The sequence below is a fragment of the Oncorhynchus tshawytscha genome, linkage group LG02 (assembly GCF_018296145.1).
Source record: "Oncorhynchus tshawytscha isolate Ot180627B linkage group LG02, Otsh_v2.0, whole genome shotgun sequence".
Lineage (NCBI taxonomy): Eukaryota > Metazoa > Chordata > Actinopteri > Salmoniformes > Salmonidae > Oncorhynchus > Oncorhynchus tshawytscha.
This window is the reverse complement of record NC_056430.1, coordinates 22,510,281-22,631,438: the sequence shown is the minus strand read 5'-3', so window position 1 is coordinate 22,631,438 and position 121,158 is coordinate 22,510,281. Positions and strand designations below refer to the sequence as shown.

At 43.7% G+C, this 121,158-nt stretch overlaps 4 protein-coding genes and 3 long non-coding RNA genes across 13 annotated transcripts; 4 read left to right on the top strand and 3 right to left on the bottom strand.

Annotated features, from left to right (window-relative positions):
* Window positions 1-22,251: 22,251 nt before the first annotated feature.
* On the top strand, window positions 22,252-57,766 carry LOC112219327 (protein kinase C delta type). 3 transcript variants are annotated; one of them, XM_024380485.2, is made up of 17 exons: window positions 22,252-22,435; window positions 45,494-45,626; window positions 46,349-46,618; window positions 49,181-49,349; window positions 50,010-50,041; window positions 50,231-50,316; window positions 51,311-51,440; window positions 51,807-51,907; window positions 52,020-52,113; window positions 52,278-52,402; window positions 53,923-54,096; window positions 54,267-54,358; window positions 54,527-54,589; window positions 54,705-54,843; window positions 55,502-55,690; window positions 56,118-56,246; window positions 56,414-57,766. In XM_024380485.2, the coding sequence occupies exons 2-17, from the start codon at window positions 45,518-45,520 to the stop codon at window positions 56,570-56,572; spliced, it is 2,061 nt and encodes a 686-aa protein (XP_024236253.2). In that variant the 5' UTR covers window positions 22,252-22,435; window positions 45,494-45,517; the 3' UTR covers window positions 56,573-57,766. The 3 variants fall into 3 exon arrangements, with proteins under 3 accessions (XP_024236253.2, XP_024236245.2, XP_024236263.2); XM_024380477.2 differs by lacking the exon at window positions 22,252-22,435 and adding an exon at window positions 22,677-22,811; XM_024380495.2 differs by lacking the exon at window positions 22,252-22,435 and adding an exon at window positions 35,944-35,967.
* A 3,211-nt stretch (window positions 57,767-60,977) lies between these two features.
* On the top strand, window positions 60,978-75,151 carry LOC112219341 (scm-like with four MBT domains protein 1). Of its 2 annotated transcripts, none has more exons than XM_024380516.2 (21): window positions 60,978-61,073; window positions 63,754-63,811; window positions 63,929-64,023; window positions 64,122-64,365; window positions 64,555-64,643; window positions 64,816-65,068; window positions 65,209-65,306; window positions 65,412-65,513; window positions 65,997-66,156; window positions 66,263-66,345; window positions 66,465-66,591; window positions 66,845-66,958; window positions 67,132-67,174; window positions 67,302-67,369; window positions 67,468-67,607; window positions 69,202-69,311; window positions 69,487-69,662; window positions 71,528-71,658; window positions 71,771-71,992; window positions 72,501-72,629; window positions 74,038-75,151. In XM_024380516.2, exons 2-21 carry the CDS (start codon window positions 63,787-63,789, stop codon window positions 74,176-74,178), a joined length of 2,550 nt encoding a protein of 849 aa, XP_024236284.1. In that variant the 5' UTR covers window positions 60,978-61,073; window positions 63,754-63,786; the 3' UTR covers window positions 74,179-75,151. The 2 variants fall into 2 exon arrangements, with proteins under 2 accessions (XP_024236284.1, XP_024236276.1); XM_024380508.2 differs by having other exon boundaries at window positions 71,480-71,658.
* Window positions 75,152-75,617: 466 nt separating this feature from the next.
* LOC112219355 (store-operated calcium entry regulator STIMATE) lies at window positions 75,618-87,314 on the top strand. 2 transcript variants are annotated; one of them, XM_024380537.2, is made up of 8 exons: window positions 75,618-77,007; window positions 79,081-79,129; window positions 79,326-79,421; window positions 80,179-80,300; window positions 80,952-81,064; window positions 81,251-81,328; window positions 82,746-82,850; window positions 85,205-87,314. In XM_024380537.2, the coding sequence occupies exons 1-8, from the start codon at window positions 76,728-76,730 to the stop codon at window positions 85,319-85,321; spliced, it is 960 nt and encodes a 319-aa protein (XP_024236305.1). In that variant the 5' UTR covers window positions 75,618-76,727; the 3' UTR covers window positions 85,322-87,314. The 2 variants fall into 2 exon arrangements, with proteins under 2 accessions (XP_024236305.1, XP_024236297.1); XM_024380529.2 differs by having other exon boundaries at window positions 75,791-77,007; window positions 82,746-82,895.
* Window positions 87,315-88,055: 741 nt separating this feature from the next.
* LOC112219365 (inter-alpha-trypsin inhibitor heavy chain H3) lies at window positions 88,056-96,437 on the top strand. Of its 2 annotated transcripts, none has more exons than XR_006078584.1 (22): window positions 88,056-88,237; window positions 88,516-88,545; window positions 88,857-88,880; window positions 89,291-89,445; window positions 89,530-89,634; window positions 89,778-89,940; window positions 90,042-90,152; window positions 90,289-90,417; window positions 90,515-90,631; window positions 90,779-90,947; window positions 91,277-91,402; window positions 91,560-91,741; window positions 91,946-92,131; window positions 92,331-92,470; window positions 92,756-92,916; window positions 93,074-93,100; window positions 93,338-93,400; window positions 93,797-93,910; window positions 94,151-94,352; window positions 95,303-95,519; window positions 95,797-95,908; window positions 96,026-96,126. XR_006078584.1 is itself a non-coding variant. In XM_024380551.2 (22 exons), exons 1-22 carry the CDS (start codon window positions 88,136-88,138, stop codon window positions 96,162-96,164), a joined length of 2,730 nt encoding a protein of 909 aa, XP_024236319.1. In that variant the 5' UTR covers window positions 88,056-88,135; the 3' UTR covers window positions 96,165-96,437. The 2 variants fall into 2 exon arrangements, 1 of the variants encoding a protein (XP_024236319.1); XM_024380551.2 differs by having other exon boundaries at window positions 95,303-95,475; window positions 96,026-96,437.
* Window positions 96,438-117,541: 21,104 nt separating this feature from the next.
* Window positions 117,542-118,117, bottom strand: LOC121840724. Its single transcript, XR_006079859.1, has 3 exons — window positions 118,075-118,117; window positions 117,618-117,652; window positions 117,542-117,566 (listed from the first exon to the last, which is right to left on the bottom strand). It is a non-coding gene; the product is annotated as an uncharacterized LOC121840724 (long non-coding RNA).
* Window positions 118,118-118,433: 316 nt separating this feature from the next.
* Window positions 118,434-119,078, bottom strand: LOC121840723. Of its 2 annotated transcripts, XR_006079858.1 has the most exons (4): window positions 119,029-119,078; window positions 118,751-118,890; window positions 118,528-118,543; window positions 118,456-118,485 (listed from the first exon to the last, which is right to left on the bottom strand). It is a non-coding gene; the product is annotated as an uncharacterized LOC121840723 (long non-coding RNA). The 2 variants fall into 2 exon arrangements; XR_006079856.1 differs by having other exon boundaries at window positions 118,434-118,543.
* Window positions 119,079-119,202: 124 nt separating this feature from the next.
* On the bottom strand, window positions 119,203-119,444 carry LOC121840719. The gene is made up of 3 exons (XR_006079852.1): window positions 119,414-119,444; window positions 119,295-119,329; window positions 119,203-119,238 (listed from the first exon to the last, which is right to left on the bottom strand). It is a non-coding gene; the product is annotated as an uncharacterized LOC121840719 (long non-coding RNA).
* Between the last annotated feature and the right edge of the window lie 1,714 nt (window positions 119,445-121,158).

Genomic DNA, 121,158 nt, shown 5'->3' with positions numbered 1-121,158 from the left:
TGTTTTCTATTTCCTGTCCAGTCATATGGTCTATCACATTAGATGTTTTCTATTTCCTGTCCAGTCATATGGTCATATGGTCTATCACATTAGATGTTTTCTATTTCCTGTCCAGTCATATGGTCTTTCACATTAGATGTTTTCTATTTCCTGTCCAGTCATATGGTCTATCACATTAGATGTTTTCTATTTCCTGTCCAGTCATATGGTCTTTCACATTAGATGTTTTCTATTTCCTGTCCAGTCATATGGTCTATCACATTAGATGTTTTCTATTTCCTGTCCAGTCATATGGTCTATCACATTAGATGTTTTCTATTTCCTGTCCAGTCATATGGTCTATCACATTAGATGTTTTCTATTTCCTGTCCAGTCATATGGTCTATCACATTAGATGTTTTCTATTTCCTGTCCAGTCATATGGTCTATCACATTAGATGTTTTCTATTTCCTGTCCAGTCATATGGTCTATCACATTAGATGTTTTCTATTTCCTGTCCAGTCATATGGTCTATCACATTAGATGTTTTCTATTTCCTGTCCAGTCATATGGTCTATCACATTAGATGTTTTCTATTTCCTGTCCAGTCATATGGTCTATCACATTAGATGTTTTCTATTTCCTGTCCAGTCATATGGTCTATCACATTAGATGTTTTCTATTTCCTGTCCAGTCATATGGTCTATCACATTAGATGTTTTCTATTTCCTGTCCAGTCATATGGTCTATCACATTAGATGTTTTCTATTTCCTGTCCAGTCATATGGTCTATCACATTAGATGTTTTCTATTTTCTGTCCAGTCATATGGTCTATCACATTAGATGTTTTCTATTTCCTGTCCAGTCATATGGTCTATCACATTAGATGTTTTCTATTTCCTGTCCAGTCATATGGTCTATCACATTAGATGTTTTCTATTTCCTGTCCAGTCATATGGTCTATCACATTAGATGTTTTCTATTTCCTGTCCAGTCATATGGTCTATCACATTAGATGTTTTCTATTTCCTGTCCAGTCATATGGTCTTTCACATTAGATGTTTTCTATTTCCTGTCCAGTCATATGGTCTATCACATTAGATGTTTTCTATTTCCTGTCCAGTCAAATGGTCTATCACATTAGATGTTCTTTATTTCCTGTCCAGTCAAATGGTCTATCACATTCAGATGTTCTTTATTTCCTGTCCAGTCATATGGTCTATCACATTAGATGTTTTCTATTTCCTGTCCAGTCATATGGTCTATCACATTAGATGTTTTCTATTTCCTGTCCAGTCATATGGTCTATCACATTAGATGTTTTCTATTTCCTGTCCAGTCATATGGTCTATCACATTAGATGTTTTCTATTTCCTGTCCAGTCATATGGTCTTTCACATTAGATGTTTTCTATTTCCTGTCCAGTCATATGGTCTATCACATTAGATGTTTTCTATTTCCTGTCCAGTCATATGGTCTATCACATTAGATGTTTTCTATTTCCTGTCCAGTCAAATGGTCTTTCACATTAGATGTTTTCTATTTCCTGTCCAGTCAAATGGTCTATCACATTAGATGTTTTCTATTTCCTGTCCAGTCAAATGGTCTATCACATTAGATGTTTTCTATTTCCTGTCCAGTCATATGGTCTTTCACATTAGATGTTTTCTATTTCCTGTCCAGTCATATGGTCTTTCACATTAGATGTTTTCTATTTCCTGTCCAGTCAAATGGTCTTTCACATTAGATGTTTTCTATTTCCTGTCCAGTCAATTAGATGTTTTCTATTTCCTGTCCATGGTCTATAACATTAGATGTTTTCTATTTCCTGTCCAGTCAGATGGTCTATCACATTAGATGTTTTCTATTTCCTGTCCAGTCATATGGTCTATCACATTAGATGTTTTCTATTTCCTGTCCAGTCATATGGTCTATCACATTAGATGTTTTCTATTTCCTGTCCAGTCAAATGGTCTTTCACATTAGATGTTTGTTTTTTCTTCTTGTAGGTGGATTTACTTTTTGCCTGAGAAATATGGATTGGTAAAAAGTTCCATTCAGCTATAGCTCTATATAAAACTGTAGATTTAAGGCGATTTGTCCTTGGCTTGAGTTGTTTTAGCAGCACTGAATGTGCCTGTCTGGTTTGGTGGTTATGCGTGTTGCTAGTATGCACTAATTGGACAGAAAAATACTGTGCTTTTTTTTAAATATAACATTCCTAAAGAAAATCAGAAGACTAGATAGTAATTTGTTTCTAACGTGAAGCCATGAGAGATTCTGATGCATTTTAATAAACTAATCTGGCAGCCCTGTTTAGAGCAATGAAGAGGTAATCTACCAGCCCTGTTTAGAGCAATGAAGAGGTAATCTACCAGCCCTGTTTAGAGCAATGAAGAGGTAATCTACCAGCCCTGTTTAGAGCAATGAAGAGGTAATCTACCAGCCCTGTTTAGAGCAATGAAGAGGTAATCAACCAGCCCTGTTTAGAGCAATGAAGAGGTAATCTACCAGCCCTGTTTAGAGCAATGAAGAGGTAATCTACCAGCCCTGTTTAGAGCAATGAAGAGGTAATCTACCAGCCCTGTTTAGAGCAATGAAGAGGTAATCAACCAGCCCTGTTTAGAGCAATGAAGAGGTAATCTACCAGCCCTGTTTAGAGCAATGAAGAGGTAATCTACCAGCCCTGTTTAGAGCAATGAAGAGGTAATCTACCAGCCCTGTTTAGAGCAATGAAGAGGTAATCTACCAGCCCTGTTTAGAGCAATGAAGAGGTAATCTACCAGCCCTGTTTAGAGCAATGAAGAGCTAATCTGGCAGAGCTAATCTGGCAGCCCTGTTTAGAGCAATGAAGAGGTAATCTACCAGCCCTGTTTAGAGCAATGAAGAGCTAATCTACCAGCCCTGTTTAGAGCAATGAAGAGCTAATCTGGCAGCCCTGTTTAGAGCAATGAAGAGCTAATCTGGCAGCCCTGTTTAGAGCAATGAAGAGGTAATCTACCAGCCCTGTTTAGAGCAATGAAGAGCAAATCTACCAGCCCTGTTTAGAGCAATGAAGAGGTAATCTACCAGCCCTGTTTAGAGCAATGAAGAGGTAATCTACCAGCCCTGTTTAGAGCAATGAAGAGGTAATCTACCAGCCCTGAAGTTTACCAGAGCAATGAAGAGGTAATCTACCAGCCCTGTTTAGAGCAATGAAGAGGTAATCTACCAGCCCTGTTTAGAGCAATGAAGAGGTAATCTACCAGCCCTGTTTAGAGCAATGAAGAGGTAATCTACCAGCCCTGTTTAGAGCAATGAAGAGGTAATCTACCAGCCCTGTTTAGAGGTAATCACCAGCCCTGTTTGAATGAAGAGGTAATCTACCAGCCCTGTTTAGAGCAATGAAGAGCAAATCTACCAGCCCTGTTTAGAGCAATGAAGAGGTAATCTACCAGCCCTGTTTAGAGCAATGAAGAGCTAATCTACCAGCCCTGTTTAGAGCAATGAAGAGGTAATCTACCAGCCCTGTTTAGAGCAATGAAGAGCTTTTTATATCTTTCTTTGCGGCAGTTGACCATATAACCGGACAGTACTCTAAGTGTGATAAAACCAGGGATTGACCATATAACCGGACAGTGTGATAAGACCAGGGATTGACCATATAACCGGACAGTGTGATAAGACCAGGGATTGACCATATAACCGGACAGTGCTCTAAGTGTGATAAAACCAGGGATTGACCATATAACCGGACAGTACTCTAAGTGTGATAAAACCAGGGATTGACCATATAACCGGACAGTGTGATAAGACCAGGGATTGACCATATAACCGGACAGTGTGATAAGACCAGGGATTGACCATATAACCGGACAGTGCTCTAAGTCTGATAGGACCAGGGATTGACCATATAACCGGACAGTACTCTAAGTCTGATAGGACCAGGGATTGACCATATAACCAGACAGTACCCTAAGTGTGATAGGACCAGGGATTGAATCACCTGATTCAGAGTGCTAGCTGTTACATACTCTGAACATTTTCTTCTAACAGCAATTCCCTTACCCATCTTAATAACAATATTATCTATGTGTTCTGACCATGATAAAGCTGCGTCCAACATGACGCTTAGTAGTTGTTGTTTTTTCACTACATGTATTCTATTCATCGACAAAGTCAATTGAGGGTCATCAGCAAGCATATATCTTGAACCAAATACAATACATTTAGTTTTAGAAATGTTCAACACTAATTTGTTAATGTCAACCCACTCAGACACCATTCTTAGTTCACTGCTCAGTACATCTGTTAGCTCATTACATTCTGATGCTGCACTATACATTGTAAAGTCATCAGCATACATGACCACTCTTGATTTGTTCATTACTGAAGGTAAATCATTAGTAAAGATAGAGTAGAGCAGTGGGCCTAGGCAGCTTCCTTGAGGAACATCACAATGTATATCTTTAATATTTGAAAAGCTACCATTAAAGAACACTTTTTGATTTCTCCAGGATAAATACCATCCAGGATAGAGCTGCAGACTTAAAACCATAACATTTGGTTGTCCTAGTAACAGTTCATGATCAATTACATCAAAAGCAGCACTGAAATCAAGCAACACTGCACCAACTTACTTCCTTCCTATCATCCATAATCTTTAACCAATCATCTGTCATTTGTGCTAAGGCCGTACTCGTAGAATGCTCTTCTTTGCATGCATGCTGGAAACCCGTTATCAGACCATTACATGAGAAATAATCCTTGTACAGATACAATTCTTTCCAATAATTTACTTAACACAGGCAGCAAGCTTATAGGACGACTATTAGGACCAGTGAATGCAGATTATTTTATCCTTAGGTAGTGGAATAACTTTTGACTCTTTCCAGACTTCTGGGCACACCCCATACATAAAGCACTTATTAAAAATATGAGAGATTGGGGTCGATATTTGGTTAGCTGTAACTCTGTACCAGGTGACTTTTGATCTGAAAGAGACAACAGCATCCTTTCTACCTCTTCCCTTTCTACTTGATGAAATTGGAACGTGCATTGCCTCTCCTTCATGATACAATCTTTTATAGATTGTATCAATCTTTTATTTGATTGTAGTGGTGTAACTAACTACTGAAACTACACACTACTTGTTTTGCTAAAATAAATGAAAATCTGGGTGAAGTAGGCAATCATTTCCTTTCCTTTTCGGCATCAAACCTGCGTAATTCTCACCTGGAATTTATTTTTTGGTATTTAATAGGTTAAATTACAAATTATGTTAATATATGACCCCGATGTGATCTCTTCTTGCAATTTCTAGTCATTTACATTTTCAGATTTACATATAATACTTCTTCACAAAGTAGTTTGGTAGTGAACTACTTTTTTAAAGTAGTGTTACTTATGTAAAATATATATATTTGAAGTATCTTTAGTGTAGCTTAAAGTCTTTCAGTGTCAAGTAATTGGTGGCTTGGTAAACTATCTTTTCAGAGGAGCTTCCTCAACACTACAATTAATGTCTTAAGTGCCAATCTCTTCCAGGTAGATATAAAAACAAATGCTCTAAACTTAGCAAAGAGAGTCCTATTCATTTATATAACACACATAACATCCTATCACCTTAAATCCATGTGATTCCACGGTTTCTTTTTGCAATCACAAAAGAATATGTGGAGGTGCCATGTTGATGCCTTTTGGCATGCTGTTTTTGCACTGTACTGTCCAATTCATTAACAATTAGGTTAATACCATAATCGAAACACTCTCGACTACATTGTATTATTATTGTATATAAATTACATATACAAAATTAGTCTTTATGAAAAAAACAGATGCAAAGAAAATGGTAAAACAAAAAATACCTATATCAGTTTTAGCACCAACAGTTGATTTTCAAGAGAAACATTATTTGCCTTGTTTTTATTTGTAGATGTTGATGAGATCACACTTTTCTAATTCTGCTTCTTTGAGATCATATGTTAACTGACTATCCTGTCACGCTTGTCAGAGTACATTTCACAGTAGTCTGTTCAAAATGCAGCTTGTCATGCGTATGTCCTGTATATCTACACTTAGCCAATACATGTGTTCTTCATACCTGTGTTTATGGGTTATGTCAATAGTGTTATGGGATTATACCTCTAACATGCATATAATTAAGCAATGTAAATGTTGATGTACAGTATGTAGTTAAAAAGTACAGTAAATAAACTCAGCAGAACATTATTTCCTCTGTACTTAAGACAAACAAAGAACGTATATTTGATCAGAATCAATAGTGTTGCAATCGATATGACAGAGTTACTGGGACTATATAAATAACAAAGTCAGTGGGACAAAGTCATAATAAACAAACTGATACCTGTGCAGGTGGTTCTCGAACCATAGACTGTTAAAGAGTCACTTGAAATTAAGTTAAAACAAACACGTATCCCCTCTCTCTGATATGCAGGTGTATTTGTAGATCAAGAAATGGTTAGGCACACAACACTGTTGGTGCTTGAGCCCTGTCTACTGTCTAGAAATAGCAGTAGACCGAAATAGCCTGAGACCAGACCTGAGATCTGGAGAGGAAAAGACCTTAGATCTTTAGAGGGAGGGAAAGATCTGAGGGGCTGAGCACAGGGCGGGGTGGGGTAGCGGTTCTTTGTCGGGGTCAGGCACTTGGTTCTTTGTCGTGGGCTGGCTGTGCCTCTCATCCTTGTCCTTGCAATCAAGGACGAGCTGCTCACACCCCACTTATACCCTTCTGTAACCCTTCACCTCCCGAGTCGGATTAGAAGTCCACTCCGAATCTTTCTTCTCAGAGGTGTCTTGGAGCAGCATAGGATAAGTTCAATTGCCTGGGTGGTACAAATGAAGGATCCAATTCAGGAAAGTCGTATTCCTGGTTGTAATGCTGGCGAGTTACCGCCGCTCTGATATCCAAAAGTGATTTCCGGCTGTACGTAATAACGTAAAAAACATTCTGGGCTAATAATGTAAGAAATAACACACCAAAAAAAACTAAATACTGCAAAGTTGCTAAGGAGCTAGAAGCAGAGCTGCCATGTCTGTCGGCGCCATCTTGCTGGCCTGGTGTGGTGGCCTTCATTATTTCTCTCCCATCTGGCAGACATTAGGAGAGAGAGGACAGACAACTTATAATGCAAGCTATAAGATACAACAAGTAATAAAAGACCACACGATGGATTTTTGTAATATTGCGAACCTGTATTTAGTACATCTTACCAGTTTGATGCCAGATGAGTTGACGTTGCTCCCCTGGGAGCGAAAACATGAGCGCTGGAACGTTTCCCAGTGGCCAAGGGCAACATTTGTCATCGGTGCCTTATAGTAGGCCTCTAGGCGCAATGTCAGCAAGGACCCACATTTATGTCTTCACAAAGTGATGTGTCGAGCACTCAGCTATCGGGAGGGAACAACACTCTCGACGACTGAACAGTTGATCTAAGTAGGCTGTGAATTTGTTGTACCTGTAATTAGGGTAAAGTAATTTAACAATGTCTTGTACTATTCAATTCAAAATCAAATTTATTTATATAGCCCTTTGTACATCAGCTGATATCTCAAAGTGCTGTACAGAAACCTAGCCTAAAACCCCAAACAGCAAGCAATGCAGGTGTAGAAGCACGGTGGCTAGGAAAAACTCCCTAGAAAGGCCAAAACCTAGGAAGAAACCTAGAGAGGAACCAGGCTATGTGGGGTGGCCAGTCCTCTTCTGGCTGTGCCGGGTGGAGATTTTAACAGAACATGGCCAAGATGTTCAAATGTTCATAAATGACCAGCATGGTCGAATAATAATAAGGCAGAACAGTTGAAACTGGAGCAGCAGCACAGCCAGGTGGACTGGGGACAGCAAGGAGTCATTATGTCAGGTAGTCCTGGGGCATGGTCCAAGGGCTCAGGTCCTCTGAGAGAGAGAATGAAAGAGAGAAGGAGAGAATTAGAGAATGCACACAGGACACCGAATATGACAGGAGAAGTACTCCAGATATAACAAACTGACCCTAGCCCCCCGACCAAACTACTGCAGCATAAATACTGGAGGCTGAGACAGGAGGGGTCAGGAGACACTGTGGCCCCATCCGAGGACACACCCGGACAGGGCCAAACAGGAAGGATATAACCCCACCCACTTTGCCAAAGCACAGCCCCCACACCACTAGAGGGATATCTTCAACCACCAACTTACCATCCTGAGACAAGGCTGAGTATAGCCTATTTAGCCTAATAGTATACTATTGCATATTGCTGACAAAATAAGGGAAAATGTTTCCCCAAATAACAACATATCCCAAACAAGGACTGGGTAAATTTATATAAGACTAAAACTGACCAGCAAGTCTTGACTGAACAAAACACAAGCTAATAGATCACACCTCATTATACTGTTATACTACACTAACCCGGCAACAACTGGGTTGTGTTTTGGCTGCTGATACAGGGGCTCAACCATCTCTTCCCTTGCATAAATTATGTCTTTGAAGACAGTCTACTCCACTCTCCTTGCTCCACAGTCACCTCCACACTGCCTGGACTAGGTGGGACGTGTAGAGGAGCAGTTTGGCCCCTAGAAATGCCTTTCCTAATGCTCTCCTCTCTGCCTTGCAGTCATCTGTAATGATGAGGCGAGGACCAGCCTGACCTCTTCCTCAGGACTTCCTTCAACAGTTGAAGGCCCTCAAAGGTGGTGATGTATGTTTCATAATTAACTACTCTTGGTGCGATTGTGATAACGTACAGAAACCCAAGTCCTTTTGTTCCCCCGACTTAGAATACCTCACAATTAAATTCCAACCATATTACTTCTGTCGTGTCTTTGGCTATGCCGGATTAAGTGATATGACATGCTATTCTATAAAATATTACCTGATTGAGCTAATCATGTAAATGTAATTAACTAGTCAGGGCACCACAAAATAATATTTATAGAGCTGTTATCTTCCGAATAAACTCTTAAAGACTTAGTAATATTTCACATCAATAGCAGTCAATATTAATCGTCACCTTAATTCAGTCTCATCTGAAAGTTGTAAATTCTTGGTTATCTTCACGAACCCTGGCTAACAAGTTGAGTCAGCAATACAAAAATTGGGTATAATTTTTTATTTACTAAATACCTAACTAATCACACAGAATTACATATACACATAATTAATCATAACTTGATTACAAATGACAAAGGAAAACATCCCTAGATGGCGGAACAGATATGACAGCTGGTTACACAAAAGAAAAGGGGCTGGGTTTGAGTGAAAGAGCGGGAAGACTGAGGGACAAAGGTAGAAGCTGTGCTATCGTAAATACAGTATCTTATGCATTCTAAATTACCGCCCATTTGGAAAAGGAAAATGCAATAAATATTTACTCTGAGCTGCGCTTCGGTAGGTTGGTAGTAGATGGAAGGCCGTGTTGCCAAACCGAGTCCTTTGAAGAATGTCTCTGGTGGTCAATTGGATACGTTGTAGTAACATCGTTGTGTGATAGACGGAATACTCTGTCTGTTCGTTCCTAACCTACGTTTGCAGCTGCTGTTGCTAACTCAACGGCTAGGAGGTATCACTTCTGTAGTGAATAAGAGTTCAAAGTTCATACCATTTGCAACCAAAGCTCACGCTGATGTTGACTTCGTTCTGTAGTTATTATCTGAACCATTCTGACATCGGACCGTCGTCCTCACATCCTCGGAACAGAAGGTTATATTGTCGTCAAGGCTTTATATAGTGGAGCGAGAAGGGTGTGTCTGAAAAGTTTTATAACCCATGACTCTACACAGGGGCGGGCCACTGATTGAGCAGAGCCCTAACCTTATGAAAACCCAATTCTCACATTTTAGAAGCTAAAATCACATTTCATCCCGTCACGAATAATTTCATATTCAAACATTTAAGTTGAACAACAATTCCATGTGAATCCGATAACTCTGACCTGTGGACTTTCCACTGTAGAGTTTATGTCATCTTATCATTGATGAGAATGTCTCAGATGACAACCGAACTGACATCATATTCAGTAAGTACCACCGCATATGTTCAATAGGTCGGATTACCAGAATATAGTTAATTTCCCCCCACCTTCTGATGTTCCCAGAATCTCTGTTAACCAAGGGGTTTGCAAATGTAACATCATTAGGGTTGCGATATGAAAAAGGGGGGTATTTATGACTGTCATAAACCTCCCCCCGGGCCAACGTCATGAGACTTCCCAAGAGAATTATCTTTGGTAATAGTCGCAGCCATGTATATTCCCCTTCAAGCCGATACCACGATGGCCCTCAAGGAACTACATTGGACTTTGTGCAAACTGTTGACCACATATCCTGAGGCTGCATTTATTGTAGCTGGGGATTTTAACAAAGCAAATCTGAGGAAAATGCTACTGAAGTTCTACTAAACACATTGACTGTAGTACTCGCGCTATTAAAATGCTTGATCACCGATATTCCCCCTTTCGGGATGCCTACAAGACCCTCCCCTGCCCTGCTTTCGTTAAATCAGATCACGACTCCATTTTGCTCCTCCCTTCCCATAGGCAGAAACTCAAACAGGAAGTACCTGTGCTAAGGTCTATTCAACGCTGGTGTGACCAATCGGAATCCATGCTTCAAAATGGACTGGGACGCGGACTGGGATATGTTCCGGGTATCTGATATCTGAAATGGTACACCCACACAGACCGTGTCAGGTCTGTGTGGGGAAGAAGGCTCAACAGCGCCTCTTCAACTTCAGGAGGCTGAAGGTATTTGGCTAGGCCCCTAAAACACTCACAAAAGTTTGCAGATGCACAATTGAGAGCATCCTGTCAGGCTGTATGATCGCCTGGTATGGCAACTGCACCACCCGCAACCGCAGGGCTATCTAGAGGATGGCGCGGTCTGCCCAACGCATCACCGGGGGCACACTGCCTGCCCTCCAGGACACCTACAGCACCCGATGCCACAGGAAGGCCAAAAAGATCATCAAGGACATCAACCACCTGAGCCATGACCTGTTCACCCCTCTACCATCCAGAAGGTGAGGTCAGTACAGGTGCATTAAAGCTGGGACCGAGAGACTGAAAAACAGCTTCTATCTCAAGACCATTAGACTGTTAAATAGCCACCACTAGCCGGCTACCACCCGGTTACTCAACCCTGCACCTTAGAGGCTGCTGCCCTATATACATAGACATGGCATCACTGGTCACTTTAATAATGTTTACATACTGCTTTACTCATCTCATATGTATATACTGTATTCTATTCTACTGTATTTTAGCCATGCCACTCCGACATTGCTCGTCCTAATATTTATATATTTCTTAATTCCTTTCTTTGACTTGTAGATGTGTAAATTGTTAGATACTACAGCACTGTTGGGAGTTAGAAACGCAAGCATTTCTCTACACCCGCAATAACATCTGCTAAATATGTGTATGTGACCAATACAATTTGATTTGATAAAATGGTATTTTATTTGATACTGTGAACATGGAGATAGACCTCTGCACTCGTCTAGTAGGGCACACAGTAGCTCCATGCAAGCGCCAGGCTGCTGTGGTCCAGTTATACAAATACCTACAAACACTGGAGGGCTGAGTTGCTGAAGATACAGGAGGTAAAATAGTGGCTATTTTATTTTTGTTTATGGTTAGACAATCATTTTCATGTGAATATTTGATGTACCAAAGCGGAGTGCTGAAGTTGATTAAATACTGTATTTCTTACAGCAGCAATACCTCTGGATTTTCTGCAGCCACTGAGACAGCCAAGTCAGTCAGTAGATGCTGAATGAGCAAAACAGACACATGGATTTGCTTTCATTGCTCTGTATTGCTGTATAACATTTAGCTACCCTGCGATTTATTTGCCGACCTGTGCCTGTTGTTTGGCGATGCTTCTCCCATGTCGGAGTGCATATCCGTGGGCGCTTTTGATAAGGAATGTGGTTTGCGTGGCCTAGCGGTGCCCAATAAATAATAAAATCCAATTGTTAGATGCAACCACCCCTCTCCGAATCAAAACCAAACATGGATGTCAATGTCTGCGCTCGCACCGACGCTTCATTCTTCTTCCTGATGCGGGAAACCGTTGCCAAACTGGCATAGGTACGGGCCGGCAAATATCTTTCACGCCTCTCCAATGGTATGCCCTAAGACATAATGTTACTGTTAAAATGACTGCACTTACTGTTATTAACTGTATACATGACAGCAAGCCATGTAGGACTAGCAGTAACCCTATAGCAGGCCTATTATTACCCATTTTTATCTAATACATTAATAGACTGGTTTATTGCATATTTCTCTCTCTTTTCACATGGTGATTTGCATCAAGTGAATTGTGACAGGAGTCATCAGGCCTCAGGCCCTCCGGCAAGGGAGAAACAGAGATAGGGAAACAAGGTGGTTAGAGGGAGCATGCCTTGGACTACACAGTAGGCTACACCTACAGACTGGAATGGTTATTCACTCACCACTTCTTTGCTGATTTTCCTTGGGCTGGTGATTGCATGCCTCATCTGTACTCATCTTTGTGTTTGCCAATCGTGAAATCTGACAAGTAAGAGTAATATTCAAGATATTGTTAACATAAATAAGTACAGTATAATGACTTGCACGTTCAACACCTGAATTAACACCTGAATGAATCATCCTTTCCCCATTATATACATTGAATGTCTTCTCAGATTATGCTTTTACTTACCCAGTTATTTTGCACTGCTGCAGACTACATTTACACATGTAGCAGTGAACATTTAGAAGGCTACAGTCTATCCAGATGAAGAGAAGGACAAGAAGGCGTAGCCACTTAGACTATTAGGATGTTCCCTTATTTTGTTAGTTTGTCACTCACTGTTTACTAACTGAGGGTTGGAGTTGCACAGGTGCAGCTTGCATTTGTGACTGGAAGCGGTTTGAAAGTCACACATACGCCCACACCACAGCAGCCTTGTATTTGGTTGAAAGAAAAGCAGAGTACATTAAAATCTTGAATTTAGTAACTTAGTCATTCAAGTCATTTCCCTTGTTTTTTATTAACAAAGCCCTATCTCCACACATCTTGGAGTAGGTTTGCTACAGAATGTCTCTTTTTTTTCATCACGCAGACTTTTGCCATTCAAGGCCCTATCTCAAATGGACCCCTACACCCTATGCACTTGTAGAGATCTGAGAATATTTGGATTGGTAGATGCAATATGATGAAGCTTCAAATTAGCCTATCAGGGGATAACAAGGTGGAGCTACTACCATATTGATTGCACCTGTCAAATAATTTCAGAACTCCACAAGTGCATATGGTCGGGGGTCCATTTGGGACTGGGTCCTAGTCTGAAACCAGTCTCTCCAATTGTGGACCCAGATGCTCTCTATAGTCTTGCCTGAAAACGTTTTGATCAACCTAACTACAATTTCTGTTAACCTTTCTACATAATATTACAGCTAGGCCTACACTTGTCGACAGGGATAATATAACACAAATCATGTATAATATCAAATTTATCCTGTCAGCTAGCTAACTACAATAGCCAAGAGTTTTGAAAATAGTCTTAGCTCACAGTACCGTGTTTGAAGCATTCATTGCGCGCTGTATCGTTTGCAGCATCCATGCTTGCTAAAATCATATTTTTAGAGCAAGTTTTGAAAGGACATTATTTAAGCCAGTAATGTACAGTTACCACACATTATGTTTGTACTTTTTCCAGCAATAATACGGCAAATTAAAAGCTTAAACATCTCGTTAACAAGGTAATTTTGGTACTTCAATGAGTTCGATCACATTTTCTCCTGTACGCGCCTACTTTTCGATGAGGGTGCAATTGTGGCCCGCAATTCGGGGATTTCCTGCATGTGGGCATTGTTGCATCTGCAGAAACCCCTCTTTATACTTCTGTGGTAGCTAGCTAGCCGTACACCGGTAGAAAGTGTCCTTCACCCAGGGGGGCGTTCCTGGCCACATTCAGGAACGCACCAAATTGCGTGCTGCAGGACCGAGAATCCTTTTCTCCTGTCTTCTGAAGGCACCTGCCTGGTAGAGGCTCTCCGAATCTATCCAATCACCACTCTTATGTTGTTAAACAATGACGTGGACGTATGTATGCTAGAATACGGGGCGTGATTTCGGCTAACCTCGTTTGGGGAAAAAATACACTACCCAAACATAATGATTTATTATATCTGGAGCATCAAGATCACCACTATTCTGGAGCATCAGGATGGGGCTGTACATAGGCTCCCTCTGGTGGCAAAATAGGAAAGCAGCCTGTTTTCCCAACGCACCTGGAGCCTTCCCCTAATTGAACACGTGTGCACGCATGCAGACACACATGTGAATGGCCTCACACTCCAGTTCGGTAGGTGGCGGTGTTGCGATCCGCCAATACAAATTTGAGGGTGAGAGACAGAGAGAGAGACTCACATTGTGAAGCAAAAATATCAGCCTGTTCTGGAATGTGTCACAGTGTAATGAGTTTACTCCCAGTGAAGGAACACAACTGGGATTGTGGAGTTTGGGCTGGTGTTCAGTAAATGAGCCTGCACATTTGCTGTGCTTAAATTGTGTTGTTTCTGTTATCACCCATGATGAATGTATCTTAAAACTATAACACAGTCATTGGGTGTGCTTCTGCACAGCTTATATAATTGTTATGTTCAGGTAGTTCCAGAGATATTAAACTCTTCTCCATCAGACCATCTGTAGTCCTATGCAGACATTTGTATGCACCGAATGGCCCTCATTATTCAAATGATTGTACTCTCAAAATCTGATAGTAAAGTAGACATGAGCTCATTTCCATTGTGAGGGGTTTATGATACATACCGCTTGTGGACTCTACCTGAAGTCTTCTGTAGCTTCAGATTCTATCTCTATATATGCATGTATCCCTTAGTGTCTTTGTGCCCACCCTGCTTCCCGGCTAGAACTGATGGTAATATGACACAACTGAGGTACGGTAATTAGCTATATCAAAGAGTTTCCCAGAGTCCCAACCGACCAGCACACCAAGGAAAGTAACGCAGCAGTTGGTATGGGTAATTAAAGTTAAATAAACAGCACAAAACATTTTGGCCTAATTCGTTTTCAACGCTAAACATAAGTACCTTGTTTTCACTTCAATGGCTGATCCATCCAGGTCTTCTGAAACCACCTCAAAGCCTGGGTTTCTCAGAGTATACAAACTAACAGAACCTTATTCAGGTCAGTGAGGAGAGAAGGAACAAGGGGATACTTGACAGAGTGAGCGAGGACAAAACTGGAAGAAGTAGGTAGCAGGGGTTGAGGGAAAATTAAGATGTAGCAGGGTTCAAGACTGAAGAGTGGGTACAGTATGTTTGGATATGTTGGCTAAAGATGTTTTTTTAAAGATTGAGTTACTGAGATCAGAGAGAACAGTGAAGGAAAGATGGAGAAATAAATGGGGTTGTTCTAGTTACCACAATCCCTGAAGTCCCCGTGACCCAATACTAAGTTAGTGCTGAGAAGGAAAGAAAGAGAGGCAGGGAAACAGAAACAGAGACAACAGGAAAAATGTCCCTTTTCGAAAGAACCTAAACAATGAAATACACCTCCCACTGGGCACAAACGTCAATTCAACGTCTATTCCACATTGGTTCAACATAATTTAATTAAAAGTAAGTGGAAACAAAGTTGATTTAACCAGTGTGTGCCCAGTGGGCTTACTCTACTTTTCACAAATCCATCCATGTCCTTTGTGCTCTCCTTCTCCTCGAGCATGTCCCTCCTCGTTCTCAGGTGGTAGACCTCTCCCTCTCTCTTTCTCTCTCTTCCTCTGTCTTTGAGTCTCTGTGTTCTGTAGAGTCCTAAAGGTGAGAAAGGAGCTCTAAAGATATAAAATGACACTTCCTGTCTGTACCTCCTCAGAAAGTTTCAGAAGCACATTCAGAAGTTACAATGTGTCATTGATTGAGTGCTGCACAATCAGAGGGATTGTAGACAGATGTAGAGATGTAGAAAAAAGAGAGAAATTGTTTAGCATGCCAGATATATAGTTGAAATGTATTCCATTTTTAGTTTGCATCCCAATATTACACTTTATATGCATCACAGGAGACTGAATTATAATGTTTATGAACTATGAAATTATGAAAAATATTAACATTCCACCCATGAACCCACAAGGTCATTTGACTGCAGGAAAGGGCTAAAGGGCTACCAATAGAAATGGAGAGTACAGTACATACGAAGGGATAATGTGTTCACCAATAGGACATAACTTTGGGACAGAACATACAGTTGAAGTCAGAAGTTTACATACACCTTAGCCAAATACATTTAAACTCAGTTTTTCACAATTCCTGACTTTTAAATCTAGTAAAAACTCCCTGTCTTAAGTCAGTTAGGATCACCACTTTATTATAAGAATTATGACATTTCAGAATGATAGTAGAGAGAATGATTTCAGAAGTTTATATACACCAATTAGTATTTGGTAGCATTGCCCTTAAATTGTTTAACTTGGGTCAAACGACTCGGGTAGCCTTCCACAAGCTGGGTGAATTTTGGCCCATTTCTCCTGACAGAGCTGGTGTAACTGAGTCAGGTTTGTAGGCCTCCTTGCTCGCACACGCTTTTTCAGTTCTGCCTACAAATTTTCTATGTGATTGAGGTCAGGGCTTTGTGATGGCCACTCTAATACCTTGACTTTGTTGTCCTTAAGCCATTTTGCCACAAATTAGGATGCATGCTTGGGGTCATTGTCCATTTGGAAGACCCATTTGCGACCAAGCTTTAACATCTTGACTGATGTCTTGAGATGTTGCTTCAATATATCCACATAAATTTCCTTCCTCATGACGCCATCTATTTTGTGAAGTGCACCAGTCCCTCCTGCAGCAAAGCACCCCCACAACATGATGTGGCCACCCCCGTGCTTCACGGTTGGGATGGTGTTCTTCGGCTTGCAAGCCTCCCTCTTTTTCCTCAATACATAATGTAGGTCATTATGGCCAAACAGTTCTATTTTTGATTCATCAGACCAGAGGACATTTCTCCAAAAAGTACGATCTTTGTCCCCATGTGCAATTGCAAACCGTAGTCTTGCTTTTTTTGTGGCGGTTTGGAGCAGTGGCTTCTTCCTTGCTGACAGCCTTTCAAGTTATGTCGATATAGGACTTGTTTTACTGTGGATATAGATACTTTTGTACCCGTTTCCTCCAGCATCTTCACAAGGTCCTTTGCTGTTGTTCTGGGATTGATTTGCACTTTTCGGACCAAAGCACATTCATCTCTAGGAGACAGAACGTGTCTCTTCCTGAGCGGTATAACGGCTGCGTAGTCCCATGGTGTTTATACTTGCGTACTATTGTTTGTACAGATGAACGTGGTACCTTCAGGCGTTTGGAAATTGCTCCCAAGGATGAACCAGACTTGTGGAGGTCTACAATTATTTTTCTGAGGTCTTGGATGATTTCTTTTGATTTTCCCTTGATGGCAAGCAAAGAGGCACTGAGTTTGAAGGTAGGCCTTGAAATACATCCACAAGTACACCTCCAATTGACTCAAATTATGTCAATTGGCCTATCAGAAGCTTCTAAAGCCATGAGATAATTTTCGGGGATATTTTCCCAACTGTTTAAAGGCACAGTCAACTTTGTGTTTGTAATCTTCTGATCCACTGGAATTGTGATACAGTGAAATACTTTGACTTCCTGACTGACTGAAATAATCTGTCCGTAAACAATTGTTGGAAAAATGACTTGTGTCATGCACAAAGTAGATGTCCTAAACGACTTGCCAAAACTATAGTTTATTAACAAGAAATTTGTGGAGTGGTTGAAAAACAAGTTTTAATGACTCCAACCTAAGTGTATGTAAACTTACGACTTCAACTGTATGTTGTGCATTAAAACAGAATGTACCAGTGTCCATTTGATAATCGGGCCATTGATGTTATACACAGTATAGGTTAGCATGGCATGTAAACCATATGAAACAGATGGACAAGCCATTTGTTCTAGATTAAAACATCTGTTAGTCAGTGGCTAAAAGAGGAAAGTGAAGTTTTGCTGCTTTGAGAGAGTGTATTCTATGAAGTGCTTCACTGTTTGACACTCACACACTGTCTCCATATATGGGTAAAACAACTGTGTTGGCCAGAGAACAGTGGTCTGGTTTATCTCATGGTTGTGTGTATGCCAATTGAATACACGCACAGACACACACATACAAACAAACAGTAGCCGATTCATACAGAAAGCCACTGTGTCAGTTTAAGAGCAGTTCTGTGTTTTCATGAAGCTCAAATTAACAAGGACATGTGAATCAAGACGTGAAGAGGAAGAGAAAATGACAGGACACAAAGAAGAAGTGAGAATGGATGCTATAGAAACAAGGGAGGAACATAGAGAAAGGCTTGCTCCGTCCATAGCGGAGGTCATGATGAAAGGATCATTTATTTCCTGTTTTATTTGTTATAGAGTTCCCCTTCATTCATCCCTTCCTCTCGTTACTCACCCTGATGTTTGTCCTGGCACCACAGGGACGACAGCAGCAGGCATCGCCGTGGGAAACGTCTGTGCACCCTGCCCTAACGACCAGTGCCAATATGAATATACAGTTGCACAATATCCAGGGCAGGCAGGAGATACAGGAGTGATATACCACACAGCATCAGAGCTAAATGAAGGGTACAGAACACAACCAAATTCAGTCGTATCACTGTATCAACACTTGAATTTAATGACATGACAGGAGACAAATTGGACGAAAACAAAGCATTTACAAAAGCCAGAGTGATCTCTTTTACACTAGGTTGATTACACTGTACATGTCAAACACATGCACACTTTAGGGAAATAACCTAACCGAAACATATTGTGTGTGAAATAGTACAGCCATGGAACCATGTACAATAACATTTACATTGCCTTCCAGGGAATGGAACTTTGTCGAGAATTTCAATAAGCATTTCTCTACGGCTGGCCATGCTTTCCTCCTGGCTACCCCAACCCCGGCCAACAGCTCCGTACCCCCTGCAGCTACTTCAAATCAAATCAAATCAAATGTATTTATATAGCCCTTACATACATCAGCTGATATCTCAAAGTGCTGTACAGAAACCCAGGCTAAAACCCCAAACAGCAAGCAATGCAGGTGTAGAAGCACGGTGGCTAGGAAAAACTCCCTAGAAAGGCTAAAACCTAGGAAGAAACCTAGAGAGGAACCAGGCTATGTGGGGTGGCCAGTTCTCTTCTGGCTGTGCCGGGTGGAGATTATAACAGAACATGGCCAAGATGTTCAAATGTTCATAAATGACGAGCATGGTCGAATAATAATAAGGCAGAACAGTTGAAACTGGAGCAGCAGCACGGTCAGGTGGACTGGGGACAGCAAGGAGTCATCATGGCAGGTAGTCCTGGGGCATGGTCCTAGGGCTCAGGTCAGTTGAAACTAGAGCAGCAGCACGGCCAGGAGGACTGGGGACAGCAAGGAGTCATCATGTCAGGTAGTCCTGGGGCATGGTCCTAGGGATCAGGTCCTCCCAGAGAGAGAAAGAAAGAGAGAAGGAGAGAATTAGAGAATGCACACTTAGATTCACACAGGACACCGAATAGGACAGGAGAAGTACTCCAGATATAACAAACTGACCCTAGCCCCCGACACATAAACTACTGCAGCATAAATACTGGAGGCTGAGACAGGAGGGGTCAGGAGACACTGTGGCCCCATCCGAGGACACCCCCGGACAGGGCCAAACAGGCAGGATATAACCCCACCCACTTTGCCAAAGCACAGCCCCCACACCACTAGAGGGATATCTTCAACCACCAACTTACCATCCTGAGACAAGGCTGAGTACAGCCCACAAAGATCTCCGCCATGGCACAACCCAAGGGGGGGCGCCAACCCAGACAGGATGACCACATCAGTTAATCAACCCACTCAGGTGACGCACCCCTTCCAGGGACGGCATGAGAGAGCCCCAGTAAGCCAGTGACTCAGCCCCTGTAATAGGGTTAGAGGCAGAGAATCCCAGTGGAGAGGGGAACCGGCCAGGCAGAGACAGCAAGGGCGGTTTGTTGCTCCAAAGCCTTTCCGTTCACCTTCCCACTCCTAGGCCAGACTACACTCAATCATATGACCCACTGAAGAGATGAGTCTTCAGTAAAGACTTAAAGGTTGAGACAGAGTTTGTGTCTCTGACATGGGTAGGCAGACCGTTCCATAAAAATGGAGCTCTATAGGAGAAAGCCCTGCCTCCAGCTGTTTGCTTAGAAATTCTAGGGACGATTAGGAGGCCTGCGTCTTGTGACCGTAGCGTACGTGTAGGTATGTACGGCAGGACCAAATCAGAGAGATAGGTAGGAGCAAGCCCATGTAATGCTTTGCAGGTTAGCAGTAAAACCTTGAAATCAGCCCTTGCTTTGACAGGAAGCCAGTGTAGAGAGGCTAGCACTGGAGTAATATGATCTTGTTGTAATAATAATACTAAGTAATAATACTTGCCCAAGCCTCCCCAGCTTCTCCTTCATGCAAATCCAGATATCATGTGTTCTGAAAGAGTTGCAAAACCTGGACCCGTACAAATCAGTTCTGACTTAGAATATGTGGACAACTACAAATATATAGGTGTCTGGATAGACTGTAAACTCTCCTTCCAGACTCATATTAAACATCTCTAATCCAAAATCTAATCTAGAATCGGCTTCCTATTTCGCAACAAACCCTCCTTCACTCATGCTGCCCAACATGCACTAGTAAAACAGACTATCCTACCGATCCTTGACTTCGGCGATGTCATTTACAAAATAGCCTCCAGTACTCTACTCAGCAAACTGGAAGCAGTCTATCACAGTGCCATCCTTTTTGTCATCAAAGCCCCATATACCACCCACCACTGCGACCTGTATGCTCTCGTTGGCTGGTCCTCGCTACATATTCGTTGCCAGACCCACTGGCTCCAGGTCATCTATAAGTCTTTGCTAGGTAAAGATCCACCTTATCTCAGCTCACTGGTCACCATAACAACACCCACCCGTAGCACACGCTCCAGAAGGTATTCTCACTGGTCATCCCCAAAGCCAACACCTACTTTGGCCGCCTTTCCTTCCACTTCTCTGCTACAATGACTGGAACCAATTGCAAAAATCGCTGAAGTTGGAGACTTATATCTCCCTCACTAACTTTAAGCATCAGCTATCTGAGCAGCTCACCGATCGCTGCAGCTGTACACAGCCCATCTGTAAATAGCCCATCCAACTACCTACCTCATCCCCATATTGTTTTTATTTACTTTTTTTGTTCTTTTGCACACCAGTATCACTACTTACACACCATCATCCGCTCATCTGTCACTTCAGTGTTAATTTGCTAAATTGTAATTACTTCGCTACTATGGCCTATTTATTGCCTTACCTCCTAACTCCATTTGCACACACTGTATGTAGATTTTTCTATTGTAATTGAATGTACTTTTGTTTATCCCATGTGTAACTCTGTGTTGTTGTTTTTGTCGCACTGCCTTGCATTATCTTGGCCACGTCGCAGTTGTAAATGAGAACTTGTTCTCAACTGGCCTACCTGGTTAAATAAAGGTGAAATAAAATAAAAATATATATAAAACAATGTGCTAACTCTATACAGTACACAAACATGTTAATAACACACTCTTTCCTTTCTTCTCTCACAACAATGCCACAGTCATAGGTATGACACAAACGCATCCATGGGGTTATTTTTGTGTCATTACCCTTCTCTGTCCCCTCATTAAAAACCACTGTATTTTATTTATACTGGAGAGCACCCTGCTGTTTATGGATGTGATTGATGAGTAACCACCTCTAGTCTAACACACCAAATCTGTGTCAGCATTCACTTACAATTAGAAGTACAATTGTGTGTGTGTCATCCGTAAACTTTGAAATGGACTAAAAATAGCAGTATAGGAGCTGGGACAGATTGGCTAAATTTACCAGCTCTTTGTCTCTTATAGCCAGAGAGGTGGGTGGGCGGGGTGTGTGGGGTATGATGACTCAGCAGCACATGACTCTACTCTGTGTGGATAAGGAGGAAGAAATGGCTGGGCCACAGGACTGGGAGCATGTAGGTGGGGCCACAGGACTGGGAGCATGTAGGTGGGGCCACAGGACTGGGAGCATGTAGGTGGGGCCACAGGACTGGGAGCATGTAGGTGGGGCCACAGGACTGGGAGCGGCCACAATGGTTTAGCCAGGCCTCCAAAGGGTGTTTCTGGCTGCTCTAACCTGTGGAGTAAGAGGCTTTCTGTTTGTGTGTACACTGCCCTCCTTCAGTTTGCTGGTTATATGACCCTCTGCCAAATACATATTTTCATGGAAAGTAATAGAGGCAGCCTTGAATTCTGTAGCCTATTCATGAGCTTTACTGGGTTTTATTTTCAACATATAAAGATTGGCTAAAAACATATTAGAGCTTTTAGAGGACTGCATCTTAAGCACCATTGTTGATACTGTTTGTTACAACAACAACAAAACGGAATATCTTCTTTGAGGCAAGTCTCCTAGCAGTGAAAAGTAAAAATGTGGTAAAACTACAAAAACATTTACACCTCTCTCTCAAAATAGATTATGACTCAAATTTGAAGTAATGTTCTACTGGTGGCCAATTATCCCTTTCTGTGTACTGTACTCTCTATTTCTGACTTTTCGACTTTCACGAAATCAAACGCTCTGCCTCTCTCTCTGTACTTGGGATTGCACCTGGACGACGTCACCACCACTGCACTCCATAGCTGACAGGCTGCGAGAGAGTTGCGTGCGAATGCTTCCTTAAACACGCTGAAGATTCCCAGTGTAGCATACAAACAAGGGCAGAGCATAATAACTCAAAGCAAACTTGATCGGGACCCTTTTAAACGCGTTATAAAGGTAAGTCGATTCCCTTACATTTAAATAATTGTAACTCAATTGGAGGAAATCTTCAATATTTGACAAAATTACAGTAAAAGGACACGGTCGAATTGCACACTGACGTCACGATCGGGACGAGTTACTTTCGATAAAAGCGCATTGTTTTTTGTGATTTTTTACAATCAAATCTTACAGTGGTTTAACGTTTTTTGTGTTGATACTTTGGGGCACTACTTAGTACCTACCACATCTGCTGATTGCTGAAAATGAGCAATCTGACAAGTTTCTTTACTACAAAATCACTGCGGGAAAGTTTTAGGTAACCTATGTGCGCTTCAAAGCAACAAAAAAAAACGATACATTGAACCGGGTCAAAACGAAGCGGTTGGTGGGTAACACACATTGTGCTCTCAGATAATGATTTCCTCTCTGTTCATGTTACGTAAGCCATGTTCTGTGGGAATCCTTATTCATATACTTTCCTCGCCTGCTTTTGGGAGCCTCATTTTACGGTCTGTCAAATGCTGTTTTGGTTGTTAGTAGGCTAATTCAATGCGCTTTACGGACTCTCCGTTTTTGTGAGAATTAAGTTGATAAAAGTGAATCATCAATCAACTTTTGGTCATCCTCGTCTAGTTTAGATGTCTTCATGGGTCCGGGTGGACCCGATATACCCGAGACCTGACCCTGGCACTATTGGATTGGGGGCTGAAGAATACTAACATGTCCCTCAGGTCTGGGTCAGGTCCTGTAGCATATTTTATTTTACGCTAATAAGCTGAATTTCTTTACTTATAAAAGGCCTAGCCAACATATAAAACATATTCCTTAACCAGTAGAGCAACTTGGCTGATAAGAGGGAAAAAAATAAATTGTCACTCTAGTCCAGGTTGAGTCTAGGTTGAGATGTCCTCTGCTCCATTTGGGTTCGGGTCTCCATTTCTTTAAAGATAAGTAAATGTAGTTGGGTCAAGTTTTTGGACACGTGAAGACCTGTAGTCTTTAGTTTCCATGGGCCTTGAGCTGCAATATGGTCCCAAAGGTGTTCTGAACAAATTGTTATTTGTGTGGAAGGATCTGGTCCATTTCAGCTGCCACCAAAGTACATGATGTACACTATCATTTTTCTCTAGACTTTATGCCACAATGTTATTACTCTTCTATGTTACTGTGGTTACCACACACTCATGAGTCACTAGTGTTTGCTAGTGCCCCTTGTAGTAATCTAGGAATTCTGCAAAACAAGCCCACAACCACAAGTTGTCATTTACAGTCGTTGGTGTCAATCACCACACAATACAGTGGGTCTATGCAACCTAGAAATTAAACATTTGTGACCACTGGCCCAGACTTTTTTTCAACATTTGTCTGCGCTGCCTACTGAGAGGAAATGTATAGAAAGATGATAATACATTTTACCAACTGTATTTATCTAATTTTATTTTTATTTTATTTTTTATTTTTTATTGTCACATGCGCTGAATACAACTAGTGTAGACTTTACTGTGAAATGCTTGCTTACGAGCCCTTTCCAATGATGCAAAGTTTAAAAATAAAATAGTTCCACGAAGAATGAAATAAAATACACAAGAATGGAGCTTCAGCGAGTACCAGTACCAGATCATTGTTTAGAGGTATGAGGTATTTGAGGTAGATACAGTGGGGCAAAAAAGTATTTAGTCTGCCACCAATTGTGCAAGTTCTCCCACTTACAAAGATGAGAGAGGCCTGTAATTTTCATCATAGGTACACTTCAACTATGACAGACAAAATTAGAAAACAATCCAGAAAATCACATTTGTAGGATTTTTTATGAATTTATTTGCAAATTATGGTGGAAAATAAGTATTTGTTCAATAACAAAAGTTTATCTCAATACTTTGTTATATACCCTTTGTTGGCAATGACAGAGGTCAAACGTTTTCTGTAAGTCTTCACAAGGTTTTTCACACACTGTTGCTGGTATTTTGGCCCATTCCTCCATGCAGATCTCCTCTAGAGCAGTGATGTTTTGGGGCTGTTGCTGGGCAACACAGACTTTCAACTCCCTCCAAAGATTTTCTATGGAGTTGAGATCTGGAGACTGGCTAGGCCACTCCAGGACCTTGAAATGCTTCTTACGAAGCCACTCCTTCGTTGCCCGGGCAGTGTGTTTGGGATCATTGTCAAGCTGAAAGACCCAGCCACATTTAATCTTCAATGCCCTTGCTGATGGAGGGAGGTTGTCACTCAAAATCTCACGATACATGGCCCCATTCATTCTTTCCTTTACATGGATCAGTTGTCCTGGTCCCTTTGCAGAAAAACAGCTCCAAAGCATGATGTTTCCACCCCCATGCTTCACAGTAGGTATGGTGTTCTTTGGATGCAACTCAGCATTCTTTATCCTCCAAACACGACGAGTTGAGTTTTTACCAAAAAGTTATATTTTGGTTCCATCTGACCATATGACATTCTCCCAATCTTCTTCTGGATCATCCAAATGCTCTCTAGCAAACTTCAGACGGGCCTGGACATGTACTGGCTTAAGCAGGGGGACACGTCTGGCACTGCAGGATTTGAGTCCCTGGCAGCGTAGTGTGTTACTGATGGTGGGCTTTGTTACTTTGGTCCCAGCTCTCTGCAGGTCATTCACTAGGTCCCCCCGTGTGGTTCTGGGATTTTTGCTCACCGTTCTTGTGATCATTTTGACCCCACCGGGTGAGATCTTGCATGGAGCCCCAGATCGAGGGAGATTATCAGTGGTCTTGTATATCTTCGATTTCCTAATAATTGCTCCCACAGTTGATTTCTTCAAACCAAGCTGCTTACCTATTGCAGATTCAGTCTTCCCAGCCTGGTGCAGGTCTACAATTTTGTTTCTGGTGTCCTGTGACTGCTCTTTGGTCTTGGCCATAGTGGAATTTGGAGTGTGACTGTTTGAGGTTGTGGACAGGTGTCTTTCATACTGATAACAAGTTCAAACAGGTGCCATTAGTACAGGTAACGAGTGGAGGACAGGAGCCTCTTAAAGAAGTTGTTACAGGTCTGTGAGAGCCAGGAATCTTGCTTGTTTGTAGGTGATCAAATACTTATTTTCCACCATAATTTGTAAATAAATTCATTAAAACCCCTACAATTTCTTTTCTAATTTTGTCTGTCATAGTTGAAGTGTACCTATGATGAAAATTATAGGCCTCTCATCTTTTTAAGTGGGAGAACTTGCACAATTGGTGGCTGACTAAATACTTTTTTGCCCAACTGTATGTGCATGAAGGCAATATAAAGTGTCTGATAAGGCATCAGGATAGATAATAGGGAGAGTTAAAAAAAGAAGAAAAGAGCAGCTGCAGAAAATGGTGAATGTGTTTGGGTGTGTCAATGTGCCATTCAAGGGATTTCCTATTTTTTAAATATTTTTTTTTTACAATTTTCTACATTGTAGAAACATATGGAATCCTGTAGTAAGCAAAAAGTGTTAAAAAAAATCATGATATATTTTAGATTCTTCAAAGCAGCCACCCGTTGCCTTGATGACAGCTTTGCACAGTCTTGGCATTCTCTCAACCAGCTCTAATGAGGAAGTCACCTGGAATGAATTTCAATTCACAGGTGTGCCTTGTTAAGTTAACAATGTCGATTTCTTTCCTTCTTAATGCGTTTGAGCCAATCAGTTATGTTGTGACAAGGTAGGGTTGGTATACAGAAGATAGCCCTATTTGGTAAAAGACCAAGTCCATATTATAGCAAGAACAGCTCAAATAAGCAAAGGGAAACGACAGTCCATCATTACTTTAAGACATAAATGTCCGTCAATACGGAACTTTTTTAGAACTTTGAAAGTTTTTGCGACTGCACTTGAATAAACTATCAATCACTATTATGAAACTGGCTCTCATGAGGACCGCCATAGGAAAGGGAGACCTAGAGTTACCTCTGCTGCAGAAGATAAGTTCATTAGCGTTACCAGCCTCAGAAGTTGCAGCCCACATACATGAACTCTGTGAAAAATGTAACAGACACACCTTAACATCAACTGTTCAGAGGAGACTGTGAATCAAGCCTTCATGGTTGAATTGCTGCAAAGAAACCACAACTAAAGGACATCAATAAGAAGAAGAGACTTGCTTGGGCCTAGAAAAAATTGCAGTGGACATTAGACTGGTGCCTTTATGGTAGAGTGGCCAGATAGATGACACTCTTCCGTAAAAGTCCCATGACAGCCCACTTGGAGTTTGCCAAAAGGCACCTAAAGAACTCTCAGACCATGAGAAACAAGATTCTCTGGTCTGATGAAACCAAGATTGAACTTTTTGGCCTGAATGCCAAGTGTCATGTCTGGAGGAAACCTGGCACCATCCCTACGATGAAGCATGGTGGGGGCACCATTATTCTGTGGGGATGTTTTTCAGGGACTGGGAGACTCGTCAGGATCAAGGCAAAGATGAACGGAGCAAAGTTCAGAGAGATCCTTGAATAAAACCTGCTCCAGAGCGCACAGGACCTCAGACTGGGGCGATGGTTCACCTTCCAACAGGACAGCGACCCTAAGCACACAGCCAAGACAAAGCAGGAGTGGCTTCGGGACAAGTCTCAATGTCCTTGAGTAGCCCAGCCGGAGCCCGGACTTGAACCCAGTCGAACGTCTCTGGAGAGACCTGAAAATAGCTGTGCAGCAACACTCCCCATCCAACATGACAGACCTTGAGAGGATCTGCAGAGAATAATGGGAGAAACTCCCCAAATACAGGTGTGCCAAGCTTGTAGCATCATACCCAAGAAGAATCTATGCTGTAAACCCTGCCAAAGATGCTTCAACAAAGTACTGAGTAAAGGGTCTGAAAACTTATGTAAATGTGATATTTCAGTTATGTAATTATAAAAAATATCAAACATTTCTAAAAACCTGTTTTTGCTTTGTCATCAAATCAAACCTTATTTGCCACATGCGCCGAATACAACAAGTGTAGACCTTACCGTGAAATGCTTACTTACAGGCCCTTAACCAACAGTGCAGTTCAAGAAGAAGAACATATTTACAAAGTAGGCAAATAAAAAGTAACACAATAAGAATAAAGAGGCTATATACAGGGGGTACCGATTCAGTGTGCAGGGGTACAGGCTAGTTGATGTAATATGTACATGTAGGTGGGGGCGAACTGACTATGCATAGGTAACAAACAAACAGCGAGTAGCAGCAGTGTACAAGGGCGGGGGGGTCTCAATGTAAATTGTCCGGTGGCGATATTTATGAATTGTTCAGCAGTCTAATGGCTTGGGTGTAGAAGTTGTTGAGGAGCCTTTTGATGCTAGACTTGGCACTCCGGACACCGCTTGCTGTGCGATAGCAGAGGATACAGTCTATAACTGGAGTCTCTGACAATTTTATTGGCTTTTCTCTGACACCGCCTATTATAGGTCCTGGATGGCAGGAAGCTTGGCCCCAGTTATGTACTGGGCTGTTCGTGCTACCCTCTGTAGCGCCTTACGGTCAGATGCCGAGCAGTTGCCATACCAGGCGGTGATGCAACCGGTCAGGATGCTCTCGATGGTGCATCTGTAGAACCTTTTGAGGATCTGGGGACCCATGCCAAATCTATTCAGTCTCCTGAGGGGGAAAAGGTTTTGTCGTGCCGTCTTCACGACTTTCTTGGTATGTTTGGACCATGATAGTTCGTTGGTGATGTGGACACCAAGGAACTTGAAACTCTCGACCCGCTCCACTACAGCCCCAGAGATGTTAATGGGGGCCTGTTTGGCTCACCTTTTCCTGTAGTCCATGATCAGCTCCTTTTGTCTTGCTCACATTGAGGGAGAGGTTGTTTTCCTGGCACCACACTGCCAGTTCTGAGTTCCTCCCTATAGGCCGTGTCATCGCTGTCGGTGATCGTCAGCAAACTTAATGATGGTGTTGGAGTCGTGTTTGGCCACGCAGTCGTAGGTGAACAGGGAATACAGGAGGGGACTAAGTACACACCCCTGAGGGACCCAGTGTTAAGGATCAGCATGGCAGACGTATTGTTACCTACTCTCAACACCTCTTACCATAAGTCTTTGCTAGGGAAAGCGCCGCCTTACCTCAGCTCACTGGTCACCATAGCAACATCCACCCATAGCACGCACTCCAGCAGGTATATTTCACTGGTTATCCCCAAAGCCAACACCTACTTTGGCCTCCTTTCCTTCCAGTTTTCTGCTGCTACAATGAATATAACGAATTGCAACAATCACTGAAGTTGGAGCCTTATATCTCACTCACTGACTTAAAACGTCAGATATCAGAGCATCTTACCGATCGCTGCAGCTGTATAGCCCATCCAACCAACATCATCCAATATTTGTTTTTGTTTTTTCTGCTCTTTTGCACACCAGTATTTCTACTTGCACATCCTCATTTGCACATATATCACTCCAGTGTTAATTGCTGAATTGTAATTACTTCGCCACTATGGCCTATTTATTGCCTTACCTCCTTACTCCATTTGTACACACTGTATACAGATTTATCTATTGCGTTATTAACTGTATTATTGTATGTTTATTCCATGTGTAACTCTGTGTTTTGTTGCACTGCTTTGCTATATTTTGGCCAGGTCGCAGTTGTAAATGAGAACTTGTTCTCAACTGGCCTACCTGGTGGGAAAAAATTAAATAAAAATGGGACACAATAGGACTGGAAGGGTAACTCTACACATGCATTGGATGCCTAAGGAGGCTGAGAGGTGTGTCAATATTGGCTGTGGGCTGGTCTGGTGGCTGCTCTGCTTTGTATCCGGGTGTGAGGAGACAGTTATGACAGTTGCTCAGTGAAGATTCCCCCATGCAACACTGATCCACAGGGACGCACAACAAACACCCTCTCTATGGATCTGCTGGAGGAACACAGTACAGCTTGTGCATGTGATGTATAAGGAGAGATTGGCTTAATTAACTCTGCTTTGAATCTTTTTCTATAAAATGATTTAGCTGAGGCTAAAGTCTAACACTCCATAGCATAGCTAATCTGGCAAACTCTATTTAGAGCTCTCTTTTGGTAGAGCAACTGACTGTGATGTCTCTCTTCTCTGGTGGGAGAAAGATGGTTGAGGTGGGTCAGAATATACTCTTATATACTCAGAATATACTCTTGCCATTTCTGTGGTTGTTTGACCAAAAAGCTTAATCTGTAAGCCATAATGTACTATTGCAATAGTGGGAAGTTGCTGTGCAGACACGATTACGAAACACACACAGACCTTGTTTAGATACTAATGCTTTGTTGTCTGCTCTGTTGTGGTGTAAGCTACATGGCAGGCTTGTATTATTTATTCATTTTGAGCACACCTGCTGCCAGGTGTGGCTTTCAGCGCATCACACACACACACACACACAGCGAGAGTGGGTGGGAGAGAAACAGGGGTACTTGGGCTGAATCTACAACACTCTCCCATACTCCATTATTTATCCTAGCAGTTATATAGGTGATGAGTTTGGTCTTTCACACATTCTGCTACTTAGTGACACTCTCTAAACACATTTTCTCTGTCACACACACCCAGGATGACAGCAGTTTAGCAGCACCCAATGTTGTCGTCTTGCATCATTTAGCCTCTCTCGCTCTCTCTCTATCCTACCCACCCTGTACTGTGTAGTGGAGTCAGTCACTCTCAGACACCTCTATTATCTGCCTGCTAGTCTGGCCACTGCACTGTGCTGTCTGCAGCTTGTGGTAATCAAGCAACAAGCTCTGTCTCACTGCAGAATTAGATGTTTCTCCAAACAGCAAATTTCAAAGTGTTTCTGACACCCTGGGTTGACTCCTGCTCAGTATCTTTCCATTGCTCCAAATGTCGAATTTAGAAGGTTAAGGATTGAGTTTTTGGATAGGGTTAAAACATTAAAGGGTAGGAAGCATGAGTTCTTAACAACACAGTGTTCAAATACTTAGTTGTAGTCACATTCTGGTTACCTATGACTACAAACATACACTGAACAAAAATATAAACGCAACATGAGCTGAAATAAAAGATCCCAGAATTGTTCCATATGCACTAAAATATTATTTATTTCAAATGTTGTGCGCAAATTTGTTTACATCCCTGTTAGTGAGCATTTTATCCTTTGTCAAGATAATCCATCCACCTGACAGGTGTGGCATATCAAGTAGCTGATTAAACAGCATGATCATTACACAACTGCACCTTGTGCTGGTGACAAAAGGCCACTCTATAATGTGCAGTTTTGTCACACAACACATTGCCACAGATGTCTCAAGTTGAGGGCACATGCAATTGGCATTCTGACTGCAGAAAAATAAGAATGTGTTCTTAACTGACATGCCTAGTTAAATAAAGATTAAATAATGGTATAAAAAATAATCAGCCTAATCGGTGTCCAAAAATACAGATTTACGATTGTTTATGAAAACTTGAAATCGGCCCTAATTAATCGGCCATTCCGATTCATCGGTCAACCTCTAATGTCTGTAGTTGAGACATTATCTCCGGATAGGGAGGAAAAAGGAAGGCTTTTATTGGCTCTGTCCAGTCCCTACTGTGCTAATGTTCAGGAAACAACCTCCGTCATACCCAAAGTTATAGGGGATGATTTGTAGAATGATTTGTAGAAACATGTTTATTCATTTCACAGTGTGTTGGGCTTTTGAGTCTAACAAATATAGTCAAATCAAATCATACTTGATACTTTCTTGTCTTATTATTATTTGTTTTTTAAAATATTTTTTTTACCCCTTTTTCGTGGTATCCTATTGTTGTAGTAGCTACTATCTTGTCTCATCGCTACAACTCCCGTACGGGCTTGAGAGAGATGAAGGTTGAAAGTCATGCGTCCTCCGATACACAACCCAACCTAGCCGCACTGCTTCTTAACACAGCGCGCATCCAACCCGGAAGCCAGCTGCACCAATGTGTCGGAGGAAACACTGTGCACCTGGCAACCTTGGTTAGCGTGCACTGCGCCCGGCCCGCCACAGGAGTCGCTGGTGCGCGATGAGACAAGGACATCCCTACCGACCAAGCCCTCTCTAACCCAGACGATGCTAGGCCAATTGTGCGTCGCCCCATGGACTTCCCGGTCGCGGCCGGTTACAACAGAGCCTGGGCGCGAACCCAGAGTCTCTGATTGCACAGCTGGCGCTGCGGTAATGGGGATCAGTGAGAATCAGCGCTGCAGGATCAGCGCTGCAGTACAGCGCCCTTAACCACTGCACCACCTGGGAGGCCCGCTTTCTTGCCTTATTTGAGGTCTGGGAAAAATCTAAGAAATATTGATTCATGGCAATGTTTTTGGTATTTTATTAGGATCCCCATTACCTGTTGTAAAAACAGCAGCTACTCTTCCTGGGGTCCACACAAAACATTAATAGACAACATTAATAGACAACCGCTCAAGGACAGAACTACATAAATCAAACAAAAATGACAAAACGCACATGTAGCCTACAATGCAAGCACACAAAATATCTAGGTCAAATAAGGGAGAGGTGTTGTGCCGTGAGGTGTTGCTCTCTGTTTTTTATTTATTTACTAGGTTTGCTGTTCAATTGAGCAATATGAGATGGAATGGAGTTCCATGCAATAATGTCTCTATATCAAATTTTATTGGTCACATACATATGGTCAGCAGATGTTTATTACGAGTGTAGCGAAATTCTTGTGCTTCTAGTTCTATCTAACAAGTAATATCTAACAATTCCACAACAACTACCTTATACACACAAATCTTAGTAAAGGAATGGAATAAAAATATATACATATATGGATGAGCAATGTCAGTGGCATAGCCCAAGATGCAATAGATCATATAGAATACAGTATAAACATTATTAAAGTGGCCAAAGTCTCCATGTGAGCAGCAGGCTCTAATGTGCTAGTGATGGCTATTTAACAGTCTGAAGCTGTTTTTCAGTCTCTCATCCCAGCTCTGATGCACCTGTACTGACCTCGCCTTCTGGATGGTAGCGGGGTGAATATGTCCGTAAACCCACCAGCCAGCTGGTCTGCGCATGCTCTGAGGACACGGCTAGGGATGCCATCTGGGCCGGCAGCATTGTGAGGGTTAACGTCTTAAATGTCTTACCCACGTTGGCCACAGAGAAGGAGAGCCCATAGTCCTTGGGGCGAGGGCTGCATCGGTGGCACTGTAATTGTCCTCAAAGCGGGCAAAGAAGGTGTTTATTTCATCTGGATGCAAGACGTCCGTATTCTGCGATATAGCTTGTTTTCCTATTGTAGTATGTGCTTGTCTGTAGATCCTGCCACATATAGTTGAAGTTAATGCACAACATACAGTTGAAGTTGTAAGTTTACATACACTTAGGTTGCATTCATTAAAACTTGTTTTTCAACCACTCCACACATTTCTTGTTAAGAAACTATACTTTTGGCAAATCTACTTTTTGGCAAGTCATTTTTACAAAAATTGTTTACAGACAGATAATTTCACTTATCACTGTATCACAATTCCAGTGGGTCAAAAGTTTACATACACTAAGTTGACTGCCTTTTTAACAGTTGGGAAAATTCCAGAAAAATATGTCATGGCTTTAGAAGCTTCTGATAGGCTAATTGACATAAGTTGAGTGTAACTGTGGATGTATTTCAAGGCCTACCTTCAAACTCAGTGCTTCTTTGCTTGACATCATGGGAAAATCAAAATAAATCAGCCAAGACCTCAGAAAAACAGTGGGAGCAATTGGGAGCAATTTCCAAACGCCTGAAGGTACCACATTCATCTGTACAAACAATAGTACGCAAGTATAAACACCATGGGACCATGCAGTCGTCATACTGCTCAGGAAGGACATGCGTTCTGTCTCCTAGAGATGAACGTACTTTGGTGCGAAAAGTGCAAATCAATCCCAGAACAACAGCAAAGGACCTTGTGAAAATGTGTATAAAACTATCTATATCCACAGTAAAATGAGTCCTATATCGACATAACCTGTAAGGCCATTCAGCAAGGAAGAAGCCACTGCTCCAAAACCACCATTAAAAAATCCAGACTACGGTTTTCAACTGCACATGGGGACAAAGATTGTACTTTTTTGTAGAAATGTTCTCTGGTCTGAGGAAACAAAAATAGAACTGTTTGGCCATAATGACCTACATTATGTTTAGAGGGAAAAGGGGGAGGCTTGCAAGCCGAAGAACACCATCCCAACCGTGAAGCACGGGTGTGGCAGCATCATGTTGTATGGGTGCTTTGCTGCAGGAGGGACTGGTGCACTTCACAAAATAGATGGCATCATGAGGTAGGAAAATTATGGGGATATATTGAAGCAACATCTCAAGACATCAGTCAGGAAGTTAAAGCTTGTTCGCAAATGGGGTCTTCCAAATGGACAATTACCCCAAGCATACTTCCAAAGTTGTGGCAAAATGACTTAAGGACAACAAAGTGAAGGTATTGGAGTGGCCATCACAAAACCCTGACCTCAACCCTATAGAAAATGTGTGGGCAGAACTGAAAAAGTGTGTCCGTGCAAGGAGGCCTACAAACCTGACTCAGTTACACCAGCTCTGTCAGGAGGAATGGGCCACAATTCCCCCAACTTATTGTGGGAAGCTTGTGGAAGGGTGCCTGAAACATTTGACCCAAGTTAAACAATTTAAGGGCAATGCTACCAAATACTAATTGAGTGTATGTAAACTTCTGACCCACTGGGAATATAATGAAAGAAATAAAAGCTGAAATAAATCATTCTCTGTACTATTATTCTGACATTTCACATTCTTAAAATGATCCTAAGACAGGGATTTTTTTTCTAGGATTAGATGTCAGGAATTGTGATACTGAGGTTAAATGTATTTGGCTAAGGTGTATGTAAATTTCCGACTTCAACTGTACGTCTTGTGTCTGAGCTGTTGAATTACACTCCACTTTGGCTCTATACTGACATTTTGCTTGATTAATTGCCATGCGGGGGGAATGACTACTCATGTCGCCTTGTCATGGTTAAATGCTGTGGTACGCCCTTTCAGTTTTGCGTGAATGCTGCCATCCACGGTTTCTGGTTAGAGTAGGTTTTAATAGTCACAGTGGGTACACCATATCCTATACACTTCCTTATAAACTCACTCACGGAATCAGCGGTAATGTTGATATTTTTCTCCAAGGCTACCCGGAACATATCCCAGTCCGCGTGATCAAAGCAATCTTGAAGAGTGGATTTCGATTGGTCAGACCAGCGCTGAATAGTCCTTAGCACGGGTACTTCCCGTTTGAGTTTCTGCCTATAGGAATGAAGGAGCAAAATATAGTCATGGTCAGATTTGCCAAAAGGAGGGCAGAGTTTATGCCTTTAACCTTTTATTTAACTAGGCAAGTCAGTTAAGAACAAATTCTTATTTTCAATGGCGGCCTAGGAACAGTGGGTTAACTGCCTGTTCAGTGGCAGAATGGCAGATTTGTACCTTGCCAGCTCGGGGGTTTGAACTTGCAACCTTCCGGTTACTAGTTCAACGCTTTAACCACTAGGCTACCCTGCCACCCTACAGTCGATATGCTGATAGTATTTAAGTAGCCTTTTTCTCAAATTTGCTTTATTAACATCCACAGCGACCAATAAATGCAGCCTCAGGATATATGTTTTCCAGTTTGCATAAAGTCCAGTGACGTTCCTTAAGGGCCGTTGTAGTATCGGCTTGAGGAGGGATGTACACAGCTGTGACAATAACGGAAGAGAATTCTCTTGGGAGATAATACGGTCGGCATTTGATTGTGGAATTTATAGGTCAGGTGAACAAAAAGAGTTGAGTTCCTGCATGTTATTACAATTACACCGTGAGTCATTAATCATGAAACATACACCCCCGCCCTTCTTCTTCCCGGAAAGATGTTTATTCCTGTTGGCGTGATGCACTGAGAATCCAGGTCGCTGTACCGACTCCGACAGCATATCCCCAGAGAGCCATGTTTCAGTGAAACAGAGTATGTTACAATCCCTGATGTCTCTCTGGAAAGCAACCCTGCACTGATTTCGTCATCTTTGTTATCTAGGGACTGGACATTAGCGAGTAATATACTCGGAAGCGGTGGGTGTTGTGCGCGCCTCCGAAGTCTGATTAGAAGACTGCTCCGACTCGCTCTTCTCCGGCGGTGTTTTGGGTCGGCCTCTGGAAATCAGTTAAAATGCCCTGGGTGATGCGGACAAAGGGTCCGCTTCGGGGAAGTCGTATTCCTGGTTGTAGTGCTGGTAAGTTGACGCCGCTCTGATAACCAATAGTTCTTCCCGGCTGTATGTAATAACACTTAAGGTTTTCTGGGCTAACAATGTAAGAAATGATACATTAAAATAAAAATGCAATACTGTAAAGTTTCCTAAGGACAAGAAGTGAGGTAGCCCTGTCTGTCGGTGCCATTTTATGTATCATAATACTGTACGCTTTCTTGAATTTGTTCTGGATTTGGCAACTGAAAAGCACCATGGTACCCTACGTTGCTACCCTAAGTTGATTATGCAAACAATTTGGGATTGTGAACACAATGTTTCTTCTAAAAAGAAGTGATGCAGTTAGTCTCTCAACTCTTAACCAAGAGAGAATGGCTTGCATAGTATTTATATTGATTACAATGAAGAGCAAGACATGCCGCTCTGTTCTGGGCAAGCTGCAGCTTACCTAGGTTTTTCCTTGCAGCACTCGACCACACGACTGGACAGTAATCAAGATACGACTAAACTATAGCCTGCACGACTTACTGTTTTGAGTGTGGTGTCAAAAAAGCAGAGCATCTCTTTATTACGGACAGACCTCTCCCCATCTTTACAACCATTGTATCTATATGTTTTGACCATGACATTTTACAATCTAAGTTGATGCCAAGTCATTTTGTCCCCTCAACTTGTTCAATAGCCACACCATTCATTACCAGATTCAGCTGAGGTCTAGAACCTAGGGAATGATTTGTAACAAATACAATGCTCTTAGTTTTAGAGATGTTCAGGACACATTCCAAAACAGACGCAACTCTTTGTTAACCGTTTCAGTGACTTCATTAGCTGTAGTTGCTGATGAGTATATGGTTGAATCAAATAAAAATGTTCAGCTAAAATGGTCAGAAGTAGTCAAAGCTAGTGGAAAGCTTTTGTGGGTGGTCAGATTCATTCACAGAGAATTTACAGGTATATTTATGCCAGCTCTACTTGTGTGTAAGGCGGTATGGTTATCTTGTACAAGCAGCTACCATACAGTTTAACCATATTAACAGATAAAGAGATGACGCATTAACAGACAAACAGTAGTAAATTACACTCTGTGACACCATTTTTTCCCGCATTCCAAATTGCCATTGCAGTTCTCACAATGAGCAATAACTTCAGTAGAAACCTTCTTTGAGTTGACACACACACACACCCACACACCACACACACACCACACACACACGCCATGTTATTAGCTGTATCTGTAATCTAGTCCAGGCTGCCACAGGCGATGCTTGTTCAGGTTCATTATTGTCCTGTGGAGGTTGTTTGCTTAGCTCTAATTGCTAGGGCTGAGCCTGGCCCTGGTTTATAGGCCCTCCTTGTTCTCTGGCTGGATACGTTTCTCTCGCTCTCTTCTGTCTTTCACATCTCAAGTTACAGTCACTCTGGCCCTCTGGGTTTAGGAAAGGCGAACTTGTTCAAAAGCACAGAGTCTTTTACACTCCGTGACACTGCTGTTTGGACTGAACTGAGCTTGGCTTGGGTTTTAATCACACATTTATCGTGCTAGAGGAATCCCACTGCCTGGAAAATGGTTTGTGTAAGATTGATTCTCAATATTGTGCACCAACCGGGTTTACGTAATATTTCCGTGTTGAGTGTGCGTTCGTTTGTGATGGAACCTGTGCACATACTGTACACACTCACTGTGAACCCAGACCGATTCAGACGGATCTATATTCTCTGGTTGAACAGCAGTGGCAGTCGGTGCCGTTCTAAGAAGAGGGAGGACCTTTTTTTAAATCTTTTTTTTTAATGACCATGGCCTTATTTCTATTACAGTATATTGGATGACTCTCATTAATATTCACCCAGTTCAATGTACCAGCGATAGGTTTAGGCTGCTACATGATACAAAAAAAAATCTTATACACATCATGAGGTTGCTACAACCTAGCCTATGAATCAAAGTTTACAACAGGTGCACACAGGTGAAGAGACAAATTTGAGGTGACAGTGACATTCAATACCGCCTTGCACACTCTTGCCTGCATCTAGCTGCTATAGGGTGTAATCATTAGTCCAACAGTTGCAAACAAGTTTCTATTGGACAAATTCAGGTATGTTTATCCCCGTTTTGTTCCGTTTGACAAACATTTTTCAACAGAATCAGTGGAATGAATACATCCCTGATCACGCGTAAACAGAGTTCATTCTCATGACAGCCATGTTGTATTCCTTCTCTTCCCTTCGCTTGTGGACTTCAATGCACAACACATCAGCTGTGTGTTACCAGATGAAAATTAATTTTCTGATCCTTTGATTGGGTGGACAACATGTCAGTTCATGCTGCAAGAGCTCTGATAGGCTGGAGGACGTCCTTCAGAAGTTGACATAATTACTGTGTACGTCTGTGTAAGAGGGTGAGAACCATGAGCCTCCTAGATTTTTTTTGTTTTATTGAAGTCAATGTACCCAGAGGAGGACTGACGCTAGCTGGCCTCCGGCTACACCGTGGTGCTACCCTACAGTGCTGTTGAGGCTACTGTGGACATTCTTTGCAAAATAGTGTGTATTAACAAGTTATTTGGTGACATGATTATATTTAGTATAGTTTTATCTAAAAGATAACTTGTTAAGTGTTTTACAAGTAACGTTTTTATGAAATTCACTGAGGAGGATGTTCCTCCCTTTCCTCCGGGGAGCCTCCCCTGTTGAACAGAGAGATCACACCAAGGCACTTTGATTAATGGACAGACAGACACAGACCCTGAGCTATCCCAGCAGCAGACGAAGTACAGTATGTGTGAGCGGGACGGTGTTTGGTAGGCATTTTCATATTTTCTATATCTCTGTCTACAGTAACAAAGACCATATGGTCAAAGCTGTTTGGTTCCACCCATTTGTCCAAAAACAGATTGCTGTATGTGTTGTGGGAATGGGTCATTTTCAGAGATGCTTCCTGGTTTTCCTCTCGGACCAATCCCAGCACTGCATCCACAGGGCATGACTAGAAAACCAGGAACACCTGTCCAAACCCATCATCCCGACAACCATCTCCCATAGCATCCAATTAGAATATGTGTAATAACGTTCGAAAAACAAGGGTAAATATTTGGTTGGAGTAATTGAAATAGTCTTTCTGCCCACCTCACTTTTCACTTGTATCCATGTAATAAAAACAGAAATGTAGTTTCTGGTCTAGCGTGTTTTTAAAGAAGCTTTGGAACAGCCTATACCTCTCGTGAGAGTATTCTATACAGTAATATTATATCAGGCTTTATGGCCAAAGCACTTTGTGGTATCGGTGAGGAAATCTTCTCTTGTCTATCTGCCCTCTGGTCCCTATCATCAGAACCAATTGTTAAATGCCCTCGGCTGTTCACCTTATCAACCCTTTACAGATCATCTGAAGTTCTCATGGACCTCCTTTTGTCTAAATCTCCTCCACTCTTAAAGGGAAATGTCACTCTTTTTCAACATCAAATTCATCATCTCCAGCCACCAACCCAACATCAACATATGTTTTGTAATCCAAAAGATGTTTCCGATGACATCATCCAGAGACACTGATGACATAATCAGGTGTGCATCATGTGTTTTTAACCGATTGTAAGCAGGCAAAGGTTACTTTACTAACCTTTGGAATGAATACTATGTAGGTAGCAACCAAGAGTCTGTAACGATGCTGAATTACAGGGAACCTCCTCATGATGACATGATGCAAACACACTGTCATTGTCATTGTCCCTTTCCCATAGAAAGAAGGGCAGGGCAACTCATAATAGTGATAATGTAGCCAAAACGAAGCTCTCGGCCTAAACCTGTCTGCCCTGTTTGGGCAGGGCCCTGTGGTTAGTGCTAAGGCCACTCCCTCCCTCTCTAATGATGTCTCTCTGCTGCATGCCTACCTCGCTACACATGTATATCCCTTATCTAAAGATATCTTTATGAAGATGTAGCCAGAGGGGTTTGGTGGTATCCAGATTTTCATGTTGTTGCTGTACCATACCGGCGTATACAGTATTACTGGAAGTGCACAAAAGAGGTGCCATTTAATTCCAAACTGTTTTTGTTGCTATGGTGGGGGGGGGGGGGGATGCTAACAAATTACTAGCGAAGTCCCATAGCAGACCCTAGCTAAATGCTAATTGCAAGGGCAGACAACCCAGCTCATAAAGTTATACTACTATTTTAAAAGGCTACTCACAGCTTGCTGCACACACAAAACACATTTAGGCAGCAGGGATCCTGAACCAGGAGGGGATCGTTTGTCTCTGCTGTAACCAAGAAGCTTGCTCTTGCAAGACAGCTACTTTCATGTTGCTAGCAAATGAACAAACCAAATGCATATTTCGCACATCTTAGATGGTAAAACTGCTATAAACTATAAATTAATTATCACAAAAGGGTCCCCGAGCCAGCCCCCAAAAGTTTGGGAACCCCTGGTGTAGCGCACCTCCCCCCAAAAATGATGGTATTTTCAGGCCAGTTGGTACATACTAGCAACATGCATAACCATCAAACCAGACAGGTAAATTCAGGGCATATAGCACAACCCAAGGCAAGGACAAATCGCCTTAAATCTAAAGTTTTATATAGAGCCATAGCTGACGAAGTCTTTACCAATCCAAATTTCTCAGGAAAAAGTAAATCTACCTTAAAGAAAAAAATCAAAGAACATCTAATGTGAAAGACCATATGACTGGACAGCAAATAGAAAGTATCAACTGAATGTTAAATGTGTTTCCTGTCAGGTATTCTACTTGTCAAATGTTTGTAAAGTCTTCATTTGTAATTTGTAATGTCTTATTACAGTTCTTTTTACAGTTTTTCTTTACAATCGCTTACACACTAAAGGTGGTACTTGAGGCACACTCAGTAAAACCATTAACTCGTGTACCTAATCTTCAGAACAAGTCTGCAAAACTGCAAGCACATTATCTGCTTTACACTCAATTTGTAATTGTAAAACACACTTTGTGCAGAACAATAAACACAGTTTTCTACATTAAACATTCAAAACTAACAGGTCTAACAGGTCTTGTTTTTCGTTTGGAAAACACTGCCATTCAAAACGCCACACTCCTTTACCGATTACCTACACCCAGTGCTCACGTGTGAAAACACTTATAGCTAGGTGTCTTCACATAGAAATCAGAACTTGAGCACTATAAATAGGCTTCAGGTTGGCTTTCTTGGTTTGGAGAACAATGGAGGCCAATTTTGGAGAGAGATTTAGAGGAGAAGGAGAGAGAGGGGGACGAGGACCAGGAGGAGGCCTGTGGTGACATAGACGAGGGGCCATGCCAGGGCTGGATACGCCACTCCAGACGCTATCTCCCTCACTGTTCAGCCAGAGAGAACATCGCTTGGGATGTTGATGAGGTGCTGTGGCCAGACCCAAATAGGAGACAGGATGCACCCTAATTGTTTTTTTTCTTTATAGTAACAAACCTATTTGTTTGTCTGTTACTGTTCATCCTGAAATCTGGATGACAATACAATGTTCTGAGAAAGAAATACATTACATTTTTCCCCCCTTGCATTTCTGTTTATAGTGTAAATATATACTGAATATGCTTAAATACTGTATATATTTGTGTACATCTGAGTGCTATGACAAACTGCCGTGGACTCCACTGAACATGCAAAAGATACAAAATAGTAGTGTTTTACATTTGTCACATCTGTGTGTAGTTGGCGTGTATAAGAGCTAACCATTTGAAGGTTTTTATGTAGAGTTTTGAGAAGAGTTAAAATAGTTTTGAATGAAGTGTTTGGTTTTGCAAGGGGTGGGTGGGTGTGTGTGTTTTGGGGTTTTGTGGGTAGAGCCATAGTTTCAGAAATCATGTGTAAGCAATTGTCAAAAACTGTAATTGGGGTTGGACCCCGGGAAGATCAGCTAACGTTATGGCATTAGCTAATGGGGATCCTAATAAAAATTCAAATTCTTGAGTATTTCAAAAATACCCCAGTATACCGCATAAACGGCATACCGCCAAAGCCAGACATAATCGTGGCTATGTCTCTGCTCATGCTGCTGTTTATATCATTTGTTTTTAGAATGAACTGAAGGAGTAGTAGAATGAGATTGTGAAAGAGACCAAGAAGTGGTCACATGGGAACTAATCGCTTCTTTCAGTCAGTTCTATTCACTGGAAGTTTCACTTGTCTTCAGGAGTCCTATATACTTGGTGGAGAATATTGAGTTGACCTCAGATGTACTGTATGACTAATCGTGCTTTATCTCACACTAGTCTGGTTCCAAGAAATGTTCCTCCAACCATGTCCTCTGAAGAGTTAATATACCCTACATAGGGATTTACTGTATATAGTTACATATAACTAGACCATAACTAGACATTCCAGTAAACATCCCACCTATGTATTCATTACACTAAGTATCACTTCCTTGAAGGTCACAACTGTTTAATTAGCATATTCCTTGGTGATATATATGGTGACATTTGACTGGAAATGTATGTCTCCCAGCCTTAGTTGTTTCCCGTCTTGTTCCAGCAACTACTCCTTCCTCATTGGTGTACTTTCAGCGTTCCTTGTGTCTGCATATGTTACTGTGTGTCATCCATAAAGACATACCACATGTAGCTACTATATTATTAACACAAACCTAAAATGTGACATTCCAGTTGTAAAGTTATGCTTTCTCTGGCCCTTTAATTCCAGCACACAAGTGTAATATTTACATGAGAGCCTAATCTAAATAGCACAATGGAGGACTTCAACACACAGAAACCTATTCTATCAGTGGTCTGTCCAAGTGCATGTCTCTGCCTCCCCACTCGAGGTCCATAGTCTGCATGTTGGTCATGTTTCATTTTTACAAATGACAACTAGCCTGCCTATAGTATGCTGCCCCTCCATCTCCCTCTTTCCCTTCTCTTCTCCTATTTTCTCTGCCCACTCTCTCCCCAGATGCATTTGCAAATGCTCCACACGGCTCTCTTTTACAGTACTGTATGTGTATATGGCTGCCTGTCTACAATAGAGCGCAAATTAAATTGCTATGTGTATGCTGGTACTTTACAGTGTTTTGAGATGTATTACTGTGAGCTGTTTGACCGCTGGCACTGAGTCTATAGTTGATTTTCGACTGGTTGCCAGGTTGATTCCAAAGTCTACTTCCTGAAGCTGTGTGCGTGCGAAGGAAGACTGTGGGAGTTTCACTCAACTGTTTTACCCCTCTTGACTTCTGGCTGCTCAATCTACTGTCCTTCAGACACAGAGAAACCAGATCCAAGCCAGACAGTGTGGACATGTTAATCGATTTAGAACTAAACCAGCTCAGACAGTAACCCTACATAGAATGGTATTGGAGGAAAACCAGTCTACAAACATGGACCAGTTCATTTTAATGTAGCCTAATGAAACCAGAACAAGTTGTGACTGAAGTCACATCTACCAGTCGTCGTGAGCTGAAAGCCACAAGGTGTTCTAGACTACCTAGCTAACCCAGGTAATGACATGAAATCATGTGAAAATGAGCATGAAAACAAAGCGGTGCCTGTTGATTTTTAACTTTTTACACCCAAGGGCACTCTGTACCTCTATGGCAGTACATTGGCAGTGCATACATACACTGCTTGCTGAGGAGTTAAAGGATAATATCATATCCTTTGCTAATATCACATGTACACAGAGTACTACACTGTTGTAACATTATAGAGCTTTGATATGAACAGCCACAGGACTGCCAAGTGGCTTGAGTCATGAGATGTATCCTTAGTTGGGTTACAAGGGAGTAGTACTTCTCTGAAAATACTGTTCGTTAATCCACATGATTATGCTCACAAAGACTCAAAAGAGGAAAGTAGGGTAGTTATGACACAAAGCTCATAAGAAAACCACTGTGTGGAAATTCTTGAAGGAATTCTGTGGGATTTCATGGCTGCTTGGGGGATTATGATGTAGGCTAATTCTGCCTCCCTCTTTGGCATGCTAACTCATACCATTTGTAGCTCTGCTCCTCTAATTTTTTGTTCTGAATTAGCCTTTCTGATATAAGAAGGTAGTTCCCCACTCACTGTCCATTGGTCCTGTTGCATTATGCAAGACATGGATTCCACAAAATCTAGTGGAAGAACAAGAGGTGTCATAATCCCAGAAACTACATGAAATTCTTTAAAAAGCAACTGAAGAGGACGGCTGTCACATTTTGAAATTGTTGGGAGCAGTAAGCTGATTGAGCAGTCTTACTGGACTTACCAGTTCACATTAATTCAGCCAAAGTTATGGATCCTTTGAAGGTGTGCAGCCTGTCATATGAAAACAAGGCATGTCTCCCCCCCGTTGGGCCAATCGAGATTACTATAGCTCCCGTCTTGAGCCAATCATTGTAATGTTGTAAATGCCGGATCTCTATGGCAAGACTCATCGTTCACCCAAGTTTTGTCAAATTCTGACCAGCAGGTAGCCTCGGTTAGAGCGTTGGGCCAGTAACTGAAATGTTGCTGGTTTCAATACTAGAGCTGACAAAGTGAAAATAATCTGTTGCTGTGCCCTTGGGCAAGGCAAATTGCTCCAGGGGCGCTGTACAATGGTGACCCCTGACCATGACCCCACTCCCTGCGGTTGTCTCAGGGCGAGTTGGGATATGCAAAAAAAACACTTGTGTGTAACAGGACAAATATAAGCACCCCCAAACTATTGTAATTCTAAAATTGGGACAGTGCTGTCTGAGATATCGCATGTGACTAACCTACTAATGGTCGGAAACAGATCCACAGTCCCCTCCCTGATTTTATCGCAGGGCACAATTAGTAGTTAGTGTAGCTTTGGGGGCATATGAGCAACATTGTCAGGCCTTTTGTGGTTCGTAACAACGTCAAGGTCACAAAAAGCGTGCCATGGTCCTCTGCTGTATATCCAGTCAGCTGTGCTAACACTCAGTTCTGAGAGCTCACAGACCTCATCACGGTGTTGTTTCCTCTCCTCTATGATGCTCCTGGTCTCTCCTCCGGTAGGGGTTCTATATCACTATATCAGCAAAACCCACCTCAACCTTTTTGGGTCAGGTAGGGATCTGGTTGGCCTCATTACCCAGGGAAGGACCCCTAGGACTGCATCTCAATGGTCTGATCCGTGTCTGTCTATATCAGCCAGAAAATCAAACGCATGTGAAGGAGCAGGGTGGATGGACACTATTAGTGGAGGGGAAGGAAATGCCAGCGCACCAGATTTAGAACACTCCCTCTCAGGGAATTAATATGTCATGTGAATCTGATCCCATTGATTCTGTCTGATTTTCTCCTTTTTTTTCTCGCTGGCTTGTATTGCTCTCACTCTCTCACACAGTTTGCGGAACAGGAGAGAGTCTTTCACAACAGTCTCTCTTCCCTCTGTGATGTTTTAATGAAGGGCTTTATTTCAGCATTAGCATGGCGCGTGACAGTGGGTAGCTTCCACTTCCTCTGTATTTCCTGTCTCTTTGGCAATCACTGCCCACAGCTGTGTCTACTTCTTGTTTTCAGGATATGTGTTGTGTAAGAGTGTGCTGTGTGAATTTCTGTCTGTATTTCATCATTATAATCCTGACTGTGTCTGTGTTTTACAGGAGGCTGCTGGATGAGTGGTCACCATGTCTCCCTTCTTACGCATCGCCTTTAATGCGTTTGATGTGGGCGTCTTGCCACCCCTGACTGACGCTCCCTTCTGTGCAATTAAGATGAAGGAGTCCCTCAGCACTGGTCAGTAGCATTACCCATTGGGTACTACTCAGTGGTGGCGAAAAAGTACCCAATTGTCATACTTGAGTAAAAGTGAAGATACCTTAATAGAAAATGACTCAAGTAAATGTGAAAGCCACCAACTAAAGTACTACTTGAGTAAAAGTCTAAAAGTATTTGGTTTTAAATATACTCAAGTATCAAAAGTAAATGTTATTGCTAAAAGATACTTAAGTATTAGAAATAAAAGTATAAATGATTTCAAATTCCTTATATTAAGCAAACCAAAAGATACCATTTTCTTGATTTTCTACATTTACGGATAGCCAGGGGCACACTCCAACACTCAGACATCATTTACAAACAAAGCATGTGTGTTTAGTGAGTCCGGCAGATCAGAGGCAGTAGGGATGACCAGTGATGTTCTCTTGTTAAGTGTGTGAATTGGACAATTTTCCTGTCCTGCTAAGCATAAAAATACCTTTGGGTGTCAGGGAAAATGTAAGGAAGTAAAAGTACATTACATTATTTTCTTTAGGAATGTAGTGAAGTTAAAGTTGTCAAAAATATAAATAGTTTAGTACAGATACCCCAAAAACACTGTGTGTGTGTGTACATACATACACACACACACACACACACACACACTCTTTTCTCTCTCCCTCCCTTTCACACATATACAAACACACTTTGTCATGCACATGTGTAAGCTGTGGTGGTGTAACCTTTCTCTCTCTCTCCAGAGCGGGGGAAGACCCTAGTCCAGAGGAAACCCACTATGTACCCTGCCTGGAAGTCCACTTTCGATGCCCACATCTACGAGGGCCGTGTCCTCCAAGTGGTTCTGATGAAGACCGCAGAGGAGCCATTGGCCGAGGCCACGGTGGGCGTGTCCGTACTGGCTGAGCGCTGTAAGAAGGGCAACGGCTGTGCTGAATTCTGGGTAGACCTGCAGCCTTCTGGGAAGGTTCAGATGGTCGTCCAGTTCTTTGTGGAGGACACAGACACAGCAGGTAGTAAGCCAAACAAACAGGCTCTCAATCTAGCATTTACTGTAAATCTATGTCGCTCTCTGTACTCTCCAGCACTCAAACACACTGGCTACAGAGAGTAAACAGTGGCCTCCAGGCTGCCAGGCCAGCTTGTCACATGGCGCTCAGCCTAGCAGCCATACAGGCCCTGGAAGGAGGATTGTGTGTATCTAGGAGCTGGCATAGGACCCAGACCCAGGGGGAATCTGTATGTTAGAGTGTCCCAGTCAGGCTTTACCTGCTCTGGGTCGGCCCAGGGTAGGAGAGGGGGTAGGCTGGAGCAGCATCCATCATACCCCCCTCTCTCTGCAGCTTTCCTGAAAAGCATGTGTCCAGTGTTGGCAGGTGGGAGCATCTCCTCTCCAAACATACACACCAGTCAAAGGAATGAGATGGCAAAAGGAGAATGTGTTAGTCTCCAATTTTCTCATTAGTCTCCTGTCTTTTACTCCATCTTCCCAGCTGTGTCCTCCTCCCTCACCCTCTTTTGTGTCTTCTCACAGTCCTCATTTCAGTTTTATTTTCTTTGTCTACCTCTCTCACGCCTCTCTTTGTTTTCTTTCCATGACCTTTGACCGAGTCCCCTTGGCTTGTGTCAAATATGGTGAATAAATAAGATTGTTTACTCAGGCCATTCACTAATGACAAAAATTGTCATGGTTCCTGTCTGTGTAAGTGGGCTTTCCCTCTCTTGAGTGAAACCAGGGTCTCATTTGCAAGGGGGCTCCCATGAACATACAATACATAATATCAATACAATACATACAACAAGATTATTCAAAACAAACACCTTTCACGTATCACCTCCCTTAAACTCCATCTAAACTTTTCCCGCGTGAACTGACGGTTTCTCCATAATATCTAGCATGCTCAATTGAAAGAGGGAACAGCTGAATCTGGTGTACTTAGTATCCTCGCCCCACCCTGAAAAATGAGTTAGTGTGATGTATCGCTCTGGGACACCCCCTCTGCAGGCCGGGGACAAGTAGATCAGAGTGGCCCTCCCCGGTCAGCAAAAGATTTGGGAGCAGAGTTTCTTGCTTTTCTCTTCTGGCTCTGGTTTGCATCAGCTGCAGCCACATTTTGCAGAAGGCCATTCTCACTGTTTACTCTGAAAGTCAAACAATTGTGACCTGACCTCATTCTTTAGATGACTTTTCCTTAATCTTCCTCAATTTGATGATTTGATGTTTAAAGAGATTCTCCAGTACTTTTGCATAATTTTTAGCCAGTAGTTCTGAAAGTAGCTCTCACGAGCCAAACTTGTCCCCTGAAAATGTTATATTTTATGTCACATATGTGCACCTAAAGTCATTGCGCTCTCTCTCACTCTGCTGTGTGTGCATCTTGCTAGCTGTCACTCAAATGGTGAGGGGCTGAAGTTCATTGGCTAGAACTCTAATAGCTAGGGGGAGAGACCTGAAAATAGCTGTGCAGCAACGCTCCCCATTCCAGACAGAGCTTTGAGAGGATCTGCAGGGAAGAATGGAAGAAACTCCCGAATTACAGGTGTCCCAAGCTTGTAGTGTCATACCCAAGAAGACTTGAGGCTGTAATCATTGCCAAAGGTGCTTCAACAAAGTACTGAGTAAATGGTCTGAATAATTATGTAAATGTGATATTTACTCCTTTTTTATACATTTGCAAACATTTCTAAAAACCTGTTTTTACTTTGTCATTATGGGGTATTGTGTGTAGATTGATGGGGGGAAGAAACAATTTAATACATTTTAGAATATGCTGTAATATTTTCCGAATGCACTTTATGAACTACACATTGACACATCCAGCCCAAAGCAGGAGGATAACAAATACTTAGTAGTCACCAAAGTTCCAGAGCATGTCTTTAATAAGCAATCATCTCTAATGCTGAGATATCTGTATAGACGGGCAATAATTTACATGGTTTTAGAATATAACCATGATTATGTTTTGCAGTAGTGTAAAGTACTTAAGTATTACTTAAGTAGTTTTTTTGTGTATTTGTATTTTACTTCTCTGCATTCCTGTAATAATTTACTTTTTACTCCATACATTTTCTCTGACACCCAAATGTATTCATTACACTTTGAATGTTTAGCAGGACAGGAAAATTGTCCAATTCACACACTTATCAAGAGAACATCCCTGGTCATATTGCCTCTGATCTGGCACTAACTAAATACACATGCTTTGTTTGTAAATTATGTTGGAGTGTGCCCCTGACTATCCGTAAATTTAAAAAACACATTGTGTGGTTTGCTTAATATAAGAAATGTAAAATGATTCTTACTTTTGATACTTAAGTATATTTTAACAATTACATTTACTTAAGTATATTTAAAACCAAATACTTTTAGACTTTTACTCAAGTAGTATTTTACTGGGACACTCAGTTTTACTTGAGTCATTTTCTATTGTTACAAACTCTTAATTTTCACCAAGGTACCATTTTTAGCTCACAATGTAACACACTATCTAATAATATCACCCACAGCAGACACAATGGTATATGATTGAGTACATCAAATAATGAATTGTAATATTGTTATGTGTCCCGAGCAGTGTTTAAGTCGAACGTGAAGGGGCGTGAAGAGGAGGATGGGGCGATGACACTGACCCGAAGGAGAGGAGCCATGAAACAGGCCAAGGTCCATTTCATCAAGAACCATGAGTTCACAGCCACTTTCTTCGGACAGCCCACCTTCTGCTCTGTCTGCCGGGAGTTTGTCTGGTGAGAGACGCAGACCACCCCATCCAAACACCACCGTGACCACCATACTGACCATGACAAAGACCGTTGAGCTTTCAACCTGTTTTACAAGTGTGTCGTTTTGCTACACAACAGTATTATGCCTTGGCTTAGCAGTTAACCACAGTACAGAGACAGTCGACTGATTACCCCAAAACGAGCCCCCCATGGGGTCTCTGAGTAGACCAATTAACAGCTCTAATTGATCCATAACTGGAACAGTCTGTCCAACAATAACAGTAAGACTGGCTGGCAGTGCCTGTTCTGTGAGCTGTGTGAGTCGCTGTCTGAGACGCTGTCTGGGGAAAACCCACAGGGTGTTGCTGCAATGTTCCAACAATGTCAGCACAATTACCAGTGCAGGGCTGCCCCCTTCCTGCCAGAGAAGAAAGTTGTTATTGGTGCCTTATGGTGACAGGTTGAGGAATGACCAATGTCCCTAGTGTATGTGGATGGTATAGTTTGTGCAAAAGATGAATGAATGTCTCTCCTCTCATTCTGTTAAACTACCATTGTTTATTGTCACTGTCAATACTTTATATTGAGATATTCTTACTATCTGTCAGTATGCCTTTTGGGAAAAGTGCACAAAGATGAGTCATTTATTGTATGAATCTTCACCCTGTTTTTCTTTCCAAACAGGGGATTCAACAAGCAAGGCTACAAGTGCAGACGTGAGTGTCTCTGATCTCTTGCCGTTAAAATCTTTCACTATATGGAAGTTGTTTTGGTGCTTGGAGTGAAACATCCAAAGCGTTCACTCTGCAATAATTTACTCCCAAAAATAGTCACAAATTTCTCATATCAATAAGTGAATATCTTAACTAGCAGCTTTTCCTAATGTGGCTTAATCTCTGTCTCAGAATGCAACGCCGCCATCCACAAGAAATGTATTGACAAAATCATCGGGAGGTGCACAGGAACAGCAGCCAACAGCAGAGAGACTATGGTGAGCAACATGACCTCACCTCCCAAAACACATAAAAAACCTGGATATAATACTGTGTGGCCAATTGGCACCATGTAACCTACTGTAGATGGTGTTTGAAGATCAGTTTTCTATGGAGTGATTCCCTTGATTTTATATTTTGACTAGGGTCCTAATTTTTCCATATTGTTTTCTCTGATCGCATCAGAGTCATGCAGCTGTGCGAACTGTGCCACGTTATTCTTCACTCCTCAATAGGCAAGACGAGACACTTTCAGGGAGGTCAAATCAACAGCTATCAGAGACCAGGAGAACTGTGTCAGGCAAATCAATATGCTTGTGTTTAAAACTGAACAGTGGTGCTTCATTCCAGCTGTAATTTAGCTCAGAATTCAAATGGCGCTCGCACATCTGAACTCTGACGAAGGCTCTGAGGCCGATACTTAAAGCTTATTAAATAGCAGTGATACTATCAAGAGCAGTGTGCGAGTTCCTTCTTTTTTCTCATTTTATTCAGCTGTAATTTAGCTAGCACGGGACCAAAGTAGCCAGTATGGTGCCAGTGGATTCAGCATGGGACAGTTATTACCAGTAGTGGAGCACTTTTGACTAGTGTTGTAGTCATGGAGTACTAGAAAGACTTGGAGTATTACCAGTAGTGGAATCAGCTCTATGGCAGTTAGGACCTGTGGCAGTTAGGATAGAGAGGCCTTCTCTTCAGGGGTTAGAGGTGAACCTGTTCCCTGTCTGCAGCCTGTATGGGAACAGTACAGGTGGAGTGGTTGGCAAGTCAGTGCTGAGAGGGTGGAGTCAGTCCACTAGTTATCGGTGTAGGTGTGTGCCCCTGTCCCCTCTCTCTTGCTCCCTGTGGGGCACCATGAGGAGGTTCAGAAGGGCTGTGAGGCCCCACAGACACCCATTTTTTTTTTTTAGGGGGGTCAGTGCCCATGGGTACTAAGTGCCCATGGGTACTATGGACTAGCTCATTGATAATGGGAGCTCTGTGTATCCACAGTTCCAGAAGGAGCGTTTTAAGATCGACATGCCACATCGCTTTAAGATCCACAACTACATGAGCCCTACCTTCTGTGACCACTGTGGCAGTATGCTCTGGGGAATGGTCAAGCAGGGCCTCAAGTGTGAAGGTAGGTGTGGGGCCTCCATCTCTGTCTCTGTGTCTCTCTCTCATTTCAATATAAGGTGCTTTCTGGTAAGGGAAACATATGGTTACATTGCCAAAGCAAGTCAAATAGATAATAAAACATTTACAGTTAACATTACACTCACAAAAGTTCCAAAATAATAAAGAAATTTCAAATGTAATATGTCTATATACAGTGTTGTTACAATGAGCAAAGAGTTAAAGTACAAACGGGAAAACAAATGTATTTGCAATGGTGTTGGATAGAGAACAATCTTCAATCCACCCAATATTTTAACTCTGCCTCTTATATCTTTCCCTTCATTTTCTCCCAGCTACTGTCTTACTCTTCTCTCTTCTCTCCTGTTAGACTGTGGCATGAACTCCCATCACAAATGTGAGAAGAAAGTGGGAAATCTCTGTGGAATCAACCAGAAACTCCTGGCTGAGGCCCTCAACCAAGTTAGCCAAGTGAGAAAGACAGAGACACCTGGTCATGCCCACATTCAAACATACTAATGTATTTTATGGAGCCATGAATGCACATTCATAACCCTATTGTAATAGCATTATACCTCTTCAGAAATCCACAAGACGGTCTGAATCTAACAACTCTGAGACAACGGACATTGGAATCTACCAGGACTTCAACAAAAGCCCAGGAGCGGACACTAGTGGTAAGCAGCTGTCACTGCTGCAGTTGAGAGCACATGTTATTCTGCAGTAAACAATATTTTGGTCCTTAACAATGTAGGTCTTTAATTCTCTTTCGTTTTTTGTAGGTCTTTACGTGTGTATGCATCTATTAACATTATTCTCTTTGTGCGTGTGTGTTCAACAGGAGGCTATGAGAAGCTGTGGGAGGGAGGTAAGGGCCCTGCCCCAGCCAGCATCACCCCCAAGACCCGCCTCACCATTGACAGCTTTGTGTTCCACAAGGTGCTGGGCAAGGGCAGCTTTGGCAAGGTACAGTACAACCACTGCTACATTCCTCATGCTCATGCCACTGACACCCATGCACACAGACTCAATGGCCTTCAAACACATCACTTGCTAGCACTGCTTTGTCTAAAAGGTTCAAGGGCACTCTTCAACTGCTGAGAGCCAACTTACTGTAGTGGTTTAGTTAGTATGTGACCCGTGTTATTATCTGTTGTTGGAGTAGCTACAGTGCATCCGGAAACTATTCAGACCCTTTGACTTTTTCCACATTTTGTTACATTACAACCTTATTCTAAAATGGTTTCCATAAGAACATTTTCTCATCAATCTATACAAAATACCCCATAACCTTATTTACATAAGTATTCAGATGCTTTGCTATGAGCCTCGAAATTGAGCTCAGGTGTGTCCTGTTTTCATTGATCATCCTTGATGTTTCTACAACTTGAGTGGAGTCCACCTGTGGGAAATGTAATTGTTTGGACATGATTTGGAAAGGCACACACCTGTCTATGTAAGGTCACACAGTTGACAGTGACATGTCAGAGCAAAGACCAAGACATGAAGTTGAAGGAATTGTCTGTAGAGCTTCGAGACAGGATTGTGTCGAGGCACAGATCTGGGGAAGGGTACCAAAACGTTTCTGCAGCATTTGAAGGTGCGCAAGAACAAAGTGGCCTCCATCATTCTTAAATGGAAGAAGTTTGGAACCACCAAGACTCTTCTTAGAGCTGGCCACCCAGCCAAACTGAGCAATCTGGGGAGAAGGGCCTTGGTCAGGGAGAAGACCAAATAAAACGATGCTCACTCTGAAAAAGCTTCAGAGTTCCTCTGTAGAGATGGGAGAACCTTCCAGAAGGACAACAATCTCTGCAGCACTCTACCAATCAGGCCTTTATGGTAGAGTGGCCAGACGGAAGCCACTCCTCAGTAAAAAGCACATGACAGCCCGCTTGGATGAAAATCTGCTCCAGAGCGCGCAGAACCTCAGACTGGGGCGAAGGTTCACCTTCCAACAGGACAACGACCCGAAGCACACAGCCAAGACTAATGCAGGAGTGGCTTCGGAACAAGTCTCTGAATGTTCTTGAGTGGCCCAGCCACAGCCTGGACTTGAACCCCATCGAACGTCTCTGGAGAAACATGAAAATAGCTGTGCCTCAACACTCCCCATCTATCCTGACAGAGCTTGAGAGTATCTGCAGAGAAGAATGGGAGAAACTCCCATGTCAAGTTTGTAGTGTCATACCCAAGAAGACTCGAGGCTGTAATCGCTGCTGAAGGTGCTTCAACAAAGTACTGAGTAAAGGGTCTGAATACTTATATAAAGGTGTTATTTCATTTTTAATGTCTTATTAAATAGCCAATACTTCTCAATTCATTGTGGGATGTGTGTAGATTGATGGGGGGGGGGGGGCGACAATTGAATCAATTTTAGAATAAGGCTGTAACCTAACAAAATGGCCTGCTCTCGTCTGATAGTTTAGTATGTTCAACATGAGTATTTGGCTGTGCTGTATCACCTCTCCTGTGTGGCGCTCCAGGTCCTGCTGGCTGAGCTGAGGGGGCGAGGACAGTACTTTGCTGTGAAGGCCCTGAAGAAAGATGTGGTTCTGATGGATGATGATGTGGAGTGTACCATGGTGGAGAAGAGAGTCCTGGCCCTGGCCTGGGACAACCCCTTCCTCACACACCTCTACTCCACCTTCCAGACCAGGGTGAGACCCCTACCCCTCTCCAAAGCTTTATCTTTCATTAGGATTTACCGTCATCCATCACTACCTCCACACACACAGCACTCCAGGAACAATTGTTCATCAGACTGATGTGTGTCACTCAACTTGGGTGTTTAGACAGTAGTTTAACTGATAGGTGTGTGTGTTACCAGGAACACCTGTTTTTCGTGATGGAGTACCTGAATGGAGGAGACCTGATGTTCCACATACAGGATAAGGGTCGCTTTGACCTCTACAGAGCCACGTAAGTGATAGACTACAGTGTTAACTCACTATCCACCAGACGCGCAGTAGTTATTTACTTAGAACTCACCCACGACAGTTTCATAGCCGGTTAAGGGCAGACTGTAGGCATTTCATAGGGATGATGCACCCAGAAGTTATTTTGCCCTCTACCACTCTTCTCCCCCAGGTTCTACTCAGCAGAGATCATAATTGGACTGCAGTTTCTCCACTCAAAAGGAATCATTTACAGGTGAGATCAATGAACTTTAATGGTCTCGTCTGGCCTTGCACTTGATTTCCCTTATTAATCCCTGTACTAGCGCTTAGTAGATGGACCCTCCCCTCCCAACCCTTCCCTGCTACAGGGACCTGAAGCTGGACAATGTGATGCTGGACAGAGACGGCCACATTAAGATCGCTGACTTTGGGATGTGCAAGGAGAACGTGTTTGGAGAGAATCGGGCCACTACTTTCTGTGGGACGCCAGACTACATCGCACCAGAGGTGTGTGACTGTGTCTGTGCAGGATAGGGTATTGTAGGATTCTGTTTGTAAAGAAATTTACACTCTCTGTCCTGTATTTGTAACTCTGTGTTTTGATCCTGACTGTAGAAGATGACTCTTAACATTGTCCATGTGTATATCAAATCAAATCAAATGTATTTATATAGCCCTTCGTACATCAGCTGATATCTCAAAGTGCTGTACAGAAACCCAGCCTAAAACCCCAAATAGCAAGCAAGGCAGATGTAGAAGCATGGTGGCTAGGAAAAACTCCCTAGAAAGGCCAAAACCTAGGAAGAAACCTAGAGAGGAACCAGGCTATGTGGGGTGGCCAGTCCTCTTCTCGCTGTGCTGGGTGGAGATTATAACAGAACATGGCCAAGATGTTCAAATGTTCGTAAATGACCAGCATGGCCCAATAATAATAAGGCAGAACAGTTGAAACTGGAGCAGCAGCACGGCCAGGTGGACTGGGGACAGCAAGGAGTCATCATGTCAGGTAGTCCTGAGGCATGGTCCTAGGGCTCAGGTCCTCCGAGAGAGAGAAAGAAAGAGAGAATTAGAGAGAGCATACTTAAATTCACACAGGACACTGAATAGGACAGGAGAAGTACTCCAGATATAACAAACTTATCTAACTATATCTGTCCATCCTCAGATTCTGCTGGGACAGAAGTACACCTTCTCCGTGGACTGGTGGTCGTTTGGGGTACTGGTGTATGAGATGCTGATTGGCCAGTCGCCGTTCCAGGGTGATGACGAGGATGAGCTGTTTGAGTCCATTAGGATGGACGTGCCTCACTACCCTCGCTGGATCACCAAGGAGGCTAAGGACCTATTGGAGAAGGTGCAGCTGCTGCTCATTCTCTTCTCTCACTAATTCCCCACACAACCTTGACCTCCTTTTCACAACATTGTGTGCCTGTAAGTCTGTGACAGTGGGTGGCAGATTGGTGTCCACTAGTAAACAATGCAATCAGTCTTGCAATTTCACCTGACTTTCATCAACACTAGCCTTTGCACACAGACATTCATACACAGCCACACCTAGACTTAGAGAAAGACAGGCATTGGAATGACACAATGTTGCCTGTGATTAAAATGTTATGTTCCCTTACATATGGAAGCAATGTTTCCACACCCTTTTTTACCTTGCTATTATATCCCTCTCAACCCTGCCCATCTACACACATGCAGGCACAAAAACACACGCCTTAAATTAAAGCTGGATGCTTGTCCCAAAGCTGTTGCGTGTCTCTGTTCCCCATCCCTAGCTGTTTGAAAGAGACCCCAGTCGCAGGCTAGGTGTGGTGGACAACATCCGCGGCCACTCCTTCTTCAAGACCCTCAACTGGCCTGCCCTGGAGAAGAGAGAGGTGGACCCCCCCTTCAAACCTAAAGTGGTACGATCTGGATCTCTGGCTTATAATGGAACTGTGCCTAGTGAAACTCCCACACTAATGCTCTTTTCAGATTTTTTTACACCATATTAATTGTTTATTTGGTGTTGTATTGTGAATGGTGTCATTGGTCTCTTGTTGAACTGACAGCCCTTCTCTGCCAATCACAGAAAGGCCCCAATGACTGCAACAACTTTGACCGGGAGTTCCTGAGTGAGAAGCCCCGCCTCTCCCACACGGACAAGAACCTAATCGACTCTATGGACCAGACAGCCTTTGCAGGCTTCTCTTTCATCAACCTCAAGATGGAACACATTATGGACAAATGAAGGCACAACAAGATTCCCCATCTCTTTGTTTCAACCGCACCATTATAAACGCATAGGAAAGGGAGGAGGGGGAAACCAGTGTTGCATTTATCTCTGTGGTGGTTCCTTCAATAATGGTGTCTTTCTTTTCCTTGGGATCAAACCTTGAATTAATCCATGTACTGTACTTTATCTCCCACCATACATCAACACACTCATTTAGACACACCCCATAGTTCAGTTGTTTAGTATTGTCCATGCTGGGATGTCAGGGGTCAAATGTGACTCGCTCACACACCCGTGTGCTCTGCCTACTGTATGTCACTCTTTCCCGTCCCATCATTCACATCATTGTTTTGTGTGTGTGTTTTTACTGTCCTTGTGGGTACCAGAAGTCCTCACAAGGATAGTAAAACAAGGATAATTCAGGCAAGTGAGGACATTTTGCTGGTCTTCACAAGGAAAAATGCTATTTTAGACTTAGGGATTAGGGTTATAATTAAGGTTGGGGCTAGGGGTTACGGTTAGGTATATTTTGGGGTTAAGGTTAAATTTAGGGGTTAGGGAAAATAAGATTTTGGGTGGCAATCAAGTTTTTGGCCCCCACAAGGATAGCAATATAAAAGTGTGGGCATGCATGCATGCATGAATATGTCTGAGTGACAGCATGAATCTCCAGTATATTTTAAATGTTTTATAATGAAAAGAACGTTGACTTTTTCAGGTGCGAATTCAGTACCCTGTGGAAGGTACAATTAATTCAATTGAAAAGGTGATACAAAACAAATGATAGAACACCAAAGTTACAGGACCAGTAGAGGATGCACAGGTTTATACAGGCATGGATAGTCTCTCACCTTTGTCTGCCCATCCACATGATATAAAACTAAGGATTTGTAAATGGTACTGCAGCTTCCCCACTCTCCGGAACAAACCAGAGCTACTCTGATCAAACCACAGCTACTCTGATTCAGATCTGCGTTACAGTAGTGTGAAATGGAGTGGGACATCATACTGGAAGGAGTCAATGTAATGGTACTCTGCAGTCATTCGTCTTGAAGGTTATGGGTGTGTGTTGGGGTAGGATTCCTTTAGAAAAAGGATGGATAAATTGGGTCTTGTGTTACTTGAATGTAGCTATTTTAAAAAGCAAATAATAATAATAATATGCTGTACGTTAAATTAAAATGATATGTGCATTGCCTTCGGAAAGTATTCACACCCCTTGACTTTTTCCACATATTGGTATTACAGCCTGAATTTAAAATTTATTCAATTTAGATTTTTGGTCACTGGCCTACAAAAACAATAACCCATTATGTCAAAGCGGAATTGTTTAAAAAAACAACATTTTTACAGATTAATTCAAAATTAAAAGCTTATGTCTTGAGTCAATAAGTATTCAACCTAACCTCTTTCTTATGGCAAGCTTAAATTATTTCAGGAGTAAAAATGTGCTTTTCAAGTCCCAAGTTGCATGGACTCACTTTGTGTGCAATAATAGTGTTTTTAACACAGTCATAGAAAAAATACCATCTTTGTACCCCACACATACAGTTATCTGTAAGGGCCTTCAGTGAAGCAGTGAATTTCAAACCCAGATTCAACCTCAAGGACCAGGGAGGTTTTCCAATACCTTGTAAAGAAGGGAACCTATTCATAATGGGTAAAAATGTTTTTTTTTAAAGACACTGAATATTCCTTTGAGCATGGTAAAGTTATTACACGTTGGATGGTGTATCAATACACCCAGTCACTACAAAGATAAAGGCATCTTTCCTAACTCTGTTGCCAGACAGAAAGGAAACCACTCAGGGGCCAATGGTGACTTTAAAACAGTTACAGAGTTTAATGGATGTGATAGGAGAAAACTGAAGATGGATCAACAACATTATAGTTACTCCACAAGACATACCTAATACACAAAGGGAAAGATGGAAGCCTGTACAGAATAAAAAAACATGGCAAAGCAATTAACTTCTTGTCCTGAATACAAAGTGTTTGTTTGGGGCAAATCTAATACAAAACATTTCTGAGTAACACTCTCCATATTTTCAAGCATAGTGGTGGCTGCATCATCTTATGGGTATATGTCTAATCGTTAAGGACTGGGGAGTTTTTCAGGATAAAATAGAAATGGAATGGCGCTAAGCACAGGCTAAATCCTAGAGGAAAACCTGGATCAGTCAGCTTTCCACCAGACTGGAAGATAAATGCACCTTTCAACAGGACAACCTAAAACAGGACAACCTAAAACATAAGACCACATCGACACTGGTTGCTTACCAAGAAGACAGTGAATGTTCCGGAGTGGCCAAGTTAGAGTTTTGACTTGATCTATGGCAGAATCTATGGCAAAACCTGAAAATGGTTGTCTAGCAATGATCCACAACCAATTTGAAACAGCTTGAAGAATTTTGAATAGGAATAATGGGCAAATGTTGTACAGTCCAGGTGTGGCATGTTCATAGAGACTTACTCAGAAAAAGACTCAGCTGTAATTGCTGCCAAAGGTTATTCTACAAAGTATTGACTCTGGGGTGTGAATACTTATGAACATTTCTGTACTTAATTTTCAATCCATTTGAAAACATTTCTAAAAAACATATTTTCACTTTGTCATTTTGTGTTGTGTGTAGATAGATGAGAAAAAAATATTTAATCCATTTTCAATTCAGGCTGAAAGACAACAAAATGTGGAATAAGTCAAGGGGTATAAATACTTTCTGAAGGCACTGTATATTGCCATAAATAGTTACAGTATTTGGTGATGTAAGGATATACTTTTTTTTACTGTCTTCATATTTTACATCTGATTATAAATAAACAGATATTTAACTCTAAATTGTTGTCCAGGAAATATCAATATTGTAGGCTACTGATAATTATTTTTCCTTCTATTCTCCTTGTAGGCTTAGTTAGTGGTTAGTTTAGTTTTTATTCCCTGACATGATGTTTTCCCATTTTGCAAACATGTAGGCACTTTTTGACCCATTTGTTTTCACAATTTCACTCCTCAGATGCACTTTCACAGGCGGGTGGCCTATTAACTGGCTACAATAGGACTTTGGCTACCCTGCCATCTAGCGGCCAGGTGCTACAATTACTATTCATCTCTTCATTGTGTCGGAGCCTCCAAGGCCGACGACAATCATGCAGTGCGCACCGGGAGTGTCCTCCGAGTCCGCTCTCTCTCTCTCTCTCTGGCATCACAATATAGGCTCACTGCACTCTTCTACAACGTTTGAAAAGTTGCATCATTACGACGTCGGACAACATTACAAGCCTTCTGAGGCTGACTTGCTCATGAAGTTTGCATGAATTAAGACTAGCCGTAAGGCATTTATAAGCATAGGACTGCATGTTATTCCATCCTATGCATCTCGGACACTAGTGAAATCTGAGACTTTATCATGAACTCGTTTTTTTCAACAACATAAAGTTACATAGGCCCATGTTATGTTTCAAAATTACACTATCATCCTTTGTTTCATAGGTTATTATCATGTCTGTAGTTAGACCACATTTAAAAAAGAAAGAAAGATCAAATCGACGTTGTAAAATTCAAGAATATTGAATGAATTCTCCTTATGCCACATTTATTGAATTGTAGTTATACCATTTCCTTTCGCAACGACTGTGCAACGGAAATCTCAGAAATGTTTTCTATTCATCTACCAAATGCATTGGTCTTTTGTGGGGATTAATTCAGTTTTAGCCTGGTCTACATCGTCGTCGTGAGAACATGCCTTTATCAAACGGGGCTCCTTTTAATATAGCCTAGTCAAAACGAGAAACACATTTGGTTCGCCGTGAAATTGGAAGCATATTGCTATGAAATCATATTTCTAAAAGCTCCACACCCAAACATTTCACAAACACCTTATTATCACACAGTCCCCGAACCCCCCCGTCAAGTCTTAGATTTTCTGATTGTGGAAAAAAGCCTGCTGTTATTCCATTATATCCTTCAGTTTCCTCATCTGTATATGTATTTCTGTGCGGAACAATGAGGCAAATGTAAGCAACTCGATGCGTTTATTTTTCCAGGCAAAAGTCAATATCACCTTCACAGTTTTTTATATATAAAAAAAATGCCATTCAACAAAAGTGAGTCGGTTATACATGCGATCCATATTCTAGTTCAACGATTAAACAAAGTGTTGAATCCATAGGGAAATTAGCCAAACATAGGCTAAAGCTTCTGTCTCAATCAACGTTAAAGAATATTAATATTATTTGCCTCCTCTGAAATAGGCTATTTCTGAATAAAACATAAACAAATAAATTACATTTTCTTTGCGTCTGTTAATACTGGTTTTGGAGATGTCAATGTGTATTGTTTGAAGATGTTAGTCATTTTTTCATTGTCAAAGCCGACAATATTATCTACCCGGGTTTAGAATGTGGATATAGGCGGCAGAACATGCGCAGTGGCAGTTTGTGCCATATTGGAATGAGGTCGTGAACGACTAGGCGGAAAGAGACGGCATCTAAAACCGAGTTGAAAAACTATTTACTGGTAAGAATCAGATTATGTAACCAAATACTCACATACTATATTTTGTTTATTACGAGCTTAATATGATATAATGCATTTTGATGCTGTCTGCGTCTTTTTTCCCGTCTCTAAAAAAGATGACTCGGGCTCGGTCGAGTGCAAGCGCCCTTATTGCTCGCTACAGTGTAGCTAGCCTATTGCTCAAGCCATGACGTTCCTGTAACTTGACTTGGTCACAGACGTCTTTAGCATGTGCCGAATCAGCCGCATTCGACTTGGTGCATTTGGCATCAGAACTGACCTATATGGAATAAACACAGAGGCTATGAAATACATGTTATTTCTTGCATTCTGTGTCCTTCTCTTATTGCACGTTCCAGTGTGAAAGTTGGATCATCGGCGCTCGTGCCTGTGCAAAGCTATTGCGTTAATAGCTTGAAAATTATTGAAAGCGTCTATCGAGAATTCCCCCGAAAATGTTGTTACTGAACTTAATCCATTTATCGCTCTTATATAATAAAGGCTGCACGATTTATAATAGACGAGTCTGGTGTATTTGACTTTAAATCAAATAGGCCTAGGAATCCTTTAGATTTCATTTGAATTTTATTTCATTGTTGTTGTATGCCTAACAGATAAATGATGCTATAAACATTGCCATTTACACGTAGGCTAATCTAAGCACTAAACTGCCTATTTCTCTCAACTATAACTCCAACTTCCCAGTTATGCAACTTGAGTAATCGCAGCAACATTGTTTCAATTGATGTGCCATGTAGCCTAAAATGCAACATTGTTTTATTTGACTTGCCGATGAAATATCAATATGAAGTGTTTTTTGCATAAAAATGTGATTTCCACTTCTCCCGGCCAAGCTCTTCTATGGGCATTAACACGACAAATCCAGTTCAAATGACAGTTACGATACTGCGCTTAATGTCTTGTGACGTGCGAGGGGCACTCGGGCACCCCACTTACATTAGGCCACTATTTGACAATGGCAACATACAACACTGAAATACAATCTCTCAAATAACAAGAAGCCTATGTGTAAGCTAATCGCTGACAATGAGGATTCATAAACACATCAAAACATTGTTGTAAACTTGTTGTACTTGATGAAAATACTCCCATTAGTCTAAGGTTATTCTCAACATAAACCCATGTCATCAACAGACTTCACTTTCGTTTACAGTTCATTTCTCAAACCCTTGTGTGTCCAATCAATGCATTTCTTTAACTTGCATTTCCTGCCCAGCGACCACTCAGTGTGACTCAGAGGACTTCATTCAGTCAATGGCATGTTAAGCACTGATCGTATGATCCAGTAACTCTTAGGAGGCGGTTGTAAAGATCAGCGTGTGTTAGTGTATGCATTCTAGTTTCTCTTTCAGGGTGAGTCAGTGTACATTCTGCTAGAAAGAGTCAGTCTGAGAGTCAGGCAGTCAGTCTGCTGGTGGTGAGTGTGAGTACTGGGTAGGCCTCTATTAAACGATGGGGGAAGTTGTTCGTTTTCCTGTTCACTTTGGTGATTAAGTACTAAAACAAGAAGTAACAGTTTGTTTAACAGAATGACCTGTGAATTCCCTAAAATTTCAGCATCAAGAAATCATTTCTCATCAACCCCCTCCTCTTCTCAGCTTCATTCAGACTTGTGTATATGTCATATGGAAATAATGAGGAAAAAACTTGCTGACATTTTCAAGCATTCTTTGTCTTTCAATCAACAACTTTGAAAATATTTTCTGGAGATAATCAGTTATCATAAGGCAGCCCAACACTGAGGGCTGGCTCTTTGTCAATAGCTAAATGGCTCTGCTGCTCTTTTCATCCTCCATAGTGTTTGAGACGTGAGTGTGACCTCAAGCACAATGAGGCCCTCAGCTGGATAGCTGTGTGTGTGTGTGTGTGTGTGTGTGTGTGTGTGTGTGTGTGTGTGTGTGTGTGTGTGTGTGTGTGTGGCAGCAGGGTCGTGGGTAAAGGTCTGATCCTGGGTTACGTGGGCCGTGGTGTCCGGGCCGTGGTCAGGGAGACCCTGTCTGATGGCTGTCTCCTCTTTAATAGAAACATCAGACATGACAAAGACAGGCCTGACAGCCCTGCTGAATGGAGCAGCAGTGACAGAGGAGCTATCCTCTGCATCCTTTACACAAACCTCTCAGCTATTGTCATCTCTAATGCTCTCTCATGCCCAGTATATAAATGCTATTTCTCTTGTTGTGTTAAGTTAGTTTATCATCTTTGTTGTCACAGAGTGGCTATAGCCTACAGTTCAACTTTGTTTCAAAGTTGTGGTCTGTTTGAGATGTATTTCGCCTCATTTAGCATTTTAAAAATGATTAAGTCCTCTCTCATACTTTTAGCAACTTAGCAAGGTCATTTTGTATTAGCAAGGTCATTTTGTATTAGCAAGGTCATTTTGTATTTTCAAAACACGTACCTAAATATTCTCTGTGTCACTCTTCTCTCAAACACACTAACTAAACTTTGTTTATACTTCCATTTGCTAAGCCGCCCTCCCCATCCCCAAAACAAAATGTAAAGACTGGACACATTCAAATGACATCCCTAAGACCACCTATGCCACTTTTACCAACAGCCTACTATGCTTTCTTGCTCTCCTGGTTTTGGCTGTCAAACAGATTTAAAGAATGATGTCCATCTTTTCTAGATAATAATCTGTCTTTCCTTTCTTCCCCAGAGCTTCTAGACTTGGTCGGTAGGAGGAGCCAACATGAGTCATGAGTTGCTGGAGTCCGGTGAGTAACAACATGAACCTGCAGCTTTGTTACTGGTGGAGAGGGCTTTTTGACACAAATAACAGAATTAACCTGTGTGTGTGTATGCGTGTGCTTATTTGTGTGTGTGTGTTGCAGATGGAGACTCTAGTCTGGATGTGTCTGACTTTAACTGGGATGACTATTTGGAGGAGAACGGGGCAGTGTCTGTGCCCCACCATGCCTTCAAACACGTAAGTACTGAGACTATTTACACTCCTCATAACCCCACACAATACTCATACAATGTTGATCAATAGTTCACCTTATAAGAGCTTTTCATTCTCCCCAGGTGGACCAGGGCTTGCAGACAGGTCTGACTCCAGGTATGAAGCTGGAGGTGTGTGTGCGTTCAGAGACCGACCAACCCTACTGGGTGGCCTCCATCATCACCACCTGTGGCCAGCTGCTCCTCCTGCGATACGAAGGTTACCATGACGACCGCCGCGCCGACTTCTGGTGTGACATTATGACGGCTGACCTCCACCCCCTGGGCTGGAGCCGGGAGCAGAGCAAACCCATGAGACCCCCCGAGGGTGAGGGAGCTAGGACTGGGGAGAGAACTCACTGGGATGGCTGTTGTGAATGATCTCTTCCACTCCCAACTAGTTGTACGAGGGTTATTACGGGGTTATTACCATGAAATCTAGACCTGAGTTTTTCAAAGACATTTCCCAAGCTTGTTTTTATATTCCTTAACCATGTCTCTCCATCGCCCATCTCAGGTGTGAGAGAGAAGCAACCAGACTGGGAGGGTGTCCTGGAGAAAGCCCTAGCTGAGAAGTGCAGTGCACCTGCCAACCTGCTGGAAGGGGTGAGAGGGGCTCAGTTATAAACTGGAACAACTGGGAATGTATGCCAGATAAGCAAGGGTTTTGAACTCACTTTGTATCAGTAAGGGTATTGCTGAGTGTAATCCAGCATGTCCTTACTTGTGTGTCTGCCTGTGCGCTTACGCGTATGTGCTCGTGTGTGTGTGTCTATAGCCCCAGCGTGGTAAGGACCCAGTGGACCTGATGTCTCCAGGCTGCAGTGTGGAGCTGCAGGACAGTGTTGACCCTGGGGTGGCGTGGGGCGCTGAGGTGGAGGAGAACATGGGTGGCAGGCTGAGACTACGCCTAGCAGGCACAGAGAGGCTCCCTGATACACACGCCACCCTCTGGCTCTACTACCTGCACCCCCGCCTCCACCCACCTGGCTGGGCCAAAGAGCACGGCTGCACCCTCAGGCCTCCTTCAGGTAAACGGCTCTTTTCAGAAAGATCTTGGGTGAATTCAGTTTCAAAATGCAAAAAGCTAAATATGATTCATGAATAAATCTGAGGTTGTGTTTTTTTACTGTTTAATATGATAATTTGTGTGTGTGGTTGCTTGTTTCAGCCCTGGTCCCCCTGCACACGGAGGAGGAGTGGGAGGAGATCAGACAGAGGATCAGTAATCAGCCTCATGATGAGGCCCTCTCTGAAGAGTTCTATAAGGTAAAGACACTACCAAGCAGTATGTATTAGCACTACAGGGGTCTGTGGAATACCAGTGCAATATTGATCGAATGAGCCATCACTGTGTGTGTGTGTTGGCTTCAGGACCGGCCTGCCATTGCTGCCCACTGCTTTACTGAGGGGATGAAACTGGAGGCCGTTGACCCTACGTCCCCTTTCTGCATCAGTCCTGCCACCGTTATCAAGGTGACAACCTCTTTACTGGCCCAGTCTCACCTCAGGCTCCTAGAATTGTCGGACTACGTTCTTCTCGGACCAGAGATTATTAATATGACTGGGTTGGATGATGACAGTACAGTAGTGAAGGCACTCCAGCCCACCCAACAATTTCAGCTATATTGTTGTTGCATATTCAGTCCACCCAGATCAGTGGTCACCTCAGGGCTAGGAGAGTAGAGATTTGCTCAAATAAATCCTGACATAGTACCCATGTAAACTCTGGGAGCCTACCCAACAAGTAGAAATTGAAGTCATTAAGATACAGTATGGTAGTGTATGTGAGGTTACCTTTGGGTGAGATATGCTTATGGAACAAGGGTAGGGTAAATACCGCATAGAGCAGACATGACCCACTGGGCACACACTGGTTAAACTAACGTGGAATAAAAGTTGATTTGATGTCTGTGCCCAGCGGGGAGTGTGATGTGATACCCTACCTCTCCTCTTCAGGTGTTCAGTGACGAGTGCTTCCTAGTAAAGATGGACAGTCTCCGTGGTGATGATTCAGGGGCAGAGGGCGTTGGGTCCTTCCTGTGTCACAGGGACAGTCCTGGGATCTTTCCTGCCCAGTGGAGCCTTAAGAACGGCCTCCCGCTCAGCCCCCCTCCAGGTGATGAAACGCTAGTAACATTTACAGAGCTACTTTTAAAAATGTGCTCAGTTATTATTTTTTAGGATTTATCTAATTGTATTGTGGTCTCTCTCCGGTTGTGTAGGGTACCAGGGGCAGGACTTTGACTGGGCGGACTACCTGAAACAGTGTCAGGCCGAGGCAGCACCACAACACTGTTTCCCCACAGTGAGTCAAGCTCTGTCCTACATGGAGCAATGCATGTTATATAACATGAGTGTATAGCATGGGTGAACATGGGACATGAATAATCTCTCTCTCCTGATGTATCCCTGTCTACCTCTCAGGAACAGTCTGATCACAGCTTTAAAGAGGCCATGAAGTTGGAGGCGGTCAACCCAATCTCACCTGAGCACATTCACGTGGCAACGGTGACCAAGGTCAAAGGGCAACATATTTGGCTTGGCCTGGAAGGTGAGAACCTGTAGCTACGCATCTTGGCCCAGCGTTGTCCGGGTTAGGCCGTCATTGTAAATAAGAATTTGTTCTTAACTGACTTGCCTAGTTAAATAAAGGTTAAATAAATCAAATCAAATAATCATATCTGGGCCCTGCATTTTTCAATCTTAGTATGGGACCATTTGAGTGTGGGCTTGTGCACACTGATGGTATTAATATTAGATAATGAATTAGTTCTGTGGGTCTAAATCAGTCTCTTTGTGTCTAGGGCTGAAACAGGCTATACCAGAGCTGATAGCTCATGTGGACTCGTTGGATATCTTCCCTGTCAGCTGGTGTGAGACCAACGGTTACCCCCTGCTGTACCCCATCAAACCCAAAGGTGGGTGTCCCAAAATAAGATAACATTGTGTCTCTCTCTCTCTAATGTGAAGTGGAGCCACTAGCATTCCACAATATGCATGGAAGTTTTAACCATTGCAGTCGCCGTATTTGACAGTACTCTGTATAGTTTCAGTAGAGTTTTATTACTGGTGATTATATATTGTCTTACAGTTGAAAAGCAGAGGAGGATTGCTGTGGTGCAGCCTGAGAAACAGTAAGTAGGCCTATGGGAAAGGAAGGAATCTATCAATGGCTGGTAATTGGTTGTTTGTCCACTTTTGATTGGTTAACACTCCAGTCCCATGCACTTTGACCCCTAACCTGTACCTTTGTCCCTATAGCCGAGCACCACCCAAATCCACAACACCTGACACACTCAGGTTGCAGTTGGCCAGCCAATCAGAGACTGGTGAGTGTTTCTCATGTAGACATACCAGAGAAATACATTATTGGGGTTTCTGACGTGAGGCACACCTCTTACATTCTGTGTGATGTGTTTGTGTACAGGACAGGGGAACGGAAAGTACTGCTGTCCCAAGATTTTCTTCAACCACCGCTGCTTCTCTGGCCCCTACCTGAACAAGGGCCGCATCGCTGAGCTGCCCCAGTGTGTTGGCCCTGGCAACTGTGTCCTGGTTCTCAAAGAGGTGAGGAGCACCTGGGTGGGATTGGAACAAACATACTACATTATGTTAGGGCTGTGGCGGTGACCGTTAATTAACATAAACACCTTAAGCATCTCCGGGATTCCATGCTTACAAGCTGCTGATGCGGGCGTTTGGAACATCTAGGCTTACATTTTAAAAAGTCGAAAGGAGTGGCTATTGTGTTGAGCGTAAAAGTGATCATTTGAAACAGATCCTATAGGCTACACTTAATTTAGAGTTAACTGGTAACTTTAGTTGTGATAGGTATACAAACCATACAAATAAAAACATATGGGCTCCATGATGCTTAAGGTGTTAGGGTGGCAGGGTAGCCTAGTGGTTAGAGTGTTGGACTAGTAACCGGAAGGTTGCAAGTTCAAATCCCCAAGGTATAAGTCTGTCGTTCTGTTCCTGAACTTATTTATTATTATTCAACCCACTGCCGTCATTGAAAATAAGAATTTGTTCTTAACTGACTTGCCTAGTTAAATAAAGGTCAAATAAATAAAAATGATGGGACTCTATATTGATGATTTGGAAAAAGTTGGCAATCCTTGTGCTTTCGCAGAGAGAGAGGATTGCATTGCTGCTCTGATTGTGTAGCAAGCAAGGTGGGAGATATCTAATCAGTGGAAGATGGAATTAAAATGACAGAATTAAAAGTGAAATTAGAAGGAAAGGCTACAACGACCAAAGCCAAGGCTGCTATTTATAATCTGAATGGAGTTGTTGTTATTTGTAGGCTAACTGTAGGACTGTGAGAAGCGCAGTAGTGTTATGGCTAGCTTCAATTAGCCTAGTTAGCTTGCTTCTCTCGGTTTGATGCAGTCAAGGCAGATAGGCTACTATGCAATCAGATGGGTGATAAATAACTAGCAAAAAGTTAGTCTACTAGCACTAGTGGTTGCTGTCTCTTTCTCCTTCTGTACCTGCTCCGGTGCTCTCTGGTGCTCCAAGCGAGCCTGCTGCGTCTTACTCACACACTGCACAGCCCCTCCCTTGCTCCATAGTAGTTAGAGATGCTTGCTCTGTGCGTCTCTCTCCCTCCCTTTCTCCCTAGCGGTTAATAAAGTAGCAAAATAATTGGCTTTTCTGATCGTTGTCTTTAGGTCAGTTCGGAATGTGTTTTAAAAATGTAATGATGCATATTGGGTCCAGGGCTTTCCCGTGTCCATTTCAGAACGGGACCTCTAACTCCCATCACCATTTGTCCTCATCATTAAGATTATTCAAATTCAATCATAAAGTGTTTAGAACGTAATTAGAGGGACTATAGAGCGCTGAGTACCAGGCCATTAGTGAGGGCCGTTAGCAAGTTGGGTAGGCTACACATAAGCGACCAACGGTCACAGGTAATTTGACTGTGGTCATGACTCGTCACTCCCTGTGTGGTGGTAATACGGTCACTATGATGTAATAACTGTATCACATTGTACTAAAAAGTCAACTAAACTACTCAAATCTCCTTAGGGCAGTTGGTAATAGGGCGAAATCTTGCTATCCCAGAGATCACTCCTGACTTCCCAGTTAGACTGGGAACAGTATCCATGCTAAGCCCTTTATGTCTCTCTCCATCTCCCTGTGTCCTGTCCAGGTGTTGACTCTGCTGATCAACTCAGCCTACAAGCCCAGCAGGGTGCTCAGGGAGCTGCAGCTAGACCAGGAGGACCGCTGGCACGGCCATGGAGAGACACTCAAAGCCAAGTGAGGAACGCATACTCTATCATAACGTCATTACAATCACCAAATGCACTTTCTGCATAGATTCAGTCTAAACCTTTCTGCTGGTGTTTGTGTTGAGTTGATGATTAAAGTGTGTATTGGGATTGGCTAAGCTGTTCTAGCGTTGCTAACCTGAGCATCTGTTCTTGACCGGCAGGTACAAGGGAAAGAGTTACCGGGCTACGGTGGAGATAGTGCGTACAGCAGATTGTGTGGCGGAATTCTGTAGGAAGACCTGCATCAAGCTGGAGTGTTGCCCAAACCTGTTTGGACCTCGCATGGTTCTGGAGCGCTGCTCAGAGAACTGCTCTGTGCTCACCAAGACCAAATACAGTATGTGTGACCTACTCAATTGTTCTAAATCAAATACATATGAATAAAACCTGGTGTTCAGAAATCAGGTGTTATGGAGATAAAGAGGCACTCAATGCTGATAAGTAAGGGGGGAATCAACAAATAGGGGACACAGTGTCTGTTTTATGTGTATTTCGTTATGCACCTACAGTGCATTTGGAAAGTATTCAGACCCCTTGACTTTTTCCCAAAAAATGTACGTTACAGCCTTATTCTAAAATTGATTCAAATGTATCAGTCTACACACAATACTCCGTAATGACAAAGCGAAAAAAGGTTTTTAACTCAAAAAAATAATAATATTACAAATAAAAAACAGACATATCTTATTTACATAAATATTCAGACCCTTTGCTATGAAGCTCTAAATTGAGCTCTGGTGCATCCTGTTTCCATTGATCATCCTTGAGATGTTGCTACAATTTGATTGGAGTCCACTTGTGGTAAATTAAATTGATTGGACATGATTTGGAAAGGCACACACCTGTCTAAAGATAGTCCCACAGTTGACAGTGCATGTCAGCGAAAACCAGCCATGAGGTTGAAGGAATTGTCCCTAGAGCTCTGAGACAGGATTGTGTCGAGGCACAGATCTGGAGAAGGATACCAAAAACCTGCTGCAGCATTGAACATCCCCAACAAGACAGTGGCCTCCATCATTCTTAAATGGAAGAAGTTTGGAACCACCAAGACTCTTCCTAGAGCTGGCCACCTGGCCAACTGAGCAATCAGGGGAGAAGGGCCTTGGTCAGGGAGGTGACCAAGAACCCGATGGTCACTCTGACAGAGCGCCAGCATTCCTCTGTGGAGATGGGAGAACCTTCCAGAAGGACAGCCATCTCTGCAGCACTCTACCAATTAGGCCTTTAGTGGCCAGACGGAACACACTCCTAAGTAAAATACCCATGACAGCCCGCTTGGAGTTTGCCAAAAGGCATGTAAAGGATACTCAGACCATGAGAAACAAGATTCTCTTTGGCCTGAATGCCAAGCATCACGTCTGGAGGAAACCTGGCACCATCCCTACAGTGAAGCATGGTGGTGGCAGCATCATGCTGTGGGGATGTTTTTCAGCGGCAAGGACTGGGAGACTAGTCAGGATTGAGGGAAAGATGAACAGATCAAAGTACAGAGAGATCCTTGATGAAAAACTCTGTCAGAGCATTCAGGACTTCAGACTTGGGTGAAGGTTCACCTTCGGACAAGGGACAACAACAGGACAACAACCCTAAGCACACAGCCAAGACCACACCAGAATGGCTTCGAGACAAGTCTCTAAATGTCCTTGAGTGGCCCAGCCAGAGCCCGGACTTGAACAACTCTGGAGAGACCTGAAAATAGCTGTGCAGCGACGCTCCCCATCCAACCTGACGGAGCTTGAGAGGATCTGCAGAGAAGAATGGGGAAAAACTCCCCAAATATAGGTGTGCCAAGCTTGTCGCGTCATACCCAATAAGAATCGAGGATGTAATCGCTGCCAAAGGTGCTTCAACAAAGTACTGAGTAGAGGTTCTGAATATTTATGTAAATGTGATATTTAAGTTTTTTTTGTTTTTATAAATTTGTAAAAATGCCTAAACTGTTTTTTCTTTGTCATTATGGGGTATTGTGTGTAGATTTATGTGAGGGGAAAAAACAAATTATTATATTTTAGAATAAGGCAGTAACGCAACAAAATGTGTAAAAAATCAAGGGGTCTGAATACTTTCCAAATTCACAGTGTATGTTGATGATAAAGCATTGGATGCAGAATGCTCAGGAGGACTGAGATTGGAGTATTGATGTGTTCTCTGCAGCTTATTATTATGGTAAGAAGAAATGTAAACGAGTGGGCCGCCCACCAGGGGGGCATTCTAACCTAGAAGGAGGGGTGAAGAGAAGAGGTAGAAGGAGGAAGAGGAGAAAGCAACTATTTGTCCATAAGAAGAGACGCTCCTCAGCCTCACTAGACAACACACCTGCCGGTTCACCACAGGTAACAGACACACTCCACACACACGCACACACACACACACACACACACACACTCACATCGAGATATCTTTAAACTTAACCATCCCTTTCTCTAACACCTTTCTCTAACACAGGGCAGTGGAGATGAGGAGGATCTGGATGATGAGAACTCTCTGAGTGACGATACTGGCTCTGAGCTCCAGGATGATCAGGACGATTCAGAGTATTCCATTGGGAAGTCTCAACCACCCACCCCATCCCCCTCTCCTCCTGCAACGCCCAGACCAACCCGAAAACGCAGGAAACCTCGCTCCCCATCTTACTCTGATGATGAGAACCACCCACCTTCACCAAAGGTGAACTGTACTGTGCTTTTACTTTTTGTCTGTTCACTGTGAATAGACGGTTAGGTGTTTAGCAACAAAACCGATGCGTGTGCAACTATGGGGCAAAACTGACAGTTTGGCTTAGATTGTTGATAACATGTTAACTATATTTCGTTTCCAGTGTTTATTGAAAACATAAATACATTTGCACAATGAGCACTTGTTGTCCTTCAAATACATTGTTTCAGTTGTTGGTTAGCTAGCTAGCAAGTTTTAGCCATATTAGCATAGACATCAGTCAAAACACCTCAAAACAAGACATGATATCAAGAACAAGATCAAACTAGCTGAAACGAGCCACCTACGATTCCCGACATGGCAGCTTCTTGTCATTGTTGCTAGCTAAATGGCCATCCAGAATCACATCACACAACCGTCTGCCCCATTGAAGTGTCGCATTGCTTTATGTGACGTTGTCAGCCAACCCGTCTCTATATATAGTATGATGATTAATTAACTGCATCTCTGTGTTCTGCAGAGCTTGAGAGGTGAGGCTCCCCAGAAACTGTGTTTGGACACCAGTCCCCTGGAGTGGAGTGTGACTGATGTGGTGTGTTTCATCAGGACCACCGACTGTGCTCCCCTGGCACGCATCTTCCTGGATCAGGTAATAATCATACACACACACACACACACACACACACAGAATCATTATCTCGACTGTACAACAAGCAGTGCTTGACTTGGGTCGGATCTGTCTGGAATGCCGTACCGGCACTTCTAATTTTGAGGGAATTGCATACCGGCACCATTATAAAAACAAAGTAACCTATCGCTGGCCCAGATTCACACACTAAGGCAAAAAAGGTTGGTCAAAGTGGAATGAAAGCGTGATCGTCATTGAATAGCAATGGAGAGTGAGCATTCATTTCCTGATTACTCTTTGTTCAAGTTTATTTGTCGCTAGTCTGTGAATCTGTGAGTGACAGTAGGTTGTTCAAGATTACGCAGATTGAAAATTATGGTTTGTAAAGTTATGAAAATTCATGGAAATTAGTTTCATAGTTGTTGTTTATGTAATTCATGAAAGCACTTTTTTTTTTAATATGATCAATCAATTAAAAAATTACATATCGGCCATTATCTGAATGACCCTTCAGTGCATGTCTGTGGTGCTGCGTGTGTGCTGCGTGTGTGCCAGTGCAAGTGGGCCGTTGCCCGAGGAGAGAGAGCGTGACATTTCAGCAGCCGGTATAAAATAATGACAAGCAGACTAATTAGAATTCAAAACATAACTTGTAGCAGTTATCTTGCTATTTAACTAAGCATTAATTTTGTTGTTTCCTTTCCACCAGCACTGTAGAGCCTAAATACATCTGCGTTGTTGGAAAGCTGTGATTCTCCTCGATTAAATAGTAGCCATGTAATTGCGACAACTTAAAAAATATTTTAATAATAGCCTAATTGACAAATAACTTGCTGTGCATAGATCTCCTCCAAAACATGAATATATGAAGCCTTATATATTAACATGTCTAGTTAGATAGGTTGCTTTGAAGTAGGCTACCTTATCCATTTGATCCCTGATTTATTGAATGAGGGAATCATTTTATAAAGACAAAAGTATTTGGTTGTAATGTTGAAAAGGCCAAGCCTGCACACCCAGGAGCTCTCCAGATGGAGGGTTGACCACGTGTGACTAACAGTGCAGGTGTATGTGGGGTCTAAGTGCTTTGATAAAGGGCACAACGGCAGGAGGTGGTAGGTCTACATGGGATCAGACACAGCAGCTTTCCAGTGTCAATAATGCTTAACTTTTTCATGTAGGCTATAATAATAGTACTACACATGTGGTTAAAAGTCATGGAAAATGTGTATAAACCATTAATGGTGAATAATCAGAGGTCTCTATAGTATAATGTCATTTGTGAATTTCGGTGAACGTAGTCTAATGGACCGACTTGGAAAAAGACAGCTCCTACACTTCTTCCATCCCAAGTCAAGCATTGGTGTACAGTGTGGCCTAAATCCATGACTATTATTGTCTAACCCCATGGCCGTGCTTGTGTTTTCAGGAGATTGATGGACAGGCTCTGCTTCTGCTCAACCTGCCCACACTGCAGGAGTGTATGGACCTGAAACTGGGACCAGCCATAAAGCTGTGTCACCATATCGAAAGGGTCAAACTTGAATTCTACCAGAAATTTGCTACATAGCTGAGGGTTCTGAATGAAATAAACATTACATACAGTCAGTAACATTAAATGACTCCATAACTGATTTCCAGCTGGACATCCTTTGGACCCTGCACCCAGGCCCAGCACACCAGCAGCAGTCATGCATGGACATCAGATGGATCAAGACTTTCATTTTTGCCTGTTTTTTACTGTGTAATGGTCAGAAAGGGTTCTGCCTCGTTGTATTCTAGGTAAAGACACCTTAACATGGATATTCATGTTCAGGTTTATCTCACCCACAATATCAAAATGACTCCTGGTTTCATTTGATCAACTTGACAAGCATTGACAATGCAAGGATTTAAGCACAAAGACAAATAAACCATGTACTATATTGCGGTATGTAAAGTGTACATAGCAGGGTGAATTTGTATATAGTGTACATATTTAAAAGGTCTTCTAGTACAATAGGGTGATTAATGGTTATAGCCTGATTTTCTACGAAACACATTTGCTTTGAAAGTATCTGTGCAAAGATCTTATTTCAAAATGTAGACATACATTTGAGATTGGAAACCCACAGAAAGAGCCATCCCCACTGTTTGACACCCTTTTCGTCTTCTCAGAGAGGGATTTTAACATCTAATCATATTGAAGACATTAACTAGGGCTTGTTGGAAAGCATTAAGATGTAGGTGTTTTTGGAGCAAAATTCAAATAAGAATAAACCAAATATTGGGACCCTTTATATATTTGTATAGTTTTACCTTTTAACTACAACTATTGGTGGACTAGTGTGTGTATGCTTTATTTTCAGGAGCCATTCTACTAGCTGTCTTTGCTGTGTTTGTGTTTTATTTCCCCTGATTTACCTGTCTCTGCCATTGAGATATATTACTCTTACAGGAGATAAAACTGGAATTTATTCATTTGATTTTGTCAATATGTTTGTTGAATATGATTGCTATTTTAAGAGAATGTGGAATTAAAGCCTGAATCTCATCCCAATAGAGAGCAATAGTATTGGCCTCATTCTGTAGGCACTTACTCCGCCATGGTTCATTGGACAAAACCTATGGGGAAAATGTCGAAAATAAGGTGTCTGTTAAACACAGGCTTAGGTCTTATAGGTTTTGTTCTACGAGATAATCAGCTAACGTCACTTTCTGTGTATTTTGAAGCACGTATGTAATAATTAAAAAACACAAAGCCTTCATAATTCATAAAGGTCATGTTAACTGACTGATTATTATCTCATATAGAAACAAAACATATAAGATTTCCTAAATCTATGTTAAAACCTCAGACAAAAATGTCCGGCGTTTATCCCAAAACCCTATTCTTTCCCCATTCATTTACCCTATAGCAATGGTTGAACGAACAAGAGATAAATCATTTCCGGGTTTTCGGAGTTGAAGCTGGCGAGCTCTATGAGTTTAACACGGTTCAAAATCGTTCCAAGCTACACTTCCCATGATACCGTTGTGTCACATCGATCACATTAACCTTTACGTAAAGTCAACATGAGTGGGCAATCTGTGTAATCATTAGTCCAAACAATTTTTGCAACGAAAATGAGAGTTTCTATTGGACAAATTCAGGTAAGTCCCGCCCCGTTTTGTTCTATTTTCTTCCGTTTGGGAAACGTTTTGCAACAGAATTGGCGTAATGAATATGCCAATGGGCTTTGGTCGGCTCAGAAAGGATGCAGCTGGAAATTCCAGTGGTAGCTAATAGCTATGTACTCTGATCATTGAGCAAATTATTGGTCGTTCCCATGTTTTGTGCAAAACAGTTTTTTTAAATGAAAAAGTAGCAAATCCGAAATCGTGAGAATATCAATATCATGCCTTTCATACATGCACAAGGGATCCATTGCAATTACTTGAACCAGATTAGCTAGCTAAGCTACCGGTACCGTTAGCATCACTTGTTCTGGTAGGCTGGTGGTTTGTCCCTGACGCGAAGTTTTTATATAATTTAATTCGTCACAGGGTAAAACAGTGGTGTTTACTCAAGTAGCTTGCTTACACTTTTTAAAATGTTTAAGTGGTACATAACTAGGTGAAACTAGCTTCATTTGCTAACCCTCTCGCGCACCGCTAAAAGGGTTAGGAACTCTGCTGAAATGACATGAAGTTAGAACATGCCTTGGGATGACTCCTTTTGGAACTTTGTTGCAAATGTTTCCGTTAGTAAACATTGCGTCGTCACATGTATTTAATTGTTATATGCGTTGTCCATGATTGCCTGCTGTGTAGCTAGTTATGTTCGTTAGCTATCGATAGCTAATTTATGCAAACCACAGCTTGGATTTTAATTTGTTAGTAAACCAATAATATGTTAGTTAAATGAGTATGACATGCATGGTATGCCGTTCTTTTGTGGCTATTTGGTGATACAATGGACTATCAACAACTGGGATATATTTGCTAACGCTGGCCACATATGAAACGTGAATATATGGCTCCGCAGTTAAAAGGAAGATAACCTTTTTTTTTAATGCCAAATACTCCTGCATAACTAATCGATTGCCAGCTAACAACTGGATGACAAAGAAGCCCATTCTGTGTGGAGAAGACATTTAAATGGACTTTATTGCTTATTTACGGTATATGCCATCCGCCAATACACCTTTAAACTGGTCTACTACTATGGCGGTTAGTGGGGTGAGTCGTCTTTCCCAAACCGGGGACGTGGCTGTCTCGGGAGTGGTTCTGTCAGCTATGCCTTTTTCCAACACGCCAGTGTCTGCCCGCCCCACACCAAATGCGGACACCCGTGGCTGCGAGAATGGTGACTTGATGGACTCTTTCGGCATCTTCCTGCAAGGCCTTCTAGCGATGGTGGCCTTCAGTACGCTGATGTGTGAGTACAGCCAACCAGATGCCCACTCTGACTGTGGAAAATGTGCTAATTTATGGTCGGTTGTTCTGTGCAGTTAGGCCTACTGTAAAATTGAATTTCACTGTGCAGTGTTGAGACTGGATAACCTGTTTAGGCTACTTGTTTAGAATGGAAGTCTGTTTTTGTCAATAATCACTGGCAGTCATTACCTATACACTGTTTCAAAATACTGGATTATACAGTGTGAAATGTGTTGTCCCATCCCCATAGTGTTCATTTTTGGCCATCTAATTTGACCTCATTGAGTGCCTCTTTGACCACTGAGTCAGCAGAGTGGCCCTGGTAGAGAGGAGCCTCACAGCAAGAGGTGAGGCATTTTCAGCTCTCAGAGCAGTGATGATGCCTTAGGCAGCTTTCTCAGTGGGAATTGACTGGGCCTGAATCATCACATTCACACAGCCCAGCCCACAGCCAACATGCAGGGTGTGTCAGTAGTTACACACTCAACAGTCTGAGGAAGTCTGAAGTCACAGCATATCCATATGCAAATTCCAGTGTAAACATTTGTTTGGGCAAAACACTAGGAAAACTAGCTACCCTTCCGACAGGTGACATAGATATACATTACACAGACAGCGCACATGCATCCACACAGTAAAGTATTTAACACACATTAGGGTACTGTTGTCTAGAGGTGTCATACCCTAATCCTCAATTTGGGTTTAAGATATGTCCAGTACATTAGTGGAGTCATAAATCATTAAACTACTTTTCTCTCACCCAGGAATCAATCATGTGTGATGGAGGTTAGAAGAGGGCGGGCATGGAAACATGCTGACTATTGTCTGGAACAGCCAAAGCATTATTTGTCAGCCATTACATTGTGTTCAGAGAATACACACTCTTGCATCACTCACACAAGGATTAATTATAGTGTAGACCTAGACTTTAGTAGAAAGGGCTTCCACCTCGTACACAGGGGCCTAACCCCCAGAGTAGCAGTCACTGAGACGGGCAGTTTGTCTTTCATGTAGGCTATTGTGTTTGAACACACACCAATCTACAGTGCAGGGGGTCAGGTAGCCTAGCGGTTAGAGCATTGGGCCAGTAACTGAAAGATTGCTGGTTTGAATCACAGAGCCAAGAATGTGACAAATCTGTCAATGCCCTTGAGTAAGGCATTGAACCCTTATTGTTCAAGGGTAGCTGTTAGCAGACCCAGGCCATGACCCCACTTTCCGAGGATGTCTCAGGGAGAGTTCGGATATGCAAAAATCACATTTCCAATACACTCATTCCAATACACTTAATACACTCTTGTACATGTGTGGAATAGGACAACTATAAGCACCCACCTTATTATCATTCTCATCCCCAGGTTGGTACCCCAGGTGATAATGTTGAAATGTGACCAAGACAGTGTGACATGTAATATGACAATGCCTGCCTGGTGTTGCGTACTGTTAGCAGGTCCTCTGATCTATCAATGGGTTTGATTACAGTGCCAAATGCACAAAAAAAATTCAGCTCATAAGATACAACCAAAGTATTTATTTTGCTCACAGAGGAAGGGAGATTTGGTGGATAATATCATGATAGGCACATTAGTAACAAGCAGTGACATTTTAGTATGTAATGTACAGTAGTCTGCCACTTCCTCTTACCATCATCATCCTCTATGGTGTTGCCTTGTGTAAACATGGCATCTCAATAGCTGACTTATTAAGGGAATATAGCCTAATGATTTTTTTTTTGCTAAAGTCCATTAGTTAGGGGTTAGGCTATGGTGCTAAAGTCCATTAGTTAGGGGTTAGGCTATGGTGCTAAAGGGGAAACTGAACTGCATTTCCCATCACACTGGCCATATTCATAGAAATGGGCCCATTACACTTTGTGCTGAGATGTTGCCCAACATACTAAACTTGATGATGAAAGTGTAAAGCCGATTTCAGTTCAGACTGGAGCTGGCCTTAATTAATTTACATGAATAGAATGATTTGGATTTGCCCCAGAGCGGGATACTAATTCATCCCACTGCTGTCGTGGGTGTGTGAGAAAGGCAGTCCTATATGTGACTCTGTGTCCTGTCTACAGTGAAGCGCTTCAGGGAGCCCAAGCATGAGAGAAGGCCCTGGAGGATCTGGTAAGACGGCAGCCATCCCACTTCCAACCACAGTATTCAAACTTATCCTCTTCGATATTGCTATTAACCAAGAAACGCAACTATGATAAACACAAGACAAATTAAGATTTTTTTCTAATGTGATGTTGAGCTATTGAAAGAACTTGAATTCTCAAGAGTTCTTAAAAGGCCCTCCTGTGCCCGGCAACTCTACCAGGTTCCTGGACACCTCCAAACAGGCCATTGGTATGCTATTCATTCACTTTGCCAACGTCTACCTGTCTGACCTCACAGAGGAGGACCCCTGCTCACTGTGAGTGTGTCTCTGTATGAGTGTGTCTGTCTCTGTGCCTCTGTATTTTTGTGTATGTAGTAAATATAAATGCAATATGTAAAGTGTTGGTTTCATGAGCTGAAATAAAAGATCCCATAAATGTCCATACGCACATTGTGTGCGCAAATTTTGTTTGCATCCCTGTTAGTGAGCATAGTAGTGGCATATCAATAAGCTGATTTAACAGTATGAGTTTTGTCACACAACGCCACAGATTTTAAGGGAGCATGCAGTTGGCATGCTGACTACAGGAATATCCAACAGAGCTGTATAGCTGTTCTAGAGAATGTAATGTTAATTTCTTTACCATAAGCCACCTCCAACGTTGTTTTAGAGAATTTGTCAGTACATCCAACCGGCCTCACAATCGCAGACCACGTGTAACCACACCAGCCCAGGACCTCCACATCCGGCTTCTTCACCTGTGGGATCTTCTGGCGGGGGGGGCTGGCTGAGGAGTATTTCTGTCTGTAATAAAGCCCTTTAAAACTAATTCTGATTGGCTGAGTGGGTGGGAATAGGCCCACCCATGTCTGCGCCCCTGCCCAGTCATGTGAAATCCATAGATTAGGGCCTAATGAATTTATTTAAATTGACTGATTTCCTTCTATGAAATTTAACTCAGTAAAATCGTTGAAATTGTTGCATGTTGCTTTTATATTTCTGGTCAGTATGGTCTCTATAACATTATGCACTTCAAGGTTGAAGTGGACACAATGTCTCATCTCTCCCTCAGTTACCTCATTAACTTCCTCCTGGATGCGTCTCTTGGAATGCTGCTGATCTATGCCGGGGTGAGGGCCATCAGTGCTATCGTAGAGTGGAGGCAGTGGGATGCTCTACGCTTCGGAGAATATGGTGAGAGTGTATGTGTGTCAGTGTGGATGAGAGATCATTTCACCCTGTAGTACAAATGGTGTCCAGGAGAGGGGAGTGGCTGCCTAGGGCACTACTGCAATGTCATCCACATCAAACATAGTCGATCACTATTAAATTGTTTACCCAAAGGCAGAGTTTATGGAAACCTTTCCCTGGTGCTATGATTTAAAGTTGTAATATGCAGTGGACCTGGAGAAATGTAACCTCTCTCAAATTCATAGACAGAGCTTTGGATGCAAGGACTGACCATATCAAACATTATGGTTTTAACCATGTTTCGAGGCATGTATGTTTGTTCACACTTATTGTTTACAGACATTGGAGTAAAACAAGCTTATATATTGGGTTCTGATGGGGCATGATGACCGTTTAACCAAGCTCATGAGGCATTTAGAATTTGTTTTTCAAGATTCAATGGATTTATAATTTAAAGTCCAAAAAATGGATGTAGCAACTGCAGATTGCCCCTTTAAGTGGAATATAGAGTTGTCTGTCTGGATATTTCTGTGGGTTGGTATTTGTCTGTTTTGCTTGTTTGTTTCTGTCTATTGAATTGTGTGTCTAGTCCGTAGGTCACCTGTTCATCGTGTGTGTGTGTGTGTGTGTGTGCGTGCGTGCATGCGCACACAGGAGAACCAGTGCAGTGTACTGCATGGGCAGGCCAGTGTGCTCTCTACATCCTTATCATGATGTTTGAGAAGGTCCTGATCATCCTGGTCCTACTCATCCCCCAGTGGAAGAAGGTGAGTAGGGGGCATAATGGGTAGGTTCCTGACCACGTGACCACTGTGTCAGTTCAGTTATATTATGACTGTGGAAAGTGTATGAGTACTAACAGTACTGTAAACTGTTTCTATCGTTTTAACTCTGGTGTTTTTGTGTACTGTTTATTCACCGTCTTTCTTTACTGTTGTTTGTGTGTCTCACAGCTGGCTCTCCTGAACCCCATAAACAACCCTCAGTTGGAGCTGGCCATCGTCATGCTCATCGTCCCGTTCTTTGTTAATGTAAGTTAAGTGTGCAGTGCCTCCGTGAGGCAGGGCTCAATTGAAAATAAATTTAGTGATCTTTACCGTTAATCGGTTAGCTGCTGAAAATACATTTGACTGGTCATGCTCATCAGTCTTTAAGGTAATTTTCTTAATTTTGGAATTAAATTGTCATGTTTGTTTTTTCGTCATGTTTATTATTTATCAAACACTCACAGCATACAGAGCCTAGTTTGAGGAGTGGAATAGCCTTCCACCTGTCAGACAGCGTGAGAGTAGCTCCTTAAAAAGTCTGTAGGCTATTGGCGCGAAGCCTGCTTTTGGAAGCCCAGTCATTGCACAACAATTTAACAATTCTAAATGCAATCGTGTGTTCAACATTTTGGTGGCCACGATTTAAAAGGAGCTATTTTTATTTCTCAACTCATAATTAAAGTTAGCCGTTCAGGTGTATACTATAGCCTGCCGACCGTTGACTAATGGTGCGTCACCCACCACTTTGCAATGTGAGCTCGAGGTAGTATAATTGTTTAAAACCTGATAATTTTACTTCAAATAATGAGGCATGTCTTACCTTGCTTCAAAGTAGCCTTAAGAAAATCGATCCGTAGAAACATGGAGGCAATTTTTTCCCCTCATGCCATTAACCAGCATTTCTCTCCTGTTCTAATTCATATCAACTTTCTTTCGTTATTCAGAAGCCAAAGGCACGATCCATATTAGCATCCCATCATATTTGTTGCTATTACATTCCCCCTTTCTACATTTCAGAGATTTTAATCTGTCACAACTGCTCAAATTAGGTTTAGAATGGTGTTTTCCGCAGATTGCATTTTGGCAAATGTTTGAAAAGGGCATTTGGTTAGATGCTTCATTACAGGAGTTGTATGTTCAATAATATGCTATAGCCTTTTGAACTATAATATGATAGGCTTGCTATTGTTGCATGTTTCCATTCAGCTCTTAATGAAATATGTCTGGTCCTTGTATGAATGCAAGGTACCAGAGAGGATATGGCAAGCAAGAGATTTCACGCTCGCCAAAATCTGTTCAAAATAAGCCCAATAGGTTTCTATGGTCTTATTTTGGGCCTAAGCTTGTCGCCACCTTTCCCGCCTTGGTCCAACTCCCATTGTTAGGATGGAAATATCAGCATCTCATCATTCTATACAGATCTCTAAAAGTATTTTCTGTCTGAGATGTAATTTTACTGTTTGGACATTTTTTTAACCTTTTGTTGACCGGTTAATGAGGGTCAGTTAGTTGGCAGCAAAATTGACCGATATTTATATCCCTTTTGAAATGTAATTGCTTCAACTAAGTGTGATGTTTATGTCTACGGATTTTAGCCATTTAGGCTTGTGTGTGATCATCAAACGGTCATGTGTGTCTGTTGTACTTGCTCACTGAGCTGTGTACTGTATGTTTTCCTCAGGCCCTGATGTTTTGGGTGGTAGATAACTTCCTGATGAAGAAGGGACGGACAAAAGCCAAGCTGGAGGAGCGGGAGATGGGGGAGGACTTGCGGGGCAACAGTAAGGTACGCTACAGGCGGGCACTCTCCCACGACGACTCAGAGTCTGAGGTAAGATATGGACACGGCCATTTATTAAGTCATGGACACAATGCTTAATAAAAGATTGAGGCCTGACCACACAACCAATCATATACATACACTAAGTATACCAAACATTAGGAACACCTTCCTAAAATTGAGTTGCAGTTGTCAAGTTTGCTGGATGTCCTTTGGGTGGTGGACCATTCTTGATACACACCGATGCGCCTGGCACCTACTACTATACCGGGTTCAAAGACACTTAAATATTTTGTCTTGCCCATTCACCCTCTGAATGGCACACATGCAATCCATGTCTCCGTTGTCTCAAGGCCAAGGATCAGACCCTTTTTTTTTTTTCTCCAATTTTTGACTAAAATGACATACCCAATCTAACTGCCTGTCGCTCAGGACTTGAAGCAAGGATATGCATATTCTTGAAACCTTTTGAAAGGAAACAGTTTGAAGGTTGTGGAAATGTGAAATTAATGTAGGAGAATGTAACACACTAGATCTGGTAAAAGATGATTCAAAGAAAAAACATATATTTTTTATTTCCATCTTTAAAATGCAAGAGAAAGGCCACAATGTATTATTCCAGTTTAGACCGTTTAGATTTTAGCCACTAGATGACAGTGTATTTGTGTAGTGTTATACTGATCCAATGAACCATTGCATTTCTGTTAAAAATGTTCTATCAAGTCTGCCCAAATGTGCCTAATTGGTTTATTAATACATTTTGAAGTTCATAACTGTGCGCACTCCTCAAACAGCATGGTATTATTTCACTGTAATAGCTACTGTAAATTGGACAGTGTAGTTAGGTTAATGAAGGACTTTTAATCTGTCTCCTCCACTTCACCTACAGTGATTGAAGTTGATTTTAAGCAGATCAATAAGAGATCATAGCAGGTGTTCTTAATGTTTTATACACTCAGTGTACATTACACACCTAAATCACTGGAAAAGCTGTTTTTTGGGAAAGCTTTGAAAAATCTTAAGGAGGAATATACACAAAGTCCTAAGATTGGATTCTGAGCCTCGTCCACCTCCTCCTTTCCCCAAAAGCCCTCTCCTCGCAGGCCCTGTGTGGCCTCTCTCTCCTCCCATTGCCTCAGGTTGACGGAGCCACAAGGCTAACTTACATCCTCCCCTGGCTGTGTAGACAAACTTGCCCAGCACCAGCAGAAGCCTGTCTCTTGGCTGTGAATCACTCTACCCTGTGCCCAAGGCCAGTCACTTTTCAGGCCTGTAAACCAGATGGACCTGGCCCTGTGATCTGCTCCATAGACCAGAGACAACCACCACACTCAAACATTCATGGATGAAGTCATTTAAGTCTGCCTTGAGCAGGGGGATTTCTTATTCATCAGAAACTGTAAAAACATTTATAAGGAGTGGGTTTTTTTTCTGATTCCAAAGCACCACATTTCTCATCATAAATGGAAGTAGTGAGTTGCTTTGGAATCAAATGTTGAGTTGATTGTGATAGCTAGATAATTGGTTTCCACAGTTACTTATGGATCACCCAAAGCACCATGTTTTGTGACAGTGGATTCTAGGAGTTATTGAAAGCATGTTCCCTGACCGGGAATCAAGCCCAGGCACAGCGGTGAGAGCACCAAATCCTAACCACTAGACCATCATGTCTAATATCAGGAATGCATGTCCTATGGAATTACCGGTATATGGAATTTGTGACGGGAGTAGTTTTTCATAGACATCTGGGTGTGGTGTACCAGACCGGGCAGTTCCTCCAGTCACAGGAACTATCTGCAATTAACCAGTGGGCCCAAACCCACTACTAAAGAAACACTGCTGTACAGGTTAACACGGAGCATGTATGGCTTAGGTAATCTGCCTCAAGCTGAAATAAAAAGTCTGTCTACATAAATATTCAGAGCAGTGATCTTATCGCGCTCTCATTATAAAAGGGGGCATATAGCTATGTTATCACAGGCTTGTTTTATTGTGATGAGTTGGAGCTAGTTTTTGCTTCAGTAAAACCCTGATGGCAAGCTTCAATATTACACCCAAATAACACTCTAAAAGACTCCTCCCCTCTATCAAATAGTCCGGGGCATTTGTGTTCCTGCTACCACATCTCCCTGGTAGTCTAGTGGTTAAGCAACCAGACCCATCCCCATCCTTCCACCCCACCGAGGCAGATTGAGGACGAATGATACGTTTCTGCTGACACGGGAAATTTGCTGGTGTCCGTGAGCATTTAAGCTCTGGGATTCAACTCATTTAACCCATAACTCAGGGTTGCTTTGAGTGTCATCCATCTAGGCATATGGCTTTCTTTGGTCTCATTTCCAAACTCCTTTCTCTCTCAGATCCTGTTCTCGGCTGACGATGAGATGGATGACTCTGAGGAGGAGGATGTGCGCCGACTCACTGGCCTCAAGACGGTCAAGAAGAAGAAGAAGCACCTTATGGGGATCCCTGTTTGACCTGGGCCTACCCAGTCTGACCTGGTCTGACCCACTCCTGTGTCTACTCACATCCCCACTCTCTCCTCCTCCAGGGTCTGCTGCCCTGACTGGAGCCTGCTGGCAACCTGTACTTGATTCTTCTAACAGCAGGCTGGCATTGGTCTCTTTGGAGTCAGTAGGGGGCCTATATAGGGAGGTGGGATCATGGAAGACTGCAGACCATGGAGCCTATTGGACTGCCATTACTACACATCCACATGGGACTCCTGCAGCCTCTGTACTGAGAATAGAAACCCATGGAAAGGATTACTGCAGCTAACTACATACCATGTCTAAAGGAGATTTCACCATAGATCTGTCACTGGTGTTTCAGTGACACTCGTTGGGGAAATTAATCTTTGTGTTTTGGGAACTTTTAGCACTGGTCTGTAATAGGAAGGTTTGGGTGTGTTTGAGTTGGTGATGCAGTGTAATTGCTAGCACCCTAACTATCCTATTAAATGACTATCCTAATTCTGTTCCATACTGACTCTTCAGAAGTCCAGAATGATATTACTGCATCAGGTTAAACTGTGAATGGGTGTTACTTTTTCTGTGCTTTAGCCGGTGACCTCGGTTCGATGTAGACGGAGAGAACAGGTACCTGGTTACCCCCCCCGCCTTTAAGTTAACCTCTGTCATTTTAATGTTTTAATACTTTTGATACTCTTCCGAATCAGAAAGTGATTGTATTCCTCATCTAGATTCCATATGAGAAATGGCTCACTGCTATGGCCTGTTATAGGAGTGTGTGTGTCTGTCTGTGTGGACTTTTCCATTCATGCATGGCTAAGGGAATGTAGGAGGTGTGGCTTGATGCTCCAATGGAGTCTTTGCTCTGTGAAGATGCAGTGTTTTATAATAACCACAGCACTCACGTTTCTAACTGTTTCCACTTCTACCTGACTGTAGAGGGAGGACGGGTCAAGACGGTGCAGAGTGGACTGTCTCCACAATGCATCACCCAACCCGGACTCAAGGGACTGAAACCCTAATTTCAAGCCCACCCATTGACCGTTTAGGTATATAGGCCTGGCTCGGAGCCTTCTCTTCCTGTCTCTGTGTATGACCGTTAACTGGGATCTCTTCCATTACTTATTTATTGTTTTTGGTGTGTCCTGTTTATTTTTTACAGTAAGTTATTTTGGGCCAAAACCATGGTGATCCCCAGCCTACTAAGTGTTTTTCATTCCGAGACGGAGTAGATATGGGACCTGAGGGTGTGTCCTCACAACCAACGGGAAAAAAACTCTCCGCTCTTGCACAATTCCCAGTTATCACTGGTCTATGGATGTTCTTTGTGTTCATTCTTTGTTTTGGACAATGTGCCTATGTGAACCTACCATGTTTGTGAGTGTTCATTTTGTGCCCCAGAGCTTTAGACTTGCAGTAGCATTCAGTTGGTTTGACAGAAGCACAGACCTAGAGTTTGAGTGACTCTAGGTCAGCCTGCAGTACAGTGCAGGTATGTTTGTATGAGTGTGTTTGTCTTAATGCTCCTGTTCAAAGTAAGGAGTGGGGATAAAGTAAATGTGATGATGACCATGGTGCTGAAGATGTTGAACGGTTTGACAATGATTGTTGTTGGCTGATACTTAGGAATAAATGACAGTAGGGTTTGGTAAATGGGTGGTACAGCATCAATAAACACTTCTGGTTGCCCTCTGCTCAACAGAGAGGGCTTTTAGTATTTTGAAAAAAACAACTAGATCATTAAATTGACTTGCATTACCATTATATTTGCTTTTGCAATAAAGTTAGTAACACTCATGTAACACTCACAAAACACTGAAATAGCAGATTTTTGTTATTTTTAAGACAGTGTCTGAATAGACAGAGCTTTCCGTTTTGTCCATTTACTAGGGTTGTAAAGCGTGTGTGAGCAAGTAGGCCTACAACCTGACTCGGTTACACCAGCTCTGTCAGGAGGAATGGGCCAAAATTCACCTAACTTATTGTGGGAAGCTTGTGGAAGGCTACCTGAAACGTTTGACCCAAGTTAAACAATGTAAAGGCAATGCTACGAAATACTAATTGAATGTATGTAAACTTCTGACCACTAGGAATGTGATTAAAGAAATAATAGCTGAAATAAATCATTCTCTCTACAATTATTCTGATATTTCACATTCTTAAAATAAAGTGGTGATCATAATTGACCTAAAACAGGGAATTTTTACTCAGATTAAATGTCAGGAATGGTGAAAAACTGAGTTTAAATGTATTTGGCCAAGGTGTATGTAAACTTCTGACTTCAACTGTATATGCATTACAATGAATTTGACTGGGAATTTTAAATTAGTTTAGATGACATTCTGATTCTAAAATTAAACGTATCTCCTGTCGTTTGTATCTACTGTAGATAGAAGCTACTAAAGGTACTGTGTAGCTACTAAAGGTACTGTGGTAATTCAGCATTGACTCAAACTGTGTTGTCAGACACACATCAAAACAGGAATCTGTCACAGAATCTGTCAGACTTTTTCTCTTGAATCTGATATCTGATGAATATTTCATAAAAAAATTTCCCAGAATTGCTATCTAACCTTTGAGGACATGATTGAGTAAATGATTGTGAAATTTGTTCGGCCACTGTTACCCAACTCTGTATTTGAGTATAGACAACAGTATCGATTTCTGCCACTTGAAAAGTAAAAAATGGGTTGGGTCTGCTGGTTGTTAATCCAGTATAAAGCAGACACATCGTCTGTCACTCCTGTTAGTGGAGCAGTAGGGTAGGAAAGGGTTGTCGTTTTCTAAGCAGTGAAGTCAGGGTTTAGCTGCATCTTTGTCATGTCTGGAGTGTGGACTGTGCTGCTGCTCTGGGGCGTTGTCTTTGTCCCAGCTCTGTCGCATGGAGCTCTGGTCATCTCACGAGAAGACTCCACACCACAGGTGACTCTCCACGGTTTCTATAGTATCTACTCTCCTGTGACCACATCTGGCCGCTCCTGCTATAATCTAGTGTTACTCTAGTTTTTCTATATATATCTGTACCGTATCTAATTTGAATCATCTCTGTTCTGCTTTCGCTCCGTGTGTGTGTGCTTTCATTTTATAGTCATGCTAATATCTATGTATATGCATTACAATTAATTTGACTGTGAATTTTAAATTAGTTTGTATGACATTTTGATCCTAATATTAAACTTCTCCTGTGATTTGTATCGCAGCGCTCTGATGGTGCTACAAGGCTACTAAAGGTACTGTGGTAGTTCAGCATTGACGCAAACTGTGTTGTCAGACACAAATCAAAACAGGAATCTGTCACAGAATCTGTCAGACTTTTTCTTTTGAACACCCTCCCTGTGGTGAATCTGATATCTGATGAATATTTCATTATTTACATTTCCCCCAGAAAAAAACGCTCTAACCTTTTGAGTATAGATACTGATTTTGAGTAACAGTACTGATTTCAGCCACTTAAAAAGTAAAAAATGTCAGAGTACTAAATAGTGTACTCTGTAAAAAAGAAAATGAATAATACTGTCTGAATCTATACCTTTTTTTACAGAAAAGAAGTACAGATAATATGGAGGTAAGGAAATACACTATATTGACATTATCTTTGTGAGGATAATGATAAGCTATCACCATCTCCATCACTAGGAATCCATGCCTTCGTGGACTTTTTACACTGAACCAGCTGTACTCTTTCACAAGAGTACAGCTGTAATCATTTGTTTTGAAGTCATCCTGTAGTCATTGCAGCCTACTCCACACTATTCAGCTGTATCCGGAAAATATGTTTTGAGAAAACGTGAGATTTTTACAGGCGTATCGGATAGTCATTACTTACACAAACACACATTTCAAAACACTTCTGTTGCTGTTTCTCTCTGTTTTTTCCTATGTACGTACATGTCCGTGTATCTCTATCCCTCTTTCTCTTCCTTTCTCTCTGCCACTCTCTTCCTCTCTCTTTTCCTCCATCTCTCCCTCTCTCAGGTGGAGGTGTACAGTGTAAAGGTGGCCTGTAAGGTGGCGTCTCGTTTCGCTCACACGGTCATAACCTCCAGTGCTCTGAACAAGGCCAACTCCTCTCAGGAAGTATTCTTTGAGGTGGATCTGCCCAAGACTGCCTTCATCACCAACTTCAGCATGTCAGTCAGCAGTCATGGCATATGTAGAAGTGTGTGTGAATGCATATGTGTGTTTGTTTGAATGACTGTGTTTGTGTATCTCAGGGAGATAGAGGGTCAGACGTACACAGGCGAGGTGAAGGAGAAGGAGAAAGCCAAGAAGCAGTATCAGAAAGCTGTTTCCACAGGGCAGACTGCAGGACTGGTCAAGTGAGTGGACCAGGGCAATGAGGAGGGAACAAATGTGATGTTTCCATTACACCAAGCACTTCCATACTCTTTTATCACAGCCTGTGTTTTGTTTAAAATGTGATTGGCCTCCTACTGTACCTGTGTTTGTCTGTGGACTCTAGGGCATCAGGGAGGAAGATGGAGAAGTTTTCGGTGTCTGTGAACATCGCGGCCAATAGTAACGTCACCTTCATTCTGACATACGAGGAGTTGCTTCAGCGTAAACTGGGCCAGTATGAGATCATGACCCAGGTCAAACCCAAGCAGCTGGTCCAGCACTTTGAGGTCTGTAGATGTTTACACACTTATACCCCAAAACAGCACTTTTTTCATCATCTTGACTCCTCAGTCCTGTGTCTCATCAATCTGGTCCATGTCTCTGACAGATTGTGGCAGATATCTATGAACCCCAGGGCATTGCCTTCCTGGATGCCTATGGAACCTTCATCTCCAACGAGCTTCTCCCTCTGGTGGAGAAAACAGTCACTGACAAAAAGGTATAATGCTGTTCTGTTCTATGAAACAAATGCATACGGAGCATATCGTCCCAAAAAGATAAATACAATTTTGCTGTGTTGAAATGTGTTGTTTTGTGTTTAAGTGTATTAAATTGTGTTTCCCTCCCTCACTCAGGCACACATCTCTTTCTGCCCAACAATGGACCAGCAGAGAAAGTGCCCAGGTTGTGACGGCACCCTGATTGACGGGGATTTTGTTATCAAATATGACGTGAACCGAGCTGAGACCCTTGGTGACATCCAGGTTAGCTGTGTTGAATATGATACAGGATCACTATTGGGGTCAATTCCATCAATGCATGGTGTTCATGTCTTAATGATGTTCAGCATGTCTTTTTCAGATAGTGAATGGGTACTTTGTGCACTTCTTTGCTCCTCCGGACTTACCCAGAGTTCCAAAGAATGTAGTGTTCGTCATTGACAGGAGTGGGTCAATGTCTGGAAACAAAATGCATCAGGTAAGAAAGGAGGGAAATAGTGTGTCTGAAAGAAAGAGCTGGGGAGAGAGAAAATATGAGAGTGAGATGTGGAGCGAGAGGTTAAGAGAGAGAGCTATAATAGTAGTTGATGTTCAGATTGACCTGAGAGCCTGTGATCTCTCATAGACAAGGGAAGCTATGCTGACTATCCTGAATGACCTGCATGAGGACGACTACTTTGGAATTGTCACATTCGACCACCATATCTCAACATGGAAGGGATCTTTGACCAAGGCCACCACGGGAAATGTGTCTGAAGCCAAAGGATTTGTCAAAGGAATACAGCACAGTGGATGTGAGTCATATGTATTTAATGGGAATGTAGTGACACATACAGGGAGAAATTATTCACAAGGTTTGTGTCGTCATTCATTTTGTCAGCCAGTCAGTTGTACAACTGAATGCATTCAACTGAAATGTGTCTTCCGCATTTAACCCAACCCCTCTGAAATCCACGTCTTTGGCGCCCGGAGTATAGTAGTGAAACTATGGCAGTACAACACTTGGGCAAGCTGTATGCTAAAACTAAGTGAGGTGCATTTATGAAGGAACTTACAAAATTGTTATATCTAATGTTTATTTTATAAACACCTGGATGGACTTTCTGTTTTGTTCTCCTTTTAGACACTGATATAAATGGTGCTCTGATGAAAGCTGTGGACATAATGATGAAAGACAAACAAGCCAACAAGTTCACCGAGAGGAGTGTGTCTATGATTATCTTACTGACAGATGGGATGCCAAACTCAGGTGCGTACAGGTTTCCTTCCTTTCTGATCTCTTTTATTTGGTTGGGCTGCCATTTTAACATTGAAGAAGCCTTCTGATGTATTGTTTTATATTAGATCAAGCCAGTAAGGTCATGGTCCATTTGTTTACTGGTCCAGCCATGTGTGTTTGTGTACAGGAGTGTCATCTACACCACAGATTCAGGAGAATGTCCGTGATGCGATGGGTGGGAACATGTCTCTGTTCTGTCTGGGCTTTGGGAATGATGTGGACTACTCCTTTCTGGATGTGATGTCTAGACAGAACCAGGGACTGGCCCGGAGGATCTACGAGGGTTCTGACGCCACTGTCCAGCTTCAGGTTTGGACCAGGGCTGTGTCCCAAATCTCACAATAGTCACTTTTCAGTGTTTTCTGGTTTTACCATATCACTGATAGGGAGGGTCACAGGATGGACAAAACTATCTAGGTCATACATAGATACTGCATATTGGCATTAGTGATAATGCACTGTAGAAAATAATTTAAGATAAATGATTAGGTAATGTGTGTCTTTGTGTCCTAGGGTTTCTATGAGGAAGTAGCCAGCCCCCTCCTCTCTGAGGTGGACCTGCATTACCCTGACAACCTGGTGAACTCTCTGACCACCAGCCACTACAAGCAGCTGTTCAACGGCTCAGAGATCGTGGTAGCTGGCCGGCTCACTGATAATAGCTTGGATAACTTCCTCGTGGAGGTGTTTGCAAAGGGGGTGAGGAACAGACAGACAGGCACAACACAACATGCCACCCTGATACTGAGCTCAGAAAGACAGATCAGTCTTTGCACCAGTCTTTGCACTCATTATGATGTACAGTACAATGCTTAACCCAACTAATGCTTGTCTCTCACTCCTTCTCTATGTATCTAATACCATCTTTCTCTTTCTCACTCCCTCACACTATTTTTAGTTTGAGGAGGACTTTATTGTCAAAGGCCAGGCTAGTGCCCAAGAGTGGGACATACTGTACCCTGAGCAGGAGTACATATTTGGGGACTTCACTGAGCGTCTTTGGGCCTACCTCACCATCCAACAACTGTTGAGCAAGAAGTCAGTGTGATCAGTTAACTGCTATTACTGATGTATGGTTAACTCTCCACAACAAAATGGTGGCTTAGAATAATCCAAATGTCTAAGACACACTGGTGGTTGAGATCTGAGAATTGGGATCTAATGAATAGAGATGTTTATATTAAAGTAACTACATTTGTAAATATTCCATTATTTTCTGCCCAACAGTGTAAGTTAAACCAAACCTAACCCAAGTCAAACCAAACCTATCCTCTAACCCAAACCTAATGCAATAACACCATTCATCCTATGGTTTTGTTTCAGAGAGACTGGAACTGCAGAGGAGAAGGGGAATGCCACTGCCCAGGCTCTGGAGATGTCCCTGCAGTACAGCTTTGTCACCCCTCTTACCTCCATGGTGGTCACCAAGCCTAAGACTGAAGAGGAGCAAGAGGAACCCCTCATCGCGGACAAGCTGACCGAGGGTATGAGACCAAGTGGGATGGGAGAGGAAAGGAGAGGGGGATACCACCAGTACATCTGGCGTGTCTTATCTGACATGTTTATCTCAGTGGTTATAGAAATCCATATATGGATTGTCAAAGGTGTCTCTGACAGTTTTTTCCTCCTGTTGTTTGACAGATGAAAGGCAGAAAGCCCAGAGATTGGGTAAGAATATGCCATGAATGGATAGGACTGGATTCTTCATCTGAATGGATTTATAAGTCATTATACTGGATCACCTGAATGTATGACATGAAAAGCTGACACCAAATTATTTGTGCTTAGAAACTAACAGTATTGGATGGTAAAATACATTATGTTCAGACGAAATCTATTAAATATATTTGACCACTTTGTACGTGATTTTTACTTGCCATCTGACATCTTTGGTGTGATTTTCAGGTCATTTTGTACCCCAGACGGTGAGCAACACCTACAGGGTGCAGAGCAGGCCCACATACTTTGGTGAGTCCCCCTTCATTCAGGGTGGCCGTTCTGTCAGACATGGGTTACTTCAGGATTTTCTATCTGGTGCGACTGTCTCAAAAATAGGTTGCTTTCACAGGCTGAAGTACTTGCATATTAATATTTACTATTTTTTTTCTGTGCTTCTTTTAACCAAACAAAAAGGAAAACAGTAAACATAACTATTTATCCACTTGTTTAAAATTGTAACTGCCAAAATAAAGTTAAAAAAACAACAGTGTCTTAAAGACTAAATGAACCATATTTAGTATTTGCAATGTCCACCATGCTGTCATGCCACATTAGGACTACAGAGAGTGATCCAAAAGTTTGAATGGGCTTAGCCTCAACCAAATCTAATTTTACAACTGGAATAATCTGTTGTTGACTCTGCAGTGGATGGGGACCCTCATTTCATGATTGAGTTGCCAGAGCAGGAGGATGCACTGTGCTTCAACATAGATGACAGGCCAGGTACCATCTTCAACCTAGTGAGAGATCAGCTGGCAGGTAAATATTCACCACTTAATGACTACAGAAATTACACTTTATTTCAAGTACATAGTTATAGCTGTAGAAATGATTCATTATTTGAAATTGACTGAGCTTTGACAGAAATGTGTCTTTGAATGTTACAAGGCATGAAACCAAACCATGACACTTGTTTCATAAAATAGATAATAAATATTAAAACTACACTATGAACCATTCAAACATAACACCAACAGCTTGCCTCAATCTGTCTTGCAGGTGTTTTGGTCAACGGCCAGACCATTGGGGACAAGAAGGTGGCCCCTGATGGCAAAGTGAACACCTACTTTGGTCGCTTTGGCATCGTTCACCAGGGGCTGGGGGTGAGACTGGAGGTGACCACTCATGACATCACTGTGTCCCAGAATGGCAAGCAGGCCAAACTCTTCTGGTCTGACACCGCCTCTCTCAAGGGAGCCAAGTAAGTCCATCCTTACCTGGGTCGTTCCAAGAAGAGTGCCTTTTGCATCCATTTGAGTAGAAAGTATACATTCTGCACTAATATTGAATTTAAAAAGCCTGTTATATTAAATGAAGTGGCCTTTAATAAAGACGACATGGAGAAGTTTTTAATATGAATAAAGACTTGCTAAAGTGTTAAAATTCTGCATTATGACATGTCCCTCCGTGCCCCCACTACTTCTAGGGAAGATTTGAACCCACGTAACCCCAACATCTATTCATTGCAAAGGCCTAGTTATTTTGTTGCTTTGACAAAGTCATTACTTTGTATGATTATTTAGTTTATGTGTTTAGTGATTCATTTACATCTGTCCCTCATTTTAAGGTCAGCCCTGTTATGTGAACTGAACTCTCAGTTTAATATGGTGAAACTATTCCTTTATATTCCTTTTGGCCATTTTCTGGTGTTTTGTGGTGGAAAACCTAGCGGGTCGAGCATAACACGTAAACCCTTCTACCCATAGATAGACAGGCTACAAATGTTATAACAATAAAATAAATTGTGAAGCTTGCAACTCCCTGTTGCACGCAACACGCTTCCATTCCCCCTTCACAAGTTGATTTATGGCTGATTTAAGAATTTGTCAACCCTGTTACTTTATTTGGTAGTATAGTATTTTTTTATTCCCTCTTGACATGGGAAAAAGTGTTGTTTTATGAAGTTGAACATGTGCTCTTTATGGCAGGATGTAAAAATTAGGTGACATGGAATGACCCACCTATTTTACTGTTCTGGCTTCCAGATAACTCCTATTGATACACTGTATATAGAGAGACCAGAGTTTCTGGATTTAATGCAACCTCCCTTGCTACTCCTACTACCACAGAAGGTTGTAAGGGAATCTGATGTTTCATCCTATCTCCCTGTCCTCCTGATTAAACTACCTCTATCTCTCTCCCCTCCTACAGTTTAGACCTGCAGGTGACCAAAGACCGCAGCTTGACTGTCACCCTCAGGGACTCGGTCCGGTTTGTGGTCATCCTACACAAGGTGTGGAAACAGCACCCCTACCACCAGGACTATCTGGGCTTCTATACCCTGGACAGCCACCTCCTCTCCCCCAGCGTCCATGGCCTGCTAGGTAGGGAAGCCACCTCCTCTCCCCCAGCGTCCATGGCCTGCTAGGTAGGGAAGCCACCTCTTCTCCCCCAGCGTCCACGGCCTGCTAGGTAGGGAAGCCACCTCCTCTCCCCCAGCGTCCACGGCCTGCTAGGTAGGGAAGCCACCTCCTCTCCCCCAGCGTCCACGGCCTGCTAGGTATCACCAGGGGGCTCCAAAGGATAACCTGTCATTGGCAGGGCCAGATGAAATCTGCGTTGCTGGCTGGAGTTTTACTGCAGTATATTTGGAAAAATGTCTGTATATCTGATCAATAAGAATGTATTGTATTATGCCCATACAGGTCAGTTTTACCATGGGGTGCAGTTTGAGGTGAGAGACATGCGCCCAGGGGAGGAGCCAGAGAAACCAGATGCCACCATGCTAGTGAAGGGGCAGGAGCTTACAGTGACAAGGTACTGTGATGTCTTCACACACACACACACACACACACACACACACACACACACACACACACACACACACACACACTTATCTCATCATTGTCTCTCCTCCCTGCTTTTTTTCTGCAGGGGCTGGCAGAGGGACTTCAGCTGGGATGTGAAGAATGGAGAGAACGTCCCCTGCTGGTTCATCCATAGCAACGGCAACGGCCTCATCGATGGAAACCACACAGACTACATCATGTCTGGACTCTTCAAGACTGTCTGAGTCTGGTACACTAGCAGTCAACCTCCTCAAACAGTACATACAATATATCAGTCACACGTTTCACATTCAACACACTGTATGTGCTATAGACATACCATCATGACATGAGAATAATTCATAGATAATGTAAGATAAAATCAGACCGAAGTACATTGGATTAAAAGATAAGTGGCAAGATAGAGAACTGCTGTCAAATACATTCAATGTTTTCATATTGATATGGGATAGTGCTGACAAAAACCTGTTGAAATAAATGGTCCCACTTCCACCTAACATGTGTGCATTTAATCCCATTTTGAATGGCCCCTGAGAGGGAGCCATGAAGGGAGGGAGAAACCTATACAGAGAGATAAAAAATCAACACTGTGGTGCTTGACATATTGCCTGGCTATCCAGCCTCCTTGCTCCGGCCAAACGCTACTCCACGCCCACAGACGTTAGTTTCTTCTCCACAAGAGTCTGGGTCTGAGTACCTCCCAAACCTTCACCAAATGTGAACACATTCAGGGCTGTCTGATTGGTCCAGAAACCAATGGGTTTAGGGTGACCACATTTAAAATACCCAAATGCGGGAAAACAGGAGGATTTTACAGGAAAGTGTAGCCTACATAAAAACATTTTTCCGCACCCTCTACCCACTCAAAGTTTGTACCGACAGATGTAGCCTACTGAATATCATTATAGAATATACATAAAATGCATCTTCCAATTGAAACGTCTGCCTATGCCCACACATACATTTTTATACCCTCAAAGTTAGGCACACCTCATTTCAAAATAGGCTATGGCATCATCACTGTCAATCCTGAATGATAATTCTTCACGTTTGACTAGTGAAATGTGTTTACATGCCAATCATTTGATCTCAATCAGTTTCATTTAGTATACATTTAGATCTGTGAGCAGATTAGAACAGATGGTGTTACCAGACTTCATACCACAGCATTGTTGAATACTCGTTTCTGATTGGCAAGAAGGGAACTCTAGAATGGAGATTAAAATCAGATAACAGGACAGTTGGAAAATACAGTATATGTTATGTATACTGAGCAAAAATATAAATGCAACCATTTCAACGATTTTACAGAGTTACAGTTCATATAAGGAAATCAGTCAATTGAAATAAATTAATTAGGCCCTAATCTATGGATCTGTTGGACACAGATACCTTTTTTAAAAAGTAGGTCGTGGATCAGAAAACCAGTCAGTATCTGGTGTGACCACCATTTGCCTCATGCAGCGTGACACATCTCCTTCACATAGAGTTAATCAGGCTGTTTGTTGTGGCTTGTGGAATGTTGTCCCACTCCTCTTCAATGGCTGTGCGATGTTGCTGGATATTGGCGGTAACTGGAACACGCTGTTGTACACATCGATCCAGAGCATCCCAAACATGCTCAATGGGTGACATGTCTGGTGAATGTGCAGGCCATGGAAGAACGGGTACATTTTTAGTTTCCAGGAATTGTGTACAGATCCTTGCGACATGGGGCTGTGCATTATGAGGCTGAAACATGGGCCTCAGGATCTCGTCACGGTATCTCAGTGCGTTCGAATTGCCATCACTAAAGTGTAATTGTGTTCGTTGTCTGTAGCTTATGCCTGGCCATATCAGAACCCGACCTCCACCATGGGTCACTCCGCTCACAACGTTGACATCAGCAAACCATTCGCCGACACAACGCCATGCGGTTGTGAGGCCAGTTGGACGTACTGCAGAATTCTGAAAAATTATATTGTAGGTGGCTTATGGTAGAGAAAATAACATTAAATTCTCTGGCAACAGCTCTGGTGGACATTCCTGCAGTCCGCATGCCTCAACTTGAGACGTCTGTGGCATTGTGTTGTGTGACAAAACTGCACGACACAGCTTTTATTGTCCCAGGCACAAGGTGCCCCTATGTAATGATCATGAGGTTTAGTCAGCTTCTTGAATGCCACACCTGTCAGGTGGATGGATTATCTTGGCAAATTTATGCACAACATTTTAGTGTTATAAGATTTTTGTGCATATGGAAAAATCTGATTCCCCCTAGCTGATCATTGTCTGCAACTAGCTCAGCTCATAAAGAATGAAACAGCCAGGGAGAGTGAGCTCGAGGTGGTTGGTGAACCCTCAACCTTCTGGCCCATAGCCCTGCATGGCATCAACTGTGCCACAAAAGCATGCTGAAGTGGCAAAGTTGATATCCTCATTCATAAACACAGGGTCACGACAGTTATTTGTGGGTGTAAAATTATTTTGAGTTAATTCTATGAAGGGGGGGGGGGGTGTTCAATTTCTTTTACAGTACAAGGGGAGGGTCATGTGAAAATATTTTTAATGTTGAGTCAATTTTGATCTGTCCCTAAATGAGCACCATTGTGAGAAGTGGCAGAGCGATCCTGAGGAGTGCTCTGGCAGCACTACACCCCCTGCAGTCAGCTGCACTGAATGAGCAATTGAAGCACCTAGCCTACTCTTTTGCCTCATTCAAAATTTGGTGAAGCAGAAATGAGAGATCACATGTGTGACTGTTCTATGAAGGAAACATGGCCAAATATGGTCTCAGGGAATGTAAAACACTTAAGAAGGGAGCCTTTTAAAACGGGATTGGGTGAAATAGCAGATACTGTTGAATGAGCAACTGATGGACATGGAGAGCCTTACAAGTTTGATGAAATGTATTTCATTATTTCAGTCTAATGCAGCTATTTACTTACTTTTGTAGCTCCTCATCAGAAGCATTATTTTTGTAAGTAGTTAGGCGTAACTGTCCTCTCCAAGTGTAGCTGGATTTAGAGAAGGGTGCTAAAGGGGGTGGGGGGGGTAGCTGCAGCACATGCGGGAACACAACAGATCAAGACCCTGTCATGGCCAGCCCAATCTCCAGACCTGAACCCAAGTGAAAACCTCTGATCAAGAGGAAGATGGATGGTCACAAGCCATCAAACAAAGCCGAGCTGCTTGAAAGTCACCCAACATCAATGTGAAAGACTGGTGGAGAGCATGCCAAGACGCATGCTCTACCAAATATTGATTCCTGACCTCTAAGTTAAAACATTAGTATTGTGTTGACAGTTTGAAAATTCATCAACGCCTCTGATTGGTTAGAGAAGATCCAATCACTGATGACATTGTACTTTTACACAACAGCCCCTCGACACGGTGGTCACGGTCATGTCTAGATGTGATCTAGCTTATGTCAAATTTATGTCAAAAGTAGATTTATTTGTTTTGTTTTTGTGCATTTTAGCTAACCCTAACCCTTTTCCTAACCTAATTATCCTAATCTGCCACGTTTATTCTCCTGACCTGCTGCATAAGTTTAAACCTTCTGTGTAAATCACTTTAACGCTCCCTACATGTACAAATTACCTCAATTACCTTGACTAACTGGTGCCCCCGGACATGGACTCTGTACCGGTACCCCCTGTATAAAGCCTCGCTATTGTTATTTTACTGCTGCTCTTTAATTATGTGTTACTTTTATTTGACATTTTTTACTTAACCCTTATTTTTCTTAAAACTGCATTGTTGGTTAAGGGCTTGTATGTAAGCATTTCACTGCATTTCACTGGTGCATTTCACTGGTCTACACCTGTTGTATTCGGCGCATGTGACAAATCCAATTTGATTTGATTTGCTACATTCTCCTAAGCCTGTTTCGAGAAGTCAATTCTGACAAAAACTGAATCCCTTCTAGCAATGATGAGGGGTCATTTCTAGACTACTTAAATGATGGCAGTCTCATCAGACTAAAGTATGTAGTGAATGACAGAGCAGCGGAAGAATTTAGTGTGTCGTCAGGCTACTTGAGGTAGGGGCTTTGCCCAGACCTGACCTCAGCCTTGCTCTGCCCAGTTTAACAAGGCGCAGCTCATGCCAGTTACTTCATCCAGATATGAGGTCACTTCCCAACAGCATCACATAAGGCGTCTTTATTAAAAGGCAATTTGAAGAGTGACTGAGCTAATAAGCCAGACACAGTGTTTTTGTTTAAATACAGCAGGTTCTCTACAGTCATTTAGAAACCACACCTTTGACACAAGGATAGTTACAGATACAGTCTGAGCAACCACCCCTTGGAGGGAGGAGGGCCGGCACATAATGTATGTCTGCCTGTGTGTGTGTATGCATGTGTGTGTGTGTGTGTGTGTATGCGTGTGTAAGTGTGTATGTGTGTGTGTGTATGCGTGTGTGTAAGTGTGTATGCGTGTGTGTAAGTGTGTATGTGTGTGTGTAAGTGTGTATGCGTGTGTGCCTGTGTGCACTCCACTGTAACTGTGTGCTTTGTCTCCCCGACTCTGATAACATGGCTGTGGTGTGTTTCCTAATGAATTCAGGGTAGGATCGCTGACCCAAATCATGTCGGAAGTTCAGGAGTTGAGAGGGATTGTCTTAAGTGGGTCTTTGGGGTTATGTGTGTGTCTTGGAGGGGGAAGGCATTAATTCACACCAGATGTGGGGGGTGTTGGGGATTGTTTGGGAGGCCGCTCCAGCCCACTGTAGTCAGAGAGCTGAGTCCAGAATGTATATGTGTGTGCAACTTCAACTTCCACGCATGTCTAAGCGTGGTTCGTCTGAATGTCTCTCTCTCTCTCTGGCCTCCAGAGTGGCGCAGTGGCCTAAGGCGTCACTACAGACCCGGGTTTGATCCTAGGCTATGTCACAGCCGACCGTGACTGGGAGACCCATGAGGCGGCGCACAATTGGTCCAGCGGCGTCCGGGTTAGGGGAGGGTTTGGCCGGCCAGGATTTTCCTTGTCCCATTGTGCTCTTTCGACTCCTTGTGGTGGACCAGGCACCTGCAAGCTGACTTCGGGCACCTGCAAGCTGACTTCGGGCACCTGCAAGCTGACTTCGGGCGCCTGCAAGCTGACTTCGGGCGCCTGCCAGCTGACTTCGGGCGCCTGCGAGCTGATTTCGGGCGCCTACAAGTTGACTTCGGGCACTTGCACGCTGACTTCGGGTGCCTGCGGGCTGACTTCGGGTGCCTGCGGGCTGACTTCGGGCACCTCGGGCTGACTTCGGTCGCCTGCGGGCTGACTTCGGGAACCTCACCGCTGACTTCGGTCGCCTGTTCGCTGGCTTTGGGCACCTGTGAGCTGATTTCGGGTGCCTGCGCGCTGACTTCGGTCGCCTGCGAGCTGACTTCGGGGGCCTGCTGACTTCGGGCACCTCGAGCTGACTTCGGGCGCCCGCGAGCTGATTCTGGGCGCCTACAAGTTGACTTCGGGCACTTGCACGCTGACTTCGGGCGCCTTCGGGCTGACTTCGGGCACCTGCAGGCTGACTTCGGGCACCTGCAAGCTGACTTCGGGCGCCTGCCGGCTGACTTCGGGCACCTGCAGGCTGACTTCGGGCGCCTGCGAGCTGATTTCGGGCGCCTACAGGTTGACTTCGGGCACTTGCACGCTGACTTCGGACGCCTGCGGGCTGACTTCGGGTGCCTGCGGGCTGACTTCGGGCACCTCCCGCTGACTTCGGCCGCCTGCGGGCTGACTTCGGGAACCTCGCCGCTGACTTCGGCCGCCTGTTCGCTGGCTTTGGGCACCTGCGAGCTGATTTCGGGTGCCTGCGCGCTGACTTCGGTCGCCTGCGAGCTGACTTCGGGGGCCTGCTGACTTCGGACACCTCGAGCTGACTTCGGACACCTGCCGGCTGACTTCGCGCACCTGCGGGCTGACTCCGGGTGCCTGAAAGCTGGTTTCAGGCACCTGCGAGCTGACTTCGGGTGCCTGCGAGCTGACTTCGGGTGCCTGCGAGCTGACTTCGGGCGCCTGCTGGTTGACTTCGGGCACCTTCCGGCTGACTTCGGGCGCCTGCTGGCTGACTTCGGGCACCTGCCGGCTGACTTCGCTCACCTGCGGGCTGGCTTCGGGCGCCTGCGGGTTGACTTCGAGCACCTGCGGGCTGACTCCGGGCACCTGCGGGCTGACTTCGGGCACCTGCGGGCTGACTTCGGGCACCTGCGGGCTGGCCGGGCACCTGCGGGCTGGCCGGGCACCTGCCGGCTGACTTCGGGCACCTGCCGACTGACTTTGGGCGCCTGCGTGCTGACTTCGGGTGCCTCGGGCTGACTCCCGGGCGCCTGCGGGCTGACTTCGGGCGCCTGCGGGCTGGCTTCGGGCGCCTGCGGGCTGACTTTGGGCGCCTGCGTGCCGACTTCGGGTGCCTCGGGCTGACTTCGGGCGCCTGCGTGCTGACTTCGGGCACCTGCAGGCTGACTCCGGGCACCAGCTGGAAGGTTTCCTCCAACACATTGGTGTGGCTGGCTTCCGGATTAAGCGACCGGTGTGTCAAGAAGCAGTGCAGCTTGGCAGGGTCATGTTTCGGAGGATGCATGGCACTCGACCTTCGCCTCTCCCGAGTCTGTAGGGGAGTTACAGCGATGGGACAAGACTATAACTACCAATTGGGGAGAAAAAGGGGTAAAAAGTTTTTAAAATCTAAACGTGTCTCTCTCTTTGATCGTCGTAGGTCGATCAAAGATCAATGGAGCAACTCCATCCTATAGTCTTGATAATTAAGTCCCTAAAGACTTTTCAAAGGCTTGTAGCCATGATAGCTCAGCCCTGAGGCAGAGTGTATGTGCCATTATTAGCCACAGGAGGGCAGCAGAGACCTGTGACAATACTGTTGTTGTGTCTGTGAGCTGTGGCTGTCAGGTCTTCAGTCATTATCCCATTACTATAATCTCTTTCAGTGTAAACGGTATCAGCAACTTGGGCCTTGGACTACTAAACTCCAACGTGGACACATGAAACCTATTAAAACAAATATTTGACTCTCCAAGACATAAAACAATACTCATGCAGTCTGTTTGATGAGTAGTGGATTTATGAGATTGAGAAAAATTACCATGTAGTTTCCATGGTTAAACATTACTTTAAAATAGTAGGGGAATTCAAGGATCTTATTCCATGGAAACAACTGTTTGTTTAAACGCACTCATTAATATATCATAAGGATATTTCTGGGTATATGGATCATGTTTATGGTAATATCCTAGAGGTTGTGACAACTTGCCGTGGCTGCTGTTCTGGTGGTTTGAATTTTAAACATCAACATTTGGACTTTTACTTAGTTTTACCTAGTAGGAATTCAATATTACAGTAAATGAAACTACATTACAGTGAAATCCAAAGTGTGTTAACTTTCATAGAAAAGCTAGTTCATGTCACTCGTGTCTCATTCCCCTTGTCCCTGGCCTCTACCTCGCTCAACCCCAGGCCCTGCCTGACCCACTTCCTCACCCTTCCTCACCTCTCAGGACTCACCCACCACCCACACCCCTTCTCCTGTGGTGTACCTTTGTCCCTGTTAGAATTTTTCACATTGCTGTTGCCGCTGGTGCGTGATGCTGGGACTAAGCACTCTTTGTGTACACGTGTGTGGGAACTGCAGTATGCGGGCCCTTGGCGTGTTGTGTGCCGAGACACGCATGTGGCCGCTGACGCCAGCCCGCCCGCCTGCCTGTCTGCGCTGTTTGGACACACCTGACCGGCGCTGACATCGCCTGCAGTAGACTACACTACAGCCACCTCACTAGTCTCCTCACAGACCCTGGCACAGTGGGGGTGAAGCATTGTGACATTGCCTTGTACTATTGTGTTGTGTTGTTTGGTGACGTGAAGTGTTGTGGTTCAGAGTTGATCTGTGTTGTTTGGTGTCGTGAAGTGTTGTGGTTCAGAATAGATCTGTGTTGTTTGGTGTCGTGAAGTGTTGTGGTTCAGAGTAGATCTGTGTTGTTTGGTGTCGTGAAGTGTTGTGGTTCAGAGTAGATCTGTGTTGATTGGTGTCGTGAAGTGTTGTGGTTCAGAGTAGATCTGTGTTGATTGGTGTCGTGAAGTGTTGTGGTTCAGAGTAGATCTGTGTTGTTTGGTGTCGTGAAGTGTTGTGGTTCAGAGTAGATCTGTGTTGATTGGTGTCGTGAAGTGTTGTGGTTCAGAATAGATCTGTGTTGTTTGGTGTCGTGAAGTGTTGTGGTTCAGAGTAGATCTGTGTTGTTTGGTGTCGTGAATTGTTGTGGTTCAGAGTAGATCTGTGTTGTTTGGTGTCGTGAAGTGTTGTGGTTCAGAGTAGATCTGTGTTTGGTGTCGTGAAGTGTTGTGGTTCAGAGTAGATCTGTTGTTTGGTGTCGTGAAGTGTTGTGGTTCAGAGTAGATCTGTGTTGTTTGGTGTCGTGAAGTGTTGTGGTTCAGAGTAGATCTGTGTTGTTTGGTGTTGTGGTTCAGAGTAGATCTGTGTTTGGTGTTGTAAAGTGTTGTGGTTCAGAGTAGATCTGTGTTTGGTGTCGTGAAGTGTTGTAGATCTGTGTTGTTGTTTGGTTTAAGGGGATACAGTAATGGTTTCATGGAGGTGGAGGGGTATTAAGTGTCTCCATTCAGACTGAGGAGGTGAAAAGTGTAACCTGCTGTTGACCTCTGGAGTCATGAACAGCCAGGGGAACAGGGAGGATATTCTCAGGTTCCTCCCTCTCTCCATTATCCTCATGCGGAAACTATTAACATCGCTGATAACGTGCTGTACATATTTCCATCTATCGCTTATCTTATTTGTTTTTTTCCTCATGACGAAGGTCTTGTGTCCTCACTGTCACACCTCTGTTAAATCACAATTACATCTCATCTGGGTACAATAGGAGATAATGAAGACGGAGAGAAAAAGAGAGAGAGATTTAGTGGGGCCTCCATGTTTATCTGAATCATGGAGTTGAATTCTAGATGGAGTGATAAGGAAGAAAATAAGCAAATATAGATAGAACGTAAGTGTAGAAGTGAGGGCAGACAGACGGACGACATGGGTACATACATGATGTTGGGGGCAGGCAGACAGACGGACGACATGGGTACATACATGATGTTGGGGGCAGGCAGACAGACGGACGACATGGGTACATACATGATGTTGGGGGCAGGCAGACCGATGGACGACATGGGTACATACATGATGTTGGGGGCAGGCAGACAGATGGACGACATGGGTACATACATGATGTTGGGGGCAGGCAGACAGACGGACGACATGGGTACATACATGATGTTGGGGGCAGGCAGACAGATGGACGACATGGGTACATACATGATGTTGGGGGCAGGCAGACAGATGGACGACATGGGTACATACATGATGTTGGGGGCAGGCAGACAGATGGACGAGTGTGTGGTGTTAGAGAACCAATGAGCTGCTTGTTTGTACCCACGGGACCTATCAGTACAGAATAGGTCACTACCTCTGACTCTGGGCTAGTGTGTGTGTCTCATTGTATATTTATTTGTTTCACTCAGTCAATCCTATATATGTGAAAGGAAAGAATAGTTTAATGTCTAATCCTGACTCATATCACACCACAGAATAATCTGCATTCTATTTTGCAAAACAACATGACCCAGCTTTTTATCTAAAACTAAAGTTAACATTATCTCACCACCCCATATGAGATGGACAACATGGCCCTAAAGATATGAAACAGACAGTAGATGTTGAGTAGTTCAGCGCTCTCCATCTGTTTTTGTTTTGGAATGGTTGAATAACCTTAGCTTGACCTCATCTACTCTGAGGTCAGCTGACATACTGCACTGTGATTGGACAATACTCAGCTACAGGAAGTGAAGATGTTTAGCATTGTGTTGGGTTAACAGTTACCCTGTTAAAGGCTTAGTCTAAAGTTTGAACCATGTCAAAATAAAACCTTGAAAGTATGTTGAAGACAGAAATTCAAAGAAAATCCTCATACAACTCACCCTGGGGTTGTGGTTCAAAGTTGTAAAGAATACTGAACAGTGCACTCACCCATATACATGCACAGTACATCTACATCTGCATAGACGTGCACGTGAACACTCAAGCTTACACAAAAAGGGAAGGGGGGTGTCACATTTACTGTAAATTTGACACCCTTTTTGGGTAAGCTTGAGTGTTCAAATTCATGTCTATGCAGATGTAGATGTTTCACTCAAGTCAATCCTACATATATGAAAGGAAAGAATAGGTGTTTACTGTGTAATCCTGACTCATATCACACCACAGAATAATCTGCATTCTATTTTGCAAAAACAACATGACTAAAGCTAACATTATCCCGCCAAACTTACTGTAAGGTTGACACCCCCCCTTCCTTTTTGTGTAAATCTGAGTGTTAACGTGCACATCTATGTAGATGTAGATGTACTGTGCATGTATATGGGTGTGTGCACTGTTTAACATTCTGTCAGTAACATGTGATCTCCCCAGTTCATCTGTCCCACTCTAACAAAGGGATGTCCACTTGTCTTAGATGATGAGTATGGTATGGCCCGACCTGTCCAGGTGGCAGAGATGTAGCAGGGAGATATTAACCTACGGGTTTAGAAGACAATACTACAATCCTGTATACCCCAGTGGTCAGGACCCTTTTTGAACTCACAACAAAAAGACAGTCCCTTTGCTGAGTTTGGTTGGGATGCTTCAGTGTGCCTTGTGATGAGTGTTGTGAATAGAGTTTAGACTGGCTAGATTAGATCAGAGGGTTGCTGAGTTTGTTTGTTTTGATTTGGGAGGGGTACTGGTCCTGGGGGATCCCCTCCACCCCCCACCCCATCTCCATCCCACAACAGATTCCCCCTCAGGACACTGCCGACTGGAGCCCCTCTGACCCCATCCTCACCCTGGCCACATTACCCAAGGCATCCTGGGGAAAAAAGGAGACTGCCATGGCTTACAGTCCACAACACAAAATCACAACCAGACCGTTGGTTCAGGGTGAGCCACCCAGGGAGGCAGCCGCCAGCCCTCTCAAACCCACAAGGAGTTGATCCCAGTGGGGTGACTTCCCTTTCATCTGCCTGTGGGTCTCAACAGTTACACTGGGTGTGTGGAGGGCAAGGTCTCACAGCTAGACAGTGAACATGGCCTAGGGCATACTGACATTGTGACATGAGAGTTCAGTTTATTTTAGTTTTATTAGATTTTTTTTAAAGCACAGAGGCTCAATAACATGAGAAAAAAATTATGTTTAATTTGAAGCTATCAAGGCAATTATATATATTTCTTTGCAATTAGTTTGCTATCTATGCTATCTAGCCTATTCATTTTGTTTTGGGGTCTTTTGCTCTTTTGTAAAGAAAATGCTGATCACATGATCAAGGTCAGGTGGAGGTCTAGTGGACCCACTGTGCTCAATAGTTTATATCCCCTCATCTTGCCATCCCTCCATCCCTCTATCCCCTCATCTTGCCATCCCTCCATCCCTCCATCCTTCAATCCCTCCATCCACACAGACAGCATGACCACCCCATGTCTCCTCTCTCCCTCCTTCCCCTGCCTCTACCTCATTCACTGACCTCTGCTTCATCTCCCACAAGCCCACAGGGCTGAGCAGCCTGGCACCAGACAGTTATTCAAACCCTCAGGCGCACAACTCACAACCACAGGTCAGAGATAGAGGAGGGAGAGAGAGAGCGGGAGAGTTGAACTGTATCTGTGTTCATTTTCTCAGTTTTGAGTGCATGACGATGTGTCAGCAGATGCTTTAGTTATAGTTGTGTTAAATCCAGTCACTCATTACTGTAGGTATACACTGAGTATACCAAACATTAGGAACATCTTACTAATATTGAGTTACACCACCTCCCACCACCTCAATTCGTCAAGGCATGTACTCTACAAGATGTTGAAAGCGTTCCACAGGGTAGCTGGCCCATGTTGACTCCAATGTTTCCCACAGTTGTGTCAAGTTGGCTGGATGTCCTTTGGGCTGTGGATCATTCTTGATACACACAGGAAACTGTTGAGCGTGAAAAACCCAGCAGCGTTGCAGTTCTTGACACAAACCAGTGCGCCTGGAACCTACTACCATACCCTGTTTAAAGGAACTGAAATATTTTGTCTTGCCTATTCACCCTCTGAGTTGTACAAATACACAATCCATGTCTCAACTATCTCAAGGCTTAAAAATAATTATTTAACCTGTCTCCTCCTCTTTATCTACACTGATTGAAGTGGATTTAACATGTTCCATTAATAAGGGATCATAGCTTTCACCTGGATTCACCTGGTCAGTCTATGACATGGAAAGAGCAGGTGTTCTTAATGCTGGTAGCCTGCTGTGTCTCAATTCAGTAGCGCACTATCTTCTTGGGGTAGGTAGAGTTTGTCACTGCTTTTGGAACCACATTGCAATATTGTGCTTGGATGTTTTATGTTTTTTATACATTTTTAGTTGTTTGATGGATTTGCGTAAGAAAATTATAATTAAATTAAATAAATCATTTTTAAAGCCCACAGAAAGTAATTCTCTTTTCTGAAGTTACTTATTTCTTTCAACCAATCCCTTTGCTTTAAAACTGAGCAAAATATTTAAGTATGAATTAACTTGTTTTTTTTATTACATTTCATTTTAAGACCATGAAAAGAGAAATAAAAGTAGGGAGAAGCTGTGATTGGATTAAAAGTGGTCTTTGTAAACATTGTGACCTGAGCCTTTGACGCTCCCCCTTTCCTCCTTTTAAAGGAAGTCTTTTCATGACAGGAGCCAGAGAGATGAAGGTCTCTCGCTTGTGTTTTTTAGGTTTTGTTCTTCTAAATCCTGCTTAGTTTGTGTTTGTCTTAATGCTCTGCTTTTAACGATTAGGGAATAGAGGTTGAACCGCCATGTGAATATGTTATTTTAGCCCTGTAGAGAAGGGTAGAATATTTCCTCTGAATATCAATAAATTACATGTTATTTCAATGGGTATTGGTGTGTTTGCTGTAGGTTGGTGTGTGTGAGAGAGAGGGGGGGCAGGGGCAGGGAGAGAGAGAGGGGGACAGGGAGGGAGGGAGGGGCTATACACGGCCATGGAAAAAGAGGGGAAGAGAGAGACACCAAGAGAGAGAGAGAGAACACAGAGAACACAGAAGGGATTGTTCAGAAACAGACTGAAGGACCTTTTAGCCTTATCTCTCTGAGCTACTCTTACAGAAAACCAAGCAGAGTACAAAAAATAATGCCTCATTCTTTCTCTCCTTCCCATTTCCCTTTTTCTCATTTCTCCTGTCTCCCTGTCGATCAGCCTAATTCATTTCTTCTCTCGTCTTTTGTCCATCACTCTTTTCTAGCGACCCGCTAAACCCTCTTAACCCTTACTCTCCTCTTATTGATCCTCCTCTCAATATCTCACCTTCATGTTCTAATATCTTGTATACTCTTAGAAAAAAGTGCTATATAGAACCTAAAAGGGTTAATTGGCTGTCCCCATGGGAGAACCCTATGAATTACCCTTTTGGTTCCAGATAGAAGGGGAAAGGGGGAAACCTGGTCAGTTGTACAACAGAAAGGGGGAAACCTGGTCAGTTGTACAACAGAAAGGGGGAAACCTGGTCAGTTGTACAACAGAAAGGGGGAAACCTGGTCAGTTGTACAACAGAAAGGGGGAAACCTGGTCAGTTGTACAACAGAAAGGGGGAAACCTGGTCAGTTGTACAACAGAAGGGGGAAACCTGGTCAGTTGTACAACAGAAAGGGGGAAACCTGGTCAGTTGTACAACAGAAGAAACCTGGTCAGGGGAAACCTGGTCAGTTGTACAACAGAAAGGGGGAAACCTGGTCAGTTGTACAACAGAAAGGGGGAAACCTGGTCAGTTGTACAACAGAAAGGGGGAAACCTGGTCAGTTGTACAACAGAAAGGGGGAAACCTGGTCAGTTGTACAACAGAATGGGGGAAACCTGGTCAGTTGTACAACAGAAAGGGGGAAACCTGGTCAGTTGTACAACAGAAAGGGGGAAACCTGGTCAGTTGTACAACAGAATGGGGGAAACCTGGTCAGTTGTACAACAGAAAGGGGGAAACCTGAGCGAGTAGAGGGAGAGAAGGCATGAGATAAAGCTCTCTCTCCAGCCGCTGGAGCTGAGTTATAACCCACCCTGGAGGACGTGGTCTACAGAACAGAACAGCCAGCCTCTCCGCTCCATGAGACTGGGGGCTAACGCTCCCCACTAGGCCCAGAGAGACAGAGATAACACCCAGCCTCGCAATAACACCTTGACCACATGGAGGACAGGAAACATTGAATCAGTGCCCCCCACCCCATCTCTCTCCCCCCTCCCTCACCCCCAGCCCTCCAACATGGGGTGACTGAGCATGACCATTACAGCGACATGTCACCTTGTTATGAGTCTCTGCCAGCGCGGTGAGGAGGGTAAATGAAAGAAGCCATAACTGCAGCTCTGTCAGCACGTCAACCGCCATTCATCATGATGGCAGCAGGCGCAGGGATAAACCTCCCGTCAGGTAGGCAGATCGATCAATGTGACAGGCACATTTCAGGGATCCAAATCAATCACGCGAACAAAGGGAAAGGATTCTGGTGCTAGATAGAGGACATTAGGTCTAATTCTGGATGAGTCAGGAGAAATGGCCTGAATGTGTGCAACTTATGTTGACCTGCATCAATGAGAGAACAGACTTTATTTGGTTTGTGGTACAGTGTAGCGTATAAGGATAAACCCAGTTAATGATCCCAGTTACAGTGTACTGCCAGGCCCACATCATTCTACTGACCCATACAATATGTATTTCTGTTGCTAACATAATTGTTACTGTACATACAGTATAAACAGTTCAAATATCATTATGTATATTATAAGGTTCGTAAGACTAGATACAAGACCCTAGATTACATGAACGCCCTGCACTGACCCAGACCACGGAGAAAGATCAGACATGCTAGTGGCTTTACAGACTGAATACCAGGACTGTGACAGCTTGAGAACATCACACTACAACCAGAACATGATGAAATCAAGCAAAGTTCAAACAAAGAGGAGTTGGAAAAGAGGGAGGGATGGGAGGAGGGCGGTTAGATGATAAGAGCGCGAAAAAATAAAGCTGAGAAATGGTTAAAAAGAGCAATCACCAGCCTGAGACTGATAAACCAACGACTCGTTAATTAGAAGTGTATAACTCATGGGGATATGGTTGGTTTATGCTCATAAATCTCTCTCTCTCTCTCTATGGATGGAAATATCCTTAAGATCCTAATTCCATTCACAACAGTTGGTCTAATTGGTCATTTAAATGCACAAAAAGGTCTACACACCTGCATATTATTAGAACAGCTAAGAGCTGATTATTGTGTTGTTCAAACCACTCAAGAACTACCTTTCAAACACCCATCAAATAGAATTTATTAGAAGGAGGAATTTATTGAGGAGGAAAATACAAAATGAATGAGCAGAAAATGAGGAGGTAGAGAGACAGAGACAGAGAATTAAAGAGGTAGAGGAAGAGAGACAGAGTGGTAGAGAGACAGAGTGGTAGAGAGACAGAGAGGTAGAGATCCAGAGAGGTAGAGGGCCAGAGAGGTGGAGAGACAGAGAGGTAGAGAGACAGAGTGGTAGAGAGACAGAGAGGTAGAGATCCAGAGAGGTAGAGGGCCAGAGAGGTGGAGAGACAGAGAGGTAGAGATCCAGAGAGGTAGAGGGCCAGAGAGGTGGAGAGACAGAGAGGTAGAGAGACAGAGTGGTAGAGAGACAGAGAGGTAGAGATCCAGAGAGGTAGAGGGCCAGAGAGGTGGAGAGACAGAGAGGTAGAGAGACAGAGTGGTAGAGAGACAGAGAGGTAGAGATCCAGAGAGGTAGAGGGCCAGAGAGGTGGAGAGACAGAGAGGTAGAGAGACAGAGAGGTAGAGAGACAGAGTGGTAGAGAGACAGAGTGGTAGAGAGACAGAGTGGTAGAGAGACAGAGAGGTAGAGGGCCAGAGAGGTGGAGAGACAGAGAGGTAGAGAGACAGAGTGGTAGAGAGACAGAGTGGTAGAGAGACAGAGTGGTAGAGAGACAGAGTGGTAGAGAGACAGAGTGGTAGAGAGACAGAGAGGTAGAGGGCCAGAGAGGTGGAGAGACAGAGAGGTAGAGAGACAGAGTGGTAGAGAGACAGAGTGGTAGAGAGACAGAGTGGTAGAGAGACAGAGAGGTAGAGATCCAGAGAGGTAGAGGGCCAGAGAGGTGGAGAGACAGAGAGGTAGAGAGACAGAGTGGTAGAGAGACAGAGAGGTAGAGAGACAGAGTGGTAGAGAGACAGAGTGGTAGAGAGACAGAGAGGTAGAGATCCAGAGAGGTAGAGGGCCAGAGAGGTGGAGAGACAGAGAGGTAGAGAGACAGAGTGGTAGAGAGACAGAGAGGTAGAGATCCAGAGAGGTAGAGGGCCAGAGAGGTAGAGAGACAGAGTGGTAGAGAGACAGAGAGGTAGAGATCCAGAGAGGTAGAGGGCCAGAGAGGTGGAGAGACAGAGAGGTAGAGGGCCAGAGAGGTGGAGAGACAGAGAGGTAGAGAGACAGAGAGGTAGAGAGACAGAGAGGTAGAGAGACAGAGAGGTAGAGATCCAGAGAGGTAGAGGGCCAGAGAGGTGGAGAGACAGAGAGGTAGAGAGACAGAGTGGTAGAGAGACAGAGAGGTAGAGATCCAGAGAGGTAGAGGGCCAGAGAGGTGGAGAGACAGAGAGGTAGAGGGCCAGAGAGGTGGAGAGACAGAGAGGTAGAGAGACAGAGTGGTAGAGAGACAGAGTGGTAGAGAGACAGAGAGGTAGAGATCCAGAGAGGTAGAGGGCCAGAGAGGTGGAGAGACAGAGAGGTAGAGGGCCAGAGAGGTGGAGAGACAGAGAGGTAGAGAGACAGAGTGGTAGAGAGACAGAGTGGTAGAGAGACAGAGAGGTAGAGAGACAGAGAGGTAGAGAGACAGAGAGGTAGAGAGACAGAGAGGTAGAGATCCAGAGAGGTAGAGGGCCAGAGAGGTGGAGAGACAGAGTGGTAGAGAGACAGAGTGGTAGAGAGACAGAGAGGTAGAGAGACAGAGAGGTAGAGAGACAGAGAGGTAGAGATCCAGAGTGGTAGAGGGCCAGAGAGGTGGAGAGACAGAGTGGTAGAGAGACAGAGTGGTAGAGAGACAGAGTGGTAGAGAGACAGAGTGGTAGAGAGACAGAGTGGTAGAGAGACAGAGTGGTAGAGAGACAGAGTGGTAGAGATCCAGAGAGGTAGAGGGCCAGAGAGGTGGAGAGACAGAGAGGTAGAGGGCCAGAGAGGTGGAGAGACAGAGAGGTAGAGAGACAGAGTGGTAGAGAGACAGAGTGGTAGAGAGACAGAGAGGTAGAGAGACAGAGAGGTAGAGAGACAGAGAGGTAGAGATCCAGAGAGGTAGAGGGCCAGAGAGGTGGAGAGACAGAGTGGTAGAGAGACAGAGTGGTAGAGAGACAGAGTGGTAGAGAGACAGAGAGGTAGAGAGACAGAGAGGTAGAGAGACAGAGAGGTAGAGATCCAGAGTGGTAGAGGGCCAGAGAGGTGGAGAGACAGAGTGGTAGAGAGACAGAGTGGTAGAGAGACAGAGTGGTAGAGAGACAGAGTGGTAGAGAGACAGAGTGGTAGAGAGACAGAGAGGTAGAGATCCAGAGAGGTAGAGGGCCAGAGAGGTGGAGAGACAGAGTGGTAGAGAGACAGAGTGGTAGAGAGACAGAGTGGTAGAGAGACAGAGAGGTAGAGAGACAGAGAGGTAGAGAGACAGAGAGGTAGAGAGACAGAGAGGTAGAGATCCAGAGTGGTAGAGGGCCAGAGAGGTGGAGAGACAGAGAGGTAGAGGGACAGAGTGGTAGAGAGACAGAGTGGTAGAGAGACAGAGTGGTAGAGAGACAGAGTGGTAGAGAGAGAGAGTGGTAGAGAGACAGAGATGTAGAGAGACAGAGAGGTAGAGATCCAGAGAGGTAGAGGGCCAGAGAGGTGGAGAGACAGAGAGGTAGAGAGACAGAGTGGTAGAGAGACAGAGAGGTAGAGAGACAGAGAGGTAGAGAGACAGAGTGGTAGAGAGACAGAGTGGTAGAGAGACAGAGTGGTAGAGAGACAGAGAGGTAGAGAGACAGAGTGGTAGAGAGACAGAGTGGTAGAGAGACAGAGAGGTAGAGATCCAGAGAGGTAGAGGGCCAGAGAGGTGGAGAGACAGAGAGGTAGAGAGACAGAGTGGTAGAGAGACAGAGTGGTAGAGAGACAGAGAGGTAGAGAGACAGAGAGGTAGAGAGACAGAGTGGTAGAGAGACAGAGTGGTAGAGAGACAGAGTGGTAGAGAGACAGAGAGGTAGAGATCCAGAGAGGTAGAGGGTCAGAGAGGTGGAGAGACAGAGAGGTAGAGAGACAGAGTGGTAGAGAGACAGAGAGGTAGAGATCCAGAGAGGTAGAGGGCCAGAGAGGTGGAGAGACAGAGAGGTAGAGAGACAGAGAGGTAGAGAGAGAGAGAGGTAGAGAGACAGAGTGGTAGAGAGACAGAGTGGTAGAGAGACAGAGAGGTAGAGATCCAGAGAGGTAGAGGGCCAGAGAGGTGGAGAGACAGAGAGGTAGAGAGACAGAGTGGTAGAGAGACAGAGAGGTAGAGAGACAGAGAGGTAGAGAGACAGAGTGGTAGAGAGACAGAGTGGTAGAGAGACAGAGTGGTAGAGAGAGAGAGTGGTAGAGAGACAGAGATGTAGAGAGACAGAGTGGTAGAGAGACAGAGTGGTAGAGAGACAGAGAGGTAGAGAGACAGAGTGGTAGAGAGACAGAGTGGTAGAGAGACAGAGTGGTAGAGAGACAGAGATGTAGAGAGACAGAGATGTAGAGAGACAGAGATGTAGAGAGACAGAGATGTAGAGAGACAGAGATGTAGAGAGACAGAGTGGTAGAGAGACAGTGGTAGAGAGACAGAGAGGTAGTGTGGTAGAGAGACAGAGAGGTAGAGAGACAGAGTGGTAGAGAGACAGAGGTAGAGAGAGAGTGGTAGAGAGACAGAGTGGTAGAGAGACAGAGAGGTAGTGTGGTAGAGAGACAGAGAGGTGGAGAGACAGAGAGGTAGTGTGGTAGAGAGACAGAGAGGTGGAGAGACAGGGAGGTGGAGAGACAGAGAGGTAGAGAGACAGAGAGGTGGAGAGACAGAGAGGTAGAGTGACAGAGAGGTAGAGTGACAGAGAGGTAGAGTGACAGAGAGGTGGAGAGACAGAGAGGTAGAGAGACAGTGGTAGAGAGACAGAGAGGTACAGAGACAGTGGTAGAGAGACAGAGAGGTAGAGAGACAGTGAGGTAGAGAGACAGCGAGGTACAGAGACAGTGGTAGAGAGACAGGGTGTTAGACACGTTGAGGTAGAAAGATAGTACGTAGCCATATTTGTGAGATCCAGGAGCAGACTGAGGGCTGTGAGATCCAGGAGCAGACTGAGGGCTGCGAGATCCAGGAGCAGACTGAGGGCTGTGAGATCCAGGAGCAGACTGAGGGCTGTGAGATCCAAGACGAGACTGAGGGCTGTGAGATCCAAGACGAGACTGAGGGCTGTGAGATCCAGGAGCAGACTGAGGGCTGTGAGATCCAGGAGCAGACTGAGATCTGTGAGATCCAGGAGCAGACTGAGGGCTGTGAGATCCAAGAGCAGACTGAGGGCTGTGAGATCCAGGAGCAGACTGAGGGCTGTGAGATCCAGGAGCAGACTGAGATCTGTGAGATCCAGGAGCAGACTGAGGGCTGTGAGATCCAGGAGCAGACTGAGGGCTGCGAGATCCAGGAGCAGACTGAGGGCTGTGAGATCCAGGAGCAGACTGAGGGCTGTGAGATCCAAGACGAGACTGAGGGCTGTGAGATCCAAGACGAGACTGAGGGCTGTGAGATCCAGGAGCAGACTGAGGGCTGTGAGATCCAGGAGCAGACTGAGATCTGTGAGATCCAGGAGCAGACTGAGGGCTGTGAGATCCAAGAGCAGACTGAGGGCTGTGAGATCCAGGAGCAGACTGAGGGCTGTGAGATCCAGGAGCAGACTGAGGGCTGTGAGATCCAGGAGCAGACTGAGAGCTGTGAGATTCAGGAGCAGACTGAGGGCTGTGAGATCCAGGAGCAGACTGAGAGCTGTGAGATTCAGGAGCAGACTGAGGGCTGTGAGATGTGAGATGGGCCGTGCCCCATAAACAAAGAGCTGACAGCTCACCCATCACACAGACAGGCCTGCCTTCTGCTGCCCAGATAAAGCAGGGCGCACGCTCCTATATCAACACCATCCATCATCCATCATCCAACCGCAGTCCCAGCTAACCACCTCCCTATCCGCTCCTACCCCTTCCCATCTATACACCTGCCATCCCATCAGACCCTAGTCTCTCCCAACACCCGCCATCCCATCAGACCCTAGTCTCTCCCTCCACCTGCCATCCCATCAGACCCTAGTCTCTCCCTACACCTGCCATCCCATCAGACCCTAGTCTCTCCCTACACCTACCATCCCATCAGACCCTAGTCTCTCCCTACACCTACCATCCCATCAGACCCTAGTCTCTCCCTACACCTACCATCCCATCAGACCCTAGTCTCTCCCTACACCTACCATCCCATCAGACCCTTGTCTCTCCCTACACCTACCATCCCATCAGACCCTAGTCTCTCCCTACACCTGCCATCCCATCAGACCCTAGTCTCTCCCTACCTGCCCACCTGCCATCCCATCAGACCCTAGTCTCTCCCTACACCTGCCATCCCATCAGACCCTAGTCTCTCCCTACCACCTGCCATCCCATCAGACCCTAGTCTCTCCCTACACCTGCCATCCCATCAGACCCTAGTCTCTACACCCCATCCCATCACCTGCCCATCTATACACCTGTCATCCCATCAGACCCTAGTCTCTCCCTTCACCTGCCCATCTATACACCTGCCATCCCATCAGACCCTAGTCTCTCCCTTCACCTGCCATCCCATCTATACACCTGCCATCCCATCAGACCCTAGTCTCTCCCTACACCTACCATCCCATCAGACCCTAGTCTCTCCCTACACCTGCCATCCCATCTATACACCTGTCATCCCATCAGACCCTACTCTCCCTCCCTACCACACCTGCCCATCTATACACCTGCCATCCCATCAGACCCTAGTCTCTCCCTACACCTGCCATCCCATCAGACCCTAGTCTCTCCCCCTCCCATCACCTGCCATCCCATCAGACCCTAGTCTCTCCCTCCCACACCTGTCCATCTATACACCTGCCATCCCATCAGACCCTAGTCTCTGCCATCCCCTACACCTACCATCCCATCAGACCCTAGTCACCTGCCCATCCCATACACCTGCCATCCCATCAGACCCTAGTCTCTCCCTACACCTGCCATCCCATCAGACCCTAGTCTCCCTCCCTACACCTACCATCCCATCAGACCCTACTAGTCTCATCTCCCTACACCTGCCCATCTATACACCTGCCATCCCATCAGACCCTAGTTTCTCCCTACACCTACCATCCCATCAGACCCTAGACCCTGCCATCTCTCTCCCATACACCTGCCCATCTATACACCTGCCATCCCATCAGACCCTAGTTTCTCCCATACTAGTCTCTCCCTCACCATCCCATCAGACCCTAGTCTCTCCCTGCACCTACCATCCCATCAGACCCTAGTCTCTCCCTACACCTACCATCCCATCAGACCCTACTCTCTCCCTACACCTGCCCATCTATACACCTGCCATCCCATCAGACCCTAGTCTCTCCCTACACCTGCCATCCCATCAGACCCTAGTCTCACCCCATCCCATCACCTGCCATCCCATCAGACCCTCAGTCTCTCCCTACACCTGCCATCCCATCAGACCCTAGTCTCTCCCTACACCTGCCATCCCATCAGACCCTACTCTCTCCCTACACCTGCCCATCTATACACCTGCCATCCCATCAGACCCTAGTCTCGCCCTACACCTGCCATCCCCCATCCCATCAGACCCTAGTCTCTCCCTTCACCTGCCATCCCATCAGACCCTAGTCTCTCCCTACACCTGCCATCCCATCAGACCCTAGTCTCTCCCTTCACCTGCCATCTGCCATCCCATCAGACCCTAGTCTCTCCCTACACCTGCCATCCCATCAGACCCTAGTCTCTCCCTACACCTGCCATCCCATCAGACCCTAGTCTCTCCCTGCACCTACCATCCCATCAGACCCTAGTCTCTCCCTTCACCTGCCATCCCATCAGACCCTAGTGCCATCCCATCAGACCCTAGTCACCTGCACATCCCATCCCATCAGACCCTAGTCTCTCCCTACACCTGCCCATCTATACACCTGCCATCCCATCAGACCCTAGTCTCTCCCTTCACCTGCCATCCCATCAGACCCTAGTCTCTCCCTCCACCTGCCATCCCATCAGACCCTAGTCTCTCCCTACACCTACCATCCCATCAGACCCTAGTCTCTGCCCCTACACCTGCCATCCCATCAGACCTAGTCTCTCCATCAGACCCTAGTCTCTCCCTACACATCCCTCAGACCATCCCATCAGACCCTAGTCTCTCCCTTCACCTGCCATCCCATCAGACCCTAGTCTCTCCCTACACCTGCCCCATCCCATCCCATCAGACCCTAGTCTCTCCCTACACCTGCCCATCTATACACCTGCCATCCCATCAGACCCTAGTCTCTCCCTTCACCTGCCATCCCATCAGATCCCATCCCTAGTCTCTCCCTACACCTACCATCCCATCAGACCCTAGTCTCTCCCTCACACCTACCATCCCATCAGACCCTAGTCTCTCCCTACACCTGCCATCCCATCAGACCCTTCAGCCATCCCATCTCAGACCCTAGTCTCTCCCCTCACACCTGCCATCCCATCAGACCCTAGTCTCTCCCTTCACCTGCCATCCCATCAGACCCTAGTCTCTCCCTACACCTGCCATCCCATCAGACCCTAGTCTCTCCCTACACCTACCATCCCATCAGACCCTAGTCTCTCCCTACACCTGCCATCCCATCAGCCATCCCATCAGACCCTAGTCTCTCCCTACACCTGCCATCCCATCCCATCAGACCCTAGTCTCTCCCTACACCTGCCCATCTATACACCTGCCATCCCATCAGACCCTAGTCTCTCCCTTCACCTGCCATCCCATCAGACCCTAGTCTCTCCCTCCACCTGCCATCCCATCAGACCCTAGTCTCTCCCTACACCTGCCATCCCATCAGACCCTAGTCTCTCCCTACACCTGCCATCCCATCAGACCCTAGTCTCTCCCTACACCTACCATCCCATCAGACCCTAGTCTCTCCCTTCACCTGCCATCCCATCAGACCCTAGTCTCTCCCTACACCTGCCATCCCATCCCATCAGACCCTAGTCTCTCCCTACACCTGCCCATCTATACACCTGCCATCCCATCAGACCCTAGTCTCTCCCTTCACCTGCCATCCCATCAGACCCTAGTCTCCCTCCACCCCTCCCACACCTACCATCCCATCATCAGACCCTAGTCCCTCTCCCTACACCTACCATCCCATCAGACCCTAGTCTCTCCCTCAGACACCTACCATCCCATCAGACCCTAGACCCTAGTCTCTCCCTACACCTGCCATCCCATCAGACCCTACTCTCTCCCTACACCTGCCCATCTATACACCTCCCATCCCATCAGACCCTAGTCTCTCCCTACACCTGCCCATCTATACACCTGCCATCCCATCAGACCCTAGTCTCTCCCTACACCTGCCCATCTATACACCTGCCATCCCATCAATCAATCAAATATATTTATAAATCCCTTCTTACATCAGCTGATGTCCAGAAACCCAGCCTAAAACCCCAAACAGCAAGCAATGCAGGTGTAGATGCATGGTGGCTAGGAAAAACTCCCTAGAAAGGCCAAAACCTAGGAAGAAACCTAGAGAGGAACCAGGCTATGAGGGGAGGCCAGTACTCCTCTGGCTGTAGCGGGTGGAGATTATAACAGAACATGGCCAAGATGTTCAAATGTTCCCCTTCCCATCCCATCAGACCCTACTCTCTCCCTACACCTGTACACCTGTCTTCCCATGAGCCCTTACAGGTACACTAGTAGTCGTCAGCCCTAGTTGTGGAGTGTTATTTTAAATCATTCCAGGCGTTTACCATTTTCTGTGTCTTACCACTGGCATTTGGAGATGCAACTAAGATACTGTACGGTATAGTTTTTAATGATAGTTGCTATCTACAGTACATTTAGATTGTTAAAGCAGTTGTCGGAGAGGTTTACCTCTTAAAGAACTGTGCCAAATGATTTCTGGAACTTGGATTGCCCCATTTTAAACAGTGATTCAGGGAAATGTAGCTCCTCAAATGGCCCTTCAAGGCCACCATTATTCCCTCATCACTTGTGTTTTTGTTTCCATATCTCTCACCTTCCTCACTCCTTTTTGTTGCTCATGGGGAATAATATTATGCAAATGAAGACTGGCACCCTGAAATAAAATCTTTGTTGAAACACACCCATCCTCACTGCCCCCTAAATATGTGCACATACACACATTCACTCTCATTGACCCAGTTTGTTTGTCATGTCTGTCTCTCACACACACTCTCACAATGGTCTCAACCTCATCACACCTCTCCCGCTAAGTCTGCTCCACTTGAGTCAGACTGGACAGCAATGGAGACAGGAAGACACAGAAGAAGTGATGAAAGCTCCAGAATAATCATCAGCCATTATGGCCAATGGTATTGTGCCTTATCTGGCTTTTGGGAGGAGGAAAAGGGAGAAAGGAAAATTCACAAATCTGTGTGGAAAGAGACACACACACTTTCATGCACTTTATTCAAGCTGTCGCTTCCACTCCATCCTTGCCACACGTGCATGTGTGTACACACACCTTTCTATTGTTGCTCTCTCTCGCTTTCTCTCTGGAATGGAGCATCCCCGTGTTCTGTTAGGCAGAGGTTATGGAGGTTTCAGTGGGCCTCCAATCACAGCTCTGACAGTAGAGGAAAAGTGTGTTGCGGTGTTGAGTGAGGCTTGACATGCGTATTTGTGCTTTCCTGCACTGATTCAGTATGCTCCAGGGAGCTCTCATTCACTGCTGGATACCATGGAGCAATACTGAACTGTGGAGTGTGGATATACTCTATCTACATAGTGAGGCAGGGGAAGGAGGGATGATCAGTGAGAGGTGTGGCAGGGTGATGCAAATGAAACGGTGTAAGCTGTAATATTCTTTCTAATGGAGCAGAGCTCCACCACTCCAACGACATTGAGAGAGGG

Bases quoted from the DNA above. Each gene is read 5' to 3' on its own strand.
- LOC112219327 (XM_024380485.2), top strand. From the start codon at position 45,518: ATGTCTCCCTTCTTACGCATCGCCTTTAATGCGTTTGATGTGGGCGTC. The intron at 45,627-46,348 runs GTCAGTAGCATT...CTCTCTCTCCAG, and splicing joins GAAGGAGTCCCTCAGCACTG to AGCGGGGGAAGACCCTAGTC. The intron at 51,908-52,019 runs GTGAGAAAGACA...ATACCTCTTCAG, and splicing joins CCCTCAACCAAGTTAGCCAA to AAATCCACAAGACGGTCTGA.
- LOC112219341 (XM_024380508.2), top strand. From the start codon at position 63,787: ATGAGTCATGAGTTGCTGGAGTCCG. The intron at 65,307-65,411 runs GTAAAGACACTA...TGTTGGCTTCAG, and splicing joins TCTCTGAAGAGTTCTATAAG to GACCGGCCTGCCATTGCTGC. The intron at 66,592-66,844 runs GTGAGAACCTGT...CTTTGTGTCTAG, and splicing joins TATTTGGCTTGGCCTGGAAG to GGCTGAAACAGGCTATACCA.
- LOC112219355 (XM_024380529.2), top strand. From the start codon at position 76,728: ATGGACTTTATTGCTTATTTACGGTATATGCCATCCGCCAATACACCT. The intron at 79,422-80,178 runs GTGAGTGTGTCT...TCTCTCCCTCAG, and splicing joins GAGGAGGACCCCTGCTCACT to TTACCTCATTAACTTCCTCC. The intron at 82,896-85,204 runs GTAAGATATGGA...TTTCTCTCTCAG, and splicing joins ACGACGACTCAGAGTCTGAG to ATCCTGTTCTCGGCTGACGA.
- LOC112219365 (XM_024380551.2), top strand. From the start codon at position 88,136: ATGTCTGGAGTGTGGACTGTGCTGCTGCTCTGGGGCGTTGTCTTTGTC. The intron at 90,418-90,514 runs GTTAGCTGTGTT...TGTCTTTTTCAG, and splicing joins AGACCCTTGGTGACATCCAG to ATAGTGAATGGGTACTTTGT. The intron at 95,909-96,025 runs GTACTGTGATGT...TTTTTTCTGCAG, and splicing joins CAGGAGCTTACAGTGACAAG to GGGCTGGCAGAGGGACTTCA.